Consider the following 125,982-nt stretch of genomic DNA (forward strand, 5'->3'; position numbering starts at 1 on the left):
GAAAACTTTCTCTACTCTTCAGATTTAAGGAGTGCGAGATAGCATAATCCAATGTAAAAGACCTCTAAAACCCAGCCAGGCTAGATGACCAGTTCCTTAATTTCTTAAAAGTGTAATTATTGATTTGGATTCCATAATAATACACCTAACCTCATGCACTAAAAAAGGAGCAAAGGCACTTAGCACAAGCTCTTGATTTCCAGTCTGGAAGCCACGTACTCAACCACAAGGTACCTACAATCTGTGATTCATCTAAAAGGACATGAGAAAGAATTTTCGTTATTAAAGCTGAAGTCCAAATAGAAAGAGGAGGAAAAAAATCTGCCACATTAATATATAAAAAGTAAATATTACTGTATTTTTCACCTGGGAGGCTTCACACTTAGTATTGAAGAGCATTTTGATTCTTCACAATTCAATTGCTCAGGACCACAGAGGAACTTAAAAACACTCACGTGTAATTTTACAGAGCTGACATCCTACATCTGCTGTATTTCTCTTGGATATAGCTACTTCCCTGACAGGAGCATATGAGAATTGATGCACAATTTGTATGCCTGCATACCATTTTGAGTGCATAAGAGCTTTGAAAACCTAGACTTAGTGGATGGCCCATCTTCGTTCACTGTTCTTGAGGGAAGTTAATGGCTCTCATGTGGTTGTGTAAGGAGCACTTACCTGCTGAAAGCAAAGTTATCCAGCATGTGGAGACGGAAGAACAAATTACTGTGGTGCTCTGTCCTTCACCAAAAAAAAGCATATAGAACAGCAGGAGCTCAAGGACCGCTGCAGTCATGTCTTCAAAATGGTAGCTTTACATAACAATATTTTGATGAAATTGCATATGCAGACCTTAACTGTGTATTCACAAAACAATTTCCTTTGTGCACCTCTGTCGCTGTAGGACACTAAATAAAACTACGCGGACACGCAACTCTCCAAGGTAAAAAAGAGAGTGTTTAATTTCTGACTCCAACATTTATAGATTTCCAAAAGTGACACTGGATTGGAGGATGACAGTGCCACCTCTCCAATGACATTGGACAAACCAACAGTCCATCAAATTTTTCTTCCTTCATAAAAGAATGCAAAACAATAATTTATTTACATAAAGTGCATAAAGTTACATAAAGTTTGTTATGAGAAGGTAAACATCAGAAGGCTTAGAAAAACTAAAAAAAAACAGGGCGACACACCTCACACCTCAGTTTTATAGTATCAGAGAATACTTTAGGTTGGAAGAGACCTTTAAAGGTAATCTAGTTCAATCTCCCTATCATGGTCAGGGACAATTTCAAAATGTACACACGTCATTTATGTGCTTGCATTTGAGTAAGCACGAACATAAGAACAGAGTCACGTGCACGGTATTTAAAGCCTGCAACCCAAATGAAAACAGTTCCATTCTTAGGGAAGTTCGGAAAATGTGGTTTTAAATATGCATCATCATGGTTAATCCTACCTGAATGTTTACTCTAATATAAACTTAAAGAGGTATCTTAAACAGCATAGTAATCTAGTGCTACAATAAATGTAAAGAACATCTCAAAAAATAAAGAAAACTAATGAAAACCTTTTGGTATAGGCCTTTTTAAAAGGACCCTTTAGACTTGATGGTGGTGGATATCCCCAGGAGGAGAAGAGAAAGATGCAGAAATGTAACATCAGTGCAGCTTGTATATTGTGATTTGAACCACAAAAATTGCTTTCAGTGAAACAGTCAACATCTTAATAGAAAATAAATTATAAAATTCTCACTTTTCATAACTAAATACTATTTTAATTAGGATTTCGTCTCTGATACATTGATTTAACTACTCATTCACATTACTCATTAAAATGATTTCTAACACACACACATCTTCAGTTGCACTTAAAAATTAAGCAAGGGAAATAATCTAAAGTAGAGAAAAACTGATGAAGAAAAAAGACAGCGCCTATCTTTGCATCCAGGGGAAGGGGAAGTGTTGCAGTATATAAGATGATATTCCTTTACATTTAGCATGTTACACATCCTCTCCTTTTAAGTTAAGATGAAATGAAAAACAAATTGAAGTGTAAACGGATCTGTGGTAGCTAGGCTGGAGTGCCTAGGTACAGAAAGATAGCTTCAAACCACAAACATTCCCTTGGTCTATTACTATTGTCATTGCCTTTTGCTAGACCTTCAAGTATTTTCAACATAAGCCAACAAACAGCAAATAAATACTTTTTCTCTTTCCTGTTTTACCAGGCATAAGTCCACAATCCTTAACTCTTCTTCAACCTAAGAGCACAATTTTAACTTTGCTTCTCCTTCACCTATCAGACAATTTCCCAGTAAACAGAGACTAGAACCCTGGATTTCTCAGGAGCCTGGATTTACCATCTGTCAAAACACATCCTCAAAAGCAGCCAACTTTGATAGGGAATATGGTGACCAGTGGGAAGAGGAGTGCTTCCAAGTGTGAGGCACATGAATGCTGCAGACAAGGCAAGGAGTCTTATGGGGGACTTGTACACCAAGGTGCACTCTAGTTAATTCAGGAAGTTAAATCCAGCTTGGATAGCCCCAAAGTCATGTGCAGGAGGTGAGCACTATTCAAACTCGTCTCCAGTCTGTGCTCTCTTTCCCCTGTCAAGGAAGTGACACAATTCAACCCAGTGGACCCCAGTGGCACAAATGCACAAGTACACGGTTTACATTTGCACTTCAAGGCAAATGAGGAGCATTCAATTCAAAAGAGGGCCATGAGGTACATGAAGGTGATTGCATCTTTCTGAATGTGCTTACCAGGGCTGCTGGAATGCTCTGTGCTCCAGCACTAATGGGTCTTCTGTCTATGGAACTAGATTGCCGCTAGTTTAAAGTAAATCCCCTCCAAACCACACTGTGGCTGCTGGGTTCTCAGTACAGTCTCTGATTGTCTCTGAAGATCTGCTTCTATTTCACTCCAGTATTTGCCAGTGTAGCCAAAGGCACAGTAAATTATTAGAGGCCTAGGACCATGGCAAAGCAACGTGCCAGTGTATGTTTGGTGTATGTTCACCCATACTTCGAAACCCCATAGCAAAGAAATCTTTTCTTTTTGCTGATTTCTCTTGTCTCCATCTAGGACAAAAATTCCCTTCAAATGGTTAAGAATAAGAATAACTTCATGGCTTATAGGGTGCTCTAGGGAGAATAATATTTGATTATCTGTCTGGTCTTATTTTGTTAGAGGCTAACAGGGCAGCTGTTCTACCTGACTACTGTGAGCACTTACTGTTCCAGCCAGATCAGGAGGACAAAGACATGTGAAAATGAAAAATAATGGGGCAGGCAAAGACTGTGGTCTGTACTTTTTCCAGTTTCAAAAAGATTCAGTTGATACTTGGCCCAGCCTTTGTTGAAAGTGGCTTTTCAGTAGACCCTATCCTGAGTAATCCTCCTTAGAGTATAAGAAGTTTTTTAATCTGCAAAGCACAAGAGATAAAAAGGTCTCTTCAGAAGGCTGGTCTGTCTGATAATTGGAAAACATTTTCTCCAGAATGACAATTTAAACTCTTGGTAACAGTATCCCATAGCAAATCTAAAGGAAGAGCAAAGTAATTCTGTCCAGAACATTAACACTCTGCCTGCAGAATATTATATCCCTTGCTGAACTTCTACAATTGCTATTAATTGACCTCTAGGTCTCTCAATTGTAACAAAAGTCTCAGATATTTAGAGACTGCCTTTTGGTATAATAGATTGTATTTTGATTCCTTTTACATTCTCTAAAGTTTCACTAAATTTATCTTTTTGCATCTCCGTTTTTCTTAAGATTCCTCTTCCATCTTCCAGTTATTGGTTACTATACTGCACTTTATGAAACAAATGTTCAATAACCCAAATGAATACATCACAGTCATAACTATTTCCTGTGCTTACAAGAGAAATAAACAGAGATCTGTCTGAGCTTCGAATTATTTTAATTTTTATTGGATATTCACTACATAATCAGATAGAACTGCCCTACAATATACCTTGGTGTAAACTCAGCTGCCAGGTAAATAGATTTATTTACATTTGTAGGATCATGTCAGAATACATCATGTAAAACCAGCATTCCTCCCTAATTTAATTATTGAGAGAAAAGTAGTCTGTTATGACAGGTCCTCACTAGATTGTGTAAGGTAAATACTGTTGATTATCAAAAATCATTTGTGAATAATATCAAACATATAGACATTTAACAGCATTGGCATAGCATGGAGGTTAAAGAATACACACATATTACACTGTGTCATAAAGCACAAGTCTGACAATATTTTAAATACATATTTAAATACAGTTTTCAAAACTACTTCATTGCATCATCAGTATGATGAAAGTGCTTTGATTTTTATATTTTTAAACATGTCCCAGAGAAGAATATTTTTCCTCTCAAACAATACCAGAAAATAGCACTAGAAGACACTTAGTCTTAGGTCTGTTGCTCCTAGACAAACTCTTTTTTCTGTTGTTGTCTTTAATCACCCACTTGCATATTCTAGCATTTGCATATGATGAAAATTCATCATTCTAGCATGACAAAAAATGTTGCTGTGCAGAGATAATTCTAGTGAATAACAGAGAAATCAACTATTTTTGAAAGTGGACACATTATCCTGTGGTTTATCATATGCTCTCAGGAAGGCCATTATCAGTTATGATTATTAATACCAACTCACCCTTTTGATTGGAAGCTGATGAAACAGCTGCTTTGATTTGCATCATTGATGACTATTCTTAAGAATGGTTGATTTACTCCAGAAAAGGATCATTCTCTTGAAAGTATCTCCTAAAATAATGCCACTGACAAGACTGGTGATACTTATTTTCTTCTTCAGCTGTTGCAAATGATGCTCTGTACGTCAGTCTTTGATTTCCCTAATAGCTGTTAAAAGCATTGCATGTTTTTGCAAAGATTCACCTCAGTGATCACACTGTATTAGCCATGTAAAACAGCTTTATTTAGTCTGATAAAAATCATTATAATTTAGTCTGATTTAATAAAATAAATTGTAATTTAATTTTCTCATCTATTTTGTTTCATATTTCCTTTACTTTAAATTATTTCTTCTAAAGTAGTAATTTTTTTTTCCATTAAATTGTCCTTAGCTCCTGGAAAAATATTGTCCACCCAGAGATCCACCCTTACTTTTTTAGGAAGTATTGCAAAGGCTGTAGTATGTTAATAGCTGCCAGTCTCAGTGTGCCACAGGTTATGACAGGTGGCGAGCAGAAGCTTCCATTTGTGCAGAGTTTGCCAGTGTCCCAGGGCTGAGGAATTTCCATGATCTATCTTCCATATATCTTTATCATATCATGCAGTGTTGGGCACCACAATGTAAAAAAGACAAAAAGCTATTAGAGAGCATCAAAACGTGGCCATGAGGATGATAAAGGGTCTGGAGGGGAAGCTGTATGAGGAGCAGCTGAGGTCACTTGGTCTGTTCAGCCTGGAGAAGAGGAGACTGAAGAGAAACCTCATTGCAATCTACAGCTTCCTCACAAGGGGAAGAGGAGAGGCAGGCACTGATCTCCTCTCTGGTGACCAGTGACAGGACCCAAGGGAATGGCCTGAAGCCAAGCCAGGGGAAAATTAGTTTAGATAAAGGAAAAGGTTCTTTGCCCAGAGGGTGGTTGTGCTCTGTAACAGGCTCCCCGGGAAGTGGTCACAGCACCAAGCCTGACAGAGTTCCAGAAGTGTTTGGTGAGTGAATGCTCTCAGGCACAGGGTGTAACTTTTGGGGATGCCCTCTGAAGGCTAGTTGGACTCGATGATCCTTGTGGCCCCCTTCAAACTCATAATATTCTGTGACAGTTCCTACTTCCTTCCAGATCAATACCAGAATCTGGATGCCTATTTACAACAGAATTTGCAGCTCTTTCTGCATCACACTGTTTCTGCAATGAAAAGATTATTTTCAGAGGACTATATTCGTACTTCCATTTTTCCAGCTTGAATCTTTTTCACCCCAGACATTTCTCAAAGTAGCCATTGTAGTATCAAAGACTTTGTACAATTTCTTAAACTATCTCATTAAATTTCTGAGCTAGTTGCACAAAGTCCACTTAGTTAAAAGTGTAGGGTTTGTCCTATAAAAAAAAAAAACAAAAACAAAAAAAGAAAGGAAGGTATAAAGGCAGTCACTCTTTTAAGTGTTGTTGTTCTGCAGAGCCTGTGTGCATCATGAACCTTGCTTGGCTTTGCTAGTTCCAGAAATTGCTTCCAGTAGATTGTTACGTTGTCATCTGATAAAGTCCTGCTCCAGGTTTTGACATTTACAGCCTGGTTGTGACCATTACCTGCAGTCCAGCTATGCTCTCTTGGGAAATCATGGCAAGAATGGGAAACTTATCTTTTACTCATTGTTGTTGCAGCTCCACATGCTGGGTTCATAACAAAATAGGATCTGCCCGTGTAATAAATGATTGTTGCTTAGGAATGCTATTCTCCAACTCAGCATTTTTACTAAATACTTCCCTTCTCACCCCCCTCATGGGCTGAGATAAGAGCAATTTACTGGAAACAGCAATGAGATGAGAAAGGAAACAGTAACAGCAACAATAGCAATGAAAAAGGTGTAAGAAAAATAAACAATTGGGAGCCTGGGAAAAAATAAACAATTGGGAGCATGGAAAGCTCCCAACAATAAACAAATACCAGACCGCTCCATGGCCACACTGTTTACTCAAATGGAGGATCCCCTTCTCCTGGGAAGAAAGAGAGTCTCTTTCCCCCGGGGCAGCAAGGTGACGTGGTTTCAAAAAACATCAGGGCCCTGGCCATACTCTCTCCTAGCTACTGCAAAAAATTATCCCCATCCTGGCCAGAACCAAGGTATGAATATTGCACCAATGGAAAAGACACATTCCTGCTACCTCTCGGCTTTGGGTCGCAGTCACATTGTGCCAAGCAGTAGTCCATGTGTAAGCCCAGATAAAGTGAATCATGGCTGTACAAAACACAGGGATTGCCAGAGCCTACTGCAAATGCAAAATAGTCTTCAATAGCAGTGGTGTAGTAGTAGTAGTACTAGTAGTACTTCAATAGTAGTTCCCAGTCAAATTTGGTATCACAGAACAATTCTGTCATGGTGAGTAAATACTAACTGTCTTTAAGAAGGAAAGCAACCCGCATTTTCAGGATGATGAAGACTTTTGCTAGCAGCAGGTATTCTTGCTGGAACCTATGTGAATGTGTTAGCCAGCAGCACCTATTTCTTGTTTGGACTCAAAATAAGCTGCCTATTCACAATTATACAACTTGTCAAGACGTGTGACAACTTGTGACCTTACACACTGAATCTGTTGAGGACAGATGAGTTAATATACCTGTTCAAGCCATTGGTGATTAAGAATGTATTGAAAATAAATCCAAAGATTAAATTGCATCTAAATAGAGTTTGGATAACATAAAATAGCAGGATGAGTTATTAGATGTACCTAATGACATCTTACATCTGTTAGCGTTCAGTGCTTTTTTTTGTTTGTTTGTTTTTTGGTTTTGTTTAGAGATGTTTCAAGATAGCACAATAAGCTTTTATCCTGTAAGAATGCTCCCTGAAATAACTTCAAATTTTCCTTGGAGAGGCAGCCTGGTAAAAAAAGTTACCATACTGAAACAATTTTGCTTTTTAAATCTATATGTAGGGGAAAAAAAGTAACATTTTTAAAAGTCATCTGTATGGTTTACTGGTATGTGTATTTGGAAAGCAAAGCACTTAAATCCAAATTATAGATTATCTTCAGGCTGGCACAACTTGATCTCAGTAATATCAACATCTACAAATTGAAAGATGCTCCTGAGAACAGGCTAAATTGTTTCAGTAACCAAGTGCTAATCTAAAATTAAAAGGATGTATTATCCTAAATTATTCAAGCTACCACATTTCTTTATTAACATATATGCCCTAGCACTCTGTTGCAGTGCTTCTCTTGTCTCAGCTGTAAGCACAGAGTCATGACTGCACTGCTGGAGTGTTTCTGGAATGATGGGTTTGAAAAAGTAAACTACTATATGTTGTCATCATATTGCAAAGCTCCCATACATTCTCAGTGATTTCTCACAGGCATCTCCTCACAGCACTAACACTTCACAGCACAACCAACAAACTCCATCTCTCTCCTCACCCAGCTAACCCACTCTTTTGTAGCACTCTTCTTCTTATTGGACACAGCTGTGGCCTATTAAGGGCAGGCCTGTTCCTAATCTTTGGTGATTGGTACAGCTGCAACTCCTCAGGGATGAGATTGCCTTCTGCACTACTCTCTTACATTCTATCCCCCCACAACTATAAACACAAGCTCTACTCTCACATAGTAAATTGTGATGGTGGCTTTAACACTAATTTTCCTATAGAGTAAGAGAAATATTGCCAGTGCCTTCAGTACCCACAGGTGAATTCCATGCAGCCCCACAGGTTTGTGTCTGAGTAGAACAACAGGTCACTACCTACTTCCTCCTGGGCTGCAGGGGATGCCTGTCCTGGTCTACCAAGGGAGAAGGCTGGTTGTCCTGAGGATAGCTGGCCTCTCTGTTAAAGACTGAGGTAAAGAAGGCATTAAGTACCTCATCCTTGGTGACAAGTGTGGAGTACCTAAGTACCTCATGCCTTTTCCTCATCCTTGGTGACCATGTTGCCCTCCACATCCAATAAAAAGATGTAGATATTTCTCTTCCCTTTTTTTGTCATTAATATGTTCATAAAACCATTTTTTATTATCTTTCACAGCAGTAGCCAGATTGAGTTCTAGTTGAGCTTTTGCCTTTCTAATTTTCTCTCTACATGACCTAACAAAGTCCTTGTACTCTTCCTGGGTTTCCTGCCCCCTTCTTCCAAAGATCATAAATTCTCTTTATTTCCCTTGAGTTACAGCAACAGCCCTCTGTTCAACCAGGCCAGTCTTCTTCCATGATAGTTTGTGTTTCATCACATAGGAACAGCTTGCTCCTGCACCTTTAAGATTTAGTTTTGAAAGTATGTCCCACCTTCCTGGATCTCTTTGTTGTTAAGGTCTGTTTCCCAAGGGACTCTCTGAACCATGAACATGTCAATGACCACCCTGTGGAAGTCCAGTGTAGAGGTTTTGCTGACCACTTTTCTTACTTCACCAAGAACTGAGAACTCACTCATGTCATGGTCACTGTGTCCAGTACAGCCCCCAACCACCAGCCCTTCTCTACTTGTGAGCAGCAGGTCTAATGGGGTCCCACCCCAGTAGGCTCACTCACCGCCTGTGTCAGGAAATTACCTTCCACACACTCCAGGAACCTCCCAGGTTGCCTCCTCTCCTCTGTGTTGAGCTTCCAGAAGACATCCAGCATGTTAGTCTACCACAAGAGCAAGGACCGTCAATCATAGCCAGCTGCTCATAGTATACTTCACCTGCCTCTTCATCCTGGTAGTTTATGACTACACCACATTTTGTAAGTACACCATGTCTTCACCAAGTCTGAAAAAATTGTGAAAAATTCCAAGCAAAGCAGAGGTTAAGTGCAGTTGCTTTGGATTTACCATGGTTGCATTTGTCAAATAGACAAGTTGAAAGCAAAGAGCACTTAGCACTTATTCAAGAACTACAGGAGGTAGGAGATGAGGTATGTTGGTTAAATGATCAATTTGCAATGTGGCTCTCAATCAGAATTTTAGCTTTGAACAGCACCCTGAACATTTGGTTGCTGGACTAAGAGAACTGATGATTGGTACCTGAAGGTCTTAAGAAGGGTTGACTTTTCAGAGCTAATTTCTCAGAATACCAGGGGAGTGTTCTGCCATGAGGTCTTGGTGACACTATTTTTCCATCGGTTGCTATAAGTTTTAGTACCTTTTAATGCCTTTAAAACTTTAATTAAATATTTTTGAACTCCTTGCCAGATTCAAATACCCTTTTTAAAAATCAGCTTTATTTTTATATGTCTTTATTCTAATGTAGACAGTCCACGGATTTCACTAAGGAATTCCAAATAATATTTTAAATATGTAACTGTCAAAATATCTGATCCTGAATGGGAGAAGGCTGGGTATTCAGCATGTTGGTCTGCCCTTGTTCTGTTGCCAACCTGCTTAAGGTGGTGTAAATACCTATGCAAATCATAAATGGATTGAAACAACTGTTAAGTCTGTCACTTAAGAATTAAATCATGGTTATAATAACAACAAGCTGGAATCAATAAGTTAGAAACAGCATCCCAGTCCTACCTACCAATGAATTTTTCACATGCAATGCACTCAAACAGAATTACTCCACAGTTAATCCTACACAGTTTTGACAATGTGCAAAGTGCACTAAGGATTTGAGTTCAAATGTTCAAATCTGCCCTCAGCTCCAGAAGCTAACTCATACTGACAAGTTATTAACACCAAAAGTAACACACTGTAAACTGTTTAAAATTGCTACTCCATTTCTAGTGACTGAAATCCCTCCTCTGGTAAAGCAATTTCCATAACAGTGATACTGCCATAACTAATAGTTTTTAATAATAAGTAGTTACCAAAACATATCAGTATACAAATAGATGTGCCCATAGAGGATTCCTCTTTGTGGCATGAACCCTTGAGTTACTCTTGAATGAGGCTGTGTGCTTGACTGGATTGTGCTAATATAATGCTACATTACTGGGAAAGAACAGCTCCAGGCTTTTGAAGAAAAACAGTGCTCTCCAAAAATTCAAGCACAAGATGCAGAATGGGCCTTAAAAATGAAGAGCAGGATGGCATCAGAACTCTTAGGGCAACAGACCAGGGTAGTACTGGATGTAGAGGTAACAAAGGCAGCAAAATTCAAGTATCTAAGACATGGAAAACACACTATATATACTAAAACCTAATGATAACACAGAATTTGCAGACCATTGAAGAAAGAGCAAGTAAGTTAATTAGCAAACACATAAATATAACACCAAGTGAAACTAGAAATGATGAGGAAGAAGTCCTACTACAACTACCATTTTCCTGTCAATGAAGCACCTCAGATGCTGGATCCACAGTACAACCATGCTCCCCTATTATATTCTGCTTAACAGTAACTCCATCTGTATGCTCACCCAGAATAATAGAGGTGTGTGTAAAAGAGACTAGGAAATCTGTGTTCAGCAATTGCATTTTAAATGAGAAATTGTTGCAATTGGCTAATTTCAACTGTATGTGCTAGCATCATTGTAGCTAGATTGGCAATATAAAATTTGATTAGATTTCTAATACTCTAATTGGACTAACAATAAATTCCTGAGTTTGCATGAGGTGTGTGTTTTATTAGCCCAGATGCACTACACAAAGCATTTGGTCTGCTACCTTACCCTTAACTGTATTTGAATGCACTGCTCTTTAAAGTTATATAGCATATCTTATGTATTATTTATTCTTCTTTACATATTCATCCAATGTAATGATAGACAAATTAATAGGACAGCTCTTCTTTTAATGAAAGGCTGTGCATATATGAAGACCTAGTGACTAGGTATGTTTCATCACTTTTGATGCCACAACAATCAAAATGAGAATAATGGGAATTCTGCCATGGGCTGTCCTAGCTCCCCTGATGCTCTGGAAGCAAGCAGGGATAGCACAGGTAAAGGCACAAGCTGCAGCAAGGGAGGAGCACAAGCCTTCACAGCACTAGCAAGCTGCCAGCACTGAGTGGTTCTTCTAATTCACAGGAGTTAGAAGCCCTGTGTCACACACAGAGGAGTTACCTGTACCCTAAGTTCACTCATACAGACACTGATTGACTTCCTGTCCATCTCTGGAATGCCTGCATGCTCTGGTTGCTGCAAATGCAGAAAAATATGTAATCCCATCTTGGTACAAGTCTGGCTGGAGGGTTTCCACTTACAGTTCCTCTTCCAATGCTCCTGTGAAGCACCTGAGATCAAGCTCTTCCCTTTGCACAGAAGGTCTTACATCCTCCTGTCTGCAGAAGACTTCTATCTAAAATTACATTTCTGAGACTTTTCTGTGAGGAAATCACACAGGAAAAATATTCCTTAGATGTTTGATATTTGTTTGGGTATAATTATAATTTTTCACTAGTAGATACTACATACTACATAAAACAACATAAAACAAGTATTTTTTTTAAACAAGTATTTATATATTAGTGATAAATGCTCATGAATAAAATTTCTGAAATCCCTTATAAAAATCATGGCAAGTTAGGCCAAGACAGAGTTACCAAAAGATAACAAACTACTTTGTATACCACAACACTTCTTTTGATAATATATTGCAGCCCCCTTTGAATACATAACCCTTGCAGAAGTCCTTTCCAGAGAATCCATGTTTTTATCTCTCTGATGTGTCTCATTCCTTTGCGGAGTTCTTAAATAATCTGCATCCTAACATACATCAATAATTCTTAAGGAGAATATCTTCAGGAAATTTCTTTTAAAAGGAGTAACACAGTGGCATATGATTAAATACTGTAAATTATTAATGTGTTTGCTTGTTGCTTTCTCCATTCTGAATTGCCTAAGCATAATTTTTTAATTTTTTCCCTTGTATCTACTTTGTAGACATTCTTTCTACTTCAAAATACTGTCTTAGTCATAAAGCATCAAAGACCTATAAAAGCTGACTTTATGTGGTGTCCTGAAATCCCTTAGGGATGATCCAGCATTCAGCAGATATAAGTAGTAGTTCTTCAAGGCTGAAATGACATCTGAGTGTGAAATGTCCTTTTAGGAAAAAAGTAACTCTTGGATACTATAGTAGACAAACAAGTCTTTTAAAAGACAACTCTTGCAGAGCAAAGTCACTACCTGGGTATTAATATATGTCTCAAGCCTGTTTTCATACCCTAAATGAAAGTGTCTGGGATAAAAAAAGGCTGCTTGTGCTCCCTTATGTTTACAGTAGGCAGCACTGAGCTTAGCTAATGCTTAGTCATCTCCCAGCTCTACCTGTGGCTGTGTAAAGGCCTCTCTAATGGAAAACAAACCATTCTCAGTTAAAATTAACTGCAAAGTTACCAGCTGGGCTTTAAACACAGCATCTTGAATATGCTGTTGTGACTGCATATTGTGCAGCAGCCCTAACATTCTGACAAAACAATTAAGTGTTTACAGACAATGAGCTAGAAATGTTCTTTTCCCAATTAACATAAAATGCTCACAACAATGAAAACACAACTAAAATTCAAGCAAGTAGTGTAGGTAAATTTACTGGTAATAGAAACATGTAACAGAACTGAGGGATTCTATTTGTGACACAGTACCCCTGCAATTTACTCTTCCATGGCTGCAATGCAAGCAGCAGGCTTGTATTGCAGGCTCCTGGGAGGTTTATAGTGTTGGAGGGAAGAGCCTCTTGGGTTAGCAAAAGCTTCATAAATCTCAAAATCAAGCTTAAGAAAAGGTATCTGAGGAAATGAGACTTTGAGGTTGACCTTTCTTTGCTAGTATTTCTAGAGAAGGAAGTGATGGGACCATTTCACTCTTACTGCTCAGACAAGAAAGTACAGGTGTGCTCTTTGTGCATGCAAAATATGTGGGAAGAATTCTTGTGAGGCAAGGTAAAGGGAAAACAAGATAAAATTATTTTTCATGCTATTCATACTAACTGAACTGGGAATGGGAATACTGAAGGAAATAAAGTAAAAACCCTGAGCTGTAAAACCCTGAGCTGTATTTTATCAAGAGCTACAATGTGATCTGCTTTAAGAGAATTCCCTGGGGATAAGTCCAATATGCAAGAATTAATATATGCTCCCACACAAAATTTCAGTAATAATGTGAAACACCATGCAAGTTGGAAGACGTAGGAAATATCTGAAATAAATTTAAGTTAAATATCTCTTATAAAAATATTGTGATTTTATTGAGCCAAGAAACTCCTTTAGGGCTATTTAACACTTGTTACAATTCTATTTTTCTCCCACATTATTCCAATACTTAAACAATCTCAACTGCTTCTCAGTGGAAAAAATACAGCAAGCTACTTTGCCAAAATACACCAGGTAAAGTAATTGCTTACATCTGATGCATCTGGAGGGAATTTTATTCCCAAAAGTGCTTCTAAGGCACCTGACATAACAAATGCATTCCATCATTTTTATTATAGAGTGCTAACATGGGATTTTCTGGGAATTAATAAGGGTTTAAATTGCCTCTAGGCCCTTTCTGAGTAAATTTTGGTTTCTGTAGAAAAAAACCATCTAATGATATAGATCCTCTGCTTGACTTAACTGCATGTTTTCTTTGATGTCTTGATAAGTTCTCCCACTGTCTCCAGCAAACTCACTGTAATTCTCCACCGTGGATTTTTGGGATAACTTTAATTGCTGCTATTTTATCTTACTCGAGCCCTCTCATCTGCTGCAAAAGAATGGGTCACACCAACCTCCATCCTGTTCTGCACAGTCTTAAGTCAGTTTGCAAGGGAAAAAGAGGAGACATAAACAGCCTGGCAGCTGGCAGTTCCCTCCCTGGTCTTGCTGCCCTCCAGGAGCAGGAGGCTCACTGTGCTCTTTGCACCCATCTACAGCTCCAAAAACCTCTGAGCATCCCCTCCCTGAGCAGTGGCTGAGCCAGCCTACAGGAACCAGGCAGAATTTCTCAGATGATTCAGAAAAGCTAAGGAAAGGATTATGGCTTTACACATATTATAAATGCTTACGCCTTCATACCTTCAAACCATCTGCAAAGGGCATTATGTACTTGAGGTTTGCCTGGTATTTTGCCTGACTTCTCTCCATTGCATGCAGAAGTTTCTGTAAACAAAAATGTTTCTTCCCCAGAGTTCTGTGCCTCAGAAATAAGAGGTGTACTGAATCTCATCTTCCTTGGGCTTGAGAGGAGATAGGAGACTCAGAAATGCTCTTGTAAACTCTCATACTTCTATAGAAAGAAATATGACGTTTTGTATAGAATCCAAGGAAGAATTCATTTCACTAAGCTAAGAAGGAATTCACTAGAATGAAACCTGTCAAGAAAACAGTCAACACCAAAATCTAATAGAGAACAACCCCCAATACCCAAAACAAATGGAATTTAAACAAATTATTTTCAGAGAAGTTTGAAGGTGTAAAAAAAATTGGAAAAGCACTGGAAAAGCCTGACCCTAAAGAAGTCTTTTCAACTAAACTGAGGAAAAATTCAATGGGATGAAATGTGTTAGGAAAAAACAAAAGCAAACAAAACCAAATGGAATCTAAACAAACTGGTTTTGTAAAAAGGTATTCTTCCTCAATTGTTCAGCAAGTTTTCTTTGAGAAAGCACAAGTTCAATAGCTCTCTGTTTGTCTGACTTTCTGCTATGAGAAAAAAAGCACAAAACTAAAACTTTTTTCTTTCGATAAAGCCCTCCTTGCCTTGTACGTGCATTACAAAGAGCTGAAATGTTGTGTTGTGTCTGTATAAATTGGACTGTTCTGTTCCCCCCTATCATGTAATAGTTCTGCCCTGGTTCTCCCCTCCCTCCCTTGTGCTGCCAGTTATCCCAACTCCTCCACAGTTGCCTTGGAGATTAATGTACCCTTTCTCAAATCCCTCCCCGGTGCCCTGTCCGTCACACGGCGCTCCCACCCTTCTCTCTACAACTCTCTAGAAACTTCCAGCTAGAGCCTCGAGTGATTGGTTCAGGGGCCTGGGCCCCACCCTTAAGTTATCCCCATTGGGGTTTTCCCTAAGTCAATCTTTGTATCCCACTGCCCTCTGAAACTCTATTCGTCCAAGGACTGACTCCTCCCCTGTTTCCCTCCCTCCCTATAAGCTGTTGCAACCTCCCCTTCGTTCTCTTTGGTTGTCGGTTTCCCTGGGACTCAGTAAACTGGATTCACCACAGCTGGAGAGCGCTCTCTTTTTGTGCTGACTGTAGCCTCAAGCCAAGCCACGTCCTACCACAAGGTAGCACTGCTGTCATAGCACAGCGCGTTTGCCTTAGGTGCTGTCCCGAACCACGGAGATCGGATAGTGCTCCCCTACTGCTAGCGGTGCTGGATAGCTAGCCGGGATGTCCGAGAAGGACAATCTTTCTCCAGCTGGACCGCTTCACTGAAACACAATAACAACTGCCTTTATCCTGAACATGTCACCTTGAGAGGTACAATCTAACCCTGAATTTATTTATGGTGACTCTGAAATATGGCTATTGAAATATGACTATATGAAAGGGATGTATAGTACTGAAGAATGAATATGAAATACGTTTTAGTTGAAGTGGTACATCATTACATAATCTCTTCTTTGTTATATAGCCTCTTGTAATCTGATAGAAGACTGCAAGAACAAAAGGGAGACACTTTAAGTAGAGGAAGATTTTCCAAAACTCAACTGCAACACGAGCCCCCTGTTAAGTATGAAATCAAATCAACTACAGCCCCCTCTTCCAACATCTCTGTGGGATAGTTTCCAAATAAAAAGCACATCTAAGTACTAATGTTTTGTGGCAGAAAACAGTACAGAAGAAGAGAAACTCACAAAAAATATTTTTTCATTGATTTTAAAGAATCTGCACTTCTTCTTTCTTATGTATGCCTCTATCAGAGGGAAACATGCCCAGGTTGGAGCTACACATTTGCACCATCAGCTGCCTGGGGCAAGATAGTAAGTCAAGGGTTTGTTTATTCAGAGATAGCCTTAGGATGTGAGTTTCCTCAAAATATTGTCTATTGAAAATAGCAATAACCTTTCCTAAACACCTGTATACTAATTTTAAATTATTCACAAATATTACAGGTACTGATATTTACATTCTGATGTTTTCTGTGTCAGATTGAGTTACTCCCCAATTATCTAACTAATGGAAATTACCTAGACTGTGTTTCTGACTCACAATGAGGGAAATAGTCCATGAAATTAATATACATACTCCTATCCCACAACACATTTACTGAAATCCAGGTGCCTGATAAATATTTTTATGCTCTAAAGAGTATTACACAGTTGCATGAACAGGTGAGATGGAAAACATATACAGGTTTTCTTATTATTTTTCTATATATTAAGGATGATTGCTTAAAAAGTAGTCCTTAAAGAACCCATGATCTCTCTCATGGAAGACATTCATTTTTATTATAGACGCTCCCTATGAGTGAGAAACAGTTTTCATGCTTGTGTTTACAATGTGCTTTGTGCAATCTACATTTTTAACCCTAATCTAAGACTTTACTGAAATGACCATATTTCCAGCTTGGCAAGAAATATGTCTATTGTACTTTTTGCTGAACTGCTTTTTAAAACAGATGTATCAATGAATCATGTTCCTTTATGTAGTCAGATATTCTGAAGTGCAAAAGAAAATTATAAGGATTGATTCTTTAAAGGTAAGTCAGACTGGGAGGTAGTTTGGATTAGAAACATAAACATTTTCTAAGACTTTAATTTTAAAATCCATAAAAATATTCAAATATACAAATAATATGCCAAATTGACAAGATTAGTTCTGTAATTTGCTATGAAAATAGTGTGAGTCATTATCCTGAAGTATTCTACTTGAACAATTTCTCTCCTTCCAATTATTTCTCAATTAAAGTAATTATTTTCTTAGATGCTTTGCAAATTTCATTTTCTTTTATTCCCTATGGTACTATACCACACAACAGATGTGTTGTAGGTCTTTGCTCTTTAAATCAAACCATTTTTGGGGAGGAAGAATAATACGTGGGGGAGGGGAATTCACTGAGATACGATCAAAGGGCTGCTAAACAGATACCCAGGTTATTTTATGGCCTCAACATTTCTTTATATTTTAAAAGCTTTTATGCAAAATGGAAAACTATAAAAAATAATGGTCCTTGAAGGTTAGATAATGCCTTCAGGCTTAACTGCTGGCATTGATCCTGGATTAGGCAGTTTGAAAACAATTCTTGGTACAATGCTTATGAAAAGTAATTTAATTCTCTTTGCTGCAACAAGACCCTGCTATGGAGCACTACGGTAGAAGGACAGAGCACTGGGCTCATCCTCACTGTGTTCCATTGTGCTTCCTCTGGGACTGCAATTAAACTTGTGAATGAGCTGGTCGATAGCAGACAACTATGGACTTTCCATAGGTGCACCTGCATCAGGAGACAGTGATCATCAGGGCTCTTGCTTTCCTCAGGCAGTTTTTGGTGGCTCACTTACTATGTATCGAACCAAATGAACTCTCACAGGTCACCAGAACACCACAGGATGTGGGACAGAGAGGGGTTAAGCTTTGCTCTCCTACAGTGGCCCCACGAGGTGCCTGCTGGTGTTGAAGGGAACCAGAGAACCTGGAGGGGAAAACCAAAGTCATGTAGAGTAGATCACAGCCCACCAGGGCAGGAAAGTGCTGCGTGAGGAGGTCCATCAATCCAGGATTACCTGAGGCAAGTCACCACCATATGGGCAAGAGGGCAGATCAGACGTGACATGAGTACCAAAGGGTTTTGCTTCAACAGAATCCCGTTCTGCCTTTGTGTCACTGTGCCATTAACAAACGTGGGTTACCTGGGGCCTTCCCCTGGACAGGATTCTGGTCACTGCTGCTCCGTGGCAGGGAGCCTCTGAAGTTCAGCAAGGTGGGAATACCACCCACACCTGACCCCTTCAACCTGGGAGGACTTGCTCTGCAATTCAAGCAGAGGTCTGAGCTAAAGAGACACAGGGTGAAGGACTAGTACTTTATAACATTTGTTTGATCTTTTCTCTAAATGAAATTTAACATGTAGACTATTAAAAATGGGAATATCGCATATATCATAAGGTCAGGGGTTCACGAGGTCAAAAATGCTTGCTTCACTGTGCCACTCCAGCCTTCTTGTTTGTTTGCAGTAGAATGTTGCACTTAATTCCATACTCAAATGCTATGGCTTTCCTCAAGGAATAGATAGGAAGCAGACTTTATCATCTCAGTGGTAATTTCTTCTAAAACAGATACGTAATTATGATATGCAATGGCCCACTACTCCACTGCAGAAATCTTTAGGCTGACAAGCTTTTCTTTCAGACTTTACATAAGGTCTACATTTTAGAAATTGTAATCAATAAATGAACTTGCAAATGAAACCATTAATCATTCTGAATAATATATGTACCATCTATTAATCAGAGATTCAGAACTTATGAAATTCCTTCACCATGGATCTAAGTAAATTCTGATGAATGACACTTACGTTCTGAAGTAGTATTAATTTGTGATTGCAACACTTAGCACAATGAAAAAAAATTAACTGTTACTGAAAAATGGAATTGGATGCAAGGATATAGTAATTGGTGCTTGAGCAGGTGTAAGGGATTCAGGAATATTTACTGAAGTGAGAAATGAAAGCCAACATACATAAAAAATAAATGTCAGAAGTTATACTTCTGTGTGGAAAGGGAATAGTTTAATCGCCTTTATTTTAAAAACATCCAGTCAATAAAACCAGGTAGAAACTCTGAGTGGAAAAGGATAAGATCTGCAGTGGGAGTTAGTGAGGGAAGTCAAGCTGAGATATATTTCTTGTCATAACCCAAATACACTGCTAAAATTAACAAAATATTACTCATAGAAGATTCTCATTTCATTGTGATGATTCATTTATCATTGATGATCACTATTTCATCAACGGTGAAATAATTACAATAATATTGATATGTGCATCATGCTCAAAGGTCTTGAAAGTTTTGCCAATATTATAATCTGTCAACAAAGCAATTACACTTCAGACATAAATACTTAGGTTTCAGCAACAAGTGTGATGTGTGAGTAGCAAGAAAGGCAACAATTTCAAGTAGTCATCTCTTTATGACATTGTGATTAGCTCAGAATAAATAGAAATCATCTTGTTGCCACGAATTGTCTACAGAAGTGAATGGACAATTTTGAAATTTTCATTGTGAAAATGGAGAATCGATAGCAGGCAAAATGTTGATTCAGTTGCAGCATCTTAGCATTAAAAGGACTATTTAATGCACTTTTAGAGCCAAAAATATAGGATGTCAAATTGTAGTAAGAGATCTAGTCATTCAACAGAGAAGAAATAACTAAAGTCATGAAACACATGAAAAGCCTTCTCACACACTGGTGTTCTGTGGTGGGCAAAAGGGTTCTCCTTGCCAACACCAAAATGGGCCTGTAATTCTAGCATGTGTTCTACCACGGGAAAAAGTCCTTATCAAAGGACAGGTGTCTGTACTAATATGAGTATATTGCATGCTTTATAACTTTAGAAGGTACTTTTAAATATATCCTTCCTTGACTTACAACCTTCAGAACTCAGGTTTTTTTGATTTATTAGTGTAGCACTGCATAAACATCAGTTGGCTCTTTTTTTTATGATCTCCTCTTTCCCATCTCCTAAGCACCAAAGTTAAAAATATGTATTTGTAGCCTGGCAGAGGAAAAAAACCCTCTTCCATGCTCAAATTACTTAAATTGTCTTAATTGGAGTACCAATTAAATGATTAACTGATTTTTCCACAACACACTAGAATGACACTTCTGAGAAGTGATCTATTGAGTCAGGTTGCCTGCAGATTCAGGGAGTGCTGTATCTTTTGATGTTGAGCGTACACTTCGGAAGCTTTCTGTGTAGCTGCCAGGAATAGAAACTGTTGTTCTAAGGCAAAATGAGACATCAGCATAAAAGGTAAGAAAGGGGGCAATGGTGAAGGGTTGCCTCCTGTGTTGACTGTTGTGGGAATGCAAGAGATATAGCTAATTTTTGCTAAACTCTTTCATGTAGGAAAAAAGTATCTGCAGAATCAGAAAAAATCCTAGCAGCCTAATAGTAGTGTTATACTACCAGTACTGCTGGAAAAGATTCACTCCTTGATTCCAGACCTTCACATGTATTTTCACACACATGGAGTTCAATGGGTCTGCTGTCTTTAAGATGTTTGAAAATGTTTTCCAGGAGTATTTGTTTTGTTACAAAGAAACCAATCAACAATCAAGTTAAAGATGACCTGTAGGTCACCAGACCCTCCTTCCACCCCTCTTTGAAGGTGGGAATGATATTTGCATCCTTCCCATCCTCAAAGGTTTGTTTTTCCATGACTCTCTCTAAAAACTTAGAGTGTCTCCATATCCCTTCCAGGTCATCTGCCCCTGCTTCTACCTTTTTATATTTGAGTTTTGTCGAGGCCAACTTATCTGTACAGGCCTCCTGCCACCTTGGCTTGACTTGTTGCTTGCCAAGTTGGACTTTGCTTGAGGTTGGAGAGGAGTATGTTTGAAAATCAACCAGATGCTCTGAACCTCTTTTCTCTCCAGAACCATCTGCCAAGGGACTCTTTCAAGCCTTCCCCTCAGCTGCCTGGGGCTGTGAATGGAATTAGCACTGTGCAGAGATCAGGGCCAGTCTGCTCTCTTGCAGTCCAGGGCTGGTATCCAGGTTTTTGCCTTGCTCCCTCCTCTAAGGATCCTGAACACCTCGATCTCATGATCACCCAAGGCTTGCACATCACTATCCTGTCCATTCCTTTTGTAAGCATGAGCTGCAGCAGAGCTGCATGAGCTCCTTGACTCCTCCATCACCTCAGCCAGGAAGCTGTCATCAATGCACTTCAAGATCCTCCTATATTTCCCTGGGTTTTTTCAACTCTTTTTTTGGAGTTTTTTTAAAATACTGTGTCTTAGTGTGAGGTGTGAAGTTACCATGGGTAACTGGCAGATTTGCCAGATGGATCTAGTCTTTGATATTCCCAGTATCACCTGATCACTGGCTTATTGCTGGACACTTGTTCTAGAGTATTAATGCTGTCAGAACTCTTCTATTAAAAATAGAAACGCCATTGTATACAACCTACAGTAAAAAGAGCTGAACTGTACCTACAATGAAACTTGAAGCATGGTTGACTCTGAACTCCCATCACTGTCATTTCTGAGAACACTAACCTATTTAGTGTCAGGTGGCTGTCGTAGAAAAGAATAACAGAAAGGTGTTTTGAAGGAAAATGTGTTCCATCAGAAATGTTTAAGATAACTATGCCAAACCACAACTTGAGGGCAATTTTAACTGCTGGTTCTTACAAGCTCCAACATTAACAATTGATTTGGGGGGCGTGGAGAGGGTGAGGAGTGCAGGAGTTAAATATGTTGCTCTACAAAAAGCAGTAATCTTCATAAAACTGTCACATTCTTTGTATTTGTCACTCATGTCCAGCATTAGCAAAAAGTGATGCTAGTCTTTGGAAAGTTGAAAAGACATTATTAAATTCCTTCCTCTTTAATAAGTTATAGCAGGGTCTCAAAAGATCTGCAAAGAACTTGAAAGCAGAGTTGCTTTTCAATATTTAAAATGTTATGAATATTCATCTTTCACTTTTACTCTGACTCCTATCCACCAAAAATGCACAGGACAAAATGTTCAAAATGTTTTCCACGCTGGATCTACTTAAATGGTTCTTTTCTCCCATATGATTTGTCAACTCTGCAAATATTACTCAGGCCCCTGTTTGCTTCTTATGCATACATAAAACACATTTTTGGAACTAAATCCTTATTCATTACAGTCTGATTTTTGGATTGTTTCCTGAAAAAATATACTATATTTTAGACCATTTTCTGCATTGCTGTTAATCCCTCAGCACTCCATAAATTGCCTTAGGCAAGGACACCTTCCACTAGACCAGGTTACTCAAAGTCCCATCCAATCTGGCTTTGAACACTTCCAGGGAGGGGGCAGCCACCACTTCTTTGGGCAACTTGAGCCAGTTCCTCACCACCCTGCGACTAAAAAATTTCTTCCTAATATCTAATTTAAATCTCTTGCCTTTTAGTTTAAAACTGTTGTCCCCTCTCCTATCACTATCTACCCATGCAAAAAGTCCCTCCTCCTCTTTTTAATAAGCTCCCTTTAAGTACTAAAAGGCCACAATGAGATCTCCCCATAGCCTTCCCTTGTCCAGGCTGAACAACCCACCTCTCTCTCAGCCTGTCTTCATGGGATGTGTCCCAGCCCTCTGAGCATCTTTATGGTCTCCTCTGGACCTGCTCTAACACATCTGTGTCCTTCCTGTGCTGAGGACCCCAGACCTGGGCACAGTATTCCAGGTGGGGTCTCAGCAGGGTAGAGCAGAGGGGAGAATCACCTCTATTGAGCTGCTTGTGATGCAGCCCAGGATGCCATTGGCCTTCTGGGCTGTGAGTGCACACTGATGGGTCATGGCCATATTTTCATCCACGAGAACCCCAAGCTCTTCTCTGCAGATGTCTTCTCAATGACATCTTCTCTCAGTCTGGGGCATGTCTGGGACTGCCCCAACCCAGGTGCAGCTCATTGCACCTGGACTTGCTGAACCTCATGAGGTTCACTTCCCAAGTGTGTCCAGGTCCCCCTAAATGGCATCCCTTAATTCTACTGTGTCACCTGCACTGCTCAGCTTTGTGTCATTGGTAAACTTGCTGATGGTGCATGGATCTCACTGACTGTGTTCTTGATAAAGATATTGAAGAGCATCAGTCCCAAAACAGCACCCTGAGGGTCACTCTTGTCACCAGCCTCCACCTGGACACTGAGCCATTTGCCACAACTCTCTGCGTCCATCCAGCCAATTCCTTACCCATCATATCGTCCACATCTCAAATCCATGTCTCTCCAATTTGGAAGGAAGGATGTCATGTTCTTCATCATCCATGAAGAACATTTTTGTGTTTCTTGGGAGAACATGTGACTTTACAGAAAAAGAAAGGATCATCCCAGAAAAATCTACAGCTTTTCCACTGAAAGATTTGGAATCAGAATGCTCATTTTAAAGCAAAAAAAAACCCCAAACAAATCCAAACCCACACCTTACTAACAGTATAGTCTTCTGTTTGTTTTCTAAGTGAGCTTTGTTACCCCATATACTCCCACTGATCAATTAAGCTGTCTGGTAGGAGGTTTCTTGTGCTCCACATCATTCAGTTGTTAGTGTATACCCAGCAGCAACATGTTTTATAACCTTCAGAAAATATGAAACATTGCCATTTGTAATATGAATACATGAGGGCATTCTCATTATATACATAGGAAATCTGTTAAACTCTTACCAAGCTGAGGAATATTTTCTTTCCAATATATTGTTTGTTTCCTTTGGGAAATACTGTCTTTAATAAAAAAGCACCTTTGTAGAGGCTGTAATGGGTTGTTTAAAAACAAGAAAATGAAAAACCCACACGCAAGTCCTAAGAGAGAAGACGTGAAGGGAATTAAATATTTCTGCTGTCAAAGCATTAAAAACAAAAATACAAAATGTGCTATATTTAAATTAACTTTAATAAGAAGTACAAAAAGATAATGTTAAGCAATATTTTGCATGTGGTTAATAAATATTCTTCAACAGCAAGCAGTGACACATTCAAACATAAATCCAGTTATTTCTTTTACATTTTAGAAAAGTAACGATTTTCCCAGTTAAAACAAGGTCACAAATTACAGAATATTATAATCTTCTTTAATTATTTATAACTATGAAACCTACTAAATAAGTAAACTGTCACCCAGAAGATTTTATATGACATTGATGTTCAAGGTTAAGTATACTTACATTTATCATGCAGTTTCTTATTGTGCATATTTGATTGGTGTTTAATTTCAAAATTATTGGTTTCATTCTTCCTGTTCCCTTATTTCTCTTTAATATACTGGGAGTGCCTATTTTCCAAGTCCTATACATTTTCACACCTAAGTGACTCACTAAAGTAGATGTGTCATACAATGCATAAATGTTTTCTGACTCCAGCCCAGCTGAGAAATTGCAAACCATGTATGAATCAGAGACCACTTTGTTTTTACTATTTTTTTTAATCAAGTAAACAACATTTAGTGTAATCACTTCCATTCAAATTAAAGTGCCTTCAAATGTTTCCTAATAAAGTGACTATTTGGAGGGGAGAGGGTGAAGGGGTGCAGTTTAGGAACTGATATTTTAACAGTTTATAGATACGGTGCATATGTATTCTAACAGATGTAAATTACTACATTGCATTCCGTGCTATTGCTAAGCTACAGTAGCCTATAAACTGATAAATTCAGCCAAAATGAACATCTAATAAAGAATATCAAAAGCACTTGATCAAAGTAATATCTTGTTCCATTCGCTATTTCCATCCATCCTCAACGGCGTGGTTTGATGGATAAAGTCTAGGAAAGCAAATATAACACTTCAACCTGTTGAAGCTCACCCCTTTTAATATCAGATGAATAAAAGCACTCATTGCAATCATTAAAAACCTTGAATGCATACGGACACACTCCAGAACACCTTATCAAGTAAAGTATTCACATTATGTAAATAATTTGAAAGCAAAATAGAACTTTTAAATTATCCAACAATAAAAATATAATCATATATATTTATGTAGACTCCAACACTAGAGGAAGAGTATACATTATCTTGCATATTTTAAAGTATCCTCAAAATTCCTTTTTGTTAGTGTTATCACCTCATCCTAACTTACAGCACTTTCATAATATTCTTAAAGGGTATTAATAAATATCAAGGAAAAAACAGAAAAAGCTCTGTATTCCAGTATGGTTGACACTTCTTTTAAGGGCTTTAAGGGCTATTTTCATGGATTAGAGAACTGACAACCCATATCCAAAGGAGAGCCCAGGTAAAGTTAGGTGTACTCCTCTTCTGGAAAAGTCCTTACTGACTTCACTGATAAATATGATGAGGATGTAAATTAGTTTTATTTTCATTTCAGTGCAAATTTTGCCCTGATCTCCATCAAAGATGTCAAGCCCTCAAAATTTATCCTCTTCCAGTAAGATATAATCACAGACTCCAAAAACTTGAGTTAAAAGATTCACCTAGAAAGATTTGAATCTAAAAAATTAAGTGGTTTAAAGTAGAGAGAAAGAAAACATTTTATGCAATTAACATATGCCAGGCATTGTAACAAAGTTTTGATCCTTTTGCTTCTACTACTAAAGACCTAAAGTCCCTCACTGATTCTCAGATGACTGTAATTAATAACTGGATATAGAAAACAATTTAAAGTTCTATTTTTTAGGGAGTTTGGGTCATCTACAGAAATGAGGTGGAGGTTTCTTTGACTAAAGTGAAAAAAAAAAGATATTAAAGGGATGTAACTAGAATTTATATTGTGCACTAAGAGCATTCTAGCAGGAGGTTCACTGGTGCTGGGATGAGATGGAAGGAATCCTAACACTGTTTTATAAAGAACCATTCATTTTACTCAAGGCTGAAGGGTGATTTGACTTTTACACAAAGTCACATAATTTTAGCATTTGTGTAAGACAAAAACTTTATATGTGACATGAAATTATACCACAATCAGAGAGTCTATTAAGGTATGTTTAGATATTTCTACAATTGACAAACTGTGTTTTTTAAATGAAGCCATTTAACTTACTGGACTTATTTTAAAATGTTTTCTTCCTCTACTTTAAAACTCATTGCATGGGTTTAAAAATTTTAGCATTATGTGTCTGCACATAATCAGGCACAGATGATGATAGCTTCATATCCACACTGAAATAATCTTTCATGCAAATTTGTTAGGAGTGGTAATGTTCAGCAGCATAGACTTCATCTGTTTTGTGAATGCCAAGGCAAAACCTGTGCACTACTAAGCTTTCAGAAAAGGAATGAGAGGTATGGAGGATGAGTCCTGACTCTCTGTGCTTAAGTGAAAGCCATGCTTTTTAAGAAAACAAAGTGTAGAATTAACAAAATTCTACTTAATTTCTGAAGCTTCTTTTCTTCTTCCACCCAAGATGTTCCAAACAGCAGGAGACACACAGTATTGCATGGTCTGTTTTCACAAAGCAGTCACTAGAGGCCTCTCGCTTTCAAAGGCACAACGCGTGTCCCTCAAGTTCAGTAGAATTATACAAGTATTTCCATTTTATGTGCTCTAAGAGTTACTGTCCACAACTCACATGTGGCAGTGAAGGCTCAGAACTGAAGCTGAAACAAAAATACACATTACCTCCCTCAGCGACTTCCTCCTCAGTTATCTCACATTCCAGTGCCATGGTAACAAAGCCATTTGTGTGCTCTCTTTTCTCCTTTCCTCCCCCATACATCCCTACCTCCTCCCTGCTGCTTCTGGTTGATTTCATGCAGACATTTTTTTGGTCTCTTTTGAAAAGTCTCATCACCCTGTATGTTATCTGTAACCACTGGGAAGGGAAGGTGATTCAGTAAGGTTCCTGTTCAGTCACTAGATGCTCTTTCCTGTGACTACATGGGCAAATTGGCTCCTTAATTTAGAATAATGTTCAGTGGTATGAGTGGTCTGCCAAACTAAAGCTCATAGCTCAGAACGCCTACCATAATTGTTTTTTTAAGATGCTCTACAATGCAGCAGCTACAAGTTGAATTAGCTCACATATGACAGGTGGAGGGAATTTAATTGGCCACAGCATAATTGAGAATTTTCTACTCTTCTGTCATGAAATCTCCAGCAGACAACTCTGGCTGATAAACTGTGCTGATCTCTACTTTTCGTGCTGATTTATAAATTACTGTTAAATTACCTGACACATGCATCCAGAAATATGTGCCCCAGTACTACACTGGAAGCCTACTTCATAAACCTCATTTAGAATTACTGTAACTCCAATCTAACTTTACCACAGTGTTTTATCTTTGTATTTATTTTATTAATTTATTAAATCATAAAATATGACACACTGACCCAAGAATACTAGGAGAAGTAGGTTAGATTAATATAACCAAAAAATTGACTGTCAGATTCCATGTGCAAGTCCTTGAAAGAGAAGTGACTTGCATTTTCTCACTCATCCTCCCCACTTTAAGTATTTAAGACCTGCAAGATTTACTCAAATTATAGGAAACCTCTACATATTTGGCACATAGATTTGTGACATTAACTTTAAAATCCCAGACACAGATTCTATGGTAAATTAAATGACACAGATTCCTTCTAAAGGAAAGTAAGGCCTAACTCTTGTATTCTGGTATTCCTTGCACAATGCTCCCATTCACTTAAATCTTTACATTTATATTCACTTATCCAGTTGATATTCTTACAAATTTGCAACTTATGTGTACTCAGTTGGGCCACTGTAAATGTGTTAGCAGTGAAACAGTAAAGCATATTCCTTCTTCCCATAGAAGGAGAGTGCTTTAACATTGACCAGTTTACTAAATTTTCGGGAGCGTGCCCATTTAAAAGCCTTGTGATGCCCACAATAACTGCATGTATATATTTAAAATGTTTTGGATTTTTTTTTTACTGAGTTTATATAGTATGCCTACTTTGCTATATAAGTGGGCAATAGATGTAACTTTACTATGTGATAAACAGCTGTTTTTTCTACTGACTCAAGCAAGTGTAGAGAAAAGGGTCAGTGAATGAAAAAATAGTTGTACCTAATGAAAATGGTAGCAGCAGGGCTGACTAGCATGAGACGGCATTGGGCTTCTTGTGCAAACTGACAATGGGCTTTTTGCATACAGTTCTGAGTTACCCAGATGGTATTTTCCAGAGAAGTCTTGCTGGAGAAGACTTTACCATTAAAAGCCTTTGAGGAGGTCCCATTCTTGGATAAGGATGCAAGATCCTTCCTTATCAGGTAATTCAACATGACTGAGCACACTCACATTTGGCATGGGGAGACTTCTGACTATACAGTGTCGTGCATGAAGAAATACACAAAATTTCAACACTGTGAAGGGTTTGAGTACCTGGGATGCAGCCAAGGTTGAAACACAAACCTCTGTTTCTCACACCCCAGTCTTGAGAGGTTTGGAGAGTCCTTAGATCTTGCCAATAAGAACAGAAGGTAAGAACTCACTAGGTCAGAAGAAGGAGACCTCAGCCACAGAAAACATAATCGAGCTATTCAAGTTCAAGAGCATTTTAGGAGGGGCCTCCATTAAACTATACAGTCAGAGCCCTTTGCCAAAAACAGAGCTAAAAGTGAAGGGATTTTTTCTACAGTCCTAATATTTACAATTATTTGTACATATGTACATATTTATATATTTATTCATACCTGGACAACATGATGTTCACGGGAAAATTTTTAATTTACAAATGAAACATTTTAAAAATGTATGCTTATACCATGAAAAAACCCTTTTTTTTATTGCTTGCCTTCTAGCCTTTTGTTCATAATCCCACTATTGCACACATCTCCATGTTACATGGAAGATCTACATTTACATATAAATATATATGAAAATAAGGATATTTTTCTTTTAATGTTCTGAGTAAAGTGCTCATTTTTAAGCTACTGTTGATGAGAAAGGTTTAGTCTGACAGTTTAATTAGAGGGAATTCAAGGGATACAAACCTTGTCCATGCTTCTCCCCTTCTTTTATAACCTACTAAATGTCTTTATTTTACTGATGTCAATTCTGTCTTAACTATTAATTCTATTTATAATATGCATTTGTGACCTTGGCATCTATACTGCCACACGAAGTACAAAACAGAATCACATCAAAAGCAAAGAAAAAGCAAGAAAATAAAACAGCAAAAGAAAGCAGTGTTTCTCTTTGTTGTTTTTAGCACACTTCCATGTCTTAAGATACTCTTTTATTTGATTTTAGAAATATTTGTACAACTTTTTTAAACTCTCAACATATCTATTTTATGCACTATACTCAAGTTACTGTACAAAACTGCAATAAATGACACTATACGACTACATATGTCTCTACTAGAAGACATCATCATAAAGGTGTTTCTTTTTTAAAGGTCAACTAATAACTGCTAATGTATGTGTGAATCAAAATATTTTTGATTGGCCAAGTATACTAAAATCTAAATACAGTACACAGTTATTATTTATGCTATGATTTACCAGGCCTTTAGGGGCATAAAGAATCTTTGCAAAGGCTCAGAAGAAAAACAATTTTACTGATAGTATTAAATGTTCTTATAAAATTGCCAATGGCAGATCCAATTTTGTTATATTTGTGTATATGAAATACAGTTGATGCCTGATGATGCATGACCTTTTATTAAAAAAATAACATTCAAATCTTAGCAAAATCATTTCTAGTATACAAAGTTGTTGTAAAGTTATGTCAGCGAAATGTAAAGTTGCAATTTACAAAAGCAGCAGTAAATTTTATTATATGGACATATTCCTGAACTTAAATCATGGTTCTTGTTTCCCTTGAAAACAGTGCTTCCTGGGACAAATACAGGTAAATATTGTAATGGCAGGATTTAGGAAAACATTAAGCAAAGAAAAAAAGTATATTATATTACTGATAAACCTGAAAAATTTCTGAGTGATTCTAGAAATCTGAAAATAATTCAATTAAGAACAAAAGCAAAAATAATAATTTTAAAAAAATCCAGCTTCTCTGAACCAGACAATCCAGCTTAGTAATATCAAATAAATAGTGAAAAAGTAAGTATCTCACTAGCAGAAGTTGGTTGATATTGAATTTGATTTACCCTTTTCCCTGAAATCAGTTAGATGAATTTATTAATAACTTCAAAGAGGATAGAAATAAGAAACTCGTGGCCTTTGCCATACAGTAGTGTTTACTACCTCCTCAATCTAACTTGTATCCAGAATGTTTGTGAAGAGCAGAACTGTATGACCTCCGTACTCTGTTATGTACATGGGTACTGCTATTGTATGAAACAATTACACCTTTTTAAAAAAATCACTTTTTTAAATGACAGTTTCTTTCACTAAAGTAGAATTAGTTACTTTATAGAAAAATATTTTAACTTTAAATTAAAAAAATACTGCTCCTAGATAATTATGTAGGATCACATCTTCATCTCATTGTACGGAGAGAATATAATTCTGTATATTTGAATCCTAGTTTAACAGAAGTCCCCTGGGTTTAACTTTTAAAGAGCTGGCTGTATTTGCCATGGGTGCTATCTGTTTACAGACCCATGAATTAATGCTGTGTCCCTCCTTTGGAGACACACAGACAAGACATTTATATACACACTGTACAGAATGGTTCACAGATTAGCAGTTATTAGTCGGACTGTACATAGCGAACAACCTATCTGATTAGAATGATGCTTGAGGTCCTCAGTGCAAGTCTGCTTTTAGGTTGATGGTGCAAAGCCAAGTAAGACAGGCTCCCTGTTTAAATATGTAGCCCAATACACTAAATTAAAAGTACCAAATAAGACTGGAAACACTATTCTAGACATTCTGTCAATTTTGCTAACACTGTTGAATGTCTTCTTTGCTTCTTGTGGCTTCGCTTCTGGTTTTGCCTTGTTGGGTTCTGCAGTTGTAGCACTCTTGGAGATGGTTGGTAGCACTGAGTCCTTGGTAATATTTGGAGCATAGTTGGCAACAGCCACTGCATAGGCATTGTTTTTCTTAATGACAGATGCTTTTTCTTTTTTCTATTGGAAGACAGCAGTAAGTTAAATATTTCATGTGTATTTGCCAGAATAGACTTAATAAAACATAATTTCAAAAGTAAAAGAAACAAGTGAGCATATTAAAATAAATACCATGCCAATAAATTCAGATATAAAGAAAGACATTTCCAGTCTATCCAAAAAGAAGGCTGAGGTGACATAAGACAGCTCTTGCACCATCAAATACCCTACTGAAGTTATGTGAGGAAGTCTCTGTTACTGCGATTGCAAGCATAACTGGAGAAGAGTTGCCCTTTCTGTAGTGGCTTTGCATCTGTCTCCTTACAAAAGAATTGCAAGTTCTCTACAATGTTTTCTGTGAAGATTACCCATTACCCATAGTAGTAAAATTAAAATTAGGCCACCTTTGTCACATTAAACTAGCATGACTATGGGACATGTCAGAACATACCACTAATACATGAATTTCAGTTAAGAGTATACATTTTTTAGAGACTCTGGAGAAATGTGTTTACACATATATATACATAGATACATATACAGACAGGTCAGGAAGAGATTGCAAGTGAAAGAAGGAATCCAGACTGATAGTTTTAGAACTGAGCTGAGATTTAGCCCTAGAACTATTTCTGGTTTTCATAAATTATTGGTTAAAAAAATGCATAACAATGATGAAAACAGGACTAGGAACCTAAAAACCAGCAGAAGATGAGGATAGTGGGATGGAATTAATTTAATGAAGCTCAGAAAAGGGCAATTTAAGTCCTGCACCTGGGGAGGAATAAGCTATGCACCAGCGCAGGTTGAGGCTAATGGGTTAGAAAGATGTTTTGTTGAAAAAGCCCAGGGGGTCCGGGTGGCCACCAAGTTGAACACAAGCCAGCAGTGAGCCCTCACAGAAACAAAGGCCAGCAGCCTCCTGGGCTGCATCACAGAGTGCTGCCAGCCAGCCAAGGGAAGTGATCATTCCCCTTGACTCAGCTCTGGTGAGGCACATCTGGAGTGCTGGATCCAGTTCTGTGCTTCCCAGCTCAAGAGAGACATGGACATAATGAAACTAGTCTAGTGGAGGACCACAGAGATGATTTAAAGCCTGAAGCATCTGAAATACAAAAGGCCAAGAGAGCTGGGGCTGTTCAGCCTGGAAAAGAAAAGGCTCAGGGGAAGTCTTGTCAATGTATGTAAGTATCTGAGAATAAAGATTAGACTTTCCCCAGTGAAATACAGTTGAAGGACAAGAAGCAAAGAGCACAAAATGAAATACAGAATATTCCTCTTAAGTATTAAAAAACCTCCCATTTTTACTATGAGCATGACCTAGCGCTGGCATAGGTTACCTAGAGAGGTTGTAGAATCTTCATCTCCAAACATATTAAAAAAATATCCGGACAATAACCCTGAGCAACCAACCCTAGCTGGCCCTGCTTGCACTAGGGGAGATAAATTTAATGATCTCCAGAGGTCAATTCCAACTTCACCAGTTCTGTGTTGTTATGGGACTGTGTATGCTTTCAAAGGGCTAAAGTTCAGCCAGGGGCAGGTCACTGGAGAGTCCCTGTGGACACATGGTCACAGGGATGTATAGGGAATGAATACAGGCTTGGGGTTTCAGACCAATACATAGGTTCACAGACCAGTTCTGCAATAAGACTGTAATGCTGTAAATTAATCCAATGCTTTGCAGCAATCTCAGACTAAGGAATTTCTAATAACCTACAAGAAAGGTTATTAGGAAGGCAGTTTCTCAGGAAGCAATATATATTATTGACATATATATAAATATAACATATATAATTTGTATATAAAACAATACAATAATATAATGTAATTTAAAATATATGTATGTGATTTAGAGACAAGCAAATAAATATTAGATTTAGTCTGTTTCTTCCACAAAATACAGAATTAAGCAGATGAAAAAATAGCTAACTTCTGGATCATATAAGAAATCATCAGTTGTATTGGTTTGTTTTGATTTTTAATCTGATGGAATTGACACAAGTACGGGAATTCTTGTGACATTTCTCATATAGGTGCATTTCAGTTTTCTACTTCCACTGGGAGGCATCTATTCCATTTCCAATTTTGGTTTTAAATTACATCCAATTTGATATTTATCTGGGCCATCTAAAAATCTTGCTAAGATTTTCATGGTTGGACGTTGTGCCTAAAATACCTTGTCTTAGGAGATGGTGTCACATAAAAACAGAATCTGGGAATCAGTTGGGAATTCAGCATTGTTCATTATTGACTGGAGTGTGAAAAATAGTTGATCAAATATATGTAGCTTTTTCCTGCACTTGCCTTCCTGTGAGGCAAATTCCCTGTCAACAGCACTTAGACAAGAATTTCCATATAATGGGAACACAGACAACTGTCACTGAGGAAACATATTTCATTTTAATTAGTAAAAAGTATTTCATTTTAATTAGTGAAAAGTAAGCCTGGCTTTAGGTGTACAGATACCTTCAGCTAAAAAAAGAGCAAATTACTAAATCAAATTATGAGAGGAACACTTTAATTCACTTATAAGTCCTTCCTTTCAGACACATTTAGTGTGTTTTTAAAAGGTATCTGTAATATCATTAATGAGACTTGCATAATAAAGCTGAACCATAGTTTTGTCTGAGAAACTATGACTATGTTAAAAGCTTATCTTTTTGTTAAGTCAGTTTGAAGAAAGAAGAGAACTGAACACATGGATGGTATATAAATCTTAAAATGTAATGGATGCTATTGTCACTCCTAGGGAAGGAATACTGCCTAGCTTTTAAACAGTCTTTTACACTCCTAAGATCATGAGACAATGCTGTTTTACTTTAAAGGAATAACCAAAGGATGATCAGAGATTTTGTAAGGGCTCCCTACATTACTACAATTACAAATACCATTATTGTAATAATGGCAATAACTGTCACACAGGGCAATGTGCCAGTCTGAGAAGCTTCACTCAAGACATGCTGATAAACTTGCCTTGATTTCCTTCTAGCAGGAGGTAACAGATCCTGAAGTTATGGATAGCACATGCCCTTCCAGAAGTCACAGGGAATTATGAACATTTCTTCTAATTCTCCTTTACTTTTGACTGAACATTTTACTTCTTTATGAATTGCTTCTTTATGCATTCAAAATGATGAGAAATCAGTTCATGAAACCTGCTTCACATTTACTATAATCATTTAGGAAGCAAATAAAATTCTATCCTATTTTAAGAAGGATCACAGAAACCTGTATTTTTCAGAAGAAATCCGTTTTCATTGGTAAAATCAAGGACTACGATAGGAAAAAATGATAAAATATATTAAGTCAGTCAAAATGAGTGAGCTTTAATAATTGTTCTGTGTTATTACAATTCTAAACTGCAAATACAAAAATCACTAGCTCATTCTGTTTATGAAATGAGAAACTCTATCAGTTCAAAACTTCTTCATTCCATCATGGCTACACCATTATAAAGACCAGAAAATTAAGGCATGATTGTGTTTCTGTGTACTCAAAGCATCAACACATCATAGGTGAAGAATTTTGTATATCTGCTATCTAAAGTGGTTTTAAAATTAATGTCTAGCTATCATTAGCAATAAGCTTCAGAATATAGGAAATGTTCAGAAATTCTAGATTTTGTTATTCATAGTACTTACATATATGGACATTAATTTGCTTTTCTAAACCTTACATACCATGAAAATTAATATACATTATGTATTTCTGTATTTTTGTTATTTTGAACTCAAATGAATTTAAAAATAGAAAAAGTGATCCACCAACATAATCTGGATTAAATTTTACGAGTAACCAGATAAATGGTTGTGTCTGAGGAGTCAAAAAACAAGACAGGCAGTTCTCAAAATAAAAAACTAATGTTCTTGATAATGAAATCTGGATTAGTGAGACCAAATGAGATTAGCATAAGGGCAGAAATATCCCTGTTCAGGTAAGAAAATAAATGTACATTCTTTTGATTCAAAGCCTTTTTTTTTAATATAGCAAAATATCATAACAATATATTACAGCTGGTTTAGGAAATTGACTGGAAATAGGACAATTTCCTTAGGACTTACCTTATCATTCACTACACTTTTTCCATCCCAGGCCCATCCTCGTTTTGTGAAATAATTTACAGTTGCAAATTCAATTAATGCAGAGAATACAAATGCATAACAAACAGCGATAAACCAATCCATAGCTGTTGCATATGCTACTTTGGGGAGTGAATTTCGAGCACTGATGCTCAGTGTTGTCATTGTCAACACAGTTGTTACTCCTGCAAGGGGACACAAAAACAGAACATCAACAACTTCACTTGGATTTTGAATGTTAGCAAAAATAAACCAAAAAATATCATGGTACGCTTTTGAAACACAATGATTTTTTTTTCTAAGTTGGTGACAAACATTGCTAGAATTGTATTAAATGCTGATCTGGATTTTCCTTTGAAGTAAAGTCAGTTCAATTTCTTGTCTAAACTTTACTTTTTAGATGAGCTGATGATTTTACTTACAGAAAATAATTTTTCTTAACTTGTCAGGGCAGGATAGGTTATTGTAAGAAACAAAATTAATAATTTCTTCACAGATTCATAATATTTAGCAACATTAGAGTAATAATGATTAATAGGTTAATGTTTGGTAGCTGGCTTCTCTGCAATGGCTGCAGGTTTGGCACCCATATTTACTGAAATTACCACACAAATATACTGATATACTGTTTTTATGAAATATTTTTTTCTTTACAGTTGTTGTCTTACTAACTATTCAGTGACATACTCAAAGACATAAACAGTGTAAGTTCTCATTCAGGTAACATGGATTGTATTCGAGAACAGTACTGATTTGAAATGACAGATTATTGTAACTGTATTATGTGTCAGAAAACAGGAGCTGGTGATATAGGAAGGCTGTGCATTCTCTCTGGCAGTTACTAAAAGAACTTTGCAGTACTTTTTTTACATAATGAGGATCCAGTAAAAAAAAAATAAAATCCCTCCCAAAAGAATGAGGAAGAAGATACATGGGAGGAAAGGAAGAGAAGAACTTTTGTCTGAGTCAGATTTAGCAAGCAGAAATCCACAGCCATAAATACAGTCTCCATTCCTTAAGTAAATCAGTTCTCCCACCTCAGGCTGAATCACATGTAGACAAACCAAACTATTCCCTTTGTGGCACACCATTAAGCACGTCTGCAGAATTAAAGGCAACACAAAGTGATACACTCAGCACAGATCAGCAAACCTACACCCCACTATGACAGCAAAGGAGATGCCATGGCAGAAATATTAGTAACAGCACATCACAGCTTCAACAAATACACACTCATAAAACTGGTGTGGGAGGCTTCCCAAGAGAAAGCAAAGTCACTCTCCCTAAGCCAGATCTTCTGCTGTCAGCAATCTGTCACCTGGGTTCTGGAGGAGCAACAGAGCTCTGATTTTCCTTCTGCTACAAGACAAGAAGCAATTTTAACCACCGTGTGAAAGAGAAGAGAGGTAGCATTTGCATCTACTGAGACCTCCTCAGACTCCACAATTTTCATCCCTCCAGTAAAGACTCTCTATTTCAGAAGGTGCTACAAAGGGTGACAGAGCAAAGCTAAGTGGACTCAGCTTCAGTGCTTTCAAAGGTCTGTGCAGCAGGCAGAACAAGACACAGATGCATCCTGCTGAGTCACACAGGAGACACCTTAGCAAACATAAATCTCTAATTGCTGTTTTTCAGCCTCCATAAATTAAAGTAGTGGATGGCCTGGAATCAGCCATGACACTGTTGGCATCTCCTAGGCTATACAATGAAAAGGAAGCAGCTATCATACAGAACAGTATGAAAATCTGTAGACAAAATGTATTTTGTAAAGAACTTAGTCTCTCCTAATGCTTACAGAACATATGGCTTAATTATTTTCAGCACCTCAGGGAAAAGACAGCCTATCTTACATTTAAAATTATCACATGTAAATTTTAACACTGGTCCTGACCAGCAGATAAACCATTATAATTATACAGAGGTATCAGTAAAGTGGATGTTTCTCAGATATAAGGTGACCTTATCCACATGTAAATATATACAGTTGCTAAGGTATTACTCAGTTTAAATCCCACTTTACAGAGTAAATTAATCTTCTGGAAACCACATTGACTTCTTCAGAAATCTGATTTAAGATTTACTGCTGACCTTTCCTAGTCCCAGTTTAAAACATTGTGAATTTATATCTTGTTACCACATGCTACCACTTGACAATTTCTCTAAAAAGTTCAGCAAGTTACACCACTTTGTGACCCAAATGCTAATCAAGCAGCACACTGTCAGACCATTGCCAACATACTTTCATTTATTCCTTCACTCTACAAATTCAGTGATGTTCAAGGTACCACAGTCATTTAACCTGAACTGAATGGGAAAAAATTGGACAGAAAATTTCATCTTAATATCTGTCAGTTTAGGATTCTCTAGTCCTTTTAGATTGCTATTATTCTTCAGAGAAAAGACAGATGATTTTGCACATTATAGTTAATTTGAAAAATCAGTTTTATCAAGTCTTCTTTATGAAAAAGGACTGAATGGAAATAACCTGCCTCCTTGCCACTGCTAAACCTGAGAGGACTGAAAAGTTATTAATGTGGAAGAACATGGTCAACTTGAAAAAACAAAACTTATTTATTTCATAAACATTTAACTTAAAACCTCACAAAACCCATACACTGATCAGAACAAAACTGTTCCTCATTGTTCATCTAATTCATAACACTAGTGAACTAGAATTGGTATAAAAAACAGCAAGTAGATTGTAGCCCCTACAATGAGGTTGTCAAAAAAACATTTAAAAGGCTATGTAAAAGACTGCATGATATCTCACTATGATGCAGAAAAAACAGTTTACATACAGGGCAAGAACTCTCTTCTATAGCTTAGCACCCAGCAGATGTGGAAACTGAACTGATGCCAGAAGAAACAGTCACGTATTATTTTGTAAGGACCATGAGCAGTCATCAGTTTGTCTTTGAAAAAGATCCAAAAAAATAAACCATCCAACCACCTTTTTTCTCCAAAGAAGACCAAGCATTTTTACTTAAGAGTAAACATCCTTACAAGGTTTGTTCTCAGGAGTGCATGCCTACAAAGCTAAATATCTTCTATCACTACAGGTTTATCCATTACAGCCAAGACTGGAGCTATCTGATTGCCTGGGATTTTTTTTTTTTTTTTAATAGTGCTGCTTTTGAAACAGCATTTGCTTACTGGAGAGAGAAAATCCATCTCCAGAGCTGCAAATTCAACACTTTTCACTGGCACTAAACTTGTATCTCTGGAAAATAGCAGCTCTGTTATGCTTATAACACTGGAAGAGGTAATCTGAAAAACTAGAAATGTCTAACTAGAAACAGAGAGTGGAAATTGGAGGAGTTTACACAAATATAATAAAGTTAAAATCTGTCAAGATAACTACTTTATGCCCACATTTATTAGTTACACATAATGGTTGAAAAACATATCACAAAAGGATTGATAAATCACTTTTTTTTTTTTAGTTTAGGAAATTAATTTCATTATTCTATTTTTTAACAGCAATTGCAAATGTGTTTTGGTAATTAGATATCCAACCTGGTCCAAAGCCCAAAGAGATTCATAAATAAAAATAACAGCAGAAAGAAACGATTGTTGACCATTTCAGAGATAACAGATTACCGCTTCATTTTATCACTCCAAGACCAAAGAGAAGTGTAAACAAAAGTTTAAAAATTCTTTACTCAATGTATATGTGTTAGAAGGGAATGCAATACAAAAGGAGTGTACTGTGATTGTGCTCGAACAACAGCAGGTAAATCTGAACAACCATTGAGTGAATGATTACAGAAAATAGCTCAAGCACTCTGTCTACCCTTTTCACTAAAATAACAACACCAACCAGCCTTTTTAAATAGCTTGGGAGACAAGAACTATAACAAAATCTATTTCCAGAAAAGTTGAATTGAATCAGTTGGGTAAGCTACGTATCCATATGGTGAAGTTGGTACCATGCTGCTTCACTGTATCAATACTGAGCAATGGAACACAATTTCCCATTGAGCAACAGACAAGTTTATTCCCAGAGCCAAATGGCAAATGCTGTTTACCCCAGCTCCAGGAAAAGCTGCATGCAATTATGCCACCCCTGGAATATGAACTAGTGACTTCACACACAACTAAGCTAGGAGACATATTGGTTTGTTTGCAGCCAGCTCAGTCCCTTACTGAGGGCTAGTTTTCCACTACCCACTGCCTATCACTATATTATTATATCTACATTTAGCAGATATTCCCAATTAAGAAATTATAAACAGAAATGTGTGAGTGGCGGGATATCTCTAAAGGCACAAAAGATAATCTGCAGCATGTAGAAGGAGAGAAGAATAAAGACAATTGAGATTTTTTTTGCAATGAAATGGGAAAATGTACTTTATATTTATAGAATTGCTCAAAAGGATGGGTCTCTATTATTCAATTCCCATGTAAAAATAACCAGAGAACAAATCTTCAAAGTTCTCCAAGAACTTTTCTTGGGCTCCTCTTTCTGTAGTGTCACAATTAAAAAGTTGCTTTGGGTTCGCATGGCAAGGTTTTGGTAGTGGGGGGCTGCAGCAGTGGCTTCTGTGAGAAGCTGCCAGGAGCTTCCCCCATACCTGAGATCCAAAGCCAGCCAGCTCTAAAATGGACCCACAACTGCTGGCCAAGGCCAAGGGCAACACTGGCAGCGCCTCTGGGATGACATATTTAAGATGGAGAAAAAATTATATTGAGCAGAAGCAACTGCAGGCAGAGAAGACAAGTGAGAATATGTGACAGAAACACCTCTGCAGACACCCAGGTCAGTGGAGCGGGAGAGGCAGAGGGAGGAGGTGCTCCAGGCACCAAGATGATATCCCCCTGCAGCCTGTGGTAAAAGCCATGGGGAAGCAGCTGTGCCCCTGCAGCCCAGAGTGGAGCAGAGATCGACCTCCAGCCCACAGAGGACCTCCCAAAAGAACAGCTGAATGCCTGGAGGACGCTGTGACACTATGGAAATCTGTGCTGGAGCAGGCTTCCAGCAGGACCTGTGGCTCCACAGGGGACCCATGCTGGAGTACTCTGCTCCTGAAGGACTGCATCCCATGGAAAGGACCCACATCAAGAACAATTAAAAACAGACACAGGAGCTCAAAGTAACAATAAAATTACTCAGAGTAACAATAAAATTATCACAGTGAACTGACAAAAGAACATAGCTATGTGAATTTAAATATAATAAATAATAAGACTAATTTTTGTTCTTTCCTGCTTCAGTTAACAAAGATTATATACCTAACTACATTTATTTTATCATTCTCATTGATACTCCCTGTGAGTTAAAGGACAGATAACTGTAGAACTAAGAAAACTAATTTCTGATTTGTCACCTGCATCTAATACTGCTATTCAAACACATGTGATGCTTCTAAGTGCTATGACCCATTAAAATGAAGCAAGAATCCAATAAGCTGCACAAGATTAGTTTTGCTAATATTGTTGACACTAAATGCATGACAATAAAGACATTAGTAAATGAATAAGATTGTAATCTTGCACTAAATGAAGGCATTATGAACCAGTCTTATTCTCTTTCATTAAGAATGCAATCAGATTTATCTGCTAGAGAAAACACATTCAAGACTTATTTAATCAACAATGACGAAACTTTCTTTTTCCAATAATTTAAAGCAAAGTTGAAGCAATATAGTAATATTAAATAGATGCCATAAAGAAAAGGGATTAAAGAGCTCAACTATAAAATAAGCCTCATTATACCAACCCCTAATGTTAGCCTAGAACTTGAAACCACCTTGCAAGAGAATAAAAAGGGAAACGAAAAGTAACTTCTTTCATCCATTAAATAATACACGCTAAGTGGTGCTTTGAATAACTTGAAGCTATGTTTCATTGAAAGGAACAGTATCCCAGTAGCTGGTCCTTAGCTCTCAAGAAGTTCATTGAGATAAATTTCTCATTGATTTTCAAAAACACTTTGTCAAACCTTCTGTTTAATTATATTTTAAAACTGATATATTTAATATACAATGCAAAGATGGGTATCTAATAAGTGACTACTCCATATAAAAACTAAAAATTAAGTATGATCAATAGAAGTATAAAGGAATACCCCCTACAATTTTTATATTCTCTGCTGAATGTAGCTGGTTTCATTAACCTAACTGTAGTATGAGCTTCTTTTGTCACTGGATGGAGCCTACTCCAAAGTATCACCCAGATGAAACCTTGAGTGTACCAGCTCAACTCCAACTGACAAGAATATTTCAGTACACTCAAAAACCACTGAAGAGCTCTAGAGAAATTTTGTTATGAAACTCTGACTAACTGCACATTTTTGTAACACATTCAGGCAAGAGACCAGGGGGTATCAGAAATCCCAGTGACAACTGCTGCCAGTAGGTATGGAGAAAGCCTGGGAGATCCACTTGAGGCTCTGCATTTAGAGAGCCCATTGGCAGCTTCTGCTGACAATCTCATCTAGAGTGTAAAAGAATGTTATGAAATAGCTCCTCAGGGAAAATCCAACCCAACCCACTGAAAAAGGCTAAGCCTGAGGAGCAAATGCTGCATGCTAGGGCTAAGGTTTCTCCAAAAGGCAGAGCCTGGATGTGTCTTGTTTCCCTGGGTTAAGGGTGCCTGAAGGGGACAGAGCCCTTACCGGCATACAGGGTGCATGTCTGTGTGGCAGGAAAAAAAATACTAGCATAAAACTGCTATGTCTGCAATAAACCCATCGGTTTTAGTAAAGAGATTTCAGGTTTGGTGTCACTGAGTGGTGTGATTCTGTTCTTGTGGCCCTCCTATGCACTTCCCTCAAGACATCTGAAGCAGGACACTTCATTATCCATGTTATACTAAACCCCAGGAGAGCAAAGCAGAAGGCTGCCATGCAGATACAACTTATTTCTAAAAAAAATATAAATTAAACAGAAAATAAATCAATAATAAAGAACAGGTGTGCAGGAAGGGATGCATTTCAGGAATATTATCCCAGGACTTTGTTAGGGATGCAGTGCCTTGTTAACAGTGTCACAGTAACAGAAAGTGAATTTTAGGAAGGGCAGATGCGAGACTTTTTTTGGAGAAACCAGTGACACTGTCCTATATGTATAGGAGTGGATACAGAAAAGGGCAAAGACAGAGATATAGAAGGATTTGACAGTGTACTTTTGAGGCTGGAAAACAGGAGTGTACATTTTCATAATCAAAAAAGGATAAATTCACAGAAGATTTTGAAGAAAGACAAAGAATCTGCCTTATAGCTGCCTGGAAAACCATGGTAGAATTCTAGTCCCACTGAAACCATTGACCCATTTCATCTGACTTCTGTAAGGCTCATAGTCAAACCTGCAATTTTCAGAGTGCTTTGTGTGGCATGTTTTCTACCAGGAGAGACAGTAAATGCTTTGTTGTGCATCATATTTAATATGCATTTGAGTTTGGCCTATTTTTTGAAGAGTACACGGTGCTCACTGATGACTAAGCATACCATTTTATGCACCATTTTTGACGGGTGATTTCACACAGAAAATAATTTTATTTTGCCAATCTCTTTTTCTTTAAAAGCAAACAAACTAAATGAACTTTGCTTTGCAAATAAGAAAGACGTTACTTTGAGAAACACCATCTTACTGCTCTGCTGAACCTGCCGCACAGTAATCTCCAATTTGAATTAGCAAAAAAGTGTTGCCCAAACCCCCGGAATAGGGTTTCTTTAAAACAACTTCTGCTTGAAATTTTAACGCAAATAATTCAACAAATTCAAATTTAATTTGCCTAATTTACAAATAAATTTAGAAATTTGCTTATCTACCAAGTACCAGAATACTTGAATAATACCAAGGTTAGTAAGATATTTCAGAAAATCATCTAAGTTTACTAAATTTACTTTTTAAATAGAAACATTATCATCTTTTTCTATTCTGTGATTTTTTTTTCTCTTAAGAGTCAAGGATGTGAGGACAGTTTGCTTGCATGTACTAATTCCCAAGACCTTTGGGATTCTCACAAGATGTGTGAGCTGCAGTTGAAAGTTGTTTGGACTAGAAATCATATCACATTCTACAAACACTTCAACTTGAATGAAAAAGCCCTTTACTTCAGAAGTACTTTCTAGCATCTTCAGCTACTGCAAACAGAGCTAATGCTACTCAGTATACTCACCAAAGACTGTCCTGGCAGGTACAGATTCTCTGTTCAGCCAGAATGACACTTGAGACAGAATGACAGTCATGATACAGGGGAGGTAAGTCTGAATGACAAAATAACCAATTTTTCTCTTCAAGTGAAAATGAGCCGTCATTACTGTATATTCACCTAGGTGCCACAAACAAAAAAAAAAGACAATGAAACAAAGGTTATCATCTTCAGAAAGTCCATTTCCTTGATAAGAGAACATTTGCTATATTTATGCGAAACAAATGTTCTAGGGTTATATCGTACCACAGGTGTTTTGCAATAGCATCCTGTAGAATGTAAGAAAGATTTTGAGTACAGCTATTTCTTATTCCCACTGTGTTCCATGAAAGATGAGTGTAAAGGAACTTCCAGGAACTTTTGTATGCACTGAGAAGAACTTCAGCCTTGAAGTCTTCTGTTTATAAGCAACTCTCTGCATTCACACAACAGCTCTCTGAGAATTTAATCATGGTCAGAAGCAGCCACGGGGGTCCATCAGCCTGGCACATGCAGGAAGACAGTCGAGAGTCTAGTAGAATAGTCCAGTGTTTCATGTCAAAAACATGATGGAAGGGAAACATGGCTGAAACCTGTCTGCTTTACCATTTAATAGACAAAATCTATGTCATTTACAATATGAAATTTAACAAATATCCCAACCCTGGGTTACAAATGTTAGGATTAAACATGAAGCTTCAGATAGCATTTTAAAAAATAGTTATTGAGGGCAATTTCACCTCTGCTATCACCAGCTAATTATAATTTGAAAGAATCAGTGAAGTGCTGTTTTGTGTTACTTGTACAGTACATGGCTAATAGATCACATTTTGCAACATTCTTTTTCAGAAGCCTGTAACACCACCTGGAATATAGTTTTCACAACCAGTAACTGCCTTTTTCTCCAAAATATTTCAAAATGTCTTTTACTAACCTGTACTTGACTTAACTGTCTCTTTTCCAATTGTTTGGCCTAAAAGATCATACTGATTCAGTCTTGAGCCATCTGGTGCCACTTGCACTGAATCTGAAGCATTGTAAGTCCAAATGTATGTCACTTCTGAAGTTGTGTATGCATCTGTGTGAAACAAGATAAAATATTTAATCAACAATTTAAATTAAACAGCGTCCATACAAACTCGCAGAATTACAAGAGCTACTTATTTTTCAAATAAAACTCACCCCAAAGAATTTAAAATTATGTGGTAAAAAATATCTTTGGTCATTTAAAATAGCTTTACTGTAAAGTAAGTGCCTATTGCAGCATGGGAACAGGGCACTCACTTGTGATCTTATTAAACACAATTTCTTTATATTAAACTACAAACAACGTTTCTTCTACACTGTTAAAAGACTTGTCAGAGATTAGATATTATATGTATCCTATAATTTGTGATAACACAGATGAAAAGAAGAATAATTTGCAAGACTTAGGACACACAAAATTTTTAAAAATTCATTCCTGTATAGTTCTGACCTTCCATTGTCTCCACGCTCAACTTTGGGAATGTATCACAAGAATTTTATTATTAGTTGAAATCCAGACTTAAACATGGCAAGCCAGCAGTCAAAACACCCTGGTACCTTGTTCTGCCTACCCTCTTAAATCTTACTAGTGTCCATTATTTTGGGGGACACACCAACATTAAACAGGCTGCTCTCTCAGTACATTCATGATCAAACATACATTTAGCCTGGTCTCAAAAAAACTAGTATGAAAGAAAATCAACACTGAATTTTAAACAGCACTTATGCCTCTCCAGTAAGTAAGGAAAAAAATTGTATGTCCTGAAAGTTTTTCCAGTCTAATATGCTATTAACAAATGGGATAGGAAAGAAAAAGGGTAAACCACTGATGGAAGAAGTTGGGTTCACTTTGATTGACTGAGACACGTACATTTTAAATCCTACACCATAATTGCAGTGTAATTAAAAAGTAAAGCATCATTACTGTTGGTCTGCAAACATTTTCACTTGTGAAATGTCTAGAGGCTCAGAAAGTAGCTTCTTCATGCAACTAGCCATAAATTGCATGACTAACAAAATCTAGCAGGTGGGCAGCAAGTAGAGATTTTTAGCACTTCCCATGTATCCTTTCAGCTTTACACAAAAATATCTCTGCTTTAATGCAAACCAGCAGTATGGCAAATTGCTAATTTCTCTCCATTCTCTTCACTTTCAGCTAGACTTTTTGAAAACAATAAAGAAAAGCAATCTATTAAGCTACAGCTTCTCCCATACATTCAGTGTGGCTTTTCTCTTACGTATAAAAAGAGACATTCATACATGCTGATGATCCTCCTAGCAACGTAAGATTAGCAGCATATGAAGAGCTGTGACAAATATATACCACCGGCAAACTTGCCTTAGTTAAACCAAAATCCTCAGGATTCCTGCTTATTTTCACCACTATTCATCATTCAGATTCTATCCCAGAATAAAAGCTGAAAAATACACAGTTGTCTAGAATTAGTCCTAGGTAAAGAAATAAAATGTGTGTGAAGCCATTCAAAATGAACAGAAGTAAGAGTCCCCTGAGATTGTGCCAACAGGCATGGGTGACTTTGAGGGAAATGAAATACACTTTTTAAAATCACACTGCTCACATTTAGAATTCCTCTGATTATTAGAAAATCATAGGCAGAGAAAAGAAGAGCAAGCTGGTAAGAAAAACAATCAGGACCAAAAAAAAAAAAAGACAAAAAAAGGAAGTGATTCACACAGAGTCTAATACACCTAGTAATAAGGATTTCCAACCTAAAACTGCTCCTGAAGAAAGTTTTTTTGCCTGAGTACCAGTTTCATTATTACAGGAGTTTTCAAATTGTTTTGAGGCTACATAGGAGTCTTTTTTTTTCCTGTAACACCTTATAAATCCAACATGCCTTGCTGGGTACATATATGTAAATATTATTATACTAGCTGATTTTGGCTAACATCTCTGGTGTTAGTTATTTAGGCTGCATTATGCACTACAAATATAATACTGAGGGGGCAGGAGAAGGCTCCATGAGGCAAACAGTATTCATTCTAATGATCTTTTGTCTCCTTAGATAAGATTTCCTACAAATGTGGAAACATCATCAGAACCACAGGCTTTATTTAATTTGCTACAAACTCCATGGAAAAGGGATATTGGAGCACGATGGAGACAGTGTGCACAGTAGCACAGTGCTATGACAAGCATCATGCGGTTCATGAGGTCCTTAGTGGCAGTATATCCCCTGTTTTGTATTCTGTGGTTGCTACAATTATTGTAAAGTCAGCCACATTTTATAGGCTTAACTTGTTTCCTCAAAAAAACCCAATTTCCTTTCCTGGGCCCAGCAGAAAATGTAGGCTGCAGCCAAAGGAAAAAAAATAAAGCTTTTAGTGTAAAACATCCAAAATATATATAATGAAGAAGAAGAAGCATGGCTGTAATCTAAGAAAGTGAAATAATGCTGCTGTTAAAAATAATAGCAGTGAGGTCAAATTCCACCTGTCTGTAAAATGCAGATGCACTAAATAATGAAATTTTTTATCACATGAAGCCATTCCTTATTCCTTTCATTGAATAAGAACATTAAAAATATCATTAACAATAAAGAGAAACTAAGTTTTGGTGATAAATTTAAAAAACCCACTCACTGAATTCCTCTATCTGCTCTTTGTTAATGCTGCACAGGCTAAATGCATCCAGTTCTGTGTTGGTCAGTGTGATTTGCACACTGAAATGAAAGTAGACCAGTGCAGTGTTGATCAGGTGCAGGCTGTTTGTTGTTAACTGGAGTAATGAAATCTTTAAAATAAACTAGAAGACACAATACTTGAATAGAGAAAAGAGATTTTGATGTGTCAGGTTACAGCTGTTTTTAAGTTCCATCTTGTGGTTTATATTTCTCATGTAAAAATTTACTGAAACAAAATTATGCTGGGAAATGTTAGATATTCACTAATCAAAGGCTCTAGTTCCCATTATATACTTACAGCTGCCAAATTTAAGTGGGCACGAGTGAGCATCCATAGGGAAGTCCTCCAAGTGCATTGGACATTCAGCTTGGACTGTAAGCCTAAAAGGCAAAAGATCTCTATGCATTAAAGTCATTTAGCAGGACAAGAAAATCAGTTCCACAGAAATGAACAGAGTTCATGCCAATTTAGTAGACTAAATTGAAATTTTATATTAAACGAACAAGAATTTAATTCTACTTTTACTTCTTCCAATTTATGTGTTCCTTTGAAAGGCATTTACTTATTATATCAAGAACCTGTAAAAGCTGACCTCAAAATTATGAATAAAGGTCATTTAAAGAAAAATACAAATTAAGTACTGCCAGGCTGTTAAGAAAAATCATTTTCTTCTCATAATATTTTGTGGTACTTGTGTGCTACTACAGCTCTTAAAGGAGCATCTAAAATACAATTAACTTGCCAAAGAACCCTACTCCAGTCTTTTGAATTCAATTTTTTTCACGGTTTGAATGGAAGATACAGAGAAAAAATATTTGTGTTCTTTCAAAAGATTGCTGCTGCTCATTCTCCATGTTACTAGCGATTACTCTTTATATTTATGGAAAGTGTGACAGGATGTTAACAAAGCGTCCACTTTTGCCTATTTTGTGAAATATCCCAGTATCATGTACAGGGATTACTACAATAAAAAATAATTTAAAACAATTTCAAGAAAGCATTTCATGGACTTCCCCATTATTTTTAATTTTTTAAAAAAGCCAAGAAAAAACCCTATGTTTCTCCTTCCTATCCTTTAAGTCTTCTCTGGATAGAGATTTTTTTCTGTAAGCCTTTTCTTCCTCTTCTTCCAGCCCCAAACATCAGTTACATCCATCCTTCTGTATTCCCAGTGGTTCCTAGTCATTGTATTCTCTGTCACATTCTCCCAGCCTTCCACCAAAAAATATTTCATATTTCTACTCCTCCACTCGCCAGGAATGTGTATCTGAATTCAAGGGGCACCAGGAGATAAGAATCAGCAAACAGGCTGAAGGCAAAGGAAAGAACTGCATGAGCCTCTGATGTAAATCACACAATCATTTTATGTAGACATGATAAAAACAGCTGTTTAAAATCTAGGCAAAACAGATCAGTGTACACATTAATCTCATACCCTGAGAACCAACATACTCACAAGTAACAAAAATGCTTAGTCAATTATAATTAACCTGACTCAGCTTATGCTTCATAATGGTTTCAAACAGTATTTCCTATAATTTATAGTACATGATTCTTATACTCTCTGGAGAAAGAGAATTTCAGTCAGCTTAGACAGATAATTCTCAAATATTAATTTGAGCCAAAAGAAAAATACAACATAGGGGGCCTCAATTTACTTCAAGCAAACTTTTCTGAATCTCTCCAAGCACGACATCATCCAATATCACAGTAGCCTACTCATCAGCTCTCAATAGGGTAAGGGTTTCAGAGCTGTGTAGTAAAACTGGGTTCCAGGGATGCTGGCATGGCTGCATGGAGAAAGTACCACAGTACATGTGAACTTTGAAGCTCACATTTTCTATCTGACTTAGGCTGGGGATTTTAAGTCAACATTCACGGCAACTTCAATTTATTAAGTATTCTCCAAGAAAAAGGAAAAACCTAAGTCAAGGGCTTCTGGAAACTTGAGTAAAATATTCAAAAAATTCACATAGGTAACAAACATTATTGCCAAAAGAGTTACCAAGAAGAAATCAGTCTTATAAAAATGTTACTAATATCTGTGTATACATTATTTTTTATAATTTTTCGTATTCTATATTCTATTTTCTAAGCAAATTTAAAACATTTTACCAGCTGAAATATCTTAGCTACAAATGATGCACAAGATGAAAAAATTAAAATTTTAAGTTAAATATTTTAATTATATATAAAGAAACAGTAATTACACAGTAAGACATATTTTCCCTTTAGCTCTTGCTGGAAAGAATTTGAGACATTATTATCTCTTCATTCTTGCTCTGTTTTTTTATTCCCCCGATCTTAATAAAAATTTTGCTTAGGGACTCACATATTCAGTACAATGGCTACAGTAATAGGCCAACTCCTACATTATTTTAATCATTCTAAAACAGACTTGGTAAACTCTACCTGAAGGTCTCACTTAACTTTATTCAGCTGTTCAATATCTTCAATGTATTACAAAAATCGAGGCGCACATAAGAAAACTATCTAACTCATTATCAGCCAAAAGACTTTTAACAGAACTGGAAACAAAACATACATTTTTCTAGCTTTCTTTCTGCTTAGAGAAAAACAAAATAAAGGAGAGTTCTCCTGAAACCTGATTTAATTGTTCAATGGAAAAATCCCATCAAGAAATAGCTTGAGTAGAGATGAACAGACATACCTCATGGTGTACAAGAGTGTCCCATCGTCCTGGATTCGTAGAAGCTTGTTTGGCATTGTCATGTTATGGGCCACTGACTTCTTCCCATTGTGGAAAAATGTATCTGGAGTCCAGATTTTGCTGGCCATTAGGTTGTTCAGTCGAAGAATGTTCATTGGGCCTTTAAACTTTAATCTCTCATCCTTCCATCGCTGACGGAAGAACACATCTATCGTATACTCCTGTAATGGAATAAATATATGCCTTTTTTGACACAATGAAACACTAATCTGCTTTCTGAGAACAAAAATAGAAAAGCTTTGTCTGCAAAATTCCCTTTGCAAAATTGTCAAGTGAGAACAATCATCACAAAAAAAATTGTATAGTACTGAGAATAATAAGCAGGAAGTCAGTGTATTAAGGGTATGACATTCTGCTTCATGATTGCTAGGTGTTGTTTTTATATTGAACTCTTTCAATATTTATATCTGTTTCTGATATCCAAAGTATCTGTGACCTGGGTAATTAGAGTAAACGCAGTAAGGAAGGAAAGTAAGGAAAAAATACACAACATTAAATAGTTCTTTCAGTATCTTCTGCTGTAGAGTAACCCAGCATTTCAAGAGCATGGAGAATGGCTGAGCCTGGAAGGAAACAAGGCAACCCATAAGGGGTACAGTATATACAAACAGAATGATATAAGATTTTTCCAAAGAGGAATGTAAGGCTCCGTAGTGGTGTGGATTTTATGAACAAAAGTACCTAGGTAGGAAACAGCAGCTGATGATTAACAGGTGACACACACTGCCTGGTGAACATCACCCTGATGCCTAGTCTTGGGAAGGCAGTACAGTGGGGAAAAAAGGATGCAAGCAAAAACAGACTGATGACCTAGACCAGATGCCTGTGTCAACAGGCTGGGTATCCCATCTGGTGGGTTTTGTTGTTGTTTAGTTGGTTGCTGGCTGGGGTTAAACCACAACACAAATAAACATAAAACTGATTAAACATTGACAATTTAAATTTATCAGCTATCTTCAAAAATGAAACTGCAAATGGATTTAGTGCTTTGCTTTGCCCAGCATAAAAACTGGATATGGGAGAGCTTAAAAACTATGTTGGAAGCAAACTGTATTCGGCATATTGGCAAATGCTACCTTGATGCAACTTTCTTTTGTTGGACAGGTACAAAATGTGGTCTTATGACTTCCAAATATTAGTATGCTGCAACAGTCTGTACCACTGCAATTGCTCTGCATAGATAATTTCCACGTAAATTACTTTGAATGGACAAGGCCTGATAAAATTTAACCAATATAAAATTTTCAAGGGATTTCAATATAAAAGTGACTTCAAGGAACTTATCAGCCTCTATCATTTTCTGCTGGCTCCCTTGTGTGCTGATTAACAAGGCTTAGGGTTCTTCTCCATCAATCATACAGCAATACAAAAGGAGTGCTGACTAGACAGAGACAAGTGACAGCTTTCTTCAGCTCCTTTGGTCTGCGAGCCAAAGAGCTGTGAGGACCTTTTCCAGGTCAGGGCCAGAGGCTAAGGAGAGAATGAGGAATAAAGGAAAGAGAATTTTGTTATGTGAAGGAGCATGACAGGGGCAGGAGAGAAAGCAGTTCTCTTTAGGAACGGCGACAGATGCAAAGAGATATTTTGGAAATTATGGATACTTATAAACTAATGTGACAAAAAACAGAAGCTCAGTTTTTAGCTATACCAAGTGGTATATACATAATACATTAATGTAATAAATTCTGTCATTTTTCTAATTAAAATTTTAAATTTTTAAAATAAACTTAAATAAAACTAACACGACAGTACACTGAACATTTATTTGCTTAGTTTTCTTCAATCTCATTTTCTATTTTCTCTAATAATATTTTATCAAATATATCTGTTTAATACAAAACTATGAACCTCTAAAAGATGTGTTTCTTTGATATTATACTGGATTTTGTTCAGTGCCTCATCACTGCTAGAGACACTGCCTCATAACAAGTGGTTTGCTCACTTCTTTATGATAGATCACATTTAATTGTCCTCTTTTATTTGCTGATTTATATGTTGTTTTATTTGTTAGATATCATGTGACTTAAAATCCCATTTACAAATAACAAGTTACCTATCAGTTCAGTTGCAGACCAGGGAAAGTGACAAAATGCATAATATCATGGAGGATCAGGAGCAGCCGGGGAGTATATGAAATATGGATAGAAATACCAGGTAATTAAAGGAAAATTGCCCTAAGAGCCTCCTTGTACCTTTCATCTGAGGGGCTTTACCAATAGATCATTTTTATGGTAAGACTGATGTTTGAGGTATAAAGAATTGGGAAGAAGAGCCTGAAGGGATTAAGACTTTGAAACTCCACTGAAATTCAACAGGAGTGAGTGATACATCCTACAGGTTCTTTTGACAAAAGCCTCTGCACATAAATGATTAGAATATAAATCTGAACCTTTTTGCAATGTTTCCATCAATAAAGAACTTCAAAGATCCTGCTTTTTTACTGTCTTCCAACATTCATAAAAAGAATTACAAGAGAAATAAAATAGAAAAAAAAAGCAGACATGAAATGTTACTAAATCAAAACAGCAACATTTCACAAAATCCTGCATCTGCTGCATGGCAGCAGCTAAGGAAATTGAATGAGCAGGAAAGAATGAGCAGTAAAATGAGCTGCAGCCTTGAGAGATCCTACTGGGAAATCTCTGACTAATCCACAGGTAATGGTTAATGGCTCAAACACTGTTAAGGTAATCACCAAAGGACATTGCCCACTATGGCAAACCGTATAAAGAAGCAACTGCTCTTCTGAGACAACAGAACTCCCCTCTCTCCCTCTCCCCAGTATGCCTCTGTGAATTCCTGCAAATTTGGACAGTAAGTTAAGCCTCCAGATGGGAACTTGAGATAAGATAAAGGTGCCACTATTGTCCTATTATCTCAGGGCTAAGGAGAAGTAGACAAGGCTGAAGCAATGTATCCACAAGAAAAGCCAACTCTGCAGATGTGCTGAAAGTAAGCCCTGGCTGGGTCTGGCAGGGAGAGACCACAGCTGCCAGACTCATTTCTGGGGTTTTCCACCTGAGGTCTCCACGTGATCCACATTTGCAATACATCCACATATTGCAAAAGACAGTGTAAAGCTCCCTTCTCCAGGAGAGGTGTCTGGGCACTCCCATGTAAACCTGAACATATATTAACCCATTGTTAATACTGACATACATATTAACTCTATGTTTCATGGGCTTCCCCTACCCCTGGCAGATCAAAAGTATAGCCATCACTTTGACTAACAAACACTGAAATTACATCAAGTCTTGTTGAATCCATGCATGGTGGATATCTTTCTATTCTCCTTTCCTTCTCTTTCTTTCATTTCCTTACAAATTTTCTTCAGTGTTATTTTTATGCTTTTGTACTGCTATATTGCTATTGAGTCTAATAACCATATTATTATATTATTATAAATAATTATATATTAATATATATATTATTATATATTATTATAAATGGCTACATACGCCCTTTCCATTGCAACCAAAATTTTCCCAAATTAACTCATATATACATATAAATATACATAATATATAAATGGAAATGGAAATGGAAATATAAATACAGATATAAATATAAATATATGTATGTATGTAGGTGTAAGTGTATTTATAAACACTGGTCATTCAGTGTTGTTTCACCATAGTCTGCTCCCAGGATCAATTAATAAGAACCTGAGTTACCCTCACATTTAGGGTGGTTTGTAACACCCTCCAGTCTGTGCTGGAGATCTTTATTTCAGAACATCTCATTTAGAAGATGGAAACAGGATAAACCAAGATTTGGTGTGAATGATGACAAACACCTTCTGTTTCCATTTATCACAATAGTAGTAAAATCTCACATAGTTCTTAAATAACTTATCTTTCTACAGACTTCTTTGCATTTTTTTTCAATGGAAGTATTAGGATCTGAATTTTGTCGTTGTCCATTTAAAATTATTATTTAAAGCAAAATACAACTCTGCCTTTGCATCCCAGTGCTATATTCACTGATCCTATGTTCCCTTCTGTGCCAACTCTATTCTACTTATGATCAGGAATATCTTTACTGATGTTTACCATATTAGAAAATGAAAAAATAGGAAAGAATTGAAGTACATTGAATATAATCAATATGATAAAAAGCCAGCTACAGAAAGCTGCTACATAAAGATTTTGAGACTAATTCCTATTCAATATGTTTGATATATATCACTTTGTGATAAATGCTGTGTAATGTTTACTTTTCAGTCAAGACTAATGTCCGTGACAAAGGCAAATCTGGACTCCAGAAAAAATATTCAGATTAATACCTGATATTTCATTCATTCTGCAAATATTCTCCTATGAAAAACACCTGTTCTCTCTGGATATGACCTAACCACTCTGCAGTATATAGTGCAGTATCTCCACAAAATCACAGGAGCATACTTCCAAGTCTTCAGAGGAGTCCTGTGATAATTTCTAGACAAGAAAGTACTGCCTACTGTGTCATGTCTAAAATGGTGTTTATACAGCCAGACTCTAACGCTGTATGATTAAACATAATCTTTCAAATATGTGTTATACTACCTTACATGAAATTTTAGGTGCAGGCAATGAGATTCTTGCTACAGTTCTAAGAAGCACTTGCACTACACACCATAATGATGATGGTGTGTCTGGCAGAAGTTTTAACTGACCTGAGTATAAGCAATCCCTCCCCACTACATGACAGTCTTTTTTTTTTTTTTTTTGCTAACATCAGATTTGTATCTGTTCAAATAACAAAAAATGTACTTTCATCCTTTCCAATAATGGTTGGCAAATTTTGGCAGTTTTAGCATCTGGAGTAAAGATGGACATGTTCCAAATATCTCGAAAAATGTAAGTGTCCATTAGCAAGCAGTATTGTCCTGAAGCAGATGGAACATTTCATTAATTACCTTCTGGAACACAGCATTTTCTTTAATGAATAGTTCAAGCCAGAGTTCCTCATTCCCTACTTGTAAAGATTTTTCTGAGTCATTTATCTAAAGTATATTTGTCTTTTTCCGGACCACTCTTATAGCCATTAATGGACATATATATATAACCACAAAACCAAATTTTAAATACTGTAAAATATAAAACATTTAAAACACAAATAAAAAAAATTAAAAGCAAGCAAAGGGGAAATGGCACATATAGCTTTCCACTGAGACCTTAAAACAGTTAAAAATACTGTGGTTGATACACTGATGAGACAGTTCAGATTCATGGACCTAAATCTTGCCTAGCTAATATAGGGACTGCATGTTAATATTTATTTTTACATCAGTATAATCTCTTCATTTTAGTTCTTAGAAACATACATTCTTGTTTTCATATCTGCCTTAAGGAAATGTGTAATTTCTCTTTTGGATTTTTTAAAAAACATTAACAATCTTAGTATGTAACTGGTGCAGCAGAATACAAACATGATTAGTATGTATCTAAGCATCAAAATTACTTTCAAGAAAACCAAGAAGGAGTTTAGACAGAAGATTCAAAAAAATGTAATTAGTCAAAGAAAATGAATCTGCCCATTATATGCACACTTACCATAACCTGATATTCGTCGGTGTGACGAGTGTTTGTGATGCAACTTCTGCAATTCAATTTATTAAACCTGCACACTAGATATTTTCAGTGAGTGCTGAAATTAGCTTTACAGTAGGAGGATCACATCACTAGCTGGTTGTCTTGGTGGTTGTCTCTGTGGGCAGATCCATGCAGGGTGCAGATGGCAGAAGGAAGGACTGACACACTACAGCAGTCCCATAAGCTACTTCATCATTGCACTGCTTGGCTTTGCCTAGGCCCACCTACCAGACTGGACAAACAATCCATCTCACTTTCTACTTTTCTCTTCTCTAAAAACCAGCAATTGTCTTACAATATGAGGACTGAAAGAGTTCTCCTCCAAACCCCCTCAATGCTCCAATCATAAGCACTGACTACTCAGGCTCTGTACAAGCCCTTGTCTATCAACATCAAACCTCACTGCACAGATAAACAAACTGAGTCCATTTTCTCTTCTCCAAAACCTACCTCCAGATGTGTACACAACACAGTACATAGAAGGAAACAGCAGACAGACAGAAATTCCCTTCAGGTCTTTCAGAGCGTGGATCTTACATACTAGTGACTAGAGTCCTTGAAAATATTCTGATGAAGGAGGATTCTGGTTTGAAACAGCACTGTTGGTTAGTTTTTATCATAATCCATCACAGCCCTGTTAAAAACTGAAACACAATCCCATCACTGTGTTTCAAAGGAACATGCATTCAATTTTAAATAAATAAGTAATGCCTGCCAGATACATATGCCCTTTCATACTATCAAGAATATGTGGTATATTTCTCGGGAATTGCAGCACAATTTTTCTCTATTTGAAGAACTCGTTTCAAGCCTTTTATTTCTACCTAATCTGTCAACTTCAGTCATTTTTGTCTAAGCATTTAATCGAAACATGAAGTATTAAAAAAAAATCTGGAAAAAAATGTGTTTAACCAGTTTGAATGATAGCGTCTAGGGAAGAGAATGTCTTTCTATTCATATTCATCTATGAAAAGGACCTTCTCAGAATAATTTTCTCTCTCTTTTTCCATATACCTGATGCAGAGTGAGCTCTGAGTCTAAAAGAAGCACCAAGGAGGGATAAGAGAGTTCTGTAGAAGATACAAATAGGGATTACTTAGAAAAGAGACTACAGGACATTTTTCTGCTGTCACTGAAAATAAAAACACTTGTCATTATCCCTTTTTTATTCAGACATGGAGAAAGAGCAACCCTGAAACACAGTGGATGCCTGGTGCCATGAAGAGGAATCCAAACAAAGGTACAGAGAGAGCTAACGGCAGTGACAGGCTTGGACACGGCCTCTGACAAATCAATCTCCAATGCTGATTCCCTTGGCAGGACTTTGCATAGAGGAAAAAGCCTTCCCAACGGAATAAAAGGACAGAAACTCTGCAAGAGATCATGTGTGATATTCTCATCAAAATTTCAGTGTATGGATTTAACTTGCAAAGGCAATTACCTGAGCCAACAATATATTGACTTTTCAGAAACGTATCAATTATAAAAACACAACCTACATGTTCCCCAATTCTCCCCAAAAATTCCAAGTGTATTTAGCATTTCCTTTACTCTTTAGTCTTCTCTAACTGAGTTCAAATAATAACTACATAAAAGTAATTGCAGTACTTTTTTAAATCTATTTGAAAAATAAATCATCTCGATGCATTCCCTTATTCTGTCCAGACTTACATATCATACCAGCTCTGTAAAGCTTCTCTTAAGGAATTCTACCTAATAATTGACTCTGAAACAGAGCTAGAAATAAGTTGTATAGAAAAAAATCCCCAAACAAAACCTGAAATACAAAGTGAAGTGAGGAAATTTGAAAAACAGACAGAAAAAAAGCAACAGGGTTCCAAGTTCAGTCACTATCTCTAAAGAACCATCCTCAATTGTAGTGATGAATGCTGTAACAATCCTTCTGATTATTTCTGTATTTGACTTTCAGCCTTCACTGAAAATTTCTAATCTGGTTGTATTTGAAAAATCAGAAACACTTATTGACATTTCAGTTGAAAACTGATGAGACAGAAGTGTGTGTAGTGATGAACTAGCTGTGCATGATGATCTCTACAAAGAAATGTTCCTGTTCCTTGACTTCAAAGAGAAAAACAGGAAGTCTATCATCAAGAAATTAGGAAAAATCGTTGTTTACAAGCGACTTGTAAGGAATAAAGGTGCAACTACAATAAACAAAACTCCCCAATAACAATGAAAAGCTAAGACTGTAAGTTGAAATATAAAAGTTTCAGAAGGCTTCTTAATTTTAATATTCAAGCTAAACTGATTCAAGTCCTGCCACCTACTAACCATGTGTTGGAGGAAAGCAGGAAAGACCGTTCCCAACGACAATCAGAAAGACTGTTCTGAGGCAAAATTTGCTGCATCTTGGCAAATCTTTCTTCACAGCAGACCTTATATAAAGGGACTCAGTACCTACATAATCTGTCTTACATAAAATAACTACTGCTTGAGGAGTAAATAGGTGTCATTTATTATATGTATAATTTTTTCAATTGTAGACATCCGCACTATGTCTATGGCTATGGGAGAAATTTTAGGAGCCAAAGTTTCAGGAGAGCCTGGAACAACACCAAGCCTGAGAAAAAGAGGTAAAAATACATAGCTTTCAGTGATGAAATTCAAGTTAGCAGCATGTTGATTTATAATGATGGTACAGTCTACCAGATTTCAAGCAATTAATTTTTAAAAATAAAACAATAATCAGGTTTAATGTTCAATCCTTTTATATCCTAGAAATTATAGTCCAAACAAGTTAACCCTTTACCTCTGAATTTTCAAATATTAAACATTTTAATTTCATGATAAATGTTTTAATTAGCCCCTGTAACAAGAATTTAGTCCTATAACACTTCAGAAAATTAGTAGATGCTTTGTTTTTCAGTTGTTCTGTCCAATTTTTCATTTGTTTGTTTTTCTAAATAATGCAGCTTTTCTTCTCTCGGGCTAATGTCAAAATAAATTTTTATCACTGATTGGGTTGGAAGCCTATAAGGCATAGCATCACAATACTGAACTTGAACATTTCTGAGAAACAACAATTCAAAAAGACAGAAGGGTGAAAGTAAAATCTGTTTAAACTCTTGTTTTGCTTTGCCTTCCTTGATTCTCATTAGTTTGCAAAAGGAAGTTGAAAATCCTTATATATTGGCACTGCATATTTGACATTAGATAGAGTGGTTGACATACAAAAGCTTTTCTTTGACACAAATGGTATAGATACCAAAATATTTTTGTTCATTTGAAGCACAGTTTGCAACTGACTCCTGGCCAAGAGAGAACACATTTGGTAGCTGACTATTTTGGTCAGAACAGAGAGTAGCATCTTTTGAACTTAGTCAAAATCTTAATCCACTACAAGCACCAAATGTTTTTGACTCTTAACACATTTAGAGAAAAATCTCAGCCTCAGCTTCTCATTCCTGAATTTATCAACAGCAACTCCAGCTAGCTTAAAATCACTCAAAGATCAAATTCCCCTGGACATAATGATTTTTTGGCAAAGTTGTGATACTGGAGAAATACAGCAAGTGTGAATAAAAACTCACACTCAGCAATGACTGAGTCACAGATTGAGCACCATACCACATAGCTAGTCAGGGAAACAGAAACCTCACAAATTCATAGCAATGCAACAACGGTTAGAATTAAATTTTATCAACTTTGTGTATCAACACTATGTGAGAACTGTGACCTTAACTCCAATCCACCCATCACTGCTTGTTTGTCACTTCTTTCTTCCATATTGTAAATGCATATTAAACATCTCACATGCCAGTGAGTCCCCTTCCTGTTTTCAAAAGCACCTCTCTTCTTCCAAGCACCATTATTCATCACAATATACTGACCAAGGAGGAAAAAACAAACTGCAAAACAGATCATGTAAAGGCGTGCAGTCACACAGCTGATGAACTTACTAATCTAAGAAGCCGCAGTGGAAGGAATCCTAGGGGCAGCAATAATCCTAAGAGTTTTGGACAACAGCAGCGTTCAGCCTAAATACCTCACATGACTGAGGGCCTCACCATTCACATTGTGCCAGCAGAGGACTTCATGAGATGGGACCCAACCTTCCTGAAAAAATCTGAGCTTGGGATCCTCTAAAAATTCTAGAAGACATGGGCAAAGGTCAAATTTATTCTTGCAATAAAGCCTTTTAATGAAGAAATTTAAAAAATATATAATATTCCTGAGTTTCCAACATTTACAGAAGAAAATATCAATGAATCCTCTATATAATAGTTTAAATTATTGATTCAGTCATGCAGCTCCTAAATGAAAAAGTACTCATGGTTAGAACTCTAATGTCACCTTCATGTTCGACAGAATATGTGATGGTTTGGAAGCTATTATTTCAAAACTCACAAGTTGGAATTTTCTCATTGACTGCTCATACGTTTCAAAATTATTCTATAATTATCAACAGAACAAGCTAAATTAACCCCGAAGCTTGTAGTAATAAGAATTAAACTGCTCTTACTTATCTATCTACTTAGCTGCAAATAAACCTACCCATTAGAGTAACAGCTGCCATTCTGATGCACTGCACTCTGCTTTGATTAACACCTCTGCATAGATCTGTGCACTGTCTATATGTCTGTGAAAATAGACACCCAGAGTTCTCCATACATTTATCCACTAATGTCAGAAGTTTGTTGGGAGGGAGGGCATAGGCTCAGGGAGCTTTCATTACTTTTCCATTTAAGCACAGATGACTTAAACAGCATTGGGTAAGTCTCCTTGTGGCTCAGTAATCATCTATAAAAGTGGATTAGTATCATCTACACAGGACCACCATAAATGCAAGACTTCACCACTCTAAAGTCATGAGATACTAGACCAACAAGGTCATGATGTTCATATCATCTTTGTACATAGCCGTGAATAATTTTTTTACAAAATTATTAACAAAATAAGAATTATTCCATAAACCTAAAATCATTAGAAAAAAGCACCTCAGGAAAATCAGCAACATGTACAGTAATATAAACAAAAGTCTGCTTCTCCTATGAAATCACCTTTCATGGTCTTTCATGCGAAGTCTTCCCCGTGTATTCATAACTTTCAAAACAGAGCTTGAAAACACAAAAAAACACCACACAAAAAAAACCCCACAAAACCCCACCAGAATATATTTTCCAAAGCTATGATTACCTGGTAATCAAATAACTTTTAACTTACCAGTAAGCAAATAACTTTTAAAATGTTCAATGTACCGTGAAAAATTTAGCTTCATAAACTTGTTCATAACATCATGTTTCCTGTTTTGTATGATGCATAACCTGATCTTTTTCATAGAAAAAGAAATGTCTGGTTTTAAAAAATATTAATCTTTAGTATCTACAGATACACCAAGGTAGTATTTAATATGTCTCATACATAATAAAGAATATTTGAAACATTTAAAAAATAATTTCTTGCAGGATTGGCAAGGCTAGTGTGAGAGATTGAGACGTTCATGGCTAATGGTTCAAACAATCAGCCATTTGCAAAAGCAGCAGGTGCTTTGCTGAGGATGAGCACAGTAACAGCCCAGGTGCAGAGGGTGTGAGCACCAGGTGTGTGACCATGACAAAGCAACTTTTGCTTAGCAAGAAGCTGGGGTTTGAGACAGATAAGGGAAGAAGCCAAAAAGACGCAGATCCTGTGAGGTGGATTAATACTTTTTATCATGCTGATGTCCTTCCTTACACAAGGGGCTCAGTTGTGAAACTCCTCCCCACCTGGGGGACATACTGGGACATTTGACACATAGGCCTGAAGATGTTCATCCCTTCTGATGGGGCATAAGGGGCTCAACTGCACTGACTGAGAGGTGGTTGTCATGTCTTAGAAGTTGTCATAAACCATCAAAGACCCCCAAAATACCCCCAGAATAATTCCTGGGGTCTTCCACTGTGCAACACAGCTGCACAGTGTTGCAAAGATCCGAGGCGTTGCAAAAGACAGCATAAAACTCCGCACCACTGGGAAGGTGCCTGGGCATTCCATCTAAAGCTAAGCATATATAAACCCTCTGGAATTTGTGTTTTGTGGGTTTCCCCCAACCCTGATGGATCAAGATACCATTTAGACCAAAGGACATCAAAATCGCAACAATCGAGTCTTGTTACTAAATCCACAGATGGTGATACCATTCTGCTTTTATCTTTTCCTTCTCTTTCTTTCTCCCTTTCTTCTCAAAATACTTTGTCAGCCAGAGTAAAAAATTCTTGCCAATGCCTTATTAAGTGCCTTGTGTCTGGATTTGTTAAGGCCGGCTAAGTTTAAGTTTGCTAAACTAAAGTTCGTGAAGAACTTACTTTGCCTGGATGTTATTTTAACATTTCTCAAGTATCTTATTGTATCTTAATGTTCTACATTTTGCAAGTAAAAGTTTGTTGTTGATTCTTCTGAGAATTTTGTTCTCTCCTACACATTTCCCAGAGTCAATTAAACCACCTTCCTCTAAACCAGGCAAGTGAAGAGGAGCATGACAGGTAAAGTAGTTCAAGACCATCCTTCTCTTTCCTTTTAGAGAGCTATAGCCATCAGGTCTTTCTACCCAGTGTGGAGCATTCTCCCTAATCTCTGTATTATATGCAGTGAGCCTACAAACAATTCCTAATAATCCAGAACAATATTCTGAAAGTTTCTTTTTTAATGTCACTGACTTCTTTAAATGCTTACTAAACAATGCAAATTATCAAGGACAGATCTGTAAAACCCCACAATCATGCTGAAGACCCAGCTTCCAAGCTATGCCTTTTGAGAAGTTTAATTTAGATTTGACTCCCATCAGGTCTCTCAGTCTATTGCCAATATTAAGAGTGCTCCTTTCACGCCAGGTTTTCATGCAAGAGGAATCCAGTTCATCCATATCAAGATTGCTCCAGAATATAAACCAGAGTCAGTGGGACAATCAGAAGACTTCCTGGTCTAAACTAAACAGCTAACACAAGCACACTTATCATGTAAAGTCCATAAATCAATTTCCAAATTTCAAACTACATGGGGTTTGGCACGTTCTGATTTCAGTGAAATTGTTTCAAATTAATCCACAATAAGTAAAAGAATACAGGTTTAAAGGAAGTTTATCTATATCTTACACCATCTACCCATATATGCAAAAGATTCAGGAACTCACCATATCAGTATCTGACACAGGTCCAAAACTGGTCACATAGATGTTAGTGAAGACTTCAGTAATACTATCTGATATAAAAAGAAAAAAAAAAGCAAACATTTTAAATTGACAGTACTTTTTCTAACTCTTATGTAAGATTATGGAACATTTTGAACAGGTTTCTCTCTTATTTACTACCCCTCACCACTGCCTGTTGTAAATACTGGGGGTTTCTCTCCCATTTAACACAGAGGTTAACAAACAAGCATTTGTCCCACAAAGTAGGTTGTTTAAGTTTGTTCAGCTATACAATCACCAGCAACTACACACACATATCCCGTTTCTCTACCAGCAAAAATAACCCCAGCATTGTGGACTTAACATGGCAGGAGATTTCTGAACACAAAATGCCTTTGTTGCATAGGTGTTACCTCTGTTGTTGCAGATCTCTCCTATTAAAGCCTTTCTAGTTGAAGGCTGTTTTCTACATTCTTAATAGCTTTTTTGAAGAAAAAGACAAGAAAAGGCAATTATTGACTGTACCAAATGTAACACAACAGCATCCTACTTTTCAGTTGGGTGTGTTTTTAAGTGGCACACATTTTAACATAACAGTTCCTTTCCTTGATAGGCAATGCTCCTGACACATTGCTGTGGTACTGTGAACACTTTGAGAAAATGTCCTTCCCAATCATTGCAGTCAGACAGCCATGAAATCAGAATATTAGATACTGTACTGCAGGGAAAAATAACCGCTTAGTTTTCTATCTTCAGTTTTCAATTAGGCTCAAAATAGAATGATATTCACTAAGAGGGGTAGTATGCACAGGAAATTTTTTAACAGCAGTTGCCAACTACAGTCTGCATTCTAGACACACAGTCAGCATTCTAGACAGTCAACGCAAGGAACTCTCTGCCTTTAGCCAGCTGCTGATTGGAAAAGAAAAATTTGAATATAACTAGGTGCAATTTGACTCATTGCAGAATTTCCCATTCCCAAAAATAATACAACCGCCTGTTGTATAAGTGATCCTGCTGTTATATTTCCATATTTAATAATTATTAAATGTGGGTAGCTAATAGTTTCTGTTTTCCTGAAAGCTGCCTTTTAACAAATACACTATACAAGCCAATTTTACTTCTAATTATATGGAGGCCAACAGTGCAATCCCTGCTCCTCACTGGGAGAAACCACAGGTGCTCACTCATGACAGCAGAGTCTCTACCAGCCACCAGGGAAAGGCCAGGACTGATCCATGAGCAGCTGCAGGGGGAGCAGTGCATTTTCAAAGGGATGTAGATGCAAAGATACAGTGATTTCAGACAACATCTGGAGCATGGATGAGGAATATTCATCTGTTCTCATCTTCAAGGAAACTTCCATTATCAGCCAAATGCTAGAATACGGGACTTCAAAAAGCCCTTCCTACCAAAAAGAATCTTTTTTCCCAGGATCATGTCTTCTTTTTAAGCAAATAAATAAAGATTGACTCCTAAAATTCCTCTGCACATCCTGAGATAAGTTTATTTGTATGATAGAGACTTCTGAAATCCATTATGAAGCATCCTTACACAAGCTAAGTTGATTTCTACTCCAAACTTCTCACAAACAAATTTTACATCAGTGGACAGAAAAGGTGCTGAGTCTGCACTGCTCTTGCTATTCAACAAAGATAAAGTACAGGTATGGCTGAAGTATCCTACAGAAGCCACAAGTACATTTGAGAGGAGCTGCCCAGGAGAGACTCTCCAGAAAAAAAAAAAGATTATTATCTCCAAATGGTCACCTGGCACAGACTGGGATGAAATGGGAGAATGACAAGAAAGCTACTCTTCAGGAGGTAAAATGGAGCTGCAGCGATTAATTGTGAAATTTGGCCTGTACTGTGATGACAATACAAAATATTAATTATAATTCAAAGAAAAGCACTGGTGTTACAAAAATATGACTGACAATCAAGTATCCCAACAGCAGAGTATCAAGGCGAAATTCAAATATACTTGTATAACTTGAAGGAACCCTACTATAGGCAACGGTCACTTGGCAAATCTTTACCTGCATGCTCCCCACCCACTAAATGCTTGGAAACATGGTCCTCTTGTAACCTCACTCTAATGCTACCAGTTATTTGTATGTGATTTTTTTTTATTTGACACCAGAGGAATGATTTTAATATTTGCATAGAATAAACTACAGGACATGGAATCTTCAAGCTTGCCTTGCATTCCAAGTTTTAATTTTTAAAAAAATTCTCATACTCTGTTATAGGATTTCTAAACTCTTCTGGATCTATTTTTCCATCAGAAATGAGTAGAGAAGACAGAGAGGAGAACAAACATATTGACCACAACTTATGCTCTTAGAACAGTCTATCGATTCTCCCTGTTGGTTTGTGTTAAAAAAAACTACACTAAGGAAGAAATGGCAGTTTTTTATATTTTTGCCTCTTATTTTCTAAATTCTGCATAGTTAAGAAGTTTCTATTCATACCCTACCTTAAAGAAAACAAGTCCCTGAAGACAAAAGAAGCTGAAATGTAATAAATCTTGAATTACTCCTGTTACCATTTGTGTTAGCAGCCTCAATCTTGTGTTTGTTTCTTCCTTGTTATTTTACACAGTGCTAAAATAAAGGTTCCTCTGAATTAAAAATTTGAACTTGAGGGTTCTGAATCAACGTCTAAAAAACCAAAAAATACATCATCCTTTTTTTACAACAAATATTGTAGCTATTGCTTTGAAGGAGTATATACTTGTAAAACAAACAATTCAGAAGCACAAAGCACAGTTTCAAATGGGTTCTCTAATCAAAATTCATCCAGCAGGCGTCACAGTTACAGGCTTTTTATAACTCATATTCTGTCAAGAACAGCACCAGTCATCATACTTAGCCCACCAGAGATTCAAACAGTTCTGGATCATCAGTTCTTGTGGAAAAGCCAAGGAATATACTCAGCTAAAAGACGTTCAATGCAACATGTGTTTGCATAAAAATCTAGCTTGTTTTTTTGAGAAAAGGACAAGCTTTTCCTACTGGGATTATAAAATTTGTTTCCTCAAGTGACACATACACATGTAACTAAAAGGCCTGATTTTCAAAAGTGCTGAAATCAATGGAGGCTCACATTGGAAAACAGTCTGTATTTTAAAGAACCCTCTGTTGGGAGGAAGGGGGGCAGATTCATTTATACTTGTGGGCTCTTAAGTTATTCTGAATCACTGCTTTTGAAAGTTATACAAAGAAATGGGAACAGCAAAGGGTAAGGATATAATTTCTATTTAAGATGCTTCTTTTAGGGGAAAAAATCTCAGGCAAAGAATATAACAAGTAGCTGCCACCATCACATGACGTACTCTAAAATTCTGCAAAGGCTATTACAGCACCATTTCTAACTTGCTTTGGTCATAAATGTTAAAAAAATTCCCTATCTGACTTAGATCAGACCAGTTTCTCAGATGATGGAAGTCAAGGGTAAACTGACAAAATATAGTCAATAAAATTAATGATAAAGGAAGGAAGAAAAGCACATTCCATGGAAGTGAAAAGAAAACCCAGTAATTATTAAGATCATATTGCACATGGCTCTCCAGCACTGGTTTCTTCTGATTCCCTTTCCTTACTTGAACTGACATGGTATCATTACTGAGGAAAATATAAAACAGAAAGGAAGAAAAAGCAACACATATAACAAATTGTAGAAGATTTATACATCCTTATCTGCCCTTAGCTGGAATGTTTGCTGTGTATTTTAATTACATTTAGGATTTTTAGAAACGTTAATTACAACAACTCCTCTATGAAGATAATAATTTTATTATCCTCAATTTTACTTGGGAAGCTGAGGCAGAAGGATTAAATTACGTGCAAGTAAGGTGAAGTACAAGTGTTTGCCAAGTCTGGTTACAGCTGTCTAACACTGAGTAACCACACTGGAAAATGTCAACATCACTGACTTGTCAAAAAATTAGAAAAGTGGCTCAGAGCTTAGCTAGAGTTGGTACCAGTGGCATCACCAATTCCTTTATGCCAACTGTCCAGCTGTTGGGATACCCTTTCTGATGATCTGAAATCCTTCTAGGTGGTCCCTCAGCAGAAGAGCTGGCTCAGCTGAAGTAGGCTGCTTGGCAGAAATTTGCAGTGGCTGAAGTCTAAACCAATCCAGGCTGAGTAATGGAGATGATCAGAAAAGTCAGATGAAAAGGCTCATCATGAGGTTTTACCAGTTCGTCAAAATGCTAAGATTCCACAGAGGCATTTAAATTTTCAATGAGTTCCTTTAGTCTGCTGCCTGACAGCAGTTTTCAAAATTTTTTCGAGCTCCTTCATATGTCCCTTCTCAGGTGCTTGCATCCCTGACAGGGTACAGAGAGTTCCACTCTGTGATGTGACGTAGATAGACATGCAGGATTCTGCATACCTGAGAGCTCCCCCTTTCCTGGAGAATGCTGAGAAAGCATTACCTTTATTGAAATAAAATTTCCGAGTATTTCCCACATTCGAGAATGACCTGAGGATTATTCATTCCTCCTCTCACCAAAATAATCTAGAGTCCTTTCTTCACAGAGGGTAGGGACAAAACATGCATGGCTCACTCTGTATGTTTAAAAGAAGAGAAGAAAAGAGTGTGATCACTGCAAAATCTTCAGAAAGGTTCCAGATCTTTGCATGAAACTGGCTATATTATTGATTAATGTGTCAAGGCTGTTTTCACAAGAAAACAGGCCGGAAAGATTGGGTTGGGCCTTTTATTCTTTTTAATTTAAATTTTTATTCAATAAAGCTGTAAATACAGGTTTTGGGCAGCTAAAATGGAAGACAATCTCTCTGACGTAATCAAAAACCATCAAAAGTCTTCTTGGTGGGATAGAACTTTTAAAGTATACATACGCAGTTCCAATGTATACTAAAAAAAATATTCAGACAAACATTATTTTAAATGTAGAATTAATAGTGCCTGTGAGAACAATGCAAGGCTGTAACTGAAAGTCTGCTAAAGCATCCAAAAAAAACAAAAAAGAGAGAAGCAAAAATAAAATACTGCTCTTTAAATATGTCAACAACAACAAAAAAAGGAGGTCAAGTTGCAGTGCTATGGGAAACAACTGAGGATTTCTGATTTCTGAGTTTTTGTGGAAATGCTGTCAAAAGCTTGATGTTAATTTAATTATTTTTCTATAAAAAATTATTTATCTGGAATTGACATTGTTCTGACATTGTAATATGGTCTCCAGGGGCATGCTTGGCAATGTTGCCCAAAGGCCTTGAAAATGTCATTCATAATACAAGTCAGAAATTGCACAGGTGAAACAGCCAGGGTCTTAATCCATCAAACACTGTTCCAACTCAACATGCTGCCCTTATCTGACAAGCTCCTTAGTGTGTCTGTTGACAGCTCAAGACACTGACTGGCTGGCAGGGAATGGGGGTCAGAGGAGGTCATGCAACACGGAGCTGTAACAGCAGCAAAATCCGTGGGAACACAGATATTTCAAAATCATGTTCTGCCATTTCTTTATTTTTGGTTTAGGTGGTTTATGCAACAATTTTATTTATCCAACTTCACCATCTTCATTCATTACCCACTACTAAATTACAATAGTCTCACAGCCACATATGCCCTACATAAAACCACTTCCAGTTTATAAACTGAAGTCATCTGTGAGAAGAAAAAAATCCATTTCTCCCCTTGACATCGGCACTTCACTTCCACTGGCCTCACTTTATCCATGAACTATCAGCAAGAAAATTTCTTCATATAGGCCACAATCGTCTTTCAAATCTCCATCTTTAACAAAGCTCATGTAGAATAAGCTTACCAGTTTAACTTCTGGAGCTTCCAGTATAATACTACTATTATATTAACAGTTGCACTCTTGATTGACATTGGTGTAAATGAGACCAGAATCAAACACTGTACCTAATTTCTCATGGTGTTGACTGGAACAAGAATGTATTCTGGAGAAAATGTCTGGAGGAAGAGACAGGAATTGAAAGCCAGTAGGCTAAGAGACCCCAACTGACTTACCTGTGAAGAGCTGATATCTATTAACAGATATTATATCGTTTATTAAATTAATGACAGCTCCATATAAAGTCTATCAGGGGCCCTCCAAAGGCCTATTCAGAACTTAAAAATTCAGCAGCTCTGTAAAGCAGTACCATAAATACCATTATGTCATTTACACTAACAGAATACTTGGGCTGCATATAAGCCCACTCTTTTATTTCAGCAAAGCAGTATTCATTATTCTGAAATAATTAAAACTTGTTCAAAATGACAAGAATTCACTGTAAGACAATAATTCAGTTAAACATAAGTGTTTCTTTAGAGATCAGTAAGACTTTTTGACCACCAGAAAAACACACTAACCTGGAAAAAAGAATTTAGCTTAACTGTCAACACCCTTCTCTACTGTAGCAAAAAATATGACTTGTGAAAACATTCTCAGATGTTTTTAGCTAAACTAACAGCTTTTTTAGGTGTAGTTTACCCACAAAATGTGCACAGAATGATATGTAGGCACATCTGAAACAAAAATAATGTGATATATTATCATAATCAGTATTTACTCTTTGTGCTGTATGTAGAAGACGCTGGTGCGAACCGCCTTAGCACCATTACCAGATATCAAATGAAAAAACAAAAAAAATCTGTGCTGAGAGAACATTTACACATTACTAAGATAATTTTCACATGTATATGATAAATTTGAGGCTTAAATCTCAGTGAAAAAGAAGAGTGAAGATCACACACACAAACGTTATATTTACATTTTCTTCCCTCTCTCCCAAGTGACCTTTAATTTGCAAACCTTATTACTTCAGATCACAAATTTAAATTTCCAAAGGGTCCTGTGAATGAAGAACTTTGGATATAAGTGACATTTGAGGTGCAGTTTTAACTTTATTTTATGCTTTCTCCACAAACTTGAGAAAGTTGCTCAAGGATAGTGCTAAAGACCAATTTTGGTGCCCAATTATCTCTTAAAGTATATTGGACAAGCTGCACAAAGTTATTTAATCTCCAAGTTTCCATTTAAATCAATCAAAGTTAATCTGAATATCTCTGTGGTCCAGATCATAATGACTAAGTTTTGCACTTATATTTGTCTGAATCCCCTTTATTCCTAAATTGCTGTCTGACATTGTCAGTACCTAAAATTCCCTGGCTGCTTATATTTCCACCTTAAGGCAAAAATACCCCAATGCTGCCAAGCAGCCTAAAGAACTGGCTCTCAACCAAGTCCCAATGAGTTCCTCAAACTATAAATAATTACAAATTTACTGAGCCAGAAAGATTTTGAGAGAGAAAGCAAGAAAACAAGCAAGAGACTGATTCCACAGCCTAGCAGTACTCATGGGATAGAGCAGACTTAAATTGAAGCCTCTGCTCAAGATCTAATTATTTACACAAAGCAGAACAATCCTTCCAAAGACTGAGGAAGCATGCTGTGTCTTAGAAAATTCATCTTTGTGGTCAAGACAGAACCTGACACACAGTAACTGAGTTCATGTCTCTGCTTTAAATTAGAGCATGCACTTGACAAGATTTGCTCTCTATTTTAGAGGTTTCCATTAAACCCGACCATCAGCTTCCCTCATGGCTCTTTTCAGGAAAGGAGGAATGACATGAGAGGGAACACCCCTGTGAATAGATGAAAAGGAGACTGGTAAAGATTTCACACCCAAACTTGGTTGTTTCACATGTGTTGGTAAGGAAAGGCTTCAGCTGCTTGCTCCTCTTCAGCATTTTTAATTACTTAGCTTGACAGATTTCTACTCAGTTTATCAACTTTAAGAGCCACATTTGTAGACAGTTATGCCAACACCATCTCTGAGATGTGCCAACATGCCCAGCTTTGCTCATGTTCCACACAGGATGCCCAGCTGTTGGAAACAACGAATTCCACTATATGTGGGCTCCAGGAGATGTGGGAACTGACAAACCTAAGCCCTCAGTCTTGTGGGGCCAACTGGCCAAAGACCATGAATGCCTCTAAAGGGCAGCAGGAAAAAAGAGATCTCAGTCCATGTTCTGACACATAGGTAGCTATTTTATACAAATAAATAAGTAAAACATCTCCAGTGGAAGAAGCCACTGTCTCAGAATGATCAAAAGCCCTGTGCCTACATAAAAGGTTTGGAAAGTGGGAAATATGGATTCAGATCCCTTTTCCAAATCAGGTAGGGAGTAACTAAGACATTTAATCTAGAATGTACTTTATCCCTGATAAGGGAGAAGGCGCTGTACTGACTGGTGCAGCTCATATCACATTGGGCCAATCAACCATCCAGTGTCTAGCTTGAATCCTGCCACTACTTTAACATGAAAGAGATTTCAAACAACCCAAAAGTGCATAACTTAATTGGTTCTTTGCACTGGGAAAAGAAGATATTTACTCTCACTCATTACTGTTGAAGTTCATAGACTTTTGTCACCTCCGGCAACATTTTGACAATCTCAGAGGTATTGACTGCCAAGTGATTAAGAAAGCAATTAACTATCTAGACAGCTTTTTGGATTTTTTCCCTATCATTTAAACAGAGTATTCCTCCTATTTACAGGTTCATCGTAAAGGTATTAATACAATATGGATAATTTGGTTTTATAAACACTTGTAAAAGCTGAGTAATTGTGAACATTAGTGCTGACCATTAAAAAGGGAGAGACAAAATGTTGAAAAGAAGTAAATTAAATCATTGGCAAGAACAATCTAAACACATGGGCATAAACTTGTTCCCGTAAGACTACCATGAAATACACCAAATCTCCCTTCTTCCCTTTTCATTACATTGTCACACACCGTGAAGGAAAAAAAATAAAAATAACTTAAAAGCATGCAGCTCTAAAATAAACTACCAGTGTGAGAAATTTTTATTTAAAGTTGCACAAAATGTTCAACAGAAACATGAAATTGAAAATATAGTTGAGTTTGGCTGGAAGAAATGTGATCTTGCTGAAACAGATTACTTAAATGTTGAAGTAAGAGGAATTTAGCTAACACACAACACATTTGGCAGCAAACCAAAACCACATGTCACACAAATGAAAACTAAAACATCAGCACTAAATCTGGTCCCTTTAGACACTACAGCTTCCATCAGGATGAGGAGTGTTTATAATTACCAGGCTGAGTAATAAATATGACTGCTGCATTGTTTAGATCAACTGGATGAGCATGATGGAGCTAAAATGAACCAGACTGCCCCAACACTCTCTAAAGAATGAGACAGAGGAAGACAAAAAGAGCACTCAAACAAGTCTGGAAGTCTGGAAGGGAGCAGACTTTGATAAAGTAGAGCAGTAATTATTTGAACTGACCTGAATTGGTGTCATCACACAAGTAGGGAGGGCAAAGTTATTACTCGCATGAGACCGTATTTCTATCTACTCTGCTTGGAGATTTGTGCTGCTAGAGAGAAAATCATAACGTGTAGGTAAGGCAGAAAAATTCCCAAAATGATTCCAGATTGCAGAAACTTATACTCAGAGGTCTTTATCTCTCTTCTTTTTTTTAAATGTTTGAATTTTATGACCTCAGTACTTAGAGTCATGGAACACCTTGGCAAATTCTGCTGCATTACACTTCTAGGCTAATTTCAGGTTTAATCTCTGTGCTTTATTCCAAGTCATAGCATTTATAAATCATCCCATTTGGTACACTCACTCTGACAGCCCCTCCTGCATTTAAACCACATCTACCTCTAACAGCAGTATCATTTTTAAAAAGTAGCAGCTTCCAGTTTATCTTTGCAGTCACAATGCAGCCAAGTCTGGGTTTCTTAAGAAGTGCTTTTATTGTATAGTGGCTATTGACTCTTCAAAAACTTCATTTTTGTTGCTAGCTTATTTGCTTGCCCATCACTTACATAGGCCCAGCTGCTTTTCTAACCAAGATCACTTCCCCTAGATTTTATCCAAATTAGATTTCAGAAGCCACTTTGGTTCACATATATATATATTACATATGTAACCTGTCAACTTGCCAGGGAAAGTATAAGTTATGAAAGGATGCTGTCCTTCAGGACCTTCCCACATTCTAAACATTAAAAAAATCCCTAAATTCTTGTAATTTCCTGGAAGAACATCAGAAGTCTTCTGCATCAAGCACCTGTAAAATGGCCACAGAATTCAATGGAATGTCCAGGAAACTGTGATAATACATTATCACATAGATGTAGAGCACAGATATGCATAGATATACATATGCATATGATACACATACAGCATTTAATTCTTTGGCTACATTTCATACTTTGGCTACTACTTTTTAAGCTAAAACAGACACTGTCACAGTGCTTATTAGCCTTGTTAATTATTTAATGAGGAATTTGGGTAGCATGCCAGAGCCCACTGAAGGCAGTGAAAAAGTCTTTGTCTAGTGACTACCAGCTTCAGCAGAAGCCTTTGGATTATGTCTGTCTCTGTGGTCAGGCACAGCAAAAAAGTTGCTACCCTGGAGCTGACAGAAACTGTGATGAAGCTCTGGAAAGCTCTTGTTTGTTCTGTGGCAAGCACTCACATCACCAGAAACTGGCATCTTCCCAAGGCTTGCTGCTATCAGAATAAAGTATGAAACTCACATGTTCCAAAGTCCCAAAGGCTGATGATGTCCTCTAGACATCAACAGACATAAGAAAGCATTGAAAATGAAGATCCTTTCAGACAGATTAATTTTAATGTCTGTGCTTAGTGTCTGGGTATTATAGTCCTGGATTGTATAGTCATTAAAAATGGACCTGCAGCTCTTTTATCTTTTGCTAGCCTTGTACTTTGCATTCAAGCATGACAGGAACCAATGGTAGAAAGAGGTACTGCCTTTATTTAATAGAGCTCCATATTAGTACGCACTTTTAATGCATCTTTTTGCAGCAGGATCCTCAAATATATTTTTCATATGCAATGCTGTATAAAATTCTATAATAGTATTTCAGAAGACTCTGATACATTATCAAAAAAAAAAAAAATAGAGAGTGTTCTAATCCTTCTATCAACCAGGCAGCAGTTCCTATTTTAAGCAAGGTAAAATAACTATGAAGGACAGGAAATTAATGTTTATCCAGACTACTCTATATTCTCAAAAAAGCTAGCCAGAGGAATTGCTAAAATCAGCCAGAGGTTGTGTGCATGTTAACACCCTAAATACCTGGCATGCTTAAGCACACGTAGACGCACACTTCCCTCACATGTTCCTGAGCATCACAGCTGCTGAAAGGCAAAGGAAGGAGTAGAGTTATGGTTTCAAGACACAGCACAAATCAGACTGGCTGCCAAGACGTCTTTAATTTTTTATTAACATTTTTTGCCTGGCAGGACAACTCAGGGGATGGTCACGGGTAATAAGCTTCCTGCAAAACAGGAGTCCTGACAAACAACGAGTTCATGGCTTGAGCCAACAGAGAATCATTTTAATACTTCAACAAGCGTCTCCCAAATAAGCAAAAAATACTGGCATGGACAGCAATGAAGCAATTTTTAACTCTCATTTTAACATGTTACAGAGTCGTCAGTTATTCTTCGGTTATCCAGTTAGTACTAAAAAAGATCTTCGTGTGTACAAGAAGTGTACTGTGGCACTCAAAAGTCCCACAGCTGAGTCACTAGAATGTCTCCAAGCTACTTTACAGATAAGAGTGTTTCCCTGAATCTGCTCTAAAACATACTCCCAGGATACTTCCAGAGCTTGGATTAAGCAGCCTCAAATTTGTCTTTTATTTTTGCCTGTGACAAGAGAATTTGCCTATGGCTGTCCATGGAACTTTGAGAATCCACTAGGTTTCTATATGGGGGAAGACTATGTATTTGGGACTGGAATCTGCTTGTAATATTAAATTAACAGGTTGGACTTTTTACAGGCATAAATTAAAAAATAGGGTGTTTTTTTTTAATTTGAAACAATGCCTAATATGAGTTTAAGCAGAACCCAGTTCCTTAAAGTGCATATTGTTCTAAGCAGAAACATTTGTGAAAATGCAGGTAATATCTACTGCAGATATTATTTTAAAAGAGTCAATTACTTTAAAAATAGCATTATCATGCAGTAGCAAACCAGATTATCTATTCTTTTTTTTTTCTTCTAATGGTCATTAAAGAAAAAATTATGTCTAGTAAAAGCATGAAGAATTCTCTGACAACTTTTAGCACCCAGCAGGTAAAAAGGGATTATTAAAAATGTGACCATTTCCTTATCTCAAGTAACAGGAATTTATATTTCTCCTTTCTCATCTTTACTCATTTATTTATTTATTCATTTATTTTCCCAGGTGGAAGTCTCTTCCTGTTCCTTTCAGAAACTGCGTGAGACGATGCAGTATCAAATTCACATTTAAAGATCTGGTAAAAAGAATTTCACTGTTCAATGCTCAGTTAAAACTATTGACACAAACAAGTCCATGAAATGCTATGGAATGCCTTAGGATGGCAGAGTGGTTATATAAACAAAGCATTGCATCTATGACTAAAACCTTTGGTTTTCTCATTTATATACACCACTATACAACTCTCTTCAGCTGCTTCTCATTCAATGAGCCTTTAAATTATTATTTCAAATAGTGAGAATAAATAGGCATCTACAGTAGCCTTTAGACTGTCACTCAGAATGACACATATAGAACATTAAGCTGGAATATTAAGGGTAGGAATAGTCCCATGAACCCACCTCTAAATTCTTGAATATAAACACAGACTTTCTCACCTTTTCTGTTCCTTTTCTGCTTTTTGGTGTTGTGCTGAGAGGCTTACACACTTGCAAAAATGGAAATAATAATAATAATAATAATTCCTAATACTTCCCAATTTCCTGATAGAAGTCTGAGGAACCTATTGTCTTAGAACAACTAAGAATGGATACAAGAAAGAAAAAGGAGGGAATGTGTTGGAAGACAATTACCTCTTTTGCATGAGAGAATCAGCACCAAGCAATTGAGACAAACAAAGAAGAACTAGCAACATTCAGGGCAATCATTCAGTCAGAACATACACTGTCTTCATGTCATCTTGGTATTTAAGAGATGGACCGTATGCAATTTTTTAAATTAAAACAGAAGAAGGTGCTAAATGAAGATAGGTAACTCCAGGAAACTTCTTTCACATCAAAGATCATAAATGCAAGCAGTCTTGAAAATTTTACAGCATACACCACTTTTTTAACTGATTTCTATTGAACCATATGTGAAGGTCAGTGGTCCATAGCACTGAATTTTATCTTCAATCAACTCTATTAATCATAGCACTACCAGATTACAAAATGCTTAATTTACAGTCTGTAAAAAAACATAGATTAAGCAGATGGAACATGGGACACCCAGGTTTTCCCAAACAAATTGCAGATAAGGACATGTGATCTATACTGGTTCAACAAAAAAAAAAAATGCATGGGGAGGACCAATATGTATGTATATACATTAAAAATGAATGCAGTTTGGCCAGACTAGGTCAAATCTCTGCAGCTGCACAACTTCACTGAAGTGTTCAATGTTCTCTGATGCACAATAATCCCAGGTAAGAGGGGAATTGATTTACATTTTTTTCACAGTGTTAAATGCTCTAATTATTAAATAGCCCTCAACATATGGCAAGGAATTAAGGAATGTAAATCAGAAGCCATGTGCTAGACAGTAATCACATAAATGGCTCCCAAATAGCAATACCACTTCTGGAAGATTAGCAGAATCATACTTTTGTGATTTACACACAATTTCCACAAACTAGTGGTGAAATACTCTGCACAATAAAGCAAACTATTAATTGGGTGACAGTGGTAAACTGATTTCATTAGAGCATTAACATATAAATTGTGATTTCATTAGAGCATTAACATGTAAAAATCCAGATATAAAAATGTGTTTAAAGTTTAATATTGGCATATTAAAGTCCTTTGATTCTTATAATTAACATTTATTAGACTTTTGACAGTATTAATTCAAAATGTTCTGCTGATGCTTTAATTTAGCAGTTTGGTGAATAGTACAGCAACACATCCTCCATACCTGCTTCTTGAGATGGATGACTCATTGTTGAACAACTCTAATATCAGAAATTTAAATGCATTCATTTACCATAATGGTAAAATTTCTTATCTATTCTACTTTCAAGTTTCCAAAGGATATTTGAAAAAACGATCATACAGCTGTTTAAATCTGTCAGTTGTTAAAAAGTGGTCAGTGGTTAGTATGACAATTTTATCTTTCACTCATCATCTCTTTTGTTCTGCCCTCCTTCCCTTTCCCATATTTATTGCTCACAGCGGTTTTTCACCTTGGCTTGTATTACCCTAATGTTAGTGTTAAAAAACAGCTTTTTTTCTACTTCATATATGATATTTGGAGTATTTAGAAACTACTGTTAGATATTAATTGTAGCCACAAATACTGACAATTAAAACAGATCAAAATACTGGAAAAAAAAATAAAAGCATGTGCTGTTTTTATATATAGACAATTACAATGCCCTCCTCTATGATCCTTTCTGATGAAATACCTCTATCTCTCTCTCCACACTATTAATTCTAAAAATTGGATGCACTAGATTGTGCATTGAAAAGGTTATTCTTAAAGACAGTCACGAAATGGTAGCATTGCAAGAGAACAGAAACAGGAATATGCAGTCAGGAGAACTGCCAGAAGCAACAGATCTGTCTCAGACCAGTCAATAACACCAAAGAACTGTGCTGGCACAAAAGGAAAACCATTTTATCTGTGGGTAAAGGATTATCTTTGCTTTCTACCCACCTAGGAGTCTGCCTTCACATCATTTCAACCTCCTCCATCCAGTTCCACTGGATAAGAAATCTTTCAGGCAGCTGGATGTCAGCAGCTGTACATCTACATGGCAGGTCTCACCCGGACTTGGGTAACACCATACTAAGACAGAATTAGATAAATTCATCAAATTTTGGTCAAAAAAGACAGTTGGGCATTTTTTATAAGAATTGACAAAACAGACATGTATTTAGAAAATAAAAAGGCAATATAAAAACAGAAGAATGAAACAGGAGGAGCCTTGGAAGGTATCTTGGGGCACTTCAGAAGGGTAGTGACTAGAGGTTCCTGGGTGCTTCCTGAGGAGGTGTTGATCTCTAGGATACACAGTGTTGTGCAGCTTCTCATTTCCCTGTACACTGCTGAAGTAAACTGAAAAGGATTTGATGAAATACAGTGCCTGGCCTTTAAAACACTGTCTTTTCACATATTTAACCCTTTTCAGGACTTCAGCATAAGGTGTTAGTAGGAAAAATGTGGCTAAGACCATAAACGAGGATATTTCCTCTTCATTTTTGAAGATCCTGTCTGCCCAAAGTCTTATATTTTTCAGTGGGGTCTTTATGAATAATAAGCTCAAGAGTTATACAACACTGTGCATCCTGCTGCTCTGAAGCAGTTTAAATCTTTCATTTACACAGACTTTTCCCTTCCGCTATATCTTCAAGATATAATATACTAAATTTTTTTTCACCTTTTCCAAGTAAGATGGAAAGCTGCATCCATTATTTCAATGTCTTGCAGGCTGTCAGGCAAAGAATCTTAGAACAACTGTGTTTAAAAAGAACCTTTGGAAGGTCCAAAGCAGAGCAATCTCTGGATACACAGCAAGTTACCCAAGTCATATTCTGTCAAATTGTGAGGGTCTCCACAAAGAGGGAAACTCCATCACAATTCTGAGCAGCCATTATCTCTGTAACTGTTGAAAATCATCAGCACTGGCCTAATAGTTATGATTTATATTATAACTATAATAGTTATGAGTTTGCCTAGTAAAGCTAAGGAGGGGAAGAGAATAATTCTACTTTGTTTTTTTTGGTCCTTTTAGGATATGTCTCATAAAGAGACAGTATTGTTACACTGTTTTGCCACAATCAGGCCTTGAATGTAGTAGAAGCCTGTTGTGCTATGCAGAATTAATGTCTTGTGGCAGTTTTTTCTTTGTGGGTTATAAAATATGGAAAATATATTTAAATGTATATTTACCATTAGAGGGCTCAAGAACAAAGGTTACAAAAACCCCAGTCTTTTCTACACAAAGAAGTTGAGGGAGTTATACATGTCCATTTAATGGCAAGTTTTTAGCTTTCATTGAAAACAAAATGTCAGAACTTGCCAAATAATTGTCTTGAAAGTTATGCTTCACTATTTGCTTAAATATTGGTTGTTGTCACACAAGTAGAAATCAACATCACTAAATAGTGATGCCAGTCATATCACAGTGATATAATTGCCATTCTTCCTTAAATCAAACATCTTCCAAGGTCCATTTTTTCACCTTTGTGGAGGGCAGTGTATTCTAAATATTGTCTGCATCCTATACATCTAAACCCAAAATGTCAAAGACCATCAATGCTTTTATAATAAATAAAATAATAATTGATTTAATAGCTCTTCACCAAAATTTTCACAATATCTTTAGGTAATTATATAACTGAACAAGAGATCTCTACAGCTTCCTTCTTAAATTCTTAATTAGTACTCTTTTTTTGGTATATCTTACTTAAGAAAATATTTGAAATGTAATTTTCTGTGCGTCTCCCATAAAAAGAATATACAAAACTTAGTACTCCATGGATGCATCACAGCAGTAAACATGAAAGGTTTTCCCTGGTATTCTTCATAAGTGTAACCCAGAATAGTATTAATTTTGTATTACACAATCTCTTAACTTCTAGAGATTGAATAATAATTTTTTTCATTATAAGCAACATATACATTGACTACTACATTTTGAATTAACTTTTTGCTAGGTTAAAATCCACTAGTAAAAACCCATGAAATCCATTAAAATACCCAAAGTTATCCTGGATGAATTTCTAATGTGCTTAAATATTTTTGAAAATGTTTTAGAATTAGATTATATAAATAATAATTATATTTCCAATTCAGGTAGCTTTATGCAAATTGTATCATTACACAAGAGTAATAAAAACTTTGGAACTATGATATTGCATTCCTTTGGTACTTAGCTATTTAAACTAGTCAGCCTGAATGAGAAGTAGTTGTATATTTGAGATAGAAAAAAAATCATTGCAAGATTTAACAAGATAAAAGGCCTTAGTGGAAAGCAGTCAATAATAGAATACCTTGGATACCAGCAAGACCACTGCTTCTCAACCATTTCCTAAATAACCCGAATAACTGCATCACAGACAAAAGGTGATGGTTTTGATTTCTTTGTCTATCAAATCTGGCTGAAAAAATGTAAGCATCCCATTAGTCTGATTTACAATGAGCACCAATGAGCTACAGAGAAATCTGCAGTATCTGCTTTCACAGCTTCCTTGCAGATAAGACAAAAGTAAGCAAAGCTCTAATTCAGCCTTGGTGTTGTCAGCAGTAATTCTAGCATTAGAAGCAAATGCTGATGCTTTGCCAGGAGAGAAAAAAAAAAGTACTAAATATACATGTTCAGTGAACTGGGAGAACCTCCCAGACTAGCTCCTCTATAGGCACATATAACTACTGTACAGTACCTAAATTTCTGTTAACTCATCTGAGGCAGAGCATTTGACTCTTTGGGATGGTGCTGTTCAGGCCCAGGAGTTGGGTTCAATGATCCTTGTGGGTCCCTTTCAACTCAGCTTATTTTGTGATTCTGTGACTTTTTTGCTTTGCATTGTGCAACACTTTCCCCAGCTGCAGTACCCTGCACAGCTGTAGCATTCATTTTATTTTTATGTCTTCACGGTTGATATATTCACAGACTTCAATAAATAATTAACCAAATAACCTCTGTCTAGCTACTCAGCCCTATCCTATACTAGACAATTTTTCTGGTTTGTTCTTAAGCATCAAAGAGGATTCAGTAGGTTTTTTTATCCTTCCACTTTCCTAATGAATCATTCCCTGGAATGCTTATAACTACTGAGTTAGTTCTGTTCTTGCATCTTAGCACTGTCTGCATGCCCTGGAAAATTATTAATGAGATTTTCATATCCTGTTCTCTATTGCTTCTCCATTTTTTACAAGGAATGCTTTTTGCCAATATACATTATCCACAGCTCGAACATAAGTTTCTCACTGACTCCTCTGAAAGCACCATTATGGCCAGATCCCATGTGGCCCTTCCAGGTATGCCCAACAGAGGAGCATACATACAGTAGTTTACCCCTTTGTGTCCCAGCATAGCTACAAAGACAGTGGGCTTTTAGAAGATGCAAGTGCTGCTCTGAATTGCTCTGCACTAGCACTGGCAGAGAGATATTACCATTTCCAAAATATTAACCTGGATCAAAGAAAGGCTAAGGAAGCAACCAGAACTGAGATGGGGAACTGCACTTTTTCCCTTTAAAAACAGTAGTGGAAGATTTCTAGTAGTGCTCTGCAGAAAAAAAAAAAAGAGACAAAGAACCTTCCTTTATGATACTCTGAATTTGCATTAAGCATGTTTGGGGCTGACAAACACCACTAGGTTTGGCTAGGGGACTAGCCAAACTAGGGTCCCCCAGCTAGGAACTGCTATAGCTACAAACTCTTCTAAAGCTCATTAAAAACTCTGAATCACAGTGATATATAAATACAGTCGCCTAAATTCAACATATTCCAGATTATCAGCATATGACCATGGCCAGGTTTCCTGGCAACTGAAAGCCTCCAACTATATGATACACACACACACACACACACACACACACACACACACACACACACATATATATATATATGCATACAGCTCTCCTGATCCAGGCAGGAGACAAAGGTAATCTGTGAAAAAATGGGCTTCCTTTGCTTCCTTTGTGCTCATATTGGTGAGCACATCATACAGTTTTTAATCACCAAGTCTGATATTCTACACCATTATACTGATTCTATGCAATGAAATATCCAGTTCTCCAAAAATGAAAGATCACACTTTCAAGTCCTCATTGCTGACCATCTTTCTTGCTACTACTGCTGATAGCAATAGTCAGCAAGAATTCCCCTTCATTCTTTTCAGTTTTCCTATTCAACTGATTTACAAAATGTTGGAGAAAAAAGAGGATTTGGTCTGTCTGCATGAGAAATGCAATGCAGATCTTGCTTAAAGCAATCAGGACATTTGAAAGCAGAGATGGTTCCTTCAAAATAGAATCACAGTGCATTTAATTTTCACCTACCTACTGTCTTATCTTCCTCTTTTTTTAACAACCAGCATTCAACCCTTTGGTTACAATACGAATACCATTCCTGAAGCTGATGAGACCGACCACAGTTTGCAGAAGGATCCTGACATTTCCACAGATCTTTTCAACATCAATATGGCAATGAAACTTTAGGCTATGAAGTCCAGTCTTCTGTCCTTGTAACTTCCTTTTCTTTTGTTTTGTTGTTTGTTTTTTTTTTTTTCTCCAGCATTTAAGTTTTCTATTCAGTTCTGTTTTATAAGTTTCTGAGAGTAGAAAAGACAGAAGTTCTTTAGCTGTTGGAAAGGCTAATTTCAGATATGAGAAAGTAAAGAAGGCCGAATAACTTATGGAAATAGTCACAATACTGAGGTATCCAGCATGATCATGTCTGTTCATGGGGCAGAGGAGAGCAGACAGATATTTCAAACACTTACAGATATTTTGGTTCCTTGCTTAGTTCTAGTGCGCATTAAAGTGTGGATTTCCTTTTCTACATGCTAATAAAAAGCAAAGGATTTATGAAAAAAATGTTACCCTAAGTGTATTGCAAACATTACAGCAAATAAAAAGAAGAAAATACCTTCATGGCTTGTAGAAAGTCATAAACAATTAAGGTCTGTATGACTTGCCATTTGCACAGTGATATTTCATACAAATTAATACTAATGATACAGGAAAATTTGGTTTGAAGTCAAACTTGTAATTTATTTTGATGACTAAACAGAAATGGCATGGAATGTTTGGGTAAAATGGTTCACTTCAGAGCTGAAAGTACAGTCAAGAGTGTTCCAGCTGCAATCCTGTGCTTAGCATAAAATGAGTACAGAGAAAAGATTATCTCCCCTTGAATAAACCCATGCTCATCCATATCAATACAGCAGGCTGGTCTATATATCTAAGTCATATGAGGTGTCTCTGGCTTCAGGGGATGGTGCGGTGTCATCTTCTCCCTGCCCACACCCATTTTGCAGGTCATTTCATCACTGTAGTGTCCATACATCACTGAAGGATCCCAGCTGCTAGGATAGCCAATAGCGAACAGCCAAAACCTGTTTATCTGACTGAGGTGTACCACGAGTAACAGTTAAACCTTCCTCAACATTCTATAGAAAATAGTACTCTGTTTTGAATTGCATCAGTAAAGCATCAAGTTACATACTGCCAGTAGTTAGACTGTGTCCCAGTAAAATGAATTACAAATCTATCCCTTAATTCAAGAACAACCTCCAAATCAGACATTTATTTAGATTAATTTAATATACAGACTTTCAAGAAGCCTGTACATTTCCCTTTTGTTGGTCAATAACTAAATAAAATGGTAATATCAACCCAAAACATTTCATTACTAAAGGAGCAGTTTTTACAATGAGCTAAATTCTTGCTGTAAGACATCCCTGAAAATGTCTTTCACAGCAAGTGAAAGTGGGCTGATGAACAGCTCTTGCTTTCAGACGACTTCAGAAGGATCTCAGACCCTGGACTATTTCTGTTGTAGCATGTTAGGCCAGATTGTGATCCCAGTCATAGCAGTGATATGTGCACGACAATGCAAACTGCTGTGCCAAAGTAAACATTCTGCTGCATTCAAATGAGCTATTTCAGATTCATATAAAGGGAAGTGAAACACAACTGAGACTAGGTATCTTAAATTAATGATGTGTGGCATGGTCAGAATGCAGTAATCTCTTGCAAAAACACTTTTAGAAATTCCCAGGCTTACTAGGTACATATTGTTAAAAAAAAGAAGGTTAATTATTTCCACATCTCTTCTCAGACTACAGGTCAGTATAGAAAAAGGAATAAACTACTAGAAAATTCCTGAAATATGAAACTAGATAATTACTAAGCACTATGTACAAAAGCCTTGTTTGATATGTTTTTTTATCATGAATTATCACAATTGCCATTTACAAGTGTTCTTTTAAACTGTAAGAATCCATCCATCCACAACTGAAGTATTCTTGAAGATTAAGATTAATGTGTCATGAATCACCACGGTTTAATATGCATGACACAATTTCATTTCACACATATTCTGCATGGGTTGATTGCCATGTATACCAATATCAAACAAATGTTAATTCTTTAATTTTTTGTTCTCAGAGTATGTTTTAATTATCTATGAGGCATCATAAAGTAAAAGAAGGAGGTTATTTTGAAGCAAATTTAGTGAAAAATAGAAAAATCCATTAGATCTGTATTTCCTGTTCTCAACAATATTATTTCAATATTTAAAAAAATGCTTGATATGCAAAGGAACTGCAGACTGCTCTCATTAAATGGCTCATTCCTTGTAAGCAAGAAAACTTTGACTATTTTTCTAATAAAATGCATTATTTTAAAAGCCCTGTCAATTCAACATGAGTTTGGTGATATGAAATGTTTCTGCAAGTCATTGTATGTTTATACTATGCCTAAATTCCTAAATGTGAGTATTTTGCAAAGAAATCAAAACTCCATGTAAAAAATTACTATATAAATTCTGGCATCAACAGTGCTATAGGTCCCTGTATCATCAAAATTCAGAAATCTTTGAAGATAAAATATTTCACAAGCCTTCACTGTACAGAGGCCAGAAAGGGAAATGAAAAGACATCCTAGTTTAAAAGCAATGTATAATGAGAGATCTGTTTCAGTAAGCGTCAGCTCCCACTTTCTGCTGTGTCAGACTCAAGCCACAATTCCCCAGGACCAGAACAGCAACACAGCCACAGGTCAGGATGGAATAGTGTTGGATAAAAACTCTGAGCTTTAACTAATGCCTAATTTGATCTGTTGAGCTGTTATTGTAATTTCCATGGAAGTTGAAATGTGTCTCTAGCTTTGGGCCTGATCTTCCTGAAATCAACAGGAACAGGAATGGCTCCCAAGGATTTTGTACTGGAATTAGTTTTACCAAGCTGAAACAGTCTCCAGATTGAAAATTACAATTACCAGAACTGTTACAAATAATAATAATAATGGCAGTAGAAGTGTATCTTTGAATCATGCACGTCAATGTTAGATAGTATAAATACAGATAAACAATAGTAGTAGACAAAATATCGTCAAAACTAATATATTCAGCCCCTCCCTATGTCATAGATATCTTTCTGTACACAGTAATATTTTCAACACCACAAAAATTATTTAAAATTTTTGCCAATATAACATATACTGACAAAAGATGGCATACAGCTTTAAAATCAAAATGTGAACTGACATTTTGAAAAATAACTGACAGTCATGGCACAAGAGTGCAGTGACCTCTGTCCTTCAATATTCTCTTTTTCTCAATTTTTTTTTCCCAAATGCTCAAATAAGTGCAAGGTGCCCAGAAATTAAATGTATATTACCAGTGACATCCTAATTCCAAAGAAGTCAAAATCACAACATTTTCACTGAACTTACTGGGCCAAGGAACGAATCTCAAATGTGGAATTTATACGCATCACACAAAACACTTGTGCAGATTTCCAAAAACATACACCTATCAGATTGCAGGGAATTAAGCCTGGATTCCTTGTTCAACCAAAATTCCCTGACTGGAATAACAGCTTTAGATGTTATTTTTGTTCACATTCTGTTTTACTATGTTAAAACACAAGATTTTTTTCTTTTTACTTAAGATAAATGTGTGAAAATGCCTTCTTTCCATTCATAGATGTTATCTTCCTCAAACTTCAAATGATTCATCTGGGTGAATGTAGTTATAAATAATTTATCAAGATGCACACCAGTTGTTAGGGGAAAAAAACCCCGAAGGAAGAATATCACTGCATAAAATCTGAACATTAAAATTGATTTTTTAAAATCAATCTTTAATTGGTTGTATTACCTCCTAATCCAGGTCTGAGGCGATTATCATAACCATCCAGAAGTCTGTCTAGAATTCTTGTAAAGATGGTGATGTTATTCTTAGCTTCATCTTCCAGGGAGTCAGCCAGCACCGATCTAAATGGATATTTTATATTTTAGAAGGCGCTAAGTATGTTTTAATATACACTCAACATGCATTTTTTTCGGACTGGCCTTTACTTGCTGCATTCCAACAGGAAAGGTGTATTTAACAGTATGCAAATACAGAATTTCTATATAACAAGTTCAGACATATAAGGGTAAACAGCATACTACTTAAAATATCCAGGAATTCATTTTCCAGTAGTCTATAGTTGTAGGCATCATTGCATTACTGTGAGTGCTGCTTCTAGCTCCCCAAACACCATTAGTGGGGGCTGTGCTGGTGCAAAACCCTAGGAGAGCCTCCCAGGCTTTGGTGGCATGTCACTCCTGGGCTAATAACCCGGGTTCCCATGCACAAACCCATCTCCTTCCAGCTCTATCTTATCTGTCCTCACTTAGTCATACTCTATCTCTGGATAAATGCTGTGGATTTGCCTCCACCCAATGGTCATGTAATGTACATGACCAGAAGAACTAACATGAGGGAAAACTCCAGCGATCATGCTCAGGGAGTCCTCTGACGCCAGCAGTTGGTGGGAGGGAACACCAGTGCTGACTAGCAAGCTGCAGGGTAGCTGTGGACAGCCTTCATCTTTCTAAAATGCTATTTTGTCATAAAAAGCACTGCCTGATACTCCATCAGATGCAGACAAACCTTGTAAAAGTTGGATGGAAAAAGGAATCATAAATGAAGCATCAAGAAGAATCTGTAGAACACTGATGGTTTCAAAGTTCCCCAATAAAGAAAGAGGCATTACAGCCTTTATGGATCAAATCTCTGTGGGACATGCTATAGGGGCTGGAATATGAACCTGCTGCCCAGCCAGCCGTGATGCCCCACAGTCCTCTGGAACCTGGGCACCCAGACCAACAGGGTTTGTGCCAGGGAAGCCCTGACACGCAGAAAGCCTTACACATGTAAATGTTACCGTGCCAACAATTTTAAGCACCATGCATATGAAATACAGGAGCTCATCAGTCTTAACTACTTAAAACCAGCATATTGGTATCAAGGAAGTAAAGCATCATATGCTACACACATTACCATTTACACCTTTTTCAGCTACCTAAATTTTCAGCCCTAAATGTTTGAGTATTAATCATCTCGAAATGAAGGCATTCTGAATGCCATAATAGCAAGCATGTTTTCTTCCTCCTCCTCAAAACCAAAAGTAGGTTTGGGTGATATTTTCTCTAAAGCAAGCTATAAAGGGATTAAAGACAAGGCTGTATGTGGGTCCCCTGCTCAACAGCATAAAGAAGTATTTAAATGTAAATCATTGCAGTCTGTGCTTTCCATCATATAAACCATAGAATCGACCCAAATCAGATAACTTGTAAAGAACCCATGAAAATCTCATGTGTGATTTCACTCATGTGTCAGTTTTTTCTTAGTTGCAATTACTGGATGGCTCCTTTTCGGTTTGTAAAATGTATCATTGTACTCATGGACTACCAGAGTACGTCTCTGCCATTTTTAAGCTTCTTTTTGAGATACAACAGTTTTGAACTCAAGATTCTAATAAAAATATTAGATCAATATAATTACATCAAATTAGGGTCGAATCCTGCAAACTTTACTCAGGCATAAAGTCTTTAATAACGCTTATAGTCTCTTTGACGTCAGTAAGATTACTCACTTGAGTAGGGTTTGCAGGATCTGGCCCACTGTGACTCAACTAATGCTGCACCATAGTTAGGTATAAAGTGAAATAGAAAACATGGTTTCAGACAATATTTTGTTCGCTCAGAAACAAACAAAAATATTGGAGACATGTTAAATTATAGGAAACTTGCATTATGTAGCATACAATCTTTACCATATTAGGACAAGACCTACTGCAGCCACAACCAAAGCAAGTAAATGAAAGTTACAAACTACAATTAATTATGTGTTTAGGGACTGTGAGCAACACAAAAGTATAAATCAATAAAAATTACTTGCTCTTATGCTGTCACTTTAGAAATTGAGAACTTTACACAACATAAGAAAAGTTTATTAATAAATGATGCTATTGTTTTATTATATGTGATTGTGAAGTTGTATGCTATCTCCACCTAGAGGTTTAAGGCTTAAGCATCATTTTGAATTCTATTATGTTTGACCAAAAAAAAATCAAGGGAAAAAAAAGGCATGGCCATATTAATAAATATATAAGCATTATTTTAAGGACAGTGATTTGCAGTGTGACTTCATAAAAATCTTTTTCTCCATTTTGTATGGTACAGAATCACAGTCATGCAGTAACTCAAGTCCTTAAGATCCAAAAAAACATTTAAAGAAATTGTTATTTTAATGGTGGAATAAAGCATCAATTCACAAACCATTTAAGGACAAGAGATCAGGCTTTTATGGTCCCTAAACTACATTCTACTGCGTTTGCTCTCGAAACTATGTAATACTGCATTCAAACAGCTAAGAAAGATTTTTTTATTACGTTACTACATACTGTACTTTTATAACCCTTCGCACAAGCTTATCCTAGCAGATTGTAACATACATGTTCACAATGAACAACAAAACTAAATATCCTCTCACCTTGTTGGTAGCCACACCAATAAAACGAGAAGAACCAACTGCATCTCGGAGAGTGCTAGCTTCTTCTTCATCGCTGCTCTTCGCAAAACCTAACGGTGCAAGAAAAACACAAACCCACTCTCAGCCACAGTCAGTCTCCGCCAAGCAGTCCTTTCAACTTAAACCCGAGGAAAATATGTCACTTCACTGGAGAAAGGAAACCACTGGATTTCCGCAGCACTTTTCGGTACTAGCAACTTATTGTATCTCCATCTTTCCCAACGATCCTGCTCTGTGCAAGGAGGCAATGTATGATAAGAAGTGGCATGTGAGCCGGCGCATCAGATGCTTTCCTGTTCCGTGATGTGAAAGCCCCGAGACGAAAAGGAACAAAAAAATAAAAACCGTATGTATGGGAGGATGGGGGTTTAACCACCCCTCGCCTCACTACGGCACACCGCAGCCGGGGGGGCCGGGGGGCGGGCGGCAGGCAGAGTCATGCCATTCGCCGGGGCTCGGTGCGGGGACCGACCGCGGGCGAGCCGCCCCCCGCCGCCGCCGAGCGCCCAGCACGTTTGACAGCTGCTCGGCGGAGCACCGGCGGCCGCCGCCGGGGAGCGCAGGGGGCGCGGGGCGGCGGCGGGGGGCAGCCCCGCAGGGAGACAAGTTGCGGAGCGCAGCAGAGCCCCCGACACGGGCGGGCGCTGCCGCCGCAGCTGGGGACCCCGGGGACCCTACCTGGGAGCAGCGGGCGGGCGGGCGGCCAAGGCGGGGAGGGAGGGAGAGGGAGGGAGGGAAGCAGGAGGGAGGGGAGGCGGGTGCCGCCGGCGAGCGGGGCAGGCGGCGGCGGGGAGAGCGGGGCGGCGGCGGCGGCGGGCGCGGCCGGGACCGAGCGCGGCCGGGACCGAGCGGGGACCGAGCGGCGGGCGCGTGCGCGCGTGCCCGCTCCTGCCGGGGCGCGGGGCTGCCCGGGGGCCGTCACGGGGCCGCGCCCGCCGCCCCGCGGCCCGGCCCCCGCGGGACACGGGGGGCGCGGGGTCCCCGCCGAGCGGCACCGGCACCGACCCGGGGCGGCTTCCGTGGCCTCGGAGCCCGGGGCGGGCGGGTGCGGCAGCGTCGCCGGTGCCCGAACGAGGAACGGGGCGAAAAGCGGTCCCCGGACCGGTACAACACATTTTCCGTAGCCCTCCCTCCTCAGCCTCTCAGTCGCCTCCGGTCAAGTGCGCGTTCGGCGGGGCACAGCCCCGGCAGCCGCGCCGCGCTGCCCCGGACTGCGGCGGGAGCGGGGAGCCGCCAGCCCCGGCTCCCAGCCCGCGCCCGGCTGCCTCATTAACATTCCCTTCCCCGCTTGCCCACTGGCACAGTCTAATTGGAATGCAGAGAGAAGAAAAGTCTATCATTTAATGTGAGCTCAGGATGAAAGCAGAGAAGGAAACAAGCCTCGCTTGTATTTTTTTCCTTTTTCCCCCCTCAAATTGCATTACTTTCTGTTGTATTGTCTTTTAAAGCACGCTGTCCTCCTTTCGTATATGCAGTCCTTCTCTGGTAGTAACTGGATCGCTGCTGGGATTCATTCCCATTGATTTCAGGTTTTCCAGTACAAGTAGAACAGGACAGGCTTAATAATTAAAGATAAGGGTTTATATTTAGTGTACCTTCATTTTGCATTGTTAACTCGGAAATAATTAAATAATACTGGCAATAATATTTCAGCCCTTTTTTTTTTGCATTTTATACCGATCCTCATCTATCTCCTTTCCTTTCAATCTCTTAACTGCCCAAAGCACCGTCTCAATTATCCTCTCTTAATGTCACTGGCCTGCTTATTCAGTTTTTAACTGAAATTATTCTGATGAAGTTTGGTCCTGAATCAATACCAACATTGAACATGTGAAATAGGATACACAGACATAGAAGGGATTGAGGGGAGGGGGGGGGGGGCAAGGAGGGAGGGGAGGGAAATAGGAGAGAAGGAGAAGTAGGAAAAAAATAAGGAAAAAAAATTCTTAGGTTACCAATTGAATTGGAGTGTTCCTGCTTCCTAATTGTTGCAGTTTGCAATTGGAGGTGGCCTTGTTTCCTTCTCGTTTCATGGTTTAATGACTCCACAGTAGAGGATGAGAAACAGAAGAAGAAAGAAAAAAACTTGGGCAATCAAGACAATTTGTTCCTTCCAACTTAGAGATATTTTGTAACTTGGAGTAAGACTGAGAAGAGAGAGGGAATAAGCTGAATGTCTTTGTTTTAGAATACCCAATAAAATGACAGCCCAAACTATGGAAAATGACAAATACAAGGACACAGGAGCAAAAACTGAAATCTGAAAAACACTCTTTCAGCAGCTATCTAACCCTGGCTGTGTCTAAGACACAAGGCCCTCATCTCTCCCTGTACAGATGTGAAAATGTGCTTTGTCCACTGTCAGTTAGGTATCTATGGTCGATCTAAAGTCTTCTTTGGATCTGTCTGTAAATCCCACATATTAGAAATTAACAACGGATACTAGATGCAGAATAAACCCTCACAGTAAAGAAAACTAGTTTTAACTACTTGTCCTAAGAAAAAGTGACTTCACAGATACCAAAATGGAGTGAGAAAAAGAATCACTGAAAGTGAAGTCTTCATGATTTATTCTTGTATGAAACACGTTATGTAATCCAAGCAGAATGATTTTTTTTCCACACGTATTCATGGCATTCCTTTTCAAAACACACTTCCTGTAATAATAATACTGAAGCTACAATCTAATTTTCATATGTAAGTTGCATCAAAAAACAAAAGAAAACCACATTCATTAAGGAGAGCAGTCACAGTGGCTCCTTGTTGCTGTGACAGCACATTGTCACTCCTCAAAGGCCACACAGGGTAGGTATGTATTTATGCTGAGCTTGTGCTCACAGACTTTCCCAAGAAAAATGTCCTGGTTTTTAGGCTCTAATCACAATTACCCATGATGTTCTTTGAGATTTACCATAGCTTCATGCACTGAAGTCATGCTTCAGATCTAGAATTTTTTAATAACCCTTCATACCCATTTTAAACACATTGGACAGGCCAGTGAGGCATCCCAAATCACAGGAAAGCTGAGCACAGGGACAAACTATGTGGCAACATGAAAAATCAGAGGCAATATAATTACTAACAGAGAGAAGGGTTTTTCTGCTAGGCTCACATACTTACAGCCTGTGCTGCTGGTGAACTGGAAAGGATTTGGGGAGAAAACTGTGGTATTGCTGGGCTGTTACTGTTTTGTTGGGTTACATGCAAGCATAGCTCCAATGTGTTAGCTCTAGGTGGTCAGAAAAAGTGTGCTTGAGCCCCCTCAGGAGCACAGTCAGCAGGGAACCCCTCTTTCCTTCTGCATTATTATTTCTGGTATGGTATTGAATGCTGTCATTCTTTATTGAATTTCAATTAACTCTAAGTGATATGCAGCATCCAACACATCACCGGGGTTTGTGAGACTCCCCTGAGTCCTGATGAAAGCACCCTAGAAGGTGGGGAGTCATGCCCTTGGTTTGAATAGGACTTGAAATAGTCCACAGAAAGGCAGCAGGTCTCCAAATTGTTACTTTCAAAGTATAAATAAAATATTTTACTTAAAAGGCTTTATTTCTTTTGTGCTATATTTGCTGCAATATATAAATAGAATTCAATCCCTATTTTGATATTTAAAAAATCTTAAAAACAAACAAAGGACCTTACAATCCTATTATCCCCCTTGCCAAGGATCTCAAAACTCTGCACAGGCTGATAAACGATGTTTCAGAATTCTTTTGTGAGACTGGAATGACTTCCTCTGTGAGCACAAATTGAATAGCAGGGTAGGTATGTGACATTTCATAACCATTTCTTAGAGTTTAGAGGTAATAGAAACACAGGAGAGGTTAAGCCAAGGCCTCAAATCATTATCCAGACTGAAAAACACTAGATTGAATGCTTCCTTTAAAATTGTGCTTAAAAGAATCATTTATATGACAAAGTTACACCATCCCTCAGACAAAATAAATTAGTCAAAAACAATACCTCCAATTTGTAGCCACTAGGGAGGTCACAGTAATCATTTTCTGTCATGGATAATCAAGTAATGCAAAACAGAACTTAATACACAATTCTGATCTGGGGTACATTCTGCAGTATAACATTTCCAGAAAAAATTTGGCAGATTGAGGTAATCAGCATTTACTTTGTACTGCTTGAGAATAATCCCCACCCTTATATCTAGGCCAGCAGCACTCTGAGCTGCAGGGATATAAACAATAATCACTGGAGTTAAAGTGATGCATATGTGTGAAAATTGAAGTGATATATCAGGAATTTTTGTATGTGATAAGTGGATATTTTTAGTATAAATTCTGATTTTTATAAATATTCTTGTCTCTAAAAAGACATAAAACATATTTCAATATGATATTAATTTTCTGATAGACTGTTTCATCCTTTTAAAATTTCTATTTCCATTAATTAAATAGTTAAATATAAGCTCAAGTGTTGAGATATATATCCAAGACATAACTTCTATGTAATTTTAAACATGTATGTTATTTCTGTAAATAATGATGAAATAAAATGTTGAGGGGGGAAATTAGTTTTTGACCCTAGACTGGCTCATCATAGAGGTACATGACTGCTAGTCTGAGAAAAAAGAAGGAAGAAGCTGGCATTTTTCAGGAGCCCCATAAAACAATGATGGAAATCAGATTTCTGTAAGAAGGCTCAGGTGTCCAAAACTCCTCCTCCTTATGCAAAATTGTAGCACAAATTTCTGAGAGTTGAAATTATTTTGAGATGCACCATCCATCACTAGATGCTAGTATAACAAGGAAACACAAAAAAATCTTACAACTTTGTGCAGTACCCACCATTGTAAGTGTCTGAGCAACTTTTCAATTTGACTGCATCACTTTCAGATTGGGAAGGGTTTCTGTGCTTTTCCAAAAGCTCTAGCTATCATAGTCTTCCTGACTGAAGAGCAAGAGCAAAGGGCCAGTGCCAGCTTTATTTCAGCTGTGTGTAATCGGCTTTAAGTTGCTTTCCAATGTGCCTTGAGAAGTTCAGCAGAACAAGAAATTGAAATGAGCTTTCCCACCTTAAATATTGATGAATGTTTCTTCTTTCCCAGGATTATACTTCTCCCAGATTTGAACCTTAAACACCAGATGAAGGTTTTTAGCTTTCTCCAAACACAAAGATATCTACAGAAGGAGTGAGCAGAGAGTCTTTGCTGCCTATCAGGAGCAGGGAAACTTTCCTCATCCTTTTAGAGTAGATCTTCCTTGGTGGGAGAAATGCAAGACAAGCAACAGAGGGCAGTGTAACACATTTACCAGCTGGGACAGGAAAGCTCTGGTAAATAGAACTGGATAATCACTCCGGGTCTGAGTTGAGAGGAAGGGGAGATCTGCTTTTATAAAAGCAACACTTTTCTTCATCTGCAAATCCCTGTTTTCTGTTTAATAGCTTACAGAAAAATGACACCTTTGCTTGAGTAGACAAGGCAGAATGCTGGAAATGAAAATACATGTTAAATTGTTATATAAATATAATAATTTTTGTGTTATTTGTATAAATACAGTTTATCTTTCACTCGAGTATTTCTTGGACTCTGAAGTTGTTTTTAAGGTAAAGCAACACACATCTATGGTGTTTCATGTCTCAGGTGTCCAGTTTGGGGCAAGTAGAACATTTTTATTAGAAAGATAGAAATATACCTAATTTCAAAAAAATCAGTGTTACAACATAGAACTACTTTGAGTTCCTCTTTGTTTGAATGTATTTTAAAGCTCAAAACCAAATCCTTTTGTATTGCTACAATGAAATTGATATTCAGAGAAAATTTTACAAATTTAGGGCCAGTTATAATCAACTCTTTTTCCAGGAATAGAAAGAAAGGAAAGACACTAGACTTCTGCCACTTTGTGTGGCCTAAAAAATTGCCATGTGCTGACTTTGCAGCCTGGTAATATGAGAAATGATTTGTCATTGGTTATCTTTGTTTCTGCAAAGGCCCCATCTCCCCTTGTCACTAGCTGAAACTGGCCATCCTAAATAATGTTTGATGCACATGAATTTATCAATGACCACAGGATCTGCCTAAGCCTCAGGGCCTCAGACAACTTCTTAGGGGATGTGCTTCTGCACATCTCTTTCCAGCACCATAATGCAGACTGTAGGCAGATGACAGAATTGAGCAATGATATTTTTATGTTTAAAATATCTATTTAATTACTTAAATTCTGCTTCTGGGGATCCAGTAACATGAAAGATCAGTTAAAATAAGCAGAAAGCTAAATGGAGTATAGTATGACAAACAAAGGGATTAAGGAGGGATGAACTTTTCAGAGAAACTGGTTCAAAAATACTGTCTTCTGTAAATAAGCACAAGTCACTCTAGAACAAGAAGCACAATACAGACCTTCAGATTGCCTGAAAATTGCTGAAATTGGCAGTTCTGGCAGTGCCAGGTTTTGGGCAGAAAATAATCATGGGGCATTTATTCCTACCAAGAGTGCATTTAAATTTTAAATATAAATAATGCATGCTTTTCTAAATTCCTTATAAAAATGTTTCATCGTTTGGCCTTATTTCAGTTCTCCTCCAAAAAATGGCCAGAATTCAGTTAGCAGTCTGTTCAATAACTGCTCCTAGTCAGGAAAACTTTTGTTCCTGATCCAAGACTACATTATCTTGGGTGGCAAAAAGTTTGCATTTTAAAAATTATTCTGCCTCCCAGGACTTCAAAGCGTTTCCTCCTGTCTTTGACTAATGTTAGCTAAAACACACACAAAGGTGTTATTCTATCAGTAACAACAAATAATCCAAAGACAGTTCTAACATGAAATGTCTTGCCTAGCTTCAGCAAGAACAACAACAACAAAAGAATCACATCACTCCATACTTGAGTTAACATAAACGCAGCTTCTTCATCGATGGAGTCTAGGAGGAGAAGTGTTGTGCTATGTCCCATGTTTTTTAGAAAAAAAAAAAACATAAACCATATAATTGCTTAGGGGTGTAGCTGTAGTTTATAAGAGTCTGCTCACATTTTGCAGAAGCATGGAGCTATATATATCTGGGTTAATTAACTGCCATTACAGTATTTTTATGCTTTTAAAAGAAGAATTTAGTTTTTCAGCACACTGCAGATGACATATTATGCAGGATGACAATTAAATCATAATATAGACAACTGCATAAACAAACTGCTGGATTTCAGTGCCTGCTCTATGTATTGCTGTTTCCTAAACTGCCCCTTGCTGCACCAACAGATAGAGCAATAAGAAAGCTTCCAAGCTGGGCAGATGAGAACCACCTGAGGAGGTGGTTAGATGGGTGCTCAGCCTGCCCTGCTGGAGGAGGTAAAATTACCCAATGATTTCTCCTAGCATGCACCTAAGCTGGCAGTATGAAACCTTCCTTGCTTAAGCACAAGAGATCTTAGTGTGGATGAAGGTTCTCCATGTCATCTCTCCTCGCTTCCAAACATGCAGATGCCAAGTACAGCCCAGAGCCTGAGAAAAAGCTTGAGGCTCCGGCCACTGTCAGTCCAGCTGCATTCCATTGCTTTGAGAATGCCCCGGGCTAAAATAAATAAATAAATAAATAAATAAATAACCAGATAAATGGATGACAGCTCATATAAACAGTCCTGATTTACCTTCCACTCCTTTCAAACAATGAATCACCAGTGAAAGGGTGATGACTCACTAGGGGAATCCAAAACATGCTTTCTCTTTCATATGTGAGTCTGCAGTAGCCATCCATGCTCCAAAGGGGGAGAAAACTGGGCTGCATTTAAATATTCATTTTCACAAAGCTGAGTCAAAGCTGCTGGTAAGTGCCAAGGGATTTTCAAGGAAAAACAGCTGCCCTCGTATCTCCTGGATGTCGTGAGTATGTATAAATAGTTGCACATGGCAGATAGTCTATGTCAACACAGTAATTTATTTGTGAGAGTCTGGGTAGCAACTGCTGGTAGCAAGACAGCATCTGCAATAAAAATAATATGCTACTGTCTACAAAGTAAGAACTGTGTTACCCAAAAGCTCTGCATGGTGCTATTCGAGTTTGCCATACAAAAAAGGGGTGCCTGGGGTAAGAGTTCATTAAACATCACCAAGATTATTTGAGAAGAGAGTTTGTGTCCTTTTTAATTGATTCTGTGGTACCTGCCTTTGTGCTCTGAGCTCATTCTGATGGTCTCTGTTGTCTCCCTAAGAACTGGACAGGTTATCACCTTGGCCTGGCCAGTCCCTGGCATGGGTGGACAAGTTGCATGCCACATTTTGGGAACATGCATCAGGCCCCTCTTCCCTGTTTGGGTTTCCCTTTTCTCTCTGCATAATTTCCTCACTGTGCTACCCGGCTTTAGAGGCTTGCTTTGGTGCATTGCAAGTTCCTTTTTCCTGGGAAGCCCTAAGGGATGCTGTGGGTGCACAGGGACAGCTCCTTCCCCACCCTTCCAGGGCAGTGCAGGGCCACATTTGATGGAGGAAGCTTTTAGCTAACCCCAAATTGCCACTGCATTGAAAAGCAGGCACAAGCATGGCCATATGTCACAAACATGCTTGTTAGCTGGGACAAGATGCTCCCCAGCACTGACTCTCCCTCAGCGCCTCAATCTGTTGTCACAAACACCACAGGCAGAGGGACAGTGATCTGGGATGCAAGAGATTGAAGAAAAGAATAATTTTTTAATCTAATTTACTGAGTCATACAGCTTAAACTTCCAGCTTTACAGCTTTACAGTCCCCACAGAATTCCCCCTCCTCTCTTTTGCTTCCCATTTACCACAGGCAACAGTTCACCAGGAGCCTCATATGGTCATATTGTCCATGGCTGTAAATTTTTGTAATTATGTATTTGCCCAACAGGATTATTTCTATAAAAAAGTGTATGTGGCTGTTACAATTCTCAGTTTCTCTTCAAGTTAAAAATCGTAGCTGAATGGAATCCTATTTAGTTTTTGAAATTTTAAAGGACTAGCAGGGGGTTTTCTTTGTATAAGGATCTTTCTATTGCTCCAAACCTAAAGCCTACATTAAAATCTATAGCTAAAAAAAAGAGATAAGTCTACCAAAACCAACAGCTTACATTCAAGAAACTGAAGTAAACATGCAAGACAGTCTTTTTGTGCACTGTTTATATTAGAGATGTACCTGCAGCCCAATTTGGCAGACTTGTAGCTTTCACAGACTTTCATTGGAGTAGTTTGGATTGCAGAGAAGTCTTTCTTCTCTGGATTTTACTCATGAGGGACTGGACTGAGTCCTTCATGAGTACATTCAAGAAATGGGAAATAATAATTTTTTTTCTTCCTGCATAGCAGCACATCTATCTTTAACTCAGTATAAACAGAGTGTTTGCTCTAATTAATTTTTATCATGCATTAAAAAAAATTTTAAAAATCACACGGATCAAGCTATTCAAAGAGATTGTAAAGATTTTTTTTTAATATAATTTATTTACCCAATTGTCTTTCTTTTTCAGGGTGATTTTCTTCTCAGTTTCCTGAATTTTTTACCAGCCTGTTCCATTTTAAGTAAAGTATCACAGGCTTCAAGCTGCTCCTGTGTTACATCATTAAAATGCTGGGAAAATTACCATTTCAACGTTAATTGTTACTAATATTTTAATTTTGTGAACATTATTTTAAATGTAAAATGAGTCTTTGGTGTTCTATCCCTTAAACTGAAAAAAATATTTTGGTAATAAAGAATTTTGTACTTCACTAGTACACCAGCATTGATAACAAGTCTCAAAAATTATAAACAGCACTTGTAAAGCCATGTAAGTCTTCTCAAATGACACAGTATGGTCTTATTTGGCTGAAAACGAAAGAGTAAATTTAAGTTTATTCTGAATACTATTCAGTCATATTATTTAAACAAAGACTGCTTGTTTGCAGTTTTCATTATTTTATATATTTTATACTTCAACTCTGTCAAAATGCACTTGGTAAAACATGAATCACATGCCACCAGTTGCGTATTGTTGCTGTGTTTCCTCAAGTTTTTATGTAACTCTGCATTCCAGTCACCTGGCAAACCCAAGCTGTAGTGTTAAACCCCCAACCAGTTCTCATGACTTCCACAGGACCTATAATTCTTTCCAATGGTTTTCACTTCAGAGCCTGCTTTGAAGGCGAGTCCTTTGGATGTGTTTCACAGAAGAATGACAGGAACTAGCACATTATTCCACCCAAATACCTGTGCTTGAGTAAGAGCATCTGTATACTGCAATTTTTTGGGAAAGAAATGTGAAGAAGCTTCAAAGCAGCTCAGATTAACAGTGTGGAATTTGGGAATAGGAGCACCAAAAGTTGCTTGATAATGTTTGCACCTTTGAGTTGTCAGGGTGAACACTCAGTGGTAGGTAACTCCATGGCTTGAGTGCTATTAACGCAGCTTTGTCTGCAGGTTGCTCTATGCTGGATGTATCAGGATGAGTCCCCCTAAAAGCTTAATGATTTTCATACAGTATTTATGAAACATATTTAAGATCTAAAGTTTTGCATATGGTCCACAATCTCTTTTCTGTACCTGTGATCTGATGGACTGAGGAGATAGAGGAAAATTAATACATTATCAACTAAAAAAATGGAATTTTCTGCATGTATTGGTTTTGGAATAATCCTGCAGTATTATAAGATCATGGAAGGACTATTAACATAATATATTTATACAAGGACAATGTATATTTAATCAGTACTTAATGGTGATATAATAATAGGTTTCCCCATAGAGAATGACAATATGGTTTTCATCTTCCTGAATTAATAATCTTGCAGAATACTGAAGACCATTTTTACATTTCACTCACATGCAGAAAGAAGAAATCTTTTTCTGAGCAACTAAGGAAACCTCTAAAACAAATCAAAGCTGTGGGCAGTGAGCACAGAGAACTAATTAACTCAAGCGAGTAACCCAGGAAAATTAATGCTGGACTGGGGGGAGTTCAAAGACTTTAAGGGTAACAGTTTAAAATGAAGTGTTTATGGCCTTGAATAGTTAAGACCTTGTGAATGACTATATTCTTTTCAGAAGGCATGAAACATCAAAGGAGAGGGGAACAGAAATAAATCTGTGCACAAAAAGAAAAAACTGAGAAAGAGAAAGGAAGAGCTTTCATTGTGTTCACAGAAGGGAGAGATTTTTCAAGATCCTCAGAGTCTACTCAGGAGACAGTGACCACTACTACTGCACTATGAACAGAGGCAGGGATGCAGGGAGATCATGTGTAGGGGTCCAGATATGCTGGGTACCCCTTAGGTGGTGTGTCTGGTGGATGCTTGAGCTGTGTCAGGATCTTCAGCACAGTGTCCCAGGTCTGCAAGTAGCTTCTTTTATACTGTTAAATTCAGTGTTCATTACTCAGAAACAGAGAAGAGAGGTGCCTCTGAATCACTGATGTAAAGTGGCACTGTAAAGCAATTGTGGTTCTAGGACACACCAGGAAGATTTTTGCAGGAGAAATAAAGTTTTAGTACCTCAGCATATGATGCTTATGTGGTCCTGTCAGGAATAATAATGATCAGCTTTTAAATGGGTGTTTCAGAAGAAGGAATTGAAACTTGGAATATCTGTCCAAAAGGGCCATGGAATGACAGGATTACGTGCATTACAGAAGAAAGTCAAGACTTTTTTCCTTGTGCCTACTACAGTGACGGCTGAAGAAAGAGGTAGGAAGCTCTGACAAGGTGTCTTCAGGAAACATCAAAGCAAAAAAGAGATTTTGCTGCTGAAGGACAAAAGAGGTGGGTAACCACAGGTCTCAGATAGATGTACCCATGAAAACAGAGTGTTTCTAGCAAAGTGGAACAGCTGCAACAGGAGACTGTGAGAGAGAAAAACACAACTGTTGGTAAGAAAAAGGGAGCAAACCAGCTGTTTGAGCATCACTTTTCTGGATGCTTGGTGTGGGATATATTCTCATTCTTGGATTAAACTTTGAAAATACTGGAAACCCCTCTTTTATCATCTTCAACTATATTTTCTCCTGAAAGGCAGCGTTGACTGGGAAAACTATAGGCAGGAGCCGAGTGAGTTATTTTACTTCTGTACATCTTGAATGTTTCAGCACTATGGCTTGGTGGTAGAAGAAAAAAATCAATGATAGCAACAATTTTATAATAAATATGGTACAAAACTGAGGAGCACACTTAATCATAAGTGCCTACAGACACTGCTGATGGGTGTTAGTTTGGCAATACTGGTAGCATCTATTGCACAGATATTTAAATACTATCACTGTCCTGTTTTTGGATGGAGCTGTCTTGCAGAAAATTTTTGAACAAATTGTATTTTTGAACAAATAATGTGTACACTGATTCCTTACACATGAAACCTGCTCTTTTCCAGGCAACCACACTACGTAAGCTCATTATGGTTATGAAAAAGATATAGTATTAAAATATGTTACCATGCCTGCTCTAGAAATTCTAAACACAAACGTACCTTTTTTTTTTTTTTTTTGAGATTTATTAGCTGGTTGAGACAAACTTTTTCCAAAAAGACATAGAGAACAACAGTTCTACAGTTCTTTCCTTTGTTTTGTAAAATTAGGATTTTCCCCTTAAGGCTCAATATGGATTCAGTGACATCACTGTTGTATATTTTATAAAAACATATACTGATATATGAATATATATATATTCACATATATTGTGAATATCTCAGAAGAGTAAAATACATGCTGACAGAAATCAGAAATAAGTGAGGTGTCTCAAAGTGTCTTATAAAAATCTACACATGGATGGAGATCAAGTTTGGATATTTTCTGCTGAACAGAAAAGTACTTTTACAAAACTGTCAAAGTATTTATTTAAAATATTTTTAATAATATAACATCTCATTTTCATTTTACTGTATAGTAAAAATTACAGGCCCTACAGCATCACCATAATTTATTTGATAGACTACTACCTCAAATTTATTTTTTCTCTATTAGAGAGTATGAGCCACGACATGTATGTGTGTGTATACATATATCTACACACTAAAAAAGTGTGATTGATTAGACCTGATTTTGATTAAGCAGATATGCATTGTTCATTTCCATCCCAAAAGGGATAGAAGGTAAAAAGTGAATGAAAAATGTTAGCAAAGTCATTTAAGAATGAATGTGATTAGAATGCATATCCTTCTTACTGTACCCAGAACTCTCAAGAGCAAATCGCAAATGTATTCCAGCCACTGGCAAGCAAAGATTAGATAATAAATCTCAGAGAAATGAGAAAGGTTAATAGAAGACCATAATAAGGAAAGAAAATTATCTCATGAATTCAATTAGGAACTTTGATATCAAAGGCTAAAAGTAGAAACCAGAGATTCTGAGGTACCTGGACATGGAATTGTATGTCATTGAAACAAGAAAATATAGAACAAAAATGCCTTTTGGTAGAGAGAGGTCAGTTTTACACAGGTAGAAGAGAGACGGAAGTGTTTAGTCCACTGAAAAAGCTTCTTTACTAGCTGGATTGGATACTTTTGTATTGCTGTATTAAAGCTGGATTGAACATTTGTGTGTTTCCTACAGTGTGATCATCTGTCAAAGCCAGTCTCAATGGTCAGGAGTACCCCCTCTTTTCCTTGTTTCACAAGGGGGTGTATTCTCCAGTGAATTCTACAGCCCTGTTTTTAACCTTGATTAGTTAAAGATAAATAGGTAAGTATAAATAAAAAGAGCAAACAGTTTTCTCTTACTTTGGTCTGTTATTACTACCAGATACAGTTAAGAGAATTGCTTACAACTTCTGTCAACTCACTTACAGGTCCTTATCCAGAATTAGGAACCAGAAGTACAGAAAAGATTTTGCAAAATGTTATTTTATGATTTTGTAAAAATCATAAAAGAAAATTCCTCTATTTTAAAGAAGAAAATACAGGGATAAATTTAAGAGGACGTTCATAAAACTTGAAGTTAGAATAGATGTCTTTCTGCAGCAAAAAAGCAATTAAGTGTCAGGGAAAAAAAAAAAAGGGGAAATGTCTCCTAGAGCTCAAGGAATAGTTGTTCACACACTTGGCCAGGAGAGGGACTGCTGATGTCTGAGCCATGCTGTGCCCAGCAGAAGCTGCCTTAGTTATGCCAGAAAGGCATTTCCAGGACAGCCCTGCTGCCAGGTAGGGGGGTTTGCTTTTGATACTAAACTGCAGCATGAAAGAATCTCCAGCTGGAGATTCGGTTATGTGCCCAAGCTTTCAAAAAATGCACACACACCTCAAAATACTGCATCGTGCTCTAATGGATGAAGGGGTTTACCTAGATTTAAAATGACAAAGACATTTCTCCAGGCTTAAATGAATTAATTATACAGCAACTACAATACAACTAAATCTCAGCAATATCCAGGCTGTTTGTATGTAGGCTGAAACTACTTGTCAGCCAGGGTCCAGCATTCCTTTCCCTTCCTCTTCCTCCCTTACATGCCAGGCAAGTCTCTGGCTCTCTCCTGCACATTCTCTGTTTCCTTTTATAAGTGCAGGCTGGGCCACTATCTCTCCCACTACTATGAAGACACAGCGATCTCTGTTTTAACTTGTATACTTTTATGTTTCTAATAAAGGGCCCAGAGTTCCAAATAAAGCTTTGAAATATGTATTTTTATCATCCTACTCTCCCTCCTTTTATGTAATGATCTAATGCACTTTGGTTTCGAACATTTTCAATTCGCAGACCTCTAAAATCCTCCCTGTGGAAATATATAGTGAATTAAAGCCTGCCAACATTTCAAGGTTCCATTTCTTAGAACCTTTGAGAAGGAAACCATAGACTTTACAAATTAAAATCTGCCATGGTGTCCAGACTTATCCTGATTGCAACCAAACAGTGAATGTGTCCTGTGACTCTAATTGTACCATTTGACTTGCCAGGCCTTCCTAAAGACAGAAGCATATTTTTCCATTTTAAACAGTATTAAAGTGGTGAGAATTTACTTATATATGTATATTGAAGACAATTTTGTATTTCCTCATCAAAGCTTTGCCAATGGTTGTTCACTTTAAAGGGTATAACTATGAAAAATTCTTCCTTTATTTAGCTAGAATATCTTTATTTCTATCAGTCAAGTGCAAACATACCAAGAAACTCAAGAAACCACTTTAATTCTATACATGTACTTTACAGCCAGAGGAGTAGTATTCTGGAGAGCAAATATGCCTTATGCATGTGCAGTTGTACCTCAGAAAGGGCACCCAGGAGGAAAATGGACCTGTCAAAGCCCGGCCTGTCCCTCATTTTTCCAGTCATTGGTGTGTGCACAGTCCCTAGGTCCTAGGCACCCTGTGCTGAGACACAGTAGGACTTAAGCAGAATCCAGACCTTGTGTTAGATACCGCAACACACAGGGCATGCAGAAAGAGGGAGAACTCAAACAATGTCCAGAACAGCTGCCTGTTACTTACAAACTTACTTACTTCTCCTGAGCTTACTACTTTAAAAATCAAGCTGTTTTCTATTTTTAGAAAATACTGAGGCACTTGGTTCTTACATTCTAGGCAGATATTTATCTGCCAAATACCCTCTGACCCACCTCATAATGGCACCCCAGTCATGGTCCCACTTCTGTGTGACACTATGGGAACTCGTCTGTCAACATAGAAGAGGACAAACTCCATCTCAGTTATGGGACCACAGGCTGCTATGTAAAATCAAAAGGAATGACCAAACAGGATGGAGATTATAAGAGGATTCAGGGATATTGCTATGAAGGCATGTTTCTTCAAAGATATTTCCAGAAGGAATATGTTCTCAGGGAAAAAAAAAAAAACAAACAAACATGCAAAACCCAAGAACAAGCAAGCAAATAACCTCCCATCACACACACACATACACACAGAGTTTTATTACTCTGCACTTCTTACTGAGATTTCTGAAGAATTTACCTGGGTAAAAAAAAATACAGACAGAAAAATTAAGTTACTCTTTCTTCTCCCCATATGCTTCAGATTTGTCTAATTTGAATGAAGAGTGGTGGGTGGGTATGTTGGATTTTCAAGGACACTTACTCCAATTGTACAGAAAAGCTCAGCATCCATTCTGCTTTTGGCAGAGCACAAAGCATGTAAGTAGCTAGCAAAATAGAAACACCAAAATCTGGAAATCCTTACTTGAACTGAATGTCCAAGCTTCTGCCTATAGGTGACAGACTCCATTCCCTACTGGTGCAAATCCTTTTAATCAGCGTATTACTTCAAATAATACGACTGTAAAATAAAGTAACTTGTATTTTAATTTCTTGTGCTGCAGAGAAATATACTTCCTATTGTCAAAGGTGTCTGATACACAAGTCACGCAAAACATTTTTTGGAGAAAAAGTTTAAAATCCAATGGATTATGCAACATAAGACAGGAAAGTGTTGCATGAAAATGCAAGCTGTGCTGCTAGAGGTTTTTTGCAAAGCAATCACTGGTTTTAAAAGCTATTTCACAAGAGTATTTAAAAGAGCTGTTAACCCAACTTCTCATTCACATGCAGGAGTTTCATAAAAATTCATTTTAGAATATAAAGCAAATCTCTCCCCAGCCACTTCAAAGAGATTGTATTCCTTGTTGTTTCAATATATTAAGATGCTGAGCATAGTATTTTATGTAAAGTTTTAATATGACTAATAAGGTTGAATTAGTGTGTTAAATAATCAGTCCTTAAAATAAGTGAGGGAAGAGACAAACTAAGGCATGTTTTTCTTCCTCTGAATTGATGGTTATAGCTCTGCTATTACCCTCTAAGCATTTTTATGGTGCATTTGCATGTTTAATAAGTATTGCAGTTCAAATAAAGGTTTAAATAGACAACAAGAGTAAAAAAAGTTCTTACATTTCATCAAGCCAGGAACACAAATATGTCAGATATACTTGAAACCAACTACACTAGTAAATTGCATTCATTTAGGACCTTTCACAACAAAGTAAGTAGACTGAAAAGCCATTTAATAAATTCAGTCATCATGGTCAACAGAAATCTTTTCTCTCTGCTTTCAGGAGACATGACTGCTATTTCATATCATCACTATTTTTGCCAGTGAACTCTTGTGATCGTACTGCCCTGATTTGCAATATTTGCTTCCATCCCAGAGGCACTACAGAACATATAGGTGACTGCTTTTTGTGCAAAGATCACACGAGTTACATAGGGTAAAGGATCTGAGTAATCAAATTTCAACACTGTGCTATAAAATTACAGCCTGGATTATTTTTGCCTGCTTGTAGTCAACAAATTTAAACAAGCATTTCCAATAATCTCATTTTAACATTTTAGATTGACACTTTACAATAGCTGTAGTTGAGTTAATTAAATGTTTGGGTATCAGAATGAGGAAGGAAGGGAACTTTATTTGAATTGATTGACTTTTTCAGCTGCTCTCTGAAATACATCCATAGCATGCTCACTATCCTTGTCCTACTCAAAAGACACTATTTTGACTGTAAAATGAGATTTCAGCTTCAACATCAGAAAAGAGATGGGAACATAGGAATGTCGAATTATTGGCATTAGCTATCTTTTCTTTTTGCTTGAAAATCATTTGTCTCAAAAAGGAAGAAAGGGGCTTCTAATCTAACATTTCAATTCAGTAGAACCCAGCACTTTGACATCTGATAGACACTGACTTTCTAACTGATAACATTGTTTTTTTCAAATATTTTTGAGACAGCTCTGACATGAGAATTGCTATGCAGAAGGGTATGGGTGAAGTACACCCAATAAGTTTTACAAGGAAAGCTTATTCTTTCTTTATGCAAAAATGTATCTTTTTCTTCAAGATCTTAGAAAACAAGATCACCTTCTCCCTCTGAAGTTTTATTTTCAGCTCTCAAAAGAACCTGAAGAGACACTTAGAATATTTCGAGTCTTTATGCTTAGTTGCAATTAAAACCTTCACCAAACTGGAACATGCTTTCATTGCTTAACATTCAACTGTGGTGACCACTCTGAGCTCACTCTCATCAGGGATACATGCTCGGGTGTCTTTAAAGAAAATGGATAGAAATCCCATCCTATCATAAGTCTCTCCATTCCAAATGAAAATCCTTTTTACATGGACACTTAATAAGCATTTCAAGCTTCTAGACTGATCTCAAGTTTCTTGTTTCCCATTCACTATTGCACAGGAATCAGTACAACTGGTATTGTAGTCTTTGTGCTGATGTGTAGTGGTGGAAATCTCTGCAGTCTGTATGCCTGGAAGATACTGCTCCCCAGAAATAATGTGCCTATGGCAGCAACAGGAGGACACACAAAGTTAATTTCCCATATTATCCACTGGAAAAAGACTTTTTTAATGAACAGATTTTAAAATGAACAGATAGAGAGTACATCAGCAAATTGCTCATCTCTCCAATTCGTGCTATTGAAATAGCACTTGGGGACTGCTTTGTGATAATCTGGTGATTCACTGGAAAGAGCTGAAGGAACAATGCCCCCCCTGTTGACAATGATAAGCAAGAATGAGATTTCTTATTACTGCCGATGTACCTGCTGAAATTACTGCTCAAGTACTTTTTGCTATTGCTGTTTTTCCTTCTGTTGTAATTAAACAACACCAGAACACTGCCTTCTGATGTGTTTCAATTAAACCAAAGTCAACTTCTCCACGAAATTCCATCCAAGAGGTTTACAAGGGGAACAATATACTAAGTTTAACACTCTTCAAAAGTTTTAAGCACTTTCACTATTTAGTGGGGTCTTTATGTCAGAGAATTACTTTTCCAAATACTCCTGAGAGTCCAGATGATTTTGTTTTTTCTGAGGTCACATGCTCATTATTAATTTAACTGCAGTAGGATTGCTGGTTGATCCTAGAGGTACCTAGAATGCAAGGGTGCCAGCATGTGACCTGAGTGTTTATCATGCAACAACTCAGAAAAAAATCCATTTTCTTTCAATAGCTGATTTGATGGAATGAAAACAAGTGTGGAAACACACTCCATGATCTGATCCAAAACTTCAGCCACATTCACAGGTGAGATAGTAAATGTAATTTGAATGCCAGTATCAGGTTTATTAACTAGTAGCTGAGCAACATTTTCTTTCTCTGCATACATAAATTACTTATGTGCGACTTAAGTCTTCAGCCCAGAGCCCAGCCCTTTCATGGATCAGCAACTGAGACCTCACTCCTGGAGAGCTAAGACCTACTCATATCAATCACAAATCATGGGGAATGGAGCCTTCACCCTGCTCCTGGACACTGAAGTTCTTGCCTCATTAGAGGGAGTATGAAAGGTGACTATTGCTTAAAAGGACTGGAATTAAATTACTGCTGCGGGATATGTAGAGCATTTTCCCCTGGAGACTTTTCTCTTAATCACACAAGATATGTCTTTATTGCTAAATAAAACCAGGCAGGCAAGTGTCCACATGTTTAAGGACACTCTGACACAGCAAATGAAATGGTATGGTCCAAAAGACCATACCAAAAGAGAGGCAGATAGCAAGCTATCAGTTCAGTAATTCAGATAGACAGATGTCAATAAATACAAAGGCAGAGAAGCTATGCCATCTCATGTCCAGTTCCACTGACACAGCTGTTTCTTAATAATCTGTGTCTACCTACCTAAGTGCATATATTTTTATAAGAAAGTAAAAGGCAGTTTCATATTACAGCTAAAGGAAACTAATCCCTGGCTGAAATCAAGTGGTCTCAACATTCTCTTTATACTATAGCCTTAGCATTTGTCTCACTTGCAATGAACCAGTTTCAAACCCTAAAATATACAACTGTACCCTAATTTTGTCAGCTCAGGTCCCTGAATAAATTAACCATTGAACAGGACCCCATCATTGTGAGGCTGCTCTGGAACCCAGAAAGGAAGGTGCTTGACTGGGAGGCAGAAGGAGGAGCAGAACTGGCCTTCATGTCAGCCATTAACTATCTGACAGGCTCAGCTGTACTTGCAAACATACTGTCAGCCAAGATTTTTATTTAGCAGAGATTTGTTGGACCTAACAATATCTACTATTGCAAACATACATTTTGACAAATAAAGATTTATTCCTTAAGACCTGAAAATACAATTAACTAATAGATTTACATACATGGGTATGACAGCATATGCCACAGCACACACCGCAGCTGAGATGGCCACGATACACAGAATATCACCATATGATTTCACCCTAACAGAGTAACACCAAACCACATCAGAAGCCTTCAAGCACCTGCCCATACAGAGTAACATCACACCTCTTTAAAAGGCATCAATCATCAGCCCTTCTTGTTCTTTAGCCCAGCCTCTTATCCCCCTCATGTTCACACATTGCACCCGCGTTCCCTCTGTTCCCTTTGGCGGTTGGTCAGTGCACCTGGGCACTCCATGGCTCACTGCTGTCAATGCTGCTCACCTGCTCCTCACAGCTGCGCCCACTGGGGATGAGGCTCAGCCCAGCCCCACTCCCAGTTACCACAAACTGTGTACTTACACACGGGTCAATTTGAAACTGGAACACTTTCTACTTTTGAGGATCTGATGTCTATCCAGTCTTACCTTGAATCTCATGTCAGTAATACCCCAGCAGATTTCCCACCTGCTGCTTTCTTTTCAGTGAAGGAGCCATAAGTACATAAGCAGCAAGAAACCTCTGTCATCTGAAACTTTTGCTTATCCTTTTAGAACACTGCTTTCTGGGCATATTGAGAGTAAGTCATTTCTATGGGCTGAATCTCTCAGAAGATCACTGCATTTTTAATAGCTGATTCAATTTAGCTAGTTAGACAAAGAATTGTTTCTGAAGTTAGATTGGATTTCAAGTACCTTTTTTGGATTTATGTTATTTTTATCCACTAATTGTTTCCTGTGCATGGATTGCTACACAGCTATAATTCCTATGTAATACTAAAATGAATAGCTGCTAGGCAATGCTAATCCTTGCTACCATCATGCCAGACATTTTATTGCCCTCCCCCTGCCCCAGTTTGGATCTTTCCTTAAAAATGCTTTTTAACTTCATCTTGAAATTGCATTGTTGCATTTTTCTAGTCATGCCTTCCCATGTCCCCCACCTCCCACCAGAGATTCTTCTGCTGCTAATGTTTCATTGAGCTCTAACATATCATAGAACCCAAAAACTTCTCGGGTTGGAAGGGATCTTAAAGATCATCTAGTTCCAGCCCCTTTGCTATGGGGAGAGGTTGGAACTGGTCTTCCTCCAGACCAGGTTGCTCACAGCTCCTTCCAAACTGGCCTTGAATACCTCCAGGGAGGGGCATCCACAACTTCTCCAGTAGTAGTGCAAGGCAGCTTCATTGCCAAGACGTATGAGGTACACTCAGCATTCTGATTTAGGAAAGCAGCCAGCACAAGGGCTGTCCTCTACCAACATGGCTTTTTAACAATGAAATCCATTCTAAGATAGTTTTCAAAGTAAAAATAATGCCTCAGCACCAAATCCCTTTCAAAAGGCAAAGACAGTGGCAATATATTACTCTGTACCTTTCTATAAGTTCAACAATAAATACAGTATGTCCTTCAGCTACTTCTTTCTAGATACCATATTTATATTTATTATCTGAAACTGAACAATATACAGCAACATTCTGCAAAGAAGCCCTAGTGATAACTGTGCTGTGTTCACTTAAAAAACACAGTAAGTTTTGTGTCACCAGCAGATATATGGCTTCTGCTCTGAGGCTTTTTTTGGCTGAGGAATTTCTTCAACGATCATAACCTCACATACACATATAACAAAATATTTGCAGAAAGGATTTTAGTTAACATTTATAAATACCTTAAGAAATGAAGAATGGTAATGATTTTTCTTCTTGCTACTTATTTCATTAAAAAATTACTCTAGGTGTTAAACTGGAAAGCAGTGGATATGGAGATTCCAAGAAAGAGTAATAGCAAAATATTCCCAGATATAGTGAAGGGACACGACATTAGCAGCCATATTTTTTTTTTTTGTGGGAAAAGGGAGAAAGCGATGGTGATCTTGGAAAAATAGACAATAAAGCAGTTTGAGTGCTCACAACATATGAGACTTCAAGCCTCAATATGTTGAGCCTCTGTTGAAAGACTGAGATTTACTATGGAAGGAATAAAAAGAAGCCATGCATGAAAGCAGCCTGGGTCTTGGAATCCAGCAAGAAATGAGGGTCATCTTGCATATTTTATAATCCATATCCAAAGACTAATAATAACACTTTAAACACATTTGTTGCTTTCAGTTGTATTGAATTACAAGTTATTTTCTCATCAATCAATTAAATAGGCAAGACTAGAACTTGATTGTATATTCCTGAGTTGTTCTGCAATAAATCAAGCCCACAGCTGAATGAGTGTTTAATTATGTGTTCACAAGCTGTAGTGTATAAAGGAATTTACCCATCGGATCATATTTTTTACTTCTTATTTGAAGAATTTGTTTCTCATTAACCATTGACTAGCCACAGTGAACTTTCTTTTCAGCCCAGTGTCAGAATCTCACCTAGGAAGATCCTAAGATCCTAAGGGGAAGCTGTATGGGGGACAGCTGAGGTCACTCGGTCTGTCCATCCTGGAGAAGAGGAGACTGAGAAGGGACTTCATTGCAGTCTTCACCTTCCCTGTGAGGGGAAGAGGAGGGGCAGACACTGATCTCTTCTTTCTCCTGACCAATGACATGAGGGAACAGCACGAAGCTGAGTCAGGGGTGATTTAGGTTAGATAAAAGGAAAAGGTTTTTCACTCAAAGAGTGGCTGGGCATTGGAACAGGCTCCCCAGAGAAGTAGTGACAGCAGCAGCTTGACAGCGTTCAAAAAGTGTTTGGACAACACTGTCAGGCACATGGTGTGACTTGGGGATGGGCTGGGCAGGGGCAGGAGCTGGACTCGATGATCCTTGTGGATCCCTTCTAATTCAGAATATTCTGTGGTTCTATTTGTCCATTGACTCAACTAATTGTCAGCTTGAGGAAAGGACTCCATACCTTGCAGAAAGAGGATTCATTTTCAATCTGAATGTGTACACTTCTGTCTTTGTTTATCTTGAATTTGCTGTATTTGGCCCATGTTTGTGAAGTGAGTACAAGATTGAGGAAAGCTTTATATCAAGATACAAGTAGCAAACATATTTTTAGACAACAGACTGCGTAAAAAAGCCATGAAGAGTAAGAGCTTTTTTTATCTATTGTGACAAGAAAAGCTACAGGATAGGATGCCTTCCAGTGCACCCAAGAGCAAAAGGATCAGAAAAATATAAATTTTCCAGAATGGATTGTATGCTCAAAATGTGTCATGACATCCATTTTTAGTAAACTTAGTAAATAGTTGGACCATAACCAAACCACAGTGGTTCACAATCTTTCTACATTATTTATTGAAAAGCATCAGCCACCTTGCTTGCTTTTAGGAATTTTTAGCTTAATGGGTGGTCACATGTAATCAGTCTGCACTTCCTTGTTAATGCAAACAGTTCAGTGCAATGGGCTATTTAAAGCTATCAGGCTATTGGTAGATGTATCTCAGACTCCTAATGCAAGTCATTACTGTCCCAGAGGGAGAGATTCAGAGACAGACTTCATATTTTGTAAGGACAAAGCTATTTGGGAAGTCAATCCTAAGATCCATAATCATAATTTCTCTCCTACTGATATCCTAAGAAATAGACTGTTAAGAACTATTCTCCCATCTTCTCTATTTGATCTTTTCAATATATTGTTCACTTGAGAAGAAGCCAGGAAATCCGCATTTCCAGAGTGACTTGGTGCCTAAAGGATGATACACAATCATTGTCATCAGTTAGTGACCCACTATGATAAGTAAGTCATGAGAGGAAAAGAAGTTTCTAACGTCAAAACTTATAATGCTTAAAAAACAAGAGAGCTACATTAGATAGAATCCAAAGAATTCATCATCTTTGACCCCAGCTTATGCTTTAAAGTACCATAAAGTACTTTAAATGGTAAGTCATCACAAGTTTTGTCCTGATCTTAAACTTTCTTCTGTTACTAAAACATGCCTTTTAATGGGCAGATAATCACAACATTAGGAAACCTGGATTCTCTTTGTTCCACCATTCCACCCAAGGCTGGTGATGATTCACAGAATTTGATTTCTTAGAAATAGCAGGTCTTTACCAGGTTTGGCTGGTCCCAGATGCTGTTATGTGTGCAGAGAACAGTTCACCCTATTACAGTGCCCTTCAAAATCAGTGGAATGTTCTTTAATAAATTTGCATAACAGCACAAGCTCAAACTCTAAAGTAAAAAATAATGTATCAATTCTAATTCATGATGCCAAAATCTTTATCTCACATAACTTCTGCTAATATATATGAACATTTCGAATCCATAGAGGTTCCTACTGGAAAACCTAATTTAGCCAGAGATCCAAGACTTGCCACTAAAACTGTACCTTGACATTTTGTTGAAGAACAGTGAAAGCATGCTTTTTTAATCAACCTCTAGCTTGCCCCATGAAAACCATACCCACACTCATAGAAGGTGATTTGAGAGCAGTAAAATACTACATATAGTGCAACTTTTAGGGTGCCATGGAAGAATTACAGATGAATTTGAAAGATTAATTTCAGGCTCTTTTCTGAGCAATTAAGACTCTTGATGTGGGAGGAGAATGGTCAGATCCAGGCAAAGCATGAGATTTCCAAGAGGCATGAAGGACATAGATGTTTCCATCTTGTACACCTGTAATCAGTACTTTCCTGGTGCAACCATCTTAGCATGTAGTAAATGAGACACTATTGGCTATTTTCACCAATATTTTTGCCAAATGTCAATTCTTGCCAGACTAGATCAGTTTTGCATTTTTTACTGCTAGGAGCCAGATGATGACTGCCCTTGCTACAGTGCAGGATACTCTTGGATGGAAAAAAAAAGTGAGAGAATGCACAAAAAACCCCAGTGTTATTTTTCCCCTCCAGAGGGTGGGGAAAACTACTGAAATCATCTAATTATTTTTGTATGATTTTTTTGGGGAGTGTGGAAGTTCTCCTGTTGCATCTTGACCATTGGCTGCATAGTAATGTATCACTGCTTGTGCAGAAAAAATGTGAGTCATGATCTTTGGTGTACCAAACATCTATGATTTCAGTTTCTGGGCAGCTTCATATGCTCAATTTTCTCATATTCTGTGACATGAATACTTTTATACATGACTATAGGCTAGTTTAAATTCATAAGCAAGGTATTTATTTACAGAATCCCTATAGAATGCCCAAGATTTTAATTTGCCTCAAGTATGTGTCCTTGCCAAGGACATATCAGAAGCCAGATAAGGTAATTCAGAAATTTATTACAGCTCCAAGGCTTTGAACTAAGACAAATCAAAGGCAGATTTTAAATTTGAAGGTAATAAGTCCTTAATATCCCTTTGGAACTTGGCAAGTACAATATGTTGAGGTTTTTTTTCTGTGGATTGGGAAAAGACTGCATATATGTCCTAAAATCAAAATGTATTTTGTATTTTCTTTCATTTACAGCAAATTAACTTTTTTTTCCCTTTCAGCATCTTCATAATTTGTCCTGATTCAACAAGGAAGGTACTCAAATTTAAGGCTACAGAAAAGAATGTAGAGTCAATAGAACTGCATGTGTCCCCAAGCTAAGGAACATGCTTAGACATACATGGAATTCAGCCTTAATTAGTTTCCAGCCCTAGTAAATGCTTTTTAAGCAAGGGAAGGTACAGAGTACATCTTGATTGGAACATTTCATATACAGCAGGAACCAGGGTCAACTTGATCTAGCCATTAATGTCCTAAGTAATTAACCAGCTTCTTCATAACACTTATCAATGTAATTATTTATTTTAAATAAGGAGAGAGAGAGAAGACTCCTAAATTTAGAGTTATCCTGACATTTCTAATACTACTAAATACATGGCTAATGAGAATGAAACAAAGAAAATCCTGAAGATAGGAATGCAATCACATAAGCAGAAAGAATTAAATACCTTGGTTGTTGGTGAGGAATTAATTTATATCATCACATTACGTCTCGCTACTTATTTGTTCCTGCAAATTAAACCAAATGAGTTGTTCAAACTCTGTTTATGGAGAAAGTCACTGCATTTTTAGTGGAAAGAGTGGAGACAAGAGGACATGTTGACTATGTCTTGCAAAATATATTCATTATGTTTAGGCACCTTTGTACATACACTAGGAATGCTAATGGGAAATCAGAAAAATGCAGGAAATTGAACCCTCTGCCTATAGGACTCCAGGACAGAAAATTTCTGTCTGTGTATGTAAGACTACACATAAAGAAAGGAAGCAGCTCTAGCGAATAAAAGGAATAGAAAAATGGTGGATGAGGAGTGAGTTTTAAGAACAGCCTTCTAAGAAAAATTTTAACTGGATGCTAAATTAATTAGAAGCTGATTAAATTGGTTTAAAAAACATACCTATTTTTTGCATGCCAGCTCAAGTCATAGCTTCCTGAAATCTTCATTGCAACGCCTTCCTTTTTTATTCTTCAAACTGGTACAGAAACCTCTGCAAGTTGCAAGGATGTGTGATGCTTTTTGATTCTCTTCTTCTTCTTAATTTCTCTGCTACTGGGTTGCGCAAATCATCTACTTCCAATATTTTAAACCACTTCCCCTAATACAAATCGTAAGAGTCAGAAAATCACTGGAGTAAAAAGTTTATTGACAAAGATAAACATAAGTGAATAAAGTAATGAAAAAAGACAGGGGTATGTACACTTTAAATACAGAAGAAACCAGCTGCCTGATGAATTTGCTTTCCCACAGCAAAAGCCATTTAGCTTGTGTTTAATAGTATAATAGAAAATAGCAAAAACAATTAATAGAAACAGATATCACTGGGGCTACTTAAGTAAGAAAAACTAATATGGTTAAGTACTTGAAGCAATATAACATTTAATGATGGATACTTATAGGGAACTTTATGTGTTCCAGGAGCTGCACTTACAGCAATTAATCCTTAGGACACCCCAGGGAGATGGCTTTGTAAGAAATAGTTTCCTGCTCAGTGTGCAGAAGGGGTCACAAGCACGGAAACAAGCTGTCATTGTAACATGCCCAAGACTAAATAGCACTTTGATAGCAACAGCAGGGCAAGAACTCCTGAGGTTCTGGGTTTCTGTTCTGCATTCATGTCATAAAAGTGGCAGAACCAGAGTGATGTGGGAGATAAACACACACAATTATTTTGTGTGTTCGTGTCTGCGTACTCTGCTCCTAAGAATGGATCTCATACACTGAAGTCCCATAGAATGACATCTAAAAAAATATTGATGCAATTTTCAGGATGGAAACCCATGCTTTCCTTCATTATTTTCAGTGCTAAGACTAATAGAAATTAAGGCTGATTTTAAAAAGTTAAATGCTGGGTTCCGCGGGTTTCTGGGCTTATATGAGTCCAATCCAGCCAGCCCAAATCCAAGCCCAGCACAGAACCAGCATAGACGAAGGACAAAAGACGAGAAGCGCTCTTTCCCACGTGAGTGCAGGTATCCGTTTATTAGCTTGAGACAGGACACTCAGGTGGTACAACCACACAGGTAGAAAAGAGGGCGCGGTCCGCTTGCTGTGGGGTTTTGTGCCCAGGGGAGAGGGGGGGCGGGGAAAGAGGACCGTGGCCAATGGGATGCCAATGGGGAGAGGCCACCCGTGGGACAGACCGCCGAACCAGGTATGGAAAGGGACACCTGGGGGAAGAAACCATCTGACAGGAAGGGGGACCACCCTATCCAGCGACTCAGTAAGATTTCTCCTATCACCTAGTGCAAGGACAGCTAGATGCAATACAACAGTTAAAAAAATAAATAATATTTGGGTTGTTTCGTCTGGGGTTTTATTTCAGAAATAGTAGAGAGAGAAGAGTATTTCTTTGCTGGCGTTTTGAGGATGAAACAAGATCTGGCATAAGTTGAAATTCTCTCATATTTTCCCTTGGTATCAGCGACTCATTTGAGCAACAGATAGACAGCAAAAATGAGAGAATGTGAAAAAGGGAAAAACAGAATATAATCAGAAAGGGAAGGAAAGATTGCAATTTAAAATTTCTGTGTTATATTTTAAATACTCATTTTTTTCCCCCAACAGACTCATATAAGCAAGTCTTCATCTACCTTACTGAGGTTCACACAATAATTTTATGCATTCCCATTTACAAGAATTTTATTGAACATAGCAATTATAGACTATTATCTTTATTAGCACTGGGTACAAGTAGTAGACCAACCTGCCATTATAGAGACAACAACAAAATCATTCCTCCCTCAAACAACTTGCACATTCTTTTTAATGGGATGTGTAAAATATTATGAGAACAAGTCTGAATTGCAGTGATTTTCCTGATTAAATGGTGGCCTGTACAGAAACTTCAAAGACTATTTTTTTTTTCTTGTAACTCTTACATTTAAAGTAACCAGAGTCTTAAAGCAAGCTTGATAGAGAATTAATATGGACATGGTCATTTTTCATTCAGACAATTAATACATTTTTTTACTTGTTCTAAAAAAGTAAAAAAGGAAGAATCTGATATTGCATTAGCTGTGTGTCCTGAACAGTAAAAATTGAATTGTCCTATCCCGAGCGTCAGTGATAAGTCTATGGACTTGAGCTTGCATGCTCAGAATGCTTATTGTGATGTTTTCACAGTTCCTGCATAGGAGGGATGTATAATAGTTATTCTTAGGTCATATTCTCTGTCAGATATGCTCAGACATTGCTTTTTGTATTCTGCCATTCCAGCTGGATCCATAATCCATTCCTGCAAAAAGGACAGTACAAAGACCAACCTAACTGTGAAAGCAAAAAATGACTCTTGAAATCCAATCACTATTTGAAATACAGCTATTCAATTACCATACTTTCCTATTTGAATCTATCCTGTAATTATATGTATAGTAGCTCGCCTAGCTTACACTTCTACTTTTTTATTCTACATCTGCTCTCATTGGAAGAAAACAGTCAGGATTTATCCATAATAACTCACAATTACAATGATACATATTGCAATGACATGACCTTTTCCCAGAAAGCAGGAGATGTCAGATTTTTTTTACTATTTTGCCACATATAGTCTCTGAGAAAGAAGCTAATGCAAAGTTGGAAGTCACAAACTCTCTATTGTGCATAAACAATGAATCCTTCTCCTAATCTAGGGAGATGAAGTTCCTTTACAGCCTTGAAATATTTGAAGGAAGAGCCAGAAGCCAGGAAGACTAATTAGGGAACACAGTGGAAATATCTGTGTGAGGTTGCTACAAATCCAATTAACTAGAGGCAAATTTGGAGGGAAAGAGAAACTAAACCTAACCCCTTGTAGCAAGGGATAAGAAGTCATCATTCTTACTAGTGGTGTTCAAGTAGCCTCACAAGAGAGGAAGTAAGTTCACAGCCATGCATAAGAAAACCAAGAAGAAAATCTACTGAGCACAATGAGAGAAACTCACGCTAGGGACAATATGGTTTTAACAAAAACCGAAATAACTCCTAACAGAAAGAACTGCTAAAACCCCCAACAATAAAGGGTAATCCCCCAGCACCTATCCTAGCAGAAATGCTGAGGCAGTGAAAGAGCTTTAGCAGAATCCATCTTTAACTAAAGAACAAAGAAGTCCAATAAGAGAGGAAAACCTCTGAGCAAATGGTATTCAGAATATCTGAGCTAGTTACTGTGTCCTAACAATGGGCCAGTTTGGAGCCAGTAGGGAATTCTGGCAGTGCTAAGACTGAGGCAGAACTGCACTTTGTGGTGGCTTTTTGGTTTGGGGGTTTTAATTTATTTTCTGACTTTTATGTGTTAAACTTTGTGTTTTAAGAAAATTATTTTTAGCCTGAGCTGAATGTGGTGATGAGCACTCTCAGACTGCTTCTCAGAAATGCCCAGGGCTCATCACCAAGCCATTACCAGATATTACCCCAGTTCTTTCTTCCTTCCTTATGGAGTAGCACATCACAATACAGGGACAACTGAGGGCAGAAGGCTCGGCCAAGAGAAGGGTTCCTTTAAGTGAGTATTCCCAGGAACAGCTGGGGTTTGTGGTTCACATCAAAAATATCCTGAAGTGTGCAAGATGTAAGTGCTGCCTTCACCAAACAGAAACTAAGGAAAACTTGTTAATGCCTTTTTTTTCCCTTTTGGTTTCCTCCTTCTCCTCCCCCTTCCACAATTCTCCCCTTTATTTCACCCCTTTTTGAGAGGAGTTTGGATCCCAGGACTAATTCATCTCAGAGAAGGGGCCAGATTTTGCTGTTCAGAGCTATAACTCTTCCTTTGCAAATCTCTTTGCTCCAGACTTCTTTATCTCCAAGAAAAATTAAATTCCTAAATAACTTGCTTGGGGCTGGTGTTAGCCCTAAAAGTTCTGATCCTCAACTCACATAAAGCATAAGTAAAAATAATCTCAGCAGGAGCAGTCTTGGGGGAGGGCTTGTAGTCCTGATTAACAGCAAGTCCCAGCACTTCACGTTCACTGCCATTTGTTTCTGCAGCACTCCAGCGACATATAATTCCTTATCCTGCAGGTGACAGATATCTTTGGTGTTATTGCTGCTCTGTGGGCAGTAAATCATCACTCAAATATAAGCTTAGGTCATGCCATGTGACAACTTCTTTACTTATTTGCATCACTGTAAGGCAGCCTGGCAATTATACAGAAAGTATGTTACCATGGCAACACAGGGAAACTGCAGCATCTAAAAAAAAATTAGACTGCAGAATTACTTAACATTTTATTCTCCAAAGACTTCAGTATTCTGAGTTTAAACTTTGCACAAAAAATCATAACAAATGGTGTCTATTTCATAAATAGTGCTTCCTACATCTTTTAGAAGTAATTGCTTCTTTACATCAAAGCATTTTATATTTTCATCTTCTTGGAATACAGAGTTTAATGAGTAAAATACTCCTCTATCCCCTGTCCAGAATTTTTTTTGCAAAAAATACCGCTTATTAGTCAAGTCAAATACGGTAATTATTTCAGCACAGTTAATGCGTAAGTCCCCTCACACACCTCCCACACAAATGACTGCAGACAGCTCTGACAGAGCCTGAGTCTTGGTAAAGCTCTGCAACAGCACAAAGGAATAGCTGACATATTAGTCTGCATAGGAGGGGAAGAACCAAGCAGTCTGAATTGTGAAAAGGGGCACAAAATGTAAGAGGGACACAATTATCCAATGTCCAAGTCATGGGCTGGTACCCACTGACTCAAGATAAAAACCCCCTGGCTTCTAGCACAAGTCAGAAGGTTCCTGCTGGCTTAGTGCCTAATTCAAAACTGAGGCTCAGACAATCAAAGATGGCTTTATCATCCAAGTCCCTCCAGCTGCACTGGTTTTGGATGTCAGGTTGTTTTAACCTTTTAGCCATGTGCTGATGATCAGGAAAGCAATGGAGACAGTGCTGCTGCAGACTCCTTGTAACCCAGGGTTTCATAATAATTCAGTATAAGCTACTGCTGTGATTTTATTACTATAAATAGTGGCAATACAATAAAGTACACATACAATATTAATGAAATTCAAATAAATAAAAAAAATTCACTACATCCCAGGGCATTTTATCTCATGCTGCTACCATTTCATCTTACAAACATGGTCAATGCATGCAAAGGCAAAAGCTGATTAGTTGCCTAAGAGTTATTCTATCCTCAGAACAGAAATAATTATAAGCATACATGAAGCTGTCATAGTTTTAGGACACCTTCCTTGCAAACAGAGGGCAGGCAGAGAGCCCTTTTCGACAAAAATGGAACTGTGTGACACAGATATAAAATTTTAGAGGAGCCCATTAATGCATGACTAATGCTGTCCACTGAGGTAAATACTCTGGCTTCAATTCTTTTTCTAAAAGATTTGACACTAGTAGCAGCCTACTTTAAAGTCTGATTTTGTAAAACACACCATTCATTTGTTCATTGGCACAGTCAATAGAAAAATACATATTGACATCTGAAGATCAAAATCTAAAAAACAAAGTCTTGCTGTGCCGTGTCTCTGATCTACATTTCATGCTAATTAACCTAAATATTTAAATTGAAAACAGACCTTGCTTCCTTATCAAGAAGCCTAATTATGTTACCTATATTGCATTTCTGAAACAGATGATAAAGTTCAGTCTCAAGTCTTTTTTAACACCATTAACAAATAAAATTCACAGAGAGCTGGTTAGGAACAGAAACACTAAAAATGTCCAAAGCATTTGCACAAATAAAACACACATAATTTAACCACCATGGGATACCCAGAATTATCCATTGCCTTACTACGTGCAATAAATATGCAAAAGAAATTCAAAACAGCCCACCTATCTTTAATAAAATTCTAGATCTTAAGGCCAACTATACAGCAGAACATAAACAGCTCAATAAAAACTCAGAAATATAAGCAGCAAGGATCTGCAGACTTTTGTTCCAAACAATAACCCATTGAACAAGAACCAGAATGCCAGGCACAGGAAAGAGCAGAAGCAGCAAGACGAGGAGAGGCAACACGAGGGGATACTTGATGCTGTCAGGGAGTCTACTGACATGTCAACTGGAGAAACAAGATGAGAGCTGTGAAAAGAAAGTGGTAAACATGAAGCAGCAGCTCAATCATTAACAAGCAACAGCCAACTAATGGGAAAAGACATCCAGCTAGCAGAAAGCCAACCCTTAACTAAAACTGCCGCAATGGAAAAGTGACCACCTGGCCTGACTGAGAAGAAAACAACAACCAGCTTCACATACCAACAAAATTATAAGAGGAATTGAGAGGAAGCAGCAGGAAGAAGGGAAGCCTGAAGGTAAAGCTGCAGGAGGGTTTTGGCCACATTGCAGACATTATTTGAAACTAATTTGGTTTTGACCACAGCTTCATGTGGTTTAGTGCAACATTCACAATGAAATGAACAGATTTACAGGTACTAAAAAATCTGTGTTCCTTCTGGAGAAAATGAGGTATCATCATAGGAATAGAATTACTTACCACCTCAGACTAACTGCTTACCTATTCCTGTTTGTAAAAGTGCTAAATTGACTGATATTTCTGTTCATAGCACAGGATTGCTTCCATACCATAGCAGTATTTCCTATCATGCCAGCCCCAAATAAAACCACATGTCTAACTAAAGAGAGGGAGGAAGTATGACAGTGACATCCACACAGGAAGTGAGGAGTCAAGCAGGTTCAATTCCCTGCCCTGCCACACCCTTCTGGTGTAAAGTTTCACAAGCCAATTTAGGCAATTCAGGTCCTTCCACTATACCGTGGTTCATAGTCTTGGCATGGCTTTCCACTGGGCTCTGCAGGTGTTGTACAAGCCTGCATTAGGATACCTCCTGCACTCACACTGGAAGCCTTCCTATCTGTTGGCTGAATATAACGATCTTCCACATCCTATTAAAATGTGATCTGGGCAGAGATATGCATGGCAAAGAGCTAGTGAAATATTAGGACTGTATACCCTCTTTATTCACAGAGCACAAACTGTTGAAAAATCTAATGGATATAGGCTGAAAGGAATGTACAGCCACCTCTACAGAAAACATATGGCTGAATTCAATCTTGGTGTAAACAAAAATACTCTAAGTTTCACACAATTTTTTTTCTTCTTTTTATTTCACACTTTTCCCAATAGCTGCAAACTATCGTCAAACCCCATCACAGATGAAGTAATTTCTGAAGCCAAGCTATGCATTTTTAACGCCATTTTATCTTTTCCCATATGTCACTCTATCTATTTCTGTTGCTCTTCTTCACCTTAAGCTGATTATGTATCTGGTAATTCACTCTCCAGCAAAGCCTGATTCATCTGTAACCGCGTAAGGAGAGATTTCATGATGAAATCTTTGACTGAGATGGTTTGGAGGAGGGAAACTTCACAGTTTCCTCCAAAGATATTTTTTCAAGGCATTCCGCTTCTGAGGAAAAAAGCTCTCTGAAGCCTGTGGAATTAACATCATAAATAATACAAACCCTAAGGCCAAAATTGCAAAATAGAGATGACTGTTTCTGGACAGGTTTTCTTTCATTCCCCTGTGCATATTTTCTCCTTTTTAAGGACATTCTTGGGAGTGATAAGCTATATTTTACTGTGTCTATAGTAACTACAAAATTATTTCATCAATTTTAACAGATACATTTCCATATTGACACTTTTTTTTTTGCCTGTATATCTAGTCTTTTGACTGTAAATCAATTTTTCCCTAACATTTACTTTGAATGTTTGGAACTCATGGTTATGTTTTACCATCAAAAAAAAAAACAGGTCATTAAATAACTATATTGTTTGAGATATTGTTATTTTTAAAACATCTGGTAGTCCTTCACCTCTTTTTTTTTTCAGGTGAATGTGAATTAATTTTTGTCAGCCAATTTCATAGAATGAGATAAAACTCTGAAATTAAATCCAAATATATTTAATCTGCTGCAGTCTGTACAGTCACTGATTTTCTACTGTACTTTTAAAAGAACAATTAAAAACATGCCTAATAAAAAACAACTTTTATAAGAATCATGACAATTCCTGCTCAAAATGTTTTTATATATTTAGAGAGATTCTTTTTGCTATGATTCTCTTATGCTTCTAGATGCAAAAGTTAAATGTATGGAAGGGTCGTGACTGTCTTGCTACCTCAATCCCTTTCTTCTCTACTCCCAATTTACTTATCACTACAAACAGGTGTTTTTCTCCCATTTTCAAGCAAGTAACATGTTAAGTGTTCACCCTGAACACAACAGAATGCCATAAATTCTCCAGAGCAGCAAGTCCCCCAGGCCCTTCAAGTGTTTCCTCACTTGCTTCCTTGTCCTCTCCTGAAATTCTGTATGACCTTTTAATTCTAATTCTAGTTTGTGTGTGCACATACGACAAAGAAATTTTGCAGAGAATCTCAATCTTTGCCATTTCCAATTCATAATTAATTCACTCCTCTTCATTTATTAATGAACTCATTTCTTGCTAAGGTTGAAGTTATTCAAAAATGAAAAAAGGCAGAACTTTTTCAGTGCATGAAGGACTCATCAGTAAAGAAATGCTTCTTGGAGGCCTAAATCTCATAGGAGTCCACACACTACAGCAATGAATAACAGAAGCTGAAAGTCTGGGGAAACTGGGACCTGACATCTGTTTTGGACTTGTCTGCACTTCTTTGTAAGCCATGTAAGTCTGTTTAGACTCTTTAGGGGAGGAAAACAAAACCATTCCCCTATAAACATCCACAGACAAAATCTTTTTCACAGCTTTTGAAGATGTGCCTCCCCACCTTCACACGTGTGGATAGTATTTATTTTCCGAGGATCGTGAAAGCAAATTTGAATTTGTATTAAAAAAGTATTATGATCATTAGCATCCTGGAATGGGAAGCTCAGGATTTCAGGTGTCTAAATCAGGAATTATAAGGGCATAGCAGGCTATGTCCCAGTGCAACTTTTACCATGTTGGAGCAGCGCAGTTGTGCAGGTTTGGTTCACAATTTACCTACATAAATTCTCCCCTATACACAGCCTGCTCACTACACTGAGCTGCACATCCTTTCCTGTACATTGCAAGGTAAGGGGAAGTGTGGTAAGGGAAGATACTGTATCCATACTGCTTGCAGAGATGTTTTTTGAACACTGCATGCCACTAACCACATCCTATGGATTATGCATGCCTCCTGTTCTCCCTACCCTCTTGCATGATTGAATGCTACACACTGATTTCAGATCAGGCTCACTCTCTTTTCACTAATGTTGCGTTCTCATTTCTAAGTTCTGTTAGAAAATGGGTCTTTAGCTCATTTGACTATGTGATATGCACATTTCTAAAACAAAAAATAAGGTCAATCAAGGTCACCATGACTAATGGAGTCTATTCTAAAATTATATAGCCCAGATGTGATTTTTTTTCCTTTTTAATCAAATGTAGGACAAGAGTAAAGAGTACTTGAATTGACACATTAATATAGGAAGACTATGTGAAGAAGGAATCAGAGTTATAATCAAAGCCTGATGCATAAGAGCAAATTGCTTCAGCTATGTTCAGAGTGGAGTATAATTTGATCTGTCTATCCATTTTGATTTCTTTATTGCTTTGTTACTGAAGACTTATATTGTATTTCTATACAAAGACACACAAGCTGTAAGCAAGAGATCATAGTTACTGTTGGCAAGGAAACAAGTCACTGGGTGCTGAAAGTCACATTTTAAATTAAAATTATATTAGTATTTGAGCCAATTCATACTTATAATTGCCATTGAGTTTTTATTCGTATATACTGAGAGTAGGAAGTCATTAATTGACTTGAATATATTTGAAGGATATAAAATATATTTGAAATATATTTGAAGGAAAATTATTTATTCCACTAATGTTGAACTCAGGGAGAGATACAAGAAATAAATTGCTAAAGAATGTGAGGCCATTCCTGCACAAAAATCAAACACATAAAATTGCAATAATACGCTTCCCTCAGCTTTCAGTAACTTTTGAGGAACCAAGAAATCAAAACTCAGCATTTTTTTTGTTCGTTTCTGTTTAATTACTCCTATAGACTGCACCTGAATTATCTGCCTTCCCACAGTTGCTTTCCAGAAAGAAAACAACTGTAATTTCCCTTTCTCTTATTCTTGCTCATGTTATATTCACATGCAGCCTTCCTCACACCCCTCTGTTGGAGCTCCTTCATGTTTTGTGCAGTTGTTCCAAGCAATTCATAACCTCTGTTTCTCCTTACACTTTAGGACAAGCAAGAAAAAAGCCTGGAAATATTCACTGGACCAAGGTTGTAGAGATCTAGCAGCAAGAGTGAAAGAAAATGTTTACCCTCTCTGGCTCTTCTGAGGGCTTCAAAAAGCAGCCAGGAAGGGATGTTCTTGTATACCACACATCACTAGGATACTGACAGCATTTTCCTGACAGGTATTGTTTGTTACCTGAAGAAAGTTCAATTACATGGTCATTAAACAAACTTCATTGTTCCTAGATATAAAGATTTGAACTTGGAGTGTAGTGTTACACCAGTTCTTTCTGAAATAACATTTTTGTTTTTCTTCCTTATAGCAATTAAAGAGATTCAGTAGGGATTACTGAAAATGTTACCAGCTTATGTGAAAACATTAAATGTGAAAATATAAAGTGTGGCAGTTCAAGTGATAAGTGGAACAAGTCAGCATTTTAAGTTTTCCACATATAAATCAGTTTGTCACATGTATCTTATTAAGATATTATAACTGAATAATTCACTTCCCTTTCTGTTCTCATGGTAAAGCTGGTATAGTCTGGGAATGTATCATCTCTGCTTGAATTACTTCTGGGAGTTACATGCATACTGTATAATGAGAATAAAACTTCATGTCATATTTTGCAAATGGCATTTATGGTCTATTTATCGTTTCACAGTTCAAGGTCATTTATAGGGATCATTATCTCCACTTATTCTGCCAATTCTTTCAATAGTTTGACATAGTCAACTAGCAAGGTTTCTGAAAGTATTAAAGCACAAGTTGCCTTAGTTTAAAATAGATGAAACTTGGATACATTGTGGATCTTCAAATTAGAAAAAAAAGCACATGATATATTACTTATAGACATAGAATCACAGAATATGCTGTGTAGGAAGGGACACACAAGGGTCATCAATTCCAACTCCTGGCCCTGCACAGAACCATCCCCAAGGGTCACACTATGTGCCTGGGAGCATTGTCCAAACATTTATTGAACTCTGTCACCCTTGGTGCTATGACCACTTCTCTGGGTGGCCACAGCACTAAGCCTGACAGAGTTGGTTCCAGTGCCCAACCACCCTCTGGACCTTTTCCTAACATTCAACCTAAACCTTCCTTGACTCAGCTTCATGCTATTTCCTTGAGTCCTGTCACTTATCACAAGTGAAGAGATCAGTTCCTGCCCCTCATCTTCTTTTCATGAGGAAGTTGCAGAGAGATTTCTCCTCAGCCTTCTTTTCTTCAGGCTGAAGAAACCAGGTGACTTCAGTCACTCTTCATAAGGCTTTCCCTCCAGACCCTTCCACCATCCTTGTTGCCCTCCTTTGGATGCTCCTCAATAGCTTAATGTCTTTC

General features: G+C 37.4%; 1 protein-coding gene across 2 annotated transcripts; it reads right to left on the reverse strand.

Annotated features, from left to right (window-relative positions):
* Window positions 1-29,383: 29,383 nt before the first annotated feature.
* Window positions 29,384-89,291, reverse strand: GABRA2 (gamma-aminobutyric acid type A receptor alpha2 subunit). 2 transcript variants are annotated; one of them, XM_030947315.1, is made up of 10 exons: window positions 89,093-89,291; window positions 88,049-88,137; window positions 85,385-85,500; window positions 62,497-62,564; window positions 49,735-49,955; window positions 47,361-47,443; window positions 44,326-44,469; window positions 43,380-43,532; window positions 35,241-35,443; window positions 29,384-31,200 (listed from the first exon to the last, which is right to left on the reverse strand). In XM_030947315.1, the coding sequence occupies exons 2-10, from the start codon at window positions 88,117-88,119 to the stop codon at window positions 30,892-30,894; spliced, it is 1,368 nt and encodes a 455-aa protein (XP_030803175.1). In that variant the 5' UTR covers window positions 88,120-88,137; window positions 89,093-89,291; the 3' UTR covers window positions 29,384-30,891. The 2 variants fall into 2 exon arrangements, with proteins under 2 accessions (XP_030803175.1, XP_030803174.1); XM_030947314.1 differs by lacking the exon at window positions 89,093-89,291 and adding an exon at window positions 88,766-88,799.
* Window positions 89,292-125,982: the final 36,691 nt, after the last annotated feature.

The sequence above is a fragment of the Camarhynchus parvulus genome, chromosome 4 (assembly GCF_901933205.1).
Source record: "Camarhynchus parvulus chromosome 4, STF_HiC, whole genome shotgun sequence".
NCBI classification, from domain to species: Eukaryota; Metazoa; Chordata; class Aves; order Passeriformes; family Thraupidae; genus Camarhynchus; species Camarhynchus parvulus.

Coding starts and splice junctions, on each gene's coding strand:
- GABRA2 (XM_030947315.1), bottom strand. CDS start 88,119: ATGAAGAAGAAGCTAGCACTCTCCGAGATGCAGTTGGTTCTTCTCGTT. Junction 49,956..62,496: donor CTGTGTCAGATACTGATATG/GTGAGTTCCTGA, acceptor ATTCCATTACAG/GAGTATACGATAGATGTGTT. Junction 31,201..35,240: donor AAAGTGTAGTGAATGATAAG/GTAAGTCCTAAG, acceptor GTCTTCCAATAG/AAAAAAGAAAAAGCATCTGT.